The 144,179-nt window shown below is 43.9% G+C and overlaps 3 protein-coding genes and 1 non-coding gene across 6 annotated transcripts; 1 reads left to right on the top strand and 3 right to left on the bottom strand.

The window, feature by feature from the left end:
* Positions 1-1,733: 1,733 nt before the first annotated feature.
* RIPPLY1 (ripply transcriptional repressor 1) lies at positions 1,734-11,428 on the bottom strand. Its single transcript, XM_039233542.1, has 7 exons — positions 11,258-11,428; positions 10,312-10,387; positions 9,637-9,701; positions 8,932-9,082; positions 5,395-5,607; positions 4,845-4,909; positions 1,734-1,887 (listed from the first exon to the last, which is right to left on the bottom strand). The coding sequence occupies exons 1-7, from the start codon at positions 11,401-11,403 to the stop codon at positions 1,734-1,736; spliced, it is 870 nt and encodes a 289-aa protein (XP_039089473.1). The 5' UTR covers positions 11,404-11,428.
* A 23,644-nt stretch (positions 11,429-35,072) lies between these two features.
* On the top strand, positions 35,073-35,765 carry CLDN2 (claudin 2). The gene has a single exon (XM_039233488.1). It carries the CDS (start codon positions 35,073-35,075, stop codon positions 35,763-35,765), a length of 693 nt encoding a protein of 230 aa, XP_039089419.1.
* Positions 35,766-48,869: 13,104 nt separating this feature from the next.
* Positions 48,870-103,344, bottom strand: MORC4 (MORC family CW-type zinc finger 4). 3 transcript variants are annotated; one of them, XM_039233501.1, is made up of 17 exons: positions 103,006-103,344; positions 102,813-102,885; positions 96,641-96,773; positions 90,767-90,984; positions 89,468-89,615; positions 86,318-86,450; positions 85,882-86,010; positions 83,999-84,118; positions 82,529-82,629; positions 71,279-71,377; positions 68,071-68,199; positions 65,475-65,543; positions 65,021-65,072; positions 63,474-63,649; positions 50,710-51,403; positions 50,132-50,415; positions 48,870-49,825 (listed from the first exon to the last, which is right to left on the bottom strand). In XM_039233501.1, exons 1-17 carry the CDS (start codon positions 103,105-103,107, stop codon positions 49,672-49,674), a joined length of 2,814 nt encoding a protein of 937 aa, XP_039089432.1. In that variant the 5' UTR covers positions 103,108-103,344; the 3' UTR covers positions 48,870-49,671. The 3 variants fall into 3 exon arrangements, with proteins under 3 accessions (XP_039089432.1, XP_039089434.1, XP_039089433.1); XM_039233503.1 differs by having other exon boundaries at positions 50,170-50,415; XM_039233502.1 differs by having other exon boundaries at positions 71,288-71,377.
* Positions 103,345-126,301: 22,957 nt separating this feature from the next.
* TRNAK-UUU lies at positions 126,302-126,386 on the bottom strand. Its single transcript has one exon. It is a non-coding gene; the product is annotated as a tRNA-Lys (tRNA).
* Positions 126,387-144,179: the final 17,793 nt, after the last annotated feature.

The following is a 144,179-nucleotide window of genomic DNA, read 5'->3' as shown; positions in this document are numbered from 1 at the left end:
CATGCCCATCCCTCCTCCCCCCCAATGGGTTTTTATTTTAAACTTTTCTTACCTGTGGAAATTGTGCCTCAGTTTTCCAAAAGTGTTTTGATAATTAAGTTTGAATGGATCTGTTTGAGCAGGGGAAATGGTCACTCTTAGCCCAAGGCAAAGCCCCTGCTCCCAGGCTAACAATTTCACTACATAGATCGCTTCTGAGTGTCCATGAAAGAGCTACACACAAGCTCAACATGGAATTTGAATTCAAACTAAATTTGCTCCCCAGGGAATCAGAGATCAGTGGAAGGTGAGGAAAAGGTTGGGACAAGACAGACCCTACGCAAACCTTCCTGTGGGTTCAAGGAGGGGTTTTCATGCGTGAATCCTACCACTCACACTTCTCAAAGCTTTCCCCTCAGAATGCTACAGCACAAGGAACAATTAGCAGAGCAGTAGGAAAATGTCATTAATAATAAAGGCTTGATTTGAGATTCAGCACATGCTTGGTAACCCCTCTCCTCTTCTTTCTATCTTTATATTTCAGGGTTCTTCAGTTTAAAAAAAAAATGGATTGGAAAATGCAGCCTATGCTATTCTCTCTCATCTGAATCTGAGAGGCTAAGATAGTCAGAACAAACTGGCCCGACCTAAAAACCCAGAGCTGGAGGAAGTGGCTATATAGTCATAGATGTTGATGACTTTTCACTGTGATAACCTTGCTCACTGGTGAGAAGCCGCCCTAATGATTCACCTCAGACCAACCAGATGAGTAGCTCTTATGCAGGAAGACTTAAGAAAGACGTATATCAAGCACCTTGAATCGTGAGTGTATTTCCTCTCCACCATGGACCAAAGCAGAAGCGTGAAGAGAGGGTTAAAAAATGTTCCTTTTCTCTAATGAGAGAGACAGAGAGAGAGCACACTTGCTATTTCACATATGTCTATTGGGAAATGGATTTCAATGCTGGCTCCCTGTCTTGGGTTGCCATGGCGATAAGAGCATCAAAAGCAAGTGACAGCAGAAAAAGAAATTCAGTGCCACCCAGAGATCCAACGCTCCGGGAGACGGGGGAGTAACAAGATTTTCCCCTCAGGAGAACCAAGCTCGGCTTCGGTGTCACATGTAGGCTGAGGAGGGGGTCCTTGCACTCAATGCTGTGTTATCGCGGCAGCACCTGTGCTGTTGCCAATGTGCTGGAGAGCAGGCCAGCCCCTCATACTGACAGTCAAGCCTGCCTCCTCTACTCCCAGAATTACGTCAAGCAACGTTGAGAGAGCTATTAACATGCTGCTTCCCTCAGTTCCTGCAAACAGGTACTGCCGTCAGCACACATGCTCGTGCCATGCATCAACACTTCCCAGTCTTTGCACATACTAAGGACAGAGCTGGCCTTTTGAGCCCCTGACAGCTGTGTCCAATATGAGGTGAATGGCTAAATCAAGCTAGCTGTGAGTACAGGACAAAAGTTAATTTCTCAGCATCACATGCAGCTTGACTGGGGAGATAATGCTCACCTCTCCTCAAACCTGCCAGCTAACATTTTATGGTATTCTTGGCATGTGTTGGACATGTGTCAGTCTTGGGCCACCAGTCCTGGTAGTCTGCTGTCCCTTCTTTTAGGAGAATCATAGTTTGATCATTTACTGGGGTTTCAGCTTGGCCTCAGTAGAAGCAAGAAACCTGTCATCAGAGTGCAGGCGGTGTGGCTTCCAAACAATAAGCCATGTCCTGGGTTATCGATGCTTCTTCACGTTTAGCCAGAGCGCAGGGCCCTGGGTGGTTGCAAGGGTTGGTGGAAAAGCACTGGACTCAACACAAGACTCTGGGGTCCAGTCTTAACTCCTGCACTGACTTTCTGTGCCACATTGAACAAGTCACTTCTGTTCCAATCATCTTGAATTTCCTCACTGAAAATTGGGAACATATGGGGAGTATTAAGAGATTCGCATAAAATAGCGGATATAAAGCTGCTCTGAAACGCAGAAAAACTGTGTAAAGCAAGCTTATTAACATTCACAGGATAGTGAAGCACAAAGATGTACAGCCCAAGAGTCTTTAAAAGTATATACGGAGAGGGGAGCAAGGGTGGCTCGGTCGGTTAAGTGTCTGATTCTTAATTTCAGCTCAGATCATGATCTCATGGTTCCCGAGTTCGAAGCCCACAGTGCAGAATCTGCTTAGGATTCTCTGTCTCCCTCTCTTTCTGCCCTTCACCCGCTTGTGCTCTCACTCTACCTCAAAATTAATTAATTTTTAAAAAGTATATGTGGAGGAAAACATGCATCTTCGCCCAGGTCTTGCCCACAAGCCTTAAGTGTGTTGACAGTACCTGCCCTTGGGGCAAGACAGTGGGCTTGGGGGTATCTGAGATCTAATACAGCAAGATAGAAAAGTCCCGAAGAGTCAAAGATGAAACTGCTAAGATGATTAAGATATGTCAGAAAAGAACAGTGCTCGAGGAGTTAAGATGGCAGGGAAGAGTTAAAAAATAACAGTGCCATATATATATATACCATTGTATCTCACATCTATAATGTGCTACGTACCCTGCTAAGTCCTTGACATGTATTATCTCATTTAATCCTTACAGTAACCCTGTGAAATTAGTACTATCTTTATCTTACAGAAGAAACTGAGGCTTAAAGGCTAATGTGCTATTTTGCCCATGGTCACTTAGCTAGCAAAGAAGAGAACCAGTACATGAACCTAGGGTCCCCTGAGACTACAGAGCCTGTCCCCATAACCACCAGGCGCTAGATTGCTGGCGGTGCAGTCCTCTGGGTACATGGGCCTCCAGATCCTAGTGAAAAAGGTCCAGGCTCAGGCTCGAGTTCGACCACTAGGGGGCAGTGCATCTCCTGCTGTTACTAGAGCCCAGGTGACTTGCTGTGCCTCGGGGGGAGCTAGCTGTTCTCTCCCTCAGGGGTGGAAGACTTCGTGAAGAACCCAGAGCCTGACTCCAGCTTGCTCTTGGGACTTCCCTCAACCCTCTTTTGATTTACACTTGGCTCCGCGCCCCAGTGTCCCCAGTAATTGGGATAGAAATGCTTTTGCAGGGTAGTTGAGCTTCTCTTCCATGGATGGCCCAGGAGAGCAGGAAAGCTGTGCATCTTTACAGGACTTTCATGACTTCTCTTCCCCAGGACTTCTCTGGGGAAATCAGTAGAGGGTAGGAGGAGCCTATAGTTAGGAGCCTATAGGACTCAGCTATACTGCCCAGGCTGTCCCCTCAGCTTAACCTCTCTGAGCGACTTTCTTATCTGTGAACATGAGGCTAGCACCACTCACCCAGCTGGCGTTTGGCGAACCTCGTCCGGGATAAATCATGTGCGGTGCTGAGCTCAGTGCGTGGCATACCACCGCGGCCACTGGTAGTTCCTCCCTCTGGGCCCAGACTCTTCAGCCGGAAAGAAGGATGCGCAGCAGGGGCTCATTCCACTCAGAGTCCACACAGCTCTGAGAGGCAGGAACGGGAGAAGTCCCTCATCAGCCCCTGACCCATGGTAGCCCTGTGCCCGAGGAAGCCCAAGTCCTGTGGGAAACTGCCACTGCCCTGAAGGAGGCCCCGAACATCCCTCCCTCGGTGACACCTTTCAGCATCTGTCAGTTTTTCCTGGCCCAGAATTGCTCCTAACCTCTGACTCACTTCCCTGCAGCCAGCACTGAAGCTTTGCCTCTTCCTGCCCTCCTATAGATTCAGTCCTTCACCAAGCCTGAAAGCACAGGGTTCTGGAATGAGACAGAAGTGAATCCTGGTCCTGCTGATCACCGGGGCAACGCGGGGCAAGTAGTGTAATCGCCCAAAAACTGGCTCAGCCATTACGAATGTGTGACCTTGAGCACATTCCTTAATCTTTCTGAACCTCAGTTTCCTCATCTATACTAATACTTACAATTTACGATTGGTGTCAGTATTAAATTAGATGATACATGTCAAGTGTCTGGCACTTAGAAAGTGCTACGGATTACCAGTGGTGTGATTTGGGGCAAGTTTGTTTTAAAAACCACCCAAAGTCTCAGTTTTCCTAACTGCACCCATCCCTCAGGGTTGTTGTATGAACGAATTAATCCCTGTAAGGTTCCTAGCCATGTGCCCAGTCCATAGGAAGAATTCGGTGATGATCAGCTGTTGTGACTCGTATCTTCCTAGCCACCCCATTGCTTTGTCCCTTCTGGGTAGGGCTGGCTCAGTGGTGGAAGGGGTTGCTTTCCCTATGCAGAGGGAACACCTACCCCTAACCCACCTACCCACCAACCCCCAACTATGTCTGCATGGTTGTCTAATAGGCAGTTTGTCCCCTTTCCTCCCTAACCCCCGGCTTAAAATGGTGGCCTGAGTTCACTGTTCTGCTCTATCAGGGACCTGGTGCTGCCGACTGTGTTTTTGGCTTACTCCCTGCTTACAAGACTCAGCCTCCACGCAAGCACACGAACCCAGGTACAAAAAACCTGCTACCTCTTAGTTTTTCTCATGCATAAATGGGCATAATAACTGTGCCCGTCTCCTAAGATTATTGTGTTTATAGTGCCATAGGAGATCTTGGGTGTAACATGAATAGCAAGTACCTGGCAAAGAGTGTGGTGACTACCACTTACTGAGTACTCACTCTTTACTGAGGTTTTTCTTTTTTGTTAATGTTTATGTATTATTTTGAGAAAGAGAGAGAGAGAGAGAGAGAGAGAGGTAACGCGAGCAGGGGAGGGTCAGAGAGAGAGAGGGGGAGGGAGACAAAATCGCAAGCAGGCTCCACACTGCAGGTGCAGAGCCTGACACAGGGCTCAAACGCACAAACTACAAGATCATGACATGAGCCAAGACCAAGAGTCTGACACTTAAACCAACAGAGCCACCCAAGCACCTGACCTCTTTGCCAAGGTTTTGTACCTGGGTTTCGGTACTTGCATGGAAGTTGCTACAAGCCTCCCCACCTGGGAATAAACGAATAACACAGTAACAAACGGCAAGCTCCTGACAGGTCAAAACAGGGAACTCCAGCCACCTAACAACCTTGTTTGGGAGTATGATTGGCAACAATTTTGCAACAGGGGCTTGAAGCAGAAAGAAGAAAACCTGCCCACTATCACCACACAGGTTCAATTTTGGGAGGAGGAGAGAGATGGAGGTTGGTATTACCCACCAGGGCAGAGAAGAGGGATTTCTTTGCCTAGAACCAAAGAAGAATAAGCAGAGAGCTGGTAGCTGAGTTGGCACCGGAGCAGAGTGGACCTATGGATAGAGCCAGCATGTGGCAGATATGGGATCTGAACACAGATACACCTGTCTCCAAAGCCCATGCTCTTAAATCATTATAATATTAATGCCTGACACCGAGTAGGTGCTCAATAAATATTTATGTAATGAAGGAAGTCATACAGCTGCCTCTTTCTGGAAAGTGTTCTCCCTCCATGTTTACCTGGGTCCGTCCTTCAAAGCCCAGCTCAGATGCAGGCTCACACTCAACTGATGTGGCCTCTCTCTGTTGCTCTTGGGTGGGGGATACGGGAGTCATTAGTGCTGGGGTGAGGAAGTGTAGGACACTAGGATGGACCAGCTGAGATGGAGCTGGAGGGAAGACTGAATTTGGCAGAGAGCTGCCTCCTGACTTTGTGTACCGGATTTGAAGTTGCTACAAGGACGGGAAACACCAATGACAAAGCAATTCACACTGGGCTCTTCTTAGTCATAACAGTGAAGTCCAATCACTTAGCAACCATGTGTGGGGGTGTTGGTGGGGTGCGGGGTTGGGAGCCATTTTAGGGGCAGGGAACTGGGAGGAAAGGGAGCCAAAATGTCTGCCACTGACCAATAGCACGTGTGCAATAAGGCGGAGGAGGGGAGGGAAAGTGAGAGGAGCTCATTCTGAGTTAAGAATTACTGCTCCAAGGGCTTTATGGTCTTTAAACCCCTGGGGATTTAGGGATTTGTAATTCTATGCTATATAATACCCTAAAACCAAGGATATTGGGATTCCAAGGATCTTAAATGCCTACAACCTATGGCACAAGGACTTGAGCAATTTTTGAGCTATGAAATGCTGGAAGCTTAGGACCCAAAACAAGGATTTTAAACGGAACACTGAACATGTTAAAATACTAATCCCCCTTCAGCTGCAAATCAATCTTGTTTTAACCCTTGGGACACTAGTCTCCAAGCCATCTTCCCCAAAACCAGGGATCCCTGAAGATGCCTCACAGAAGGGTGGAGTTAGTTTACGGGAGAGAGGACAATAGGGTAGGAAATCTGCATCAGCCATTGTGCCTCCCGCCAGGGCAACCCTGTCTTCAGTTGGTTTCCATACTGGGCTTCTGCATTCCATTCCAGAGAAGGGTGTTCCTGCTAAAGCACAAAAAATACGTTTTGAAACCTCTGTCCTAGGAAAAAGGGGTCAGAAACCTGTAGAGGGAAGCCACATTTGACCTTTTAAAAAAGAAAAAACAAAAAACAAAAACAAAAAAAAAAACGACATTACAAAGATTCTTCTACTGGTAAACCAAACAGTGCCAGCGAGATCATGTGGATCAAGATAAATCAGTCATTAGTTGAGTAAAGTAGTCATTAGCTGACTCTACAGATAAGCTCATGTTTGTCATAAAATTAGTAATAACCACTACTCCAGCTATGATTGTGATGACAACTACATTTACTGAGTGCTGGTACTATGTGCCAGGGGCTGTGCTAAATACTTTACATCTATTGTCTCTTTGAATTCTCACAACAGCCCTGAGAGGAAGTATTTTCTCCATTTGACAGATGAGGAGACTGGGGCTGTGAGTGGACAAGTCACTTGCCCAAAGTCATACAGCTGGCACATGGTGGTTTCCACTCTACTTAGAAGCAGAAACAGAATGGACTAAAAGAACTACAGTGGTCAAAGGTCAACTGTCTGGTGGCCTTTATTAAGGAAATAGGTTAAATCTTGACCAACAGATGGCACCAGCGTGTGCGTTTGGTGGCCCGCTCAAAGTCTATCCAAAGTCAGGTACTTCCCAGCTAGGGCTCAGAACTGAAGCAGCCTGTCTCAAGCGGAAGGAGAAGGAGATATGGCCAGCATTTTGTTCCTGAGTCACATGACATTACCCTGCCCTGTTTGTAGCTAATCAAAGATACGGGAAGCTAGCAAGTGGAGGGTCAGAGGTAGTTCTTTAAGAAGACCTGAGAATCTTTTTCCTTCAGCGTTCCCTGGGTACGTATGTCCTTTGCGCCAGGCAACGTGCTGTGTGATAAAGTCACAAGGGGCTATCAAACACAGCCCCATCTTACTGCATAGGAAGAGAGGCAGATGTTATGGTAGAGGAGGTACTGAATATATGGGGGCACCCAGCCTGGACTGGAAGGTGTGGGGAGGCTCCTCACAGTAACTAGTCCTATTGGGTGAATGGGGGCTTACCAGACATACAAAAGTGGTGAGGCGTTCCAGACAGGGGCTTAAAGCTACAGAAGGTGTTAGAAAGCATGAACGCACTGAAGGACAGACAGCATAGGCTTCAACTGTTGAAAGCTGAGTCTGAAGAGACAGGCAAGGACCAGGCTGTCAAACAGCCTAGAATGTCAAATTAAGGACTTGGTTTGGGAATATATGAAGAGAGAAGCCCTAGATTCTCAAGAGGGTGTGTGATCAAAATTTAAAAAAGAAAGATCAGTCCAGCTGTTGGGAAGTGAGGGAAGAGCCATGGTAGGGTTTTCCACAGGGGCACAACATGGTGTGACCCGGTGGCCAGTGAGGAGGGTGAATTGCAAAGGGACCTGCCAGAGGCAAGAATATTAGTCAGGTTAATTGGGGCAGGAGAGGCTTGAAGACCTGAACTGTGGTAGATACAAAGGGAATCGAGGAGATAAAGTTGACAGGGGATTAGTGACCCTCTGAAACCCCCCGCCCCCCCCCCCCCCGCCACACACACACACACACACACACATACATATACTCATCTCCAAAGCTCAGCTGAGGCTGTACCTCTCACTCTTCCTCTCAGCCATCCTCCCAACTTTCAAGCTGCTTTTTTGGGAGCCTTTTTGCTACTTTCTTAAGCTGCCTTTGAAGTTTAAGCAAGCCTAACTGATTTCACAAGTCGACAGAGAGAGCCTGGCCCCATGCTGGGTCCCTGGCCCTATATCCCCATGGAGTAAAATCTGTCAACTGACCTCAGGTAAGGCAATGAATTGGCCTTGAGCTGGTCTCTGACCCTCTGCCTGTGGCTTCACAACATGGGCATAGTTCAGTTAAGAAATCTGCACAGTTCCAGGAAAAGGGCACACATCATCTAGTTTATTTTTTTCCTGATTAGTTTCATACAAATACACAGACCCCAGTGGATAGCAGGCAAAATGGAGGTCCCCAAAGCAAGCCGATTTTCGAGATGCACCTTTCCTTTCCTGCAAGGCCCATTAGAGAGGTGCCTCTAACTTTGCCTGGATCTGATGTTGGTATCCCTGGAGGTGAAGCCAGATGTCAGGATTTCTGTGGGGAGACAAGACTCTGTGGCCAGCTAGAATGCTGGGGAGTCAAAGACCCCCACCCCACACAAAGAGTAACTGTTCCTCTCTGCATGAGCATGTGCTCTCTTGATCTGCTTCTGGGGGGCTTCAGAAAGCAGGTCTTCCCCTAGAGCTCCGTGGATCCTGTCACTCCACACAACAGCAACACAGAAAATGAGGTGCCTGAGGCCTAGGCTCACAGGTCAGTTGAATGTAGCCAGAGTGACCTGGTGACTCGAGGACACAACTTTCAACCCAGAGGGCTGTATCTGGAGATTCCCGGCAAACTGATGCTCTAGAGGCTTGCCAAGCATCCGGAACCCCAATCAGACTCCGACTTGGTTCAGTTTGGGCACGACAGGAGAGGAGAAGGACGATGAGCTGTGGCCATGCGTGTTGCCCTCCCATTCTCTTCCAGCCCCTTTTCATTTGTCTTCTCTTTTTTCTCCTCTTCTTTGTCCTCCTCCTCCTCCTCCTCCTCCTCCTCCTCCTCCTCCTCTTCCTTCCCTTCCTCTTCACTGTCTGAGTCCTCATATAGGTTGATGGTGGCCTGGACAGGGAAGTTCTGCAGTAGAATCTCCCCATCTCTGTACAAATAGTCAAAAGAGTGGGATTTAGGCCAGAAGAGCCTGTGGACAGAAAAGAAATATGGTGCCTAACTTCGACAGGTCTCCTATGTACAGGCCAAAAAGGAAGCCAACCCCTAGACTCCTTCCCTTACCTGCAGCGATGAGGTGAAAGGGAAAGGAAGAAAGCAAGCATTGTCACAGAACTTTCTGGATTGTTACAAATTGACTCCAGGCAGGAAGGTAATGTCTGGTGGGCCTACAGCTGTGGGGAGACCCCACCCCAGCACCTGACAAATCTGACATGGATCCCGCTCTCACCCTCCCACTTCAGAAGGTCTCCTAGCCAAGAATTGGGTAGCTCTGTGTCTTCCGTGTCCTACTAAGGATTCCTTCACTAACCCTGTCCCTAGGGGCTCATTCTTAGGGGTCATTGATGGTGCCTGCAGGGAAGGCAGCCTTGGCCAATTCCCTTAACCACTCTGGGCTTCAGTTTCCTGGTGTACAAAAGAATGATCCTGGTATTGCCTCCCCACACCTGCTTCACAGGGCTGTGGTGGGGATTTCAAGAGCTAATGGATCTATGTCAAGTTCCAAGCTTGGCGCCAGAAGCTTACCTGACAGGGTGATGGAACTTGCAGTTAGCCTTGGTGACTTCGGCACCTGTTGCCCCACCGGTAGCCTGTCCAAAGCAAAACTAGCATGTGGGTCAAAGTATATGGCCAGAAAACTGCCTCCTCTGTATCAGGGGTCACAAACCTACAGGTAAGATAATCTAGAAGAAACCTTAGACATCCTTGGGGACAGCCCATCCCCACCCCACAACAAGAGTTGTGTCTTGGTTCTGGTTGTAAAACAAGTGCACAGAATCCTGGAGGTTGTTTGCTTTTCTGCCCCTGTCCCAGTAACACCTGTGTTCTTTGGAAACTGTCCAGGAGACAGAATTCTACTGAGCAGCAAAGATTTGGGGATGGGGTTGGGGGTAGAACACTGGGGCTAGGTGCCGGGAGATCAGGATTCTAGCACCAGCTCTACCACAGACTATTGGTGGAGTCTGCCCAAATCCCTCTCCTCTCTGGGCACCTGTCTCTTCATCTTTCAAATTGCCATGGAAACCTCAGGTCTGCCCTCCTCCCAGAGCCGGAATCAAACGTGCACAAGGCTGTGGAGGTGCTTTCCCACATCTGCAGCCCTGGACCAAGGTCAAGGGCTCTATGGAGAGGGACCGGGTCAGTGTGAATACACATGGCTGCATATGCACGTGACTGTGTATAACAAGGGCTCAAACTCACCGAGTCTATGAGTTTCCTCACCTGCCTTGGCGGGTCATTTGTAGAGGACAGCCAAGGCCTCCAAAGGCAAGCTCCTCTAGGACAAAGAAGGAGGAGCTCAATCAGTGGAGGAAGGAAACTGGAGCCTGGAAATCCCTGAGATAACAGAAGAGTCTTCTACAAAACTTGGCTCAGATGCTGTCTACTCCAGGAAGCCTTTACTGAGGACCCCGAGCCCGGGTCACGGATTCTCCTCCCTGCTTGAACACTGTGATCGTTGCTCTTGTCACGCTGGTTTGTAATTATCTGTTTACTCGCCTTGAGCTTCTTAGGAGCAGATTTATGTTTGAGGATGTCTGAATCCCCAACACCCAGTACAATGCCTGGTACACAGTAAGCATGTCTCTCAGTGTTTGTCGGAATGTTAAATGTTTGGAGGAATAAATGAGGGTTGGGTGGAAAATATCTTGCCCCCGCCTCCTGTTCCAAGAAGTAGAGCTCAGAGTCGTACCGTCTTCCTGGACTGGGGAAAGGGGCCCGAAATATTCTTGGGCCCACCGCTTCCCTGCTAGACTCCCAGAGGTCAGAAAAAAAGCAAACGGAGATCTTATGGTGTGGTCAGGAAGGAGAAAGTCCCCCAGGCAAAAGCTTCTTGGGACTTCGGCTCTCTTTTACTCCTCTGAGTGGACTGAGGAACTTGGACCACGAGGCCCTGGCTGCTCGGCTTTCCGCTTTGGCAATGCCCACTTGTCCCAAGTCCCCTCCTGCCGCCCGGAGGGATGAGCGAGGTGAGAAGCCGGTTGAGGTATCCCAGCCTGAGGTGTGGAAAGCACAGCCTCTGAAGGCTGTGAGACTTTGCCTTCCCCTTCCACGGAGAGCAGGGGCATCCTGGACGTTTCAGTTTCCTTCCTCCCCCACCACCCCACTAAGCCTGAGTTCAGGTTGCCAAAGGCCAAGTTCCACTTACCTTTCACTGCCACCTACACGTTGTCCAGAGGCAAGTGGTGATGGACTTAATAGGCCAGGAGGTGCCTGGGGGGCCTGCGGGAGGGCTGGAGCTAGGGCCAGGGCCAGGGCTGGGACAGGGGCAGCAGTGGGAACAGAAGGGTCCATCCTTAGGGGGTTGAAGCCAGGCAGGCCTTGGGGCTCTTATTTCTCAGAACCTCCTGCATTCTTCTGGCCTTTCCTTGGAGACCCTTTTATAAGGCCTGCTTGGACTCATAAAGTATTCAGGGCAGTGCAGGGCTGGGGGACCTGGGAGGAGGGATGAAGATTTAGACCAGGAGTTCAGGGAGGGGGGAGCTAGGTCCTCCCCCTCCCCCCTCCCGGGTGTGAAAGCTCTCCCAGTTGAATAAACAGAGAGCCGGTGGGGGGTGAGGGGTTTTCTTTACCTCCAAGTTAGAAAGGAAAACACAGAAGGGGCAAATCACACACCATTTGTGCAAATTCCCCAGGCAGTAGCAAGGCCAGAGGGGGGGCAAAGGAGGGAAGCTCATTAGCACCCAAAACCACAGAAAGTTGTCAGGCACAGAGGGCTGGCTAGACAGGCCTTTGGCAAAGCCCGTTCCTGGCAAGAAGGGCCAGCTGACCTGGCTAAGGAGAGTGAGGGATTCATACGTCACTTCGGCTCAAACCCCAGAGAGATTTACCGAGTGGACCTAACGTGAGGTGCCTGCCATTAAGCATGCTACCCGGGTTAGGGAAAAAAGGAAGGTTCTGGATGGAGCAGGTCCAGTTGCCCGTGGGGTGAGCCTGAAATCGTCCATGCCCTTTGCTTTATGGGTTGGTTCATTTGCAAAAGTGCCCGAGTCTCCTCTCCAGCCTCAGCAGCAAGTGGTCCGGGAGAGGCGTTTGGGCAGCGTTTCGGGGCTTCTACGTCAGATTTCAAATCTCAGAGCTCAGCAACCAGTCCAGGAGCCAGTGTGCTGCTCGGGGGGGGGGGGGGGGGGGGGGGGGGGGGGGGTAGGCCAGGCCACTAAGCTGCTGAAGACCCATCCCTGGCCTGGAGGCCTCCGTTGCCTCATGTGTGAGAGGAGGGTGTGGGTCCAGCGGCCTCAAAGGGCCCCGCCAGCCTGGACGTTCTGTGATGGGGGCTGGGTCAATGGGTACTGACCCGGGAGCAAGCCTAGCGGCTCCAGCACAGTCCTTGGCCTTAGCCAGTCTTCGGGGCCTTTGCCAGAAAGCTTCCAGTTACAAATACTCCTCCAGAGCTCAGTGTCCAGCACCGGCATGCACTTAGCCTCTTGCGTATTCGTCACAGTCGGGTTTGTCACTGTCCAAAAACTTTGGAAAAAACCTCTATGTCCCATAATAGGAAGCCGGTTACATTAATCGGGGTAGGTCTTTGCAACCTAATACGAAGAAGGCACTCACAATCATGTTCTAGAAGTATAGTGATCAACACAGAAAGCTGGGGGAGAAAAATCAGATGCCAACATAGAACGCATAGTTTGATTCAAGGGCCCCTCTTTGCTATTTCCCTGCCCCCCCACCCCTCTTCAAACTCCAGCCCCACTCTGTGCTTTGTAGCAAAGGAAAATTGGAAACACACCCCTCACTTCAGGAAGCTGAGAGAATGTCACCGGGGTCGCTTCTGCGGTAAGACTATGGGGGATTTTTACTTCCTTCCTTATGCTTTCCTTAACTTCCTAAAAAGTTCCACAAGACCTGATGCTCTTTGGGTAGTAAAAAATCAAGATACGTGAGAATATAAAAGAAAGAGAGTAGTGCTTCTCTGCAGAGGAGAGAACACACTTGGGCAAAAAACACTTGTTCTGCGTGACTTCAGACGGCAAGGCTGAGGCCCATGGGTGAAGCTGCAGAGAGACACATTTTGGCTCCATCAAAGGAAAAACATTCTAATAGCCCAGCCACCACCTAACCCAAGGGCTTGGCACTGTCCCAGCCCTCAATAAACAGAGGTTTATTATAAGCTCTCTGTCCCCAAATTGTGTAAGTACAGGCTGGATCCTGGATCCTGGAGAAGGGGGAAAGGAGGGCTGCTGGGAGCCTGAGTTTCTATCAGTCTGTCATGGTTCTCACTAAATGCACCTCCGGAAGATGAGAGTTTGCTCGGACGGCTCCGCTGGCTCAGCTGAGGGGCGACGCTAAGAGGAGGAGCCGGGTGGAAGAGAGGGCTGGAAGAAAAGGGCACGTGAAGGAGAAAGAAGCAGACCTGTTGTCACTCCCTGGGATCTTTTTGACCTCTACCTGGCCATGGTCGGTGAAAATAGGCAAGCGGGAGGCGGGCAAGAGAGAAGAGATGGACACTCCTCAGCCATGCCTCTCATCATGCTACCTCTGACCGGGAACCTGTGTTTCTTCCCTAGTGGTCCTTCACCACTGGCTGTCCAGCCCCTTCCCTCCTCTGAGCAGGCCTCAGGGTTCCCCTCATACCAACTCCCAGCATGCTCTCCTGGAGCCCCGTTAGCCTCTAGACCTGTCTGCGTGGCTTTTGTTCTCCCCGCACAATGACTGTCTTGCTATCTCCTAAGAATGGCCACCACCCCATTCAGCTCATGGGAGATGAAGCTGCTGGCCCCTCTTGTTGGGCTCTCCCCAGCCTGAGGGATTTAAGGCCTGCAAGTGTTGCTGGGCAAAAGTGGGAGCCTGGCTGTTGTCCTCTGCCGTCAGCACAGAACAGGAGTGAGATGGCCAGCAGGATGGCAAGGAAAGGTGTGGGAACGACCAAAAGGAGGAGCTTCTTGTCAGGGTGATTACGATCCTACCTGTTTCCCCTAACAGCCCTGTAGTATTGCTGGGTTTTGTCAGTGACTGCTTTGCCAGGCTCTGCTGAGAGGCCTGGGTGCCTCCTCCGAGCTACATGGCACTGGGCATTGCCTGGGAAAGGAATGGTCTAGAAAGAGGACAGTGCTGAGGACGCTGCCTCAAGGTGCTTACAGTCTAGGGAGGGAGACGAAGCCTGCACAGGGGAAGACGGACTCAACCAGCCTCAGCTGGGCCCTGGTACCGCTCAGCCACCCTGTCAAGCGTGGTCCCCCATCCGGCCCCAGCTCCAGCCTCCACATTCCCTGGGCTGCATTCCAAACTTCCTTCAGCTCCCAACCATGTTCCTGCCCCACCCCTCTCCTCCTACTTCCCTGAGAAAACAGAAGCCTTCAAGCATGAATTAACTCAGTGCCCTGCCCCACCCCCCCACCCCCAAAACTGGCCTGCCTCTCCAACTTCCTTCCCCTCCAGCCCTCCCTTCTCAGGGGGCAAGGTGCCCCTCCCGTTAAAGGCTAATCCCTTTACCTGGGCCTTGGCCTCATTCACCCTCCTTCTCTGGGCCCTTCCTCCAGATGTGCTTCTCTTCAGGAAAATTCAGCTTCTTTATATCAGCTCTTTCCCTCTGATTATAAAATGGTGGTCTTCTTTATCCTCCCAAAATAAGGCCCCTCCCTCCCCAAATGGGTTCTCTTGTTTCTCTAACATATTCTCTCTCTCTCTCTCTCTCTCTCTCCCCCCCCCGCTCTCTCTCTCTTTCTCTTCCCATCTCCCTCCCTCCTCTCTTCTCTTTCCATCACCCTCAAATGTGTTGAAAGGAGAGCCTATAGACTGCCACTTTCCCCAACTTCTCGTATGTACCTCAACCTACTACAATTGGCCCCCTACCCCATCTTCCTAGTGAATGGGCACTATTAAAGGTCACCAATAACCTAATTGTCAAGTCCGGTGATCTCTTTGAACACTGTGTGGCAAAAGACACTGTTGGCCAAGTCCTCATTTCTTCAACCCTCCTTCGTCTCTTAGCCTCCATGATTACCTTCTGATTTTCCACCTACTTCTAGAACCACTCCTCCGGATCTCAGCTGCTGACCTCTCTGCCTATTCCCCAGATCTGTGGCAGTCAGTTACAGCCCCCAAATTAGGATGATACACAGTGATATTTTCAATGGGTCACAGCAAAATGGGAAAAACATCCAAAGTAGAGTTTTTCAATAATCAAAATGTCCTCAGTTATAAAGGACTGCCTTTCATTCTGGGATTAGGCAGGCCTTTCCTATTCTTGGAGGGAGAAAATATTTTTTCTTTTATGAAATGATAGCGGATGTTAGTTTTTTTCCTTGAGTGCTCCAACTTGACAAAGTAAAATGTTAGTTTCTCTGTGTCAGTCCCACTGTTCGTTGAAAGAATCAAAACCTGAGAATGATCTTTTCTCCCCCCAAAACCTCCTCTGTACCTACCTCCGTAACCAGCACCATATGGGCCGGGTCATGGAAGCTAAAACCTCAGCCGTTTTCTCACATCTGTCTCCTCTGTGCTCCCCACTCTCCCGATTGTTCCTTTGATTATGGCCTCATCCGTCCGCTCTCTCCTGGATGCCTGGAATAGCTTCGAGGTCTGTTCCCCTGTCCTTGACTTGGCCCTTCCAATCCATCCATCCTCCCCACAGCCACCCCAGCGATCTTTCTAAACCACAGGCCTCAGTATACTCCTCTTGCCCTGGAAAACTTCCAGTTATTCCCAGTTGCCTAGAGGAAATGTCCAGAATTCTTTGTGTGGCAGTTGAAGACCTTTGCTTCCTAAACCCAGCCTGATTTTCCAGGCTTCTGCCCCCAGTGCCCTCCACGCACCCTCCACTGCAGCTCCCCTTGACTTGACCTCCTCTCTGTAAACACGCCATGGCCCTTCCCTTCTAAACTTTTCAGAGTTCAGGACCTCTGAAGGTCTTAATCTGACCCTGTGTGCGGCTTATCATGGGGAACACTGTGGGTCACAACCAATGTCAGGGCTTAAAATCAATTTAGTGGGTTGCAACCAGCATTTAGCCAAATGAATTAATAGCAACTAGAATAATGGATTACACGTGGTAAAGATGTATATTTTTGTGTGAAACTTTGTTTTAGCCACATGTAGATGGAGATCGACATTTAAAGACACACAAATGCATGTGCTGTGTCATGCCGCAAAACACATTTCTTGCTGTGGGTCACAGTCACAAAACTGGCACTGAGGGGACCGCACGTTATTCCATGATTCACTTAGTCAGTGGTGTTCATATCACAGTCTTCGCTGTCAGAATGGGTGTAGTCTCACTGGGGACTAACAGAAGTCAGGAGAATGGGTAATGCCAGGGAGACCTCAGGGTGGGGGGTGGGGTGGGGTTGAGCTGGGCTGGGCTGAAGTCGGCAGAGAGAGGGGGAAATGTAATCCTGGCAGGGAGAGCTGGCACAGACACAGACAGTAAGACGAGAGAACATTTGTTAAACATTTATGTACCAGGCACTGTTCTAAGCATTTTGCACGGATTAACTTGTCTCACAAACAGCCCTATGAGGAAGATACTCTTACAAGCCTCATTTTATAGATGAGATTAAGATACTTGCCCAAGGTCACGGAGCTAAAAGTGAGTGACAAGGCTGGGATTTGAACTCAGGTAGTCTCTGTGCTCTAGGCCACTGCACTGCACTGCCACTGGGGGGCCAGTGAGGAGAGGGGGCTGTCCAGGGGACAGTGAGAGCCTAGGCCATCAGAAAGCTGACGGAAGAGGGCCTGGCAGGGCAAGTGGAAAGACCTGGAACAGGTTCTGCTCTCACTTGGGGAAAGACGAGCTTACTGTTTCCCTCCAGCCTCTGCCTCCGGAGCCAGGGCCTCTGGTGTTGGGGGCAGGAAGCCTGAAAGGCCAGCGTGGGGGCCACATGGAGACAAGAAGCGAGGCAGAGTCTGTTCTGAGAGAGGAGAAAAGGGGCAGAGTCTCTCCCGCACCCAGCCTGTCCCCAAAGCGAAAATAGCAAATGGTCCCTGGGGCCTCTGCCCTCAAGTCCAAATGTCCCAAATGTGCCAAGTCTTGGACCCAGCCCCTTGGGTTCCTGGGACAAAGTTGTCCCCCCTGGAGAACAGTTTGTTGCTGGGTCAGCTCTCCCCCTGCACCCTCTCTGCCTCTCGGCCTGCCATTGGAGCCGGGCTGTGGGCCGCGTGACGCAGGACTCTTGGGGCAGAGCCCCCTCGCAACTCCCCATTTGCTCCTCATTTGGACCATAGGGGGCCTAGAAAAACAGAGCTCTGAGGAAGCAGGAGGGGCGGGAGGGGGGGGGGCCCAGGAAGGTCACTTCCAGCCAGACTCCTTCCCTCCGCCGTTCGTTCGATCCTTCCAGGCCCACCCCTGGCTTCTCTGGCCTGCCGGGCCAAACCCTCTTCTCAGAGACAGCCTCTTTCCCAGTCTGGCCTGAGGCCTCTGGAAGACTCCGAATACTTAGAAGTGCGTTCTCCTCCCTTTCCCTTTTGGTCCCACGCTCCTGCTGATCCTGTATAAGTAACAACAGATACGGGGAACTCGGCGTGGGTCCTGACAAGCTAATAAGAATAGTCACCTGCACCACAAAGATGGCAACATGTGTTGAGTGCTTACAGTGTGTTGGGGCACTGTGCTAGACGCTTCTTTCTTTACGATTGACTCCTTATGGAGATCCTATGACGTAGGTACTGTTATTGCTCCCATTTCTTTCTTTAAGATTTGTGAAATTACTTTTCATTTATTTTGAGAGTGTGCCCGTGAGCGCGGGAGGGGCAGGGAGTGAGAGAATCCCAAGCAGGCACTGTCAGTGCCAAGCACATCGTGGGGCTTGATCCCACAAACCATGAGATGGTGACCTGAGCCGAAATCGAGAGTCAGACACTCAACTGACCGAACCACCCGGGTGCCCCTATTATTGCTCCCATTTAAAAATGAGCAGGAAACTGAGGCACAGAGAGACGAAGTGACCTACCAAATAACCAGCGAGTGGCAGATCTGAGATTGGAATGCAGATCTGTTTTGGTTTCCGCCCTCTACGAGACTCTAGAAGACAGCCGTGTGGAGGGTTTGGTCCCTTTGGCAATTGCCCCAGGTGCCTCACTTAGAGGCCTGAGCGCTGCTGGGGAGTTAGGCAGATGGCAGAAGAGGCCAATGGAAGTGGGTGACTGGTGTCGCAACCTGAGCAAGTCTCTACCGCACCATTACCAGTGCTCTGGGGCTGGGACCCATCTGTCAATGGCCTCACCTCCCAACTAAAACATAGGTGCAGCTGGAAGTGCTGTGAGTTCTTCCTTCATGACAGCTCTGCTCAGCCCTCGCCAGCCATTGCTGCAGAGGGGCTTGGCTGCCACCCCAGCTCAGGTCCCTATCATCTAGTGTCGGTATTTCTGCAGTGCATCTTAAAGTGGAAAAGCTTGGGCTCTACAGTCACAGACAGTTGGATGTGTCCAGCTGCAGCGCTTAGCTGTGTGGCCTGGAGCAAATGGCTTAACCTCTCATTTCCCAGTTTCCCCATATGTAAAATGAGACAGTAAGGGTCCCGACCTCGCAGGGCGGCAGTGAAGACTAAATGAAAGAGTGGATAGGTTGCTCAGGAGTGCCTGGGTGCTCCGGTCAGTTAGGCATCTGACTTCAACTCAGGTCATGATCTCACGGTCCCCGAGTCTGAGTCCTATGTGGGGCTCTCTGCTGTCAGCACGGAACCGGCTTTGGATCCTCTGTCCTGGCCCCCCTCCTGCCTCTCCCCTGCTTGCACTCTGTCTCAAAAATAAATAAACATTTTATTTAAAAAAAGAGTGTATAGGTTGTTCAGTCTGACACATATTTAGTCTTCCACATATGTTGCCTGTTATCATTGTATATTTTTACTTTGCATTTAATTAATTTTTTAAACTTTACATCCGAGTTGGTTAGCATATAGTGCAACAGTGATTTCAGGTCTTCATATGAGGAAAGGTCTTAAGGTCTTCATATGAGGAAAGTCGTATGATAGTTGTCTTTCTCTGACCGACTAATTTCGCTTCGCATAATACCCTCTAGTTCCAGCCACGTAGTTGCCAATGGCTGCCCATTATCAGTATTACACTTAAACCTCTTTCCCCCTCCATCACTGTGGTTATTCAGAGCTTAGGCTTTGGAAGCAGGCCTGAGTTGGAATCCCTCCTCAGTAGTTTACTATCCAGATAACTTGGGGTAAATTAACCAATTTCTCTGAGCCTCAACTTCCTGGGGATGGAAAGAGTAGTGCCCATATCACAGGGCTGGAGAGTCGAAGATGAACTGAAATAGTGCAGGTAAATTGGTGTTAGCTCTTTTCGTCCTGCATACTTTCAGGTGTTTTCTGCACCCTTGGCCAGGTTTGGCTTCCGAAAACCCAGCTTCCTTCCTGCTCACACACCTACACCAGCAACCTGTGACTGGCGGCACATGGCAGGTGGTCACAATTTTCCCTATATTTCCAGCCTCACCTCCAACTCTACCCAGCATTCCCTCTTGCCAGCAGGCCTTACTGCTACACTGGCCCTGCACATGCTCGTCTGCAGCTCCCTACCTGGGTCTAGAAGGCTTCCTCTCTCCCCCACGACTCCAGATCTATCTCTGCCTTCCAGGTCCCCTGTGAACCCACACTTACTCCAGGAAGACTCCGAAACATGCAGATATCCACGGCCATTTCATGTGAGCTCCCTTTTCAGATATGACGGGAGTCTCCCTATCAACATGATCAGGGAAGGGGCTTTGTCGTCCCTCCTCCCTCCCATCAGCACCTGGCAGAGGACTGGGTACACAGCAGGTGCTCATTCCATAGGAATGGAATGTCATTTGATGGTAGGGAAGCCAGTCTAAGACTAATAGATTCAGTCTAGCACAGCCCTGGGGCTCTAGGTTTGGGTTGCAAATAGCCATGACAGGTGTACGGGCCAGGGTAGGAGTCTCTGTATTTTGGCCTTGCAAGACAAAGCATCCAAAATCCCGGGAAGGGGGCCAGGAGTGTTGAGAGGGTACTTTTTGACGTGGCTGGGGCAGGTCAGGAGTAGAAGGGGGAACAGCACCGGTCCTTCGGGGCAGAAATCCAGAAATCCTTTCCTCCTTTTTATTCCCAGCTGCCGCCTCTATTTACAGGACATTTCTAAGCATGACTAAAGTTTCACCTCCACCTTCCCTCTTACCTCGCTTTCCAGATTTGGCCTGGACCAGCAGCCCTAAAAGTGTGATCCAAAGGGCACTGGGGCGGGGGGGGGGGGGTAATTTCATTGAGGGGGTTCGGTCAAAGCTACTTGCATGACAAATCTAAGATGTTATTTGCCATTTTGCTACGTTGACATTCGCCCTGATGGAGCAAATGCAGTAGTGGGTAAAAATGCTGGCACCTTAGCACGTCCCAAGTCGGTGGTGCCAAACGAATCTTCATGTTATTCTTCATCACCGGTGTAGTCTTGGTGGAAGAAATATCAGTTTCACTTCAGACTGTCTTGATGAAACAGGAAAGATTATTAATTTTCTTCAATTTCAACCCTTTGAGTACATGTCTTTTCAAATACTCTGTGTGACAAAATAGGAAGGATGTATAAAGCACTTCTACTGAAATATGGTGAGTGTCATGAGGAAAAGCATTTGCTCAATTGAATTGCGAACTAAACTAGCCCGTTTTTCATAGAACGCTCTTCATTATTACTATTAGTTTTTACTTGAAAGAGTGGTTGACAGACAAACTCTTCAGACTTGGGCCAGTGTTACATTGAAAATGAATAAGGATTCTGTCGTCTCAAGGAAAACAACTTCTAGTATTTTGCTATCCATGATAACGTTTAGGCTTTCGAGTGAAAAACAGAATTTTGGAAAACGTAATCTGCAACTGTGAGCTTAAGAGTTTCTCAATACCTTAAAGACATTTCTAATAAGATTAGTCGTGATATTGATGAATGTAGTTTTTACTATTGTACAATCATGAAATGAGTCAATAATTGGAAGATCTGTATAACTGGATAGGCCTATAGTTTCCAAATGACTAATGCATAATGTCGCAAAACCATGCATAGATAACAGATCCATTCAAAGTACAAGACAGAGCAATGCATTTCAATGTAGCAGAGTACAAAAGTTTTTCTGATATGATTTCAGATTCAACATTCACTCGTGAGGTTTAGGTGTGGTATTGAAGAATAGCCACAAGGTATTAGTTTCCTATTCCTGCCATAACAAATTACCACAAACTCAACAACTTAACACAGCACCTACTTATTATTTTACAGTTCTGTAGGTCAGAAGTCCAGGTGGGTTCACCCGACTTCTCCGCTTAGAGTCTCACAAGACCGAAGTCAAATTGTCTTGTTGACTGAGCTGGGCCCTTATCTGGAGGCTCTGGGGAAAGAAAGTCTGTTTCCAAGCTCACTCAGAATGTTAGAAAAATCCTGTTCCTTCAGGATGTAGGTCTGAGGTCCCCATTGGCTTGCTGGCTGTCATCCAAAGGCCACCCTCTGCTCCTAGAGGCTCCCCACATTCCTTCTCATGGGGCCCCTTCCAATTTTGAACCAGCTGTGGCAGAGGCACTTCTCCCACTACTGAATCTCTGACTTCCTTTCTGCCACTAGCCAGAGAAAGCACTCTGCTTTGAAAGGACTCATGCGAAAGTAGGCCCACCTGGATAATTTCTCTTTGCCAAATAACTAACATAATCATGGAAGCAATGACATTGTAAACACGCACGCTCAGAGGGGAGGGAATTTATACACAGGTGAGCATCATTTGGGAGTCATTCTTTGAATTCTGCCCAAAAACCTACTAACACCCCTCTCTACCTACATATTTTTGTGAGGTGGGACTTGCTTCATTTACCTTAACCAAAACAACGCATTGCCACAGATTGAATGCAAAAGCAGATATGAGAATCCGGCTGCCTGTTTATTGAGTCAGATATGAAACAGATTTGCAAAAATGTAATTTGGTGCTCCTTTTCTTGCTAATTTGCTTGGTTTGGAAAATAGTTATTTTTCATAAATATACACTACTTATTTTAATGTGCGCTGGGTTTATTGTTTTAAATTTTAAAAGAAATAGTTTTGGGGTGCCTGGCTGGATCAGCTGGTAGGACATGCAACTTGTGATCCTGGGGTTGTAACTTTGAGCCCCACGTCAGAAGTAGAGATTACTTAAAAATAACATCTTTTAAAAAGCCGAAAAATTAAAAAGAGTATTGCACAAGGAAAACAAAAGCATGAATTCAACAAAGATACATGCAGCATTATTTACAGTAGCCAAGACATGGAAGCAACCCAAATGTCCATCCATAGATTAGTGGATAAAGAAGATGTGGTGTATATATGTGCAATGGAATATTACTCAGCCACAAAAAAGGATGAAGCCTTGCCATTTGGGACAGAAGGTATTATGCTAACTGAAATAAGTCAGACCAAAAAAGGTCAATATCGTATGATTTCACTTACATGTGAAATCTAACAAAACAAACAAAAACAGAGGGGCACTTGGCTGGCTGTTGGTAGAGCACATGACTCTTGACCTCAGGGTTGTAAGTTCAAGCCCCACATTGGGTGTAGAGATTACTGAAAAATAGAGTCCTTTTTTTTTTTTTTTTTTTTTTTAAAAGGCCAAATCAAACAAAAAAGTAGGAAGAGACCTTTAAATGTAGAGATCAGGGCTACCTGGGTGGCTCAGTCGGTTGAGTGTCTGACTTCGGCTCAGGTCATGATCTCGTGGTTCACAGGTTCGAGCCCCACGTCGGGCTCTGTGCTGACAGCTCAGAGCCTGGAGCCTGCTTCGGATTCTGTGTCTTCCTCACTCTCTGTCCCTCGCCCGCTCATGGTCTGTCTGTCTCTCTCTCTCTCAAAAAGAAATAAAACATTAAAAAATAAATGCACAGAAAAAAACTGGTAGTTGCCAGAAGGAAGGGGGTGGGTGATGGCAGCAAAATCGGTGAAGGGGAGCGGGAGGTACAGGCTTCCAGTTATGGAATGAATAAGTCATGAGGATGAAAGGTACAGCATAGGACATACAGTCAGTGGTGTTGTACTAGCATTGTGTAGTGACAGATGGCAACTCTACTTGTGGTGAGCACAGCGTCATGTATAAAGAAGTTGAATCACTATGTTGTTCTCTTGAAAGTAATGTAACATTGGAGGTCAGCTATGCTACAGTAAATAAATAAATAATTTTAAAACCGATCCGTTGTAATTTCTTTTTTTAATATTTTTATTTTTATTTATTTTTTAATAGTTTATTGGCAAGCTGGTTTCCATATAACACCCGGTGCTCATCCCCACAAGGGCCCTCCTCCATGCCCATCTCCCCCCTCCCCCCCCACACCCACCAGTCCTCAGTTTGTTCTCAGCGTTCAACAGTCTCTCATGGTTGTAATCAGTTGTAACTTCTAATATGTTAACTCACAATAGATATAACCCATAAAAAGGAAAGCCCTTGGAGTTTTCAAGAATTTTTATTTTTATTTTTATTTTTATTTTTAAGAATTTTTAAAACTAATATCTTTTATTTATTTCTTTTGAAATACACATGCATGTCATTTGAATAATCTGTGTGACAGAATGTGGAACGAAAGACACATAAAATTCATGCGCTGGGGTGTGCCGTTCCATGAATTTTGACAAATGCGTAAAGTTATACAACAACAATTCTGTCATGTTTCCAGCACTCAGAGGAGTTCCACATGCCACAGCATTGTGGCCAACTCCTCCCCTACTCCGAACCTCTGGCAACCACTAATTTGGTTTTGTCGTTTCTAAAATGTCATATAGTTTTGTCATTTTCAAGGGGTGCCTGGGTGGCTCAATCAGTTAAGCAACTGGCTCTTGATTTCAGCTCAGGTCATGATCTCACAGTTTGTGGGATAGAGGCCTATGTTGGCGCAGAGCCTGCATGGGATTCTCTTTCTCCCTCTCTCTCTCTCTGCCCCCTGCCCCATTCTCTCTCACTCTCTCAAAATGAATCAATGAACATTTTTAAAAAGTCATATAAATGGAATTATTCCATAAACAGCCTTTTGAAAGGCTTCTTTCAGTCAGCATAATACATCTGAGCTTCCTCCATGCAGTTGCCTATTATCAATAGTACATTCCTTTTTATTGCTGAGCAGTAATCCATTGTACAATTGTGCCACACTTTTTATCCGTTCGCTAGTTGAAGGACATTGTGTTGCTTCTTAAAAATTTTTAAGGGTGTAAAATTATCCTTAAACCACACCATTTGAAAGATGATGGTAAGAAATGGTCATGGAGGTATCAATTTTACATGGGAAACCAATACACGGATAAAAGAGCCATATAGCGGAAGTAGAATTGAAAGGATTTACAGATCGGATGAGATGGGGTGTGAAGGGTCAGAGGAAAAAAAAATAGTAAAATTAAGTCTAACTCTGAGGTTCCTGGCCTGAACAACTGGCTTTCCCAGATGGAGAAGACTTGATGGAGGACTGGTTTTATTTCGAAGGGAATCAAGGATACAATTTTGGAGATGTTGAGCCTGAGATGATTTTGAAATACCCAAACAGAGATGTCAGTATACTGGGTCCTGGATTTCAGAGGAAAATGACAATATGGGAGGCATCTAAGTACATGAGCGTTAAATGGGCCTTCCAAGAGTGGGAATGCAGGAGGGAAAAACTAGGTCAGGCTCCTGAGAAATACCTCGATCTCGGGATCTAGCAGAGGAGGAGGACTCAGTGGAGAAGTAGCCAGAGAGATAGGAAGAACATCAGGGGAGAGTTGTATCACAGAGGCCAAGAGAAGAAAGGGCAAAGCTATCTTGGGGCATTGAACGCCTCACAGAGGTCAAGGAAGTTAAGGACTGAAAAGTGCCCACTGGATTTGGTGGCATGGGCGGTCAGGTGTGGTCATTCGTGACCTTGAGGTGAATCTCTTGGTTTGGTGGAATGATAGGGATGGAATGTCTCGAATTTTCTCTCTGCCTGAGGTCCTAACTCCTTCTCTCATAGACTTCTCATCCCTGCCCTCTTTGCCCCTAGAATCTCTCTCATTTCTCCTTCGAGGCCCCTCTTTTCATGGCACCGTGTCCTCTCTCTCCCTCAAGACCTTGCTTTATATAGGCCTCTCTCAGGTTTTGTTCCTCAAAGACCGCTCTCCTACCTCTTCTTCCCCTCTCTTTCCTAACCCCTCTCTTCCCAGACCCTCACTTTCTTCCCTTTATTATCTCACTGCTCACTCCTCTCCTTAAGTAGATACTGCTTTTCTCAGACGGCTCTTTTCCTCTTTCTTTTTTCAGGTCTCTCTCCATCCACCCCTCCCCAACCTATCTAAGCTCTCTGAATCTTAGCAGGGGTCTTAGCTGATTACTAAGGAGCCTCGCAGACTCAACACTGAGGAGTCATAGTCTCTGGCGTGAATCCACCAGGATGTGACAGTGCTGACCTGTAGGAAACACAGTGTTAAAACCTAGTCCTTGAACGATTGCCAATCTGGTAACCACATCCTGCCAACACAGTGCCCTCATCCGCCCTGGCACCTGCCACTGAGATTCTGCCTTTCCCTACCTTCAACTGCAGAGTCACTATGAGCTGATAAGGTGCCCCTCTCCTACAAATTCTGTCTTGCACGCAACTGACATTTTCTACTTGCCAGAATGCTTTCATATTCATGAGTCCAGCCTTAGGAAGTGACCTGGGTGAAGCCTGGAGAAAGAAGATGTGAAGACTTGCCCCAGGTCACACAGCCGGTAGAGGATTAGCCTGCTATCCCTCCCACCCCTTCAGTCTTGCTTGCTGTCATTCCCCTAAACTCCCTTTGGAGTTTTGGCCGCCCTTTTAGCCTGATCCAGCCTGCCAAGGGGTAGCACCCTGGAGAGGCCCTGCTCAGGAGCACTGATGGCAGCAGGGGTGGGGGGCGTGGGTAGTAACCCAGATGTACCGGCAATCCAGCTCTGGGCCGCCTTAGGAGGGAGGATGGTTTCTGCTTTGCTTCGCTGAATTCACACTGGGCAACAAATTTGTTTGCTTTTATATTACTTCAAAAATGGAGTACAGCATAACAGTTAGGAGTCAAGTGCCAGAGCTGGCTGGATTTGGGGCTCAGGCCTGGCTCAGCTCTGCAGCAGCTCAGTGAGACAATGTATATGAAAACGCTCAGCAAAGGGCCTGACACCCAGAAAATGTTCAATGAATAGCGTGGCCACTAGCCTCATCATGTTTGCATAGGAGCCCTTGGGAGGGAGTCAGTGTAGTATACTGGAAAATTTGCTGAGCCAGACATCTAGGGACCTAGATTCCAGGTCTAATTATTACTGCTCAACTTGGGATGCTGGGTGATTCATTCATTTCATCTCATGGGGCCTAGATTTTCTCATCTGCAAAGTGTAATGGCTGCCCTGCTTTTGCAATACGTTGTATGAGCCTTTAAAGCCTTCAGTAGTATGTGCAAAGATGTTAGGTTATAGTAAAAACATGGAAATAATCAAAATGTCCACTAGCAGATGGTTACATCAATTGTATTTCCATATAACAGAATACGATGTGGCCATGATGAATGATGCAGGTCTGTTGTTTAAGTGACATGGAAATAAGGCCATGCCATATTATTACATTTTTTAGAAATGATAGGTTACAGAATTGAAGGGTATGACGTGATTCAACTTTGTACAAATGTTTCTATTCATGTCTTCTACAGTACATCAAAACGTTAAAGAGATTAACATTATGTCCCTTGCCGGTGGTATTATGAGGACCTCCATTTTCGTCCTCACACTTTATTTTCTGGATTATTTGCAGTAACATCTATATGTTTCTTATTTATTATTTTTTCAGAGAGAGAGAGGAGGAGAGAGACAGCGTGAGCCGGGGCGGGGGCGGGGGGGTGGTCAAAGAGAGAGGGAGAAAGAGAATCCAAAGCAGGCTCGAGGCTCTGAGCTGTTAGCACGGAGTCTGACGTGGGGCTCGAACTCACAAACTGTGAGATCATGACCTGAGCTGAAGTCGGACGCTTAACCGACTGAGCCACCCAGGCGCCCCACATCTAGTATGTTTCTAATCAGAAAACAGCAAAAACAAAACAGAAATGCTTTTCTGCGTGTGTTAGATTTGGAGAGGAAACCCAATCACAGCACTCCACTCCACAGAACTTTTGAGAAACTCAAATGGCACAGGGTTCGGTACTGCTGTTTATGGTACAAAGGGGAGGCCCATGGTGACCACTTCAGTCCCACCTTATAGGAAACCGCTCTTCTGAACCCACCAGAATCTGAACCCGCAGTCCATGTGTTTGCCTTTGCACACTGGCGTCAACCTCGGGGGGGGGGGCAGGGTTGGGAGCGTGCTAGAGAATAACGCTGGGGAGAGGAGTCCGCAGGGCTAGACGCAGTGCAGCGCTTCATGGGCACTAGCTCACCAGGCTTGTGTTTATGAGGCTTGCTTCCTGCTGGGCCTCAGGGCCCATCGCCAGGGACACCTAATGGGCCTATCGGAGCCCCCTCCTCTCCCCACCTCCAAAGCTGGAATGTTCCGAATTCCTCCTTGAGCCAAACCCCTCTCCCCGCAAGGCCTCTCCTGGGCTTACAAGAGGTCACCACACAAAAGCCCAGCTGGAGTTTTTGACAGGAAAAACACAAAACTCACCAAACTTTTTTTTTAAGTACCTCAATCTGCCACAGACTCCAGGGGTTTAATTCTGATCTGTAATAAGTCTCTGACCCAAAGCTAAGATTTGCAGATGGATTTTGCAAAGCTGTGGCTAACAATTAGAAATCCTTTATCACCTCAGCCTGGGGCCCCTCGCACCTTGCTCCCCTCCGTCACGACCCTTTCCTCCCTCTCCGGGATCATTACGGCTCCTTCCTCGAGGCTCTGCAAAAGAACTGCTTTGTAAGTGTCGCAATTCTGATTTATTTTCTGCCTTTTAAATTCACCCGTGGGCTCTTGCTTCCTAGTTGCTATCAACTTGGCCCATGGTGTCGCCAGGCTGGGCCACCTTGGGTTTCTGAGGGAAGGGCACGGGAGGGATAACTCGGGTGCACACTTTATTTCTTCAGAGTTTCCAGTGTTTGAAACTACGGGGCCTGGGGGAGCACTCTCCAAATCAGACAGGAATTTTTGAATGGAGTGTTCAAGGGCACAAGGACTGAGGTACCAAGATGGGAGGAAAGGGGCTACAGTTTACCCCGGTGCCCAACCTTAGTGGGCTGAGGAGGACTGGGAAGGGCACTGTCTCACATCCAGCTTCAGTGCCTTCTTCAGCCTGAAGCCTTGGGGAGTCAGCAGAAGGTGGATTTCTGAGTGAAGGCATAAAGTCTCCCCCTCAACTGCTTAAATAACTCTCCCCCCCCCCCCACTGGTCTGTAAAGTCTGTCAGAAACTCCTTCTCTGAAGGAAATCCTGCCATCTCCAACAAAACGGATGGGCTGTGAGGGCAGGATGCTAAGTGAGGTAAGTCAGACAGAGACACCAAATACTGAAAGAGCTCACCTATATGTGGAATCTGAAAACAAAACAAAACCCTGAGCTCATAGATCCAGAGAACAGACTGGTGGTTTTCAGAGGCAGGGGTGGGTGAGATGGGTGAAGGGAGCCAAAAGGTGCAAACTTCTGGCTAGAAGATAGAGAAATCCTGGGGACGTGATGCACAGCACCGTGACAGTAGCTAACAATACTGTATGGTATGTTTGAAGGTTACTAAGAGAGTGGATCCTAAAAGTGCTCATTGAAAGAAAATCAATTGGTAGCTATGTGTGGTGCTGGATACCAACTAAACTTTTTTTTGTGATCATTTTGCACTATATGCATATATTAAATCATTAAGTTGCACGCCCGAAATCAACACAATGTTATATGCCAATTCGATCTCAATAAAAGAAAGAGAGACTCTTTCTTTGTCCTGAGGCATTTTCTCTCTTCCAGTGTCCTCTTTGAAAATGGAGGTGGAAACAAAACACTAACCGCGTTTATAGCTAGAGAGATTGTAGATGATATCTGTTTTCTAAATCCTGCCTTTCTGTGTTTTCTAGCATTGCAGAGTGAGGGTGGTTTCCTTTGGAGGTCAGGACAAAAATGAACTTCTTTTTAAAGCAATTAGAAAATCTCTCAATCCAGTTGTAGTTCCCTGAGCTGTCATCCATCAGCGATGCAGAAGGAAAGGTGAACTGCTCCAAGGACACTCGTTGCAGAAAGCAGGCTTCAGAAGAGTGGCTTTGACCCTTACTAGAGCCCTCAGCAGCTGGGAGTGAGGTGCAGAGAGGAGAGCATGGGTCTCGGATTCTTGAGAGGGGCTGTCAGATCAAGGGATGTATAAAGGAGGCTGACTGGCCTCCATAAGCCCCCAGGACACCACGTCAGCTCTTTCCTTGAGCCTGAGAACCCCACCTGTCTTACCTTGCTCAATCTTACGGGAGCCCAAAGAAGAGGCGCCATGCATAAGACTCTCGGGGGCAGGAACTGGGGAAAGGCAGGGCAAGTACCCAGGCAAGAAGGGGTTAATTCAGGAGCTCCTGTCAGTCTTGACCCTCCTAACCCTCTCCTGCAGTTCCAATCTCTCCCCTAAGGAAAATTAGGTAAGGATCCTAAATGAAGCCTTCTTGCCCAACCTTTGGGCCGTGGAGTGTGTTGGCCTCATGCCCAGAAGACAAATTCAGCTGTCAAGGCCTCGAGTTTTCTGTTCCTCCAAAGCAGGCAGCGCTTGACTTCTAGGAGGATCCCTCAGAGAGAGGAGTTTCCTTTAAAGCTGTCTGCTTCTAGTTAACAGCTGTTCAGTCTTCTATATTTGTCCAAGTGGTTTCCTGTCCCCATTACCTTAATCGTGACTCTAAATCGTGGAGACGGGCAAACTAGCGCCTGGAGAAGTTAGTGGACTTCTTCAACAGGTCTCAGGCAGAACTGGGACTATTAGTTAGTCTTTTGATTCTCAGGTAAGGACTCTTCCTCTAAAGCATCAACTGCTCATCACACAAACACAGGTGGTTGGCACACTATCCAACCACCTGCTGTTTTGTCCCTCCCTGCTTTCCTGGCCCTGGCTGAAAGCTGACCTCCTTTGGGCCATTTCTCCCAATTGAAAAAGCCCCAGCCACTGGTTCTTCCTCCTGTCCAGCCATGCCAAATCAGACTCTAGAGATTCCAAGCCTCGGGGATGGCATTTTTTAGATTCTGTCTTCCCTCACCCCAATCTACTTCTCCTACTTATGCTTACCAAGTCAGGACTGACTCTGGGGAGAGGCTCTCCTCTTGGGGACACTGCTGACTTTCATGGGAAACCGAAGCTGGTCTCCTCTGCCACCATCCCAAGAAGGCTGAAGAAGGAGAGCTTCTCAGAACAGCAGGGGGTCTTCTCCCCAAAAACCTCAAGGTAGCTCACCAACACTCGCTGAAAACTTGTACGTAGCTAGGAGATACAAAGGAAAAGTATTCAACCTAGCTTCGGTTGGAAGAGGGAGTCTAAGGAAGGTTTCAAGGAGAGGATGAGTCCTGAAGGATGACCAGAAATTAGCAAAACAAGTGTTGGATGGTAGAATAGCATACTTAAGGACTTAGAAACAGAGAGAAAGGCAAATTTAGAGAAGTGCACATGTTCAGGTATGGCTGGATTGTGTGTGGTGGTGGGGGTGGGGGTGGGGGGGTGGTGTGTGTGTGTGTGTGTGTGTGTGTGTGTAAGCATAAAACATGAGGTTGGAGGTTACTGATGGGAAATGAGGCTGAAAAGAAAATCAGGAGCCAAACAATGGAGGGCTTTCCTGGTTTCCTGTGCTAGAGTTTGAACTTCATCTTGAAAGCAGTTAAGAGGCCCTGAAGTTCTTAAAGCATGGCAAAGGGGTGGGGTGGCATTTTAGGATTAGATTTCCATTTTAGAAAGATCGTTGGCTACTGGATGGATAATTGATTGCGGAAGTGGAATTAGAGAGACCAGTTTGAGGTGCCTATGAGCATTCCAAATGGACAAGAGAGAACAGCTGCATGGTTTGAACTAAAGTACAGGTAGTGGAGATGGAGACAAGTGGATGCATTCGGAACATATTTTGAAGGTATATCTGATAGGACTTTATAATTGATTACATGTCAGGAAGAAGGGAGGAATCAAGGACGACCTGCTTGAGTTGCTGGATGAGGGATGTTCCTAGTGAGATAGAGAACACTGTGTGAGGAATGGTTTGAAGGTGGAGAGGGAAGAGAGCAGATGATATTAGCATTGCAAATGTTGAGTCTGAGGTGCCATTAAAACATTCAGATGGGGTCAATCCAAACGCAGTTGATTATACAAATCTTGAGTCCAGAAGAGAGATCTGTGCCAGAAGTATGGATTCAGGAGTCACTGGCATAGAGACCGATTGATGAGACCACCCTTAGAGAATGTGAAAAATAAGAAAGAGAAGTCTAGGATCCAGATGAAACCCTGGAGGGAATAGTCAGATTTATACGGTGGGCACAAGAAGAAAAACTTATAAAGAAGACTTAGAAGAATCATTTTTGAGGGGCAGGGGACACTGGGAGGGCTCTGGCAGAAGACAGGGGAGAGGACAGTTCTGTGAAGGAGAGAGACAAGGTGAGATGACAGAAGTATGACTGGGGACAAGATAATTGCTGGTAACCTCAGTTTCAGCAGAAGGCTAATGGCAGAAGCCAGGCTGCAGAGGGCTGGGCATTCAGTGGGGTGGGGAAGAAGTAGAGACGTCAACATTAAATGGTTTGTTTAGGAATCTTGATGGAAAGAAAATGATGACGGTAGGGTAAGAGCTGCAGAGGGAGGAGGTCAGGCATGGAGCTCAGAGAAAGTGCTAAGTGTCTGACGTAGTCGCCAGGAGATGCTCACCAGGGAGAAGTAGAAGGATTTCCAAACAGCACTGAAAGCCCCACCGAGATGCACAGTCATGATCAGGATAGGGTAAAATTGTGCCCGCTTATTAGTAAGAATACCGTGCATGGAAAGGACCTGTGCAGTGTCACAGCCAGTAAGTGCCAGAGCTGAGATTCACACCAGATTTCCCTCCCCATCCCATCAAATGCGTAGTGCCCCCCCACCCCCGTTGCTTTGCATCAACATTGGCCTGGTTCTACTCATCACTGATGAATAGTATTGGCTGTCATCTCTGTGCCCAATGCTGCAGAGGCACAACAGAAGTTTAATCTATGTTTAAAGTATTTAATAATCAATACGTTTAATATGTTTCCTCCTTCAGGTGGTTTAGAGTTTGAAGAGGCAAGATATTCAGCAAATGCATATGCATACAAAATGATGAAATTCTGTCTCTGTTTCTCTCTCTTTCTCTCTCTGTCTATTTCTCTGGCTCTCTTTCTGTATGTCTCTCTGTCTCTGTTTTTTTTTTCCCCTCTCCCTCTCTTCCTGGCTCTCTTCTGTTTCTCTCTCTCTCTCTCCCTCCCTCTCTCGTCCCTCCCCCCCCTCTCTCGCCATTGCCCTCCTTCCTCTAATTCCCTCTCTCAACCTTTTTACCCAACAGCAGACAGCTCTAGTCCCTTACACTGAAGTGTCATTAGCTCATTGAGAAAGTCCATATCATATGGTCCCTCAAACCTCTTTATCACTTTCATCCACTCATTAAGAAGATATTTTTGACCATCTGATCTGGGTAATGTACTATGCAAGGCACCTGAGATACAGAGATGAATAAGATACAGTCGTTGCCCGGAAGTAGCTCACAGACTAGTGGGGAAGAATACAGATTTTCGCAGGAAACTGCAATACAGTGCGATAACTGTACAATAGGGATTATTAGTACCTACCACAAAAAAATTGTTGTGATGATTGAGTTAACATGTATAAAGTGTTTATAATAGGCACATCAGAAACACTATATAAGTGTTATTATCACCATTATTATTACGATTACTGCTACTACTACTACTACTACTACTACTACTACTACTACTGCTACGATGGAGGTAAGTAAACACAAAATGCTACAAAATCATGGGGAAGTAGCACTTGATCCAAGGTAGAGGAAGAGGCATGTGAGTTGAACCCTAAACAGAGAGAAGTCACTACACAGAGACAGAAGAATGCTAGGTATCCTGCATAGAAGGAAGAGCCTGCACTCAGGTTTGGAAGCAAAAGACAACATAACACAATTGAGGAACTGAAAGTAATTTAGTTCAGTAAGAATATGATGAGGGCAATGGCAAGAGATGAAGCTTGAGAGGTCATTGAGTACAAACAAGTCTGGACTTTATCCTTTAGCCAATGGGGAGCCACTGGAATGCTTTATGTGGACACTTGATCAGATTACTCTGTTGAAAGATCACCTTAGCAACGTGGAAGATGAATTGTATGAGACAAGCTTGGAAATAAGACACGTTAGGAAGTAATTGCTATAGTCAGGAGGAGAGAAGATGATGAAGCACTGACTTGGGCAAGTAGCAGTAGTGATAGGGAGAAGAGTGCCATGGATTCGAGGTATATGCTAGAAGTAGAGTTGGTGAGACGTTGACCATGACGGTGATGAATAAGCATGAAAGGCATCAAGAATCACTCCCAGGATTTCGGTCTGGTGCGACCGGATGGATAGGGGTATCACTCAGTGGTCACAGGAGATGCAAGGAAGAACTAGTTGCGGAAGAGTGCAATAAGATAGGTGACGAGTTCTCTTTTGAACATGTCAAATTTGAGGTATGTATGGTATTTCCAAGTGGACATTTAAATAGGTGCTTGCTCTGGCAGTCTTGAAGCCCATGAGGAAGGTCTATGATGGAAATTCAGATTTCGAAGTGCCAGTGGATAGGTTGGAGATTAAGTCATGGGGTGGATTAAGTCCACTTAAGATGAAGTCATGGGACATTTGCGGAAGGATGGAGTGTTGATTGAGAAAGGAATGGGCTTCTGAAGACTACTTGAATTTAAGAGATGATTAGGAAAAGAGAAATCTTGAGGAAGGCTAAAATGGAAGAGCCAGATTAGGCGGGGTTGAAAAGTTAGTGGGCTGGAAGGTCTTGTAGAGTATGGGTAAAAGGATGTGCCCTTGACCCTCAGGGTCTTGAACCTTGGCAGGAGTGTGTGGGGTTGCACCCTGAACACTGCAAAATCCTAGGCAGCTCTGAGATTCTAAAGGTCTGGCTCAGGTGACTTCTTCTTTCAAAGCCCTCCATTGTAGAACAAGCCCCCTTTCCTCTGTTCATCCTAGTACCCTAGCAGATAGCCTAGGGAATTTCAGGGCTCCCCCTAGGCGTTGGCACAAACTTTTCTACAGAATTTGTCCACACTTTCTGAGAGGCCAGGGCTGGTAAAGGGATCTATTAAGAGAGAATGCAGGAAATGTCTGATTGTGTTATGTACGCAGGAGAGCTTAGGCTGGCCTGTGGAGGACATTTGGGCAGGGTTGGGAGGACCTGAACTCTCAAAGTGTAGACAGAAGTCTTTTTTGCCTACCCCAACCCGCCCTGGAGTAGATTTTCACCTTGGGGAGGATGACTCAGGGATAGACCACTGCCCTCTAGGCCCCTGGAGACCTGAGAGGCCTCTAATAACCTGGAGTCCAAAGCTATATCCTAGGACCTGTTCCTCCTGTTCCCGTCTCCTGGAGTTTGGCCTCAGTCTGCATCTGAGGGGCCCTGTGGCACTGTTGCTGGGCAATGCATTAAACAGAGGCTTTGGATACAGAACTGTGCCAGCGAACAACCTGACCTGGAGCTAACACGTCCAGCACAACTGCCACTTCCACCACTACCTTCTCAGAAAGGAGTCACCCGTCTGGCCCTTGGCTTTGTCTGGCTGCCAACCTAAGGCATGTGCCTACGCAGGAGGCGATGACATTTTGGCTCCACTTTCAAAGTTTTTTTTTTTTTTTCTTTCTCATGTGTTATTTCTAAAGATAACAAAGGTCAAAAGGCATCCAGCATTTTCTGGTTTCTCATAAGCTTCTGGTCAATATTTAATCTGGTTTATGGATTTTTTTAGGTCTTCTAGATGCCTTCTTGAGCCTGCTTGTGGCCACCCACAGACACTTGTAAGGAGGAGAGAAATTGGCCTGGTAGAGACACTCTGAAATGAGGGATTTTTAAAGACCAAGATCCAAGGAGAAAGAGCTGCAGCCAGACGGCAAGGAAGCCAGCCCTGAAGCCGCTTCTGCTGAGAGGTCCGCCATGGCCTCTGTTGGCCTCCAACTTGTAGGCTACATCCTGGGCCTCCTGGGGCTGCTGGGCACCCTGGTGGCCATGCTGCTCCCCAGCTGGCGAACCAGCTCCTACGTCGGCACCAGCATCGTGACGGCAGTCGGCTTCTCCAAGGGCCTCTGGATGGAGTGTGCTACACACAGCACGGGCATCACCCAGTGTGACATCTACAGCACACTTCTAGGCTTGCCCGCTGACATCCAGGCTGCCCAGGCCATGATGGTGACATCCAGTGCCATCTCTTCGTTGGCCTGCATGATCTCTGTGGTGGGCATGAGATGCACAGTCTTCTGCCAGGACTCCCGAGTCAAAGACAGATTGGCAGTGGTGGGCGGAGTCTTTTTCATCCTTGGAGGACTCCTGGGCTTCATCCCTGTTGCCTGGAATCTTCATGGGATCCTGCGGGACTTCTACTCCCCACTGGTACCTGACAGCATGAAATTTGAGATCGGAGAGGCTCTTTACCTGGGCATTATTTCCTCCCTGTTCTCCCTGGTAGCTGGAATCATCCTCTGCTTTTCCTGCCCACTCCCGGGAAATCGCTCCAACTACTATGACGCCTACCAGGCCCAGCCCCTCGCAACTCGGGGCTCTCCAAGGCCTGGTCAACCACCCAAGGTCAAGAGTGAGTTTAACTCCTACAGCCTGACAGGGTATGTGTGAAGAACCAGGGACCAGAGCCGGGGGTGGGGGTGGCTGGGTCTGTGAAAAACAGTGGACAGTGCCCCCCTCCCCCACCCCGGGCCACAGGTGAGGGACATTGCCACTGGATCATGGCAGAAGGTGTTGCTGAGGATAGACTGACTTTCGCCACTGGATCAGGCAAAGGCAGAAATGGGACCTGGTGTGACAGCGTGCAGGTTGAAATGTCAAGATACTTGCCAAGCCAGCCTTTCTGTTTCCTTCACCTTGCCCACCACCCACTCCCCACCTGGAGTCCTCAACCCTCAACTCCAAACTCCATCCTCTTACCCTAGGCCATGGCACAGAAGCTCCCCTCTGCCCTTTGATTTACCTGGGAATCCATTCCCAAACCTACTAATTATATCCCACTGACTAATCCTCTCTGTGACTGGAGACCCTCCCTCTTTAGGTTGGCTGTTGGCTCTTAGCTCATTGCTGGGAGATGTGGGGAGAGAAAGAGTGGTGGCTTTTATGGGCACGGCTCTCACCAACTTTCCAAGCTTCTCTCAAAAGAAACTGGCCCGTAATGAGGTCCGGAGCCTCCGTCCCATTGTTGTTATGACTCCACAGTGTTCAGCCTGGCTTGTGCATGAACTGAAATAAAACCATCCCATGGTACCAAGGGAACAGAGAATAACTGGGTGCAGGGTGAGAGGGAGGGAAGGCAGCCGAGGACCACAAAAAAATCATTGCCCAGGGCATTTGCCGGAATTCCCTTCCGTCGTGGGTTGGGGATCTGGCTTCCCCACTAGAGGAAAGCACAAAGAAAGAAGATATGGTGGAAAGCTCAAGGCAGCAGCAGACTCTGACTCCACTGAGGAACCTCCCCAGAAGCTGCAGCCCCAACTTTCACGGAAGCCCGTGTCTCCCCTTGATCTGGCTTCCTGCTAAGAAACAAGGCTACGGGTCCTACACAGTGATTTCTTTAGGAAGAGGAAACTAGTTTTTCTAGAGATGACTCTTGGCTGGGGGATGAAAGAGTGGGAACCACGAGGGACTGAAGAAGAGACCACTCCTTGATGCCGCCCAAGAAAGAATAGGAACTTTGGTCTCAGAAGCTGGGTGGACACTCCAGTGGGTGTTTCTCCTGGGCCAGAGAGAGGCAGCTTCCCTAATGGAAAATCAGCCCAAACGCTGCAGTCAGTCCCCTGGGGTCTCCCCACAGAGCAGTACAGAGCCTCTGAGTGACCGCAGCGCCAAGCAGGGCCCCCGTCACCCTTCAGGTTGGCCCCATCCTTCACCAGACATCTCAAGAGTTGCTAGAAGGTGTCGGAGGGCTTCCTCACGGAACAACAATGCTCAATGAGCTGTAGCCCCCGATCTAAGCCATAGCTGAGCTGCTGCTTGGGATTTCAGTTGAGGTGGGACAGTAGAGGGTGGTTCCCAGGACACAGTTTCAGTGCCAAGTGTGAAAAATGTTCCATTTCCCCTGGGGATGGAGTCGGGGGTGGGAGTCACACAGCTAAAGCAAACACATTTTCCCTCACCAGCCGAAGCCTGCCCGCCCAGCTTCTGGCAAACTCTTGTCCACCTCCCCAAACCTTGGGGCCAACAGAAGGGACTCACCGGTTGTCTCTAACATGCCTTTCACCTTTTCACCTCCTCGCCTGTGATTAAGCTCTTCTCTGAAGCTGGAAGGCCCTCTCCACTTACCCACGTCTTCCTCATGTCTGAAGAACTTGTTCAGCACCACCTCCAACACTAGTCTCCTCTGACCACTCCGTCCCTCTCCTACCCTCCCTCCTCCAACCCTCGACGTGTAAATATTGCTTCTTTGATGCTTATTATTCACATTTTTTGGATGGACAGTTATCTTTTCATGTGTGTGTATCTGATTTCACAAATACATTGTAAACTCTTAGAGGGTAGGGGCCATATCTGAGACCTCTCTGTATCCCCCAGACTATCTGTAAGAGTGCTGGGCACATAGTAGGTGATCAATAAACACTGGTTGATTGAGTACTTTTGTTACTGTTTTATTAATTCAAAAGGGCCCCAACAGGGCAGATGTGACAGAGAGAACAGGGCAAAGGGGAGGAGGGGTAGAAACCAGTTTTACTCCTGAGGCGCCTAGCTGGCTCAGTCGGTTAAGCACCTGACTCGTGATTTTGGCTCTGATCATGTTCCCACAGTTCATGGGATGCAGTCCCACATCAGGCTCTGTGCTGTTAGCAGGGAGCCTCCTTGGGATTCTCTGTCTCCCTCTCTCTCTGTCCCTCCCTTGCTCATGCGCTCTAAACAAACGAGCAAACAAACAAACATAAAAAAGGAAAGAAAAGAGACCGGCTTTTCTCCCCACTGGGTGGATAAAAAACTCTAGACTTTAACTGAGACACTAAGAAAGCAAGATGGGGGCGCCTGCGTGGTTCAGTCAGTTAAGCATCTGACTTCGGCTCAGGTCATGATCTCACAGTTTGTGAGTTCAAGCCCTGCGTTGGGCTCTGTGCTGACAGCTTGGAGCCTGGAGCCTGCTTTGGATTCTGTGTCTCCCTCTCTCTCTTCCCCTCACCTGCTCACACTCTGTCCCTCTCTCGAAAATAAATAAACATTCTTAAAAAATTAAAAAAAGACACCCCCCCCAACCTTCCCAGGGAACCTTAACCGTTTCATCTTGTCCAGGGCCCCTCCTTGTTCATAATCATTTCATTGAAGTTATTTACTAAATGACTATGTATTTATTCCTTTCATCCTCTGAACCAGTATTGTGAAGAAGGCAAAATAGATCTGACAAACCTCCATTCAGCAAATGGGGAAACCAAGGCCCACATGTAAAGAGATTTTCTCAGGGCCACATTGCTGGTGTTAGTGCTCCAGTCTGGAGACACCCCAAATAGGACTCTGCTGATCCAATAATTGGAAGAGCCTTCCAGGGTCCCCAAGGTGCCAGTGGAAACAAACTTGTGGCCAGCAAAGTCACACTGGGGACACGTAAATTCTCTTTGTCTCCCCTGAGGTGGATGTGGGAGAGCAGGGCCAATTCACTGAGTGGGCCGCCCTTCCTGCCAAGCTGGCTGGCTGCCATCTGCGGGGGGCGGGGGGCGGGGGATGCCAAGCTTACCTTTGAGTAAGACACAACACCTCAGTCCTAATTTCCCTGACTCTGGAGATGTGAGAGTTTGGGAGGCCAATGATTTGGCCTCACTGGGAATTAACAAAGCCTGATTCATAAAGATGTTAACCGTGGCAACAATGACAATAGTGCGGCCTTGCAGGACTCAGCTTACCCAGCCTCCGGACCTAGTGGGCCTCAGCACGCAGAAGCCAGTACTACCTTGCACTCCTGAAGTAGGCCTTCTTTGGTGCAGAGGCTTGGACCCCAGCACCCAACCCCATTTATTTAAAAAAAATTTAACTAAAGTGTATTTATGTATTTTGAGAGAGACAGAGCATGAGTGAGGGAGCGGCGGGGTTGGGGGCGGGGGGGGGGGCGGAGAGTGCAGAGCCCGATGTGGGGCTCCATCCCACGAACTGGGAGAACATGACCTGAGCAGACACCAAGAGTCAGACGCTTAACTGACTGAGCCACCCAGGAGCCCCCCACCAATCCCAAGCCTGTTTAGAGGGAACTGGCGGCAGCAGGAATAGCATGGAAAGGGCTCTCTGAACAGAAGTTTAATAAGAGGTCATGTCTCCCGTCTGGCACCAGGAACCCGAGTGCTTTCGTGGCCACTAGGGGCTGGAAGATGGGGTTGCTTTGTTGACTGTGTTGTGCCGAGTGGGCACAAGTCTGGTGACCCACCACTTGGCAGCCAAAGCACTTTCAGATCCACAATTTCACTGTATTCTCCGAATACCCGGAATGAAGCAGGTCTTTTACAGGAGAGAAAATAGAGGCCCAGAGAGGTGAGTAAATCCCTTAAAGTCACCTAGTGTCAGAGTCTGACTATAAGCTTGGAAATTCTTCCCACAGGAACATGGTTCTGGGATTCTGTCTCAGAAGGCTTGAGTGCCTTTTGCTCTTCAGATTCCTGCTGCCGTCCTGCCCCGGTCTGCTGCTGGGATATGAGGACCTTCGAGAGAAACAGGGCACAGAGCTTCCCTTCATCTTTGGATGAGGCTGCCCTGGGATGTCCTCCTTCCTTTTCACCAGGGAAGATTCTACAGAGGAAGGTAGAATTTCATCCTCAACTAGAACAACCAGGGCAGACCCTATAAAAAGCAAGTGTTCCCTTTGGCTGGTTGAACAAGAAAATCCTTACTCTAAATAGTTTCCTAGAAATCTCCCCGTGTCTGAGTCCAAGCTGAACGTCTTTCAGCTCACCCCATTGCCTTCCATCATAAAGTAATTTAGATTAGCCACAACCGAGGGGATAGGGAAGGCCATTGTGTTTATGCCCCAAACTGATGGCTCTGACCCTTGCACAAGGAGAGATGTTTCTGCCCTCCCTCCTTCCTCTGATAATAGTGTGACTCATATTTTCTCCCCCTTGAGGCCCTAGTGACCTACTCCTATGGGATCATTAATGGGGGAGGGGGAGGCCGAAACTGGCTTCTCGGAGGAAAGGCAAGTTCTAACTTTCTGAGAGACCTTCCTCCAGCTGGTGAAATATCCATTCGACCAGCTCTCTAGTCCGACAGCCTGCCCATACCACCTGCACCCTTACTCTGTGTCAGACAATGTGCTGAGGTCTTTGAGTGCAACAAGGGTGAACAAGGTAAAGTCTGTGCCTTGCAGGAGTTGACAGCTGATCTAGGGGAGATAAGACATGCACACCTGGTGTGCCTGGGTGGCTCAGTCGGTTAAGCATCCAACTCTTGGTTTCGGCTCAGGTCACGATCTCACAGTTCAGGAGTCTGAGCCCTGCATGGGGCTCTGCTCTGACCTGACAGTGCTCTCTCTCAAAAATAAATAAACTTTAAAAAAAAATTTTTTTTAAACTGTCTAAAAAAAAAAAAGACATGCACACTTAAGTGCGGTACGAGGCATGATACAGTCTGTCCTGTGAGAGGTGAGAGAAAAGTGCCATAAGATAGAGATGTCACGGGCTAGTTTAGAAAGGTTTGTAAGGCCCCTCAAATCCGAATCCATATGAAGTGGGGGTCTGGTACCACTGAAGCTTCCGGGGGAAGGAAGACCAAAAGAAACTGCCTCTTATGGCTGAAGTACCATGTGAAATAGGGGAAAAGGGTGGACAGTCGTGCTGAGGAGGAAACAGGGCTATACTGCACAGCTAACCCAGAGCCCCTCTGAGTTTGCCTCACAGGCTCCTGGGCGCTCTAATGGAAAGAGTGACCTGGGGCTCAGCCTCCTCGCTCTCATGTTTCCTGGGGCAGGTCTCTGGAAATTGGTAGAGGCAGCAGAGGCGGCGTCTGTCCAGGTAACCCGAGGCCTTTTGGCTCTGGACCAGAGGAGAAACACAGACATACACACGTACGTGGAAGGCCGTAGGAGGGGGGAGAGAAGCGAGAGGGGCACAGCGCTAGAGGAAGGCAAATGAGGCCTTGAAGCGTCAACCACTCCCTCTCACTCAGCCCCGGGCCCGTGGACAGATTATTTTTGTGCCTGTAACTGCCCACTCTGGGACACAGAGGCCCCAGGCTGGGGAATGCATGTGCACCTCCTGAAGCTTGGCCTTTGCCCAGCTTGGTCTCCCTGCCCAAGCAAGCGGCTCCTAGCTTTGATGCGAAATTCTGTTATCTCAATGGGAGAGAAAACCTCAAACAGGAAGTCCAGCGGGTTATCTCTCACTCTGGCCCTAAGTGGTGGCTCCTCTATGCTGCGATGTGATCACTGATAAAATATTAACAGGTTGTTATCGGGCACAGCAATACAGAAGCTGTAATCTGACCACCCCCTCCGCCTCACACAAGCTACCACTTTCCTGAAGATTGCTGCTCAGGAATTGCCAGTAAACCCTTGCCTACAGGTCCCTGCTCCGGGCCTCATCTCTGCATGAGGCAGGTGGCAGTTGTCTTAGAGATTAACAGAGCAGGATGTCACTGTACAGGCAGGTCATCGGGTTCTGTTTTCCTGTCATCCCCCAGGTCCCATGGCTTCAGAACGGTGCCCTCGCCACTTCACAAGTCATTTCCTTCGGAGGGTTCTGAAGAACTTTTCTATTTGCAAACATGGCCTTGTGGCGATGACACTGAAAGAATGCACATGCTTGCAAAGAGACATGTATGATGTGATGTGAAATAAGATGCCAAATGAGTATGAGCAGTGTGGCTGCCAACCCAGTGGTTCAGTGGCGACCCTTCTTCAACAGCACTTTCACAAGTCTGTGACATTTGACAAAGTTCTGTGCCAGTTGTTTGGGAGAAAGGCCAGTAACACCAAAACTACAAGCAGCCTCTTCGTTTGCATTTATTTCGGGGATTTTACCCAACGGGATGCAATGAGGTGGATCGGCATCCTCCACAAAGGCTATCTGCTCTCCCCATTTAAAGGCACTGAGTGCAGGGGCACCAGGGTGGCTCAGTCGGTCAAGCGTCCGGCTTTGGCTTAGGTCATGATCTTGTGGTTCATGGGTTCAAGCCCCGTGTCAGGCTCTGTGGTGACAGCTCAGAGCTTGGAGCCTCCTTTGGTTTCTGTGTCTCTTTCTCTCTCTCTCTCTCTGCCCCTCCTCCACTTCTTCTCTCTCTCTCTCTCTCTTTCTCTCTCGTAAATAAATATTAAAAAAATTTAAAGGTACTGTGTGCCTTGATGAAAAAGCACATCTGTTTTTCTAGGAAGAGAAGCCCATTCAGCCCTAGATTAGCACCTGGCGTCAGTATTTGCACTAGTTTCTCAGTTTAGTGTTTTTTTAAAAAGAGGCAGAATGAGATGAGTCCAACGGGTTTTTAAAAACGGAACTTGAGGGAGCATGGGACTTCTCTGAGAAGCACACACACTCTTCAACTCAATGATTCAATGGCCTCTGATGGAGACAGAGTAGAAATCAAGAAAAGGGCCGACAAGATGAGAAAGGTGGTGCCATCTTTTTCTCGACAATTCCAGAGGTACTTTGTGTGGTTAATTTTACTCCTCTGTGTGTAATAATAAGCCAGTATGTTCTCGAGTGTCACTTTCTCACTCCCTGAGAAACTTGTCCACCTCAGCACCGTCTGGGGTGGGGGGTGGGGGTGCAGAGGAGCCAGCGAGAACACTCACAGGCAGGGGCCAACAAGTCCAAGACCTCCTGGAGTGTAAGAATAGGATCTTGATGGCTGTTTTGATATCAGGAAAGTTGCCAAGTGACAGCCCCAGTGCAAAACCCAGTCAGGAGGAAATGAAGTTCCACATTGTTTGGAGGGATATTCGTTACATGAGTGAACGATTTCCTGATCACGAGGGCAGTTAAACATTGTGTGGGATTGTGGAACTCTCTTCCTTGGAAATCCCTAGTAGCGTCGTGGGCTGGCTTTAGCATTTTCTTATCAAAAGAAAATGAGATTAGTCCTTCTCAGGACCTGCAGTATGGTGTAGTGGGAAAAGAGCCTGGGCTTTGGAGTCAGACAAACCTGGGTTGGGTTTGGCCTCTGTATGCTCTAGCTGTGTGGCCTTGGGAGAGACACAATTCTTTACATGTTAGTTTCGTCATATGTAAAATGGAAATGATACCTGCCTCTCTCTGTGGTCCTGGTAAAATATATAGTAGGTCTTGAACAAGCGGTTAACTGTATTCAAAGCATATCGGCGACCCAAAGGGTAGTGTCAAAGTCACACCAAAATGTGTGTCTTTAGGGAGTGGGGGCAATTGACCAAGTATATTTCCCACCACAGATCTGCAAAGGGATATGCCTTCCCAGGTCAAAACTTCTCAAGATTCTCTCCGAAAGTCTGAACACCTTGGAGGCCTTGACTAGACTTCTACTCATCAGATTCCATTAACAGAGGCCAGAGGAAAAGCAGACTTGAGGAGCTGGAGAAGAAAGGAGTGGTGATGGCTCTTTGACCTTCGTCCAGATCTGTGAAAATCTGAGGTCGAACAGAACCATGATCAATCAGGTCCTACTCCTAGAGAAAATCTTAGTTCAAGGGAACTTCAAACTGAAGTTAATGTCCCCAACGCTGGGACAATGGCGGAGGTACAACCACCACTTTTCCCATTTCATGGGCTACAAAGGCTCCATTGTTAACAGATTTAGCATAGCCCCCGTCTTGCTGGTATTCCCAAGCCCTTGGTCCATTCTGTTCCTTAGGATCCAAGTTAAATAATTCAATATTCCTCAAACCCACTCAGGTGTTGCTTTATCACACCCCCTCCTCACACCTAGTCTTGTGACTTCACTTATACTCTTCCCTACAACCTGGAAAACCCTCCCCGCACACCTCTGCCTTTTCAGTCTTCACAGGTTTCCAGTCTTCTGGAAAATCAGGCCTTTGGGGAACATTTTCCAGAACCTCTGCCTAAAGTCATCTTGCCTGCCCCCGAGGACTCAATGGTCAGATGTATGAAATGTGTTTGGCACGCAGAAGGCACACAAAACATTTGAACTATTCTTATCTACAAGTGGGTTGGGGGTTTCCAAGGATTCACATCAAAACCGGACTTGGGGATGGAGGCAAGTAACAAAACACATTTCTTCTGCAGTTATTTTACATTAGAAAAAAATGAATGCTATTTATGTCTCAATGACTAAAGCTTTCATATACCCAAGACAAGTTAGTTTTCTCAAACTGTCTAGTTTATTATCCAACCATGTGCCCTCCCTTTGGATTCAAAAAGTATGGTCCCTGAATTTCTTCTCTGCCTAAGAGAAGTTCTAAGTTAGGGATGTCCTTGTCACCAAGACCAAGTTATTCTTTTGGGAAAATTACACTTGACTTAGCCTGAACTCACCACCCCTAGCTTTCCTGAGCATACCCTCATGCTTCACTCCTAACACAGTAGTACGGAAAGAGTTTTTATTTCTTAAGTTTATTTATTTTGAAAGAGAGAAAGAGCTTGAGCTGGGGAAAGGGGCAGAGAGAGAGAGAGAGAGAGAGAGAGAGGAGAGTAGAAACAGAGAAGAATCTTAAGCTCTGTGCTGAGCATAGAGCCTGATTCGGGGCTTGATTCCACAACCTTGGGATCATGACATGAGCCAAAATCAAGAGTCAGATGCCTAACCGACTGATCCACCCAGACCTCCCCTGCCCCTGTCCCACAGAAAGAGCTTTTGACTCATAGTACAGAACTCTGAAACATGTTCTATGTGGGGAGTGCCTCTGGGAACTGAGAGCCTGCTGATTAAGTCTCTGCTTCTAAATGATTGTCCCAGATTATTTGCAATCACCGGACACGGACAACATATCTTTCTGCAAAGTCTCTGACCTGGTCCCCCACTAGGTGCCAATTTGTTCAGCCAACAAGCGTGTACTGACTTCCTAACATGGGCCAGGAACTTATTTCCTTGAGGCTTGCTCTGTCTGCTCTTTGTTTAAGGATAGCTCTTCTTTATTCTCTTGAAAGAAGCTATCGGTGCTCTTGGAAAAAGAGAACAGAATTTTTTTTTTTTTTTCCCTCACTCCCAAGAGGTCCCTATAGACTTATCCTGATTGTATTCTGTATCCTCTATATTTTAAAATTGCATGCTAGGCAGCTTCCTTTCAATAACATCCGGAGTCTGTGGGAAAGAACACCTATATTCCCTTTCTCCTTTGGTAGCCTTTTCAATTATCCAAATGAAAACTCAACCAAAGAGAAAACACTAGGCAGCTCCGGTTCACACTGACCCCTACAACTTGTTCCATTTGCTATTTCAGTCTTGCATCTGCAGAATTTAAGGTTCAAGACTATGATCTACCTCGTTCATACCCTTCTTCTACGAACGAGGCACTATTGTAGGCTCTTGAGGGAGATGAAAATATTGAGAAGTTCCCATGATTAACTCATTCATTAAGGATTACTTACTCATTACCTACTATATACTAGTACCTACAGGTACTATGATCAGCTCTGCGATAAACTGATTGGCAAAAGTGTGCAAGGCCCTTCCCTTCACGGAACTCATTAGGGGAAGAGGCAGACAGACATCATGTGTGTTGTATTTACCACTCTGTATCACAGGGCACACAGTAGGTAGCCAGTGAGTATTTCTCGAATGGGTGAAAGTCAACAGCCAAATAGGTAACGGCACATTGTGAGAAGTGCCAGGAATTAAACAAAACAGGAAATAATGACAGAGTAGGGTAGAGAAAGGAAAAAAAAGGCTGCGCGGAAGGCCTGAGAAAGTGGACACTTACATGGAGACCTGAAGGATGAGGAATGGGCAGCCATGCCTAAACTGGAGACGTGAGCATTCTACAAGAGGGAACAGTACGGGGAAAGGCTCCAAGGAAAGAGCCTGACATGTTTCAGTGGGAAGACCAAAAGTGAGATCTGATGAAAAATAGCAAGAGACAAGCCAGATGAAGTAGCGGGTATGGGTTTTACTCTAAGCGCAATGGGAAGTCACTGAAGTGCTTTAAGCAGGGAGTTACGTAATCTGATTTGTATTTTTTAAAAATCTGGCTGCTGTTATAAGACGACCGTGGGAACAAGAGTGGAAGCAAGGACACCAGTTGCGAGTTGTAATGATCTGTGGGAGATGATGGTTGTTTGGACTAAGGTAGCTGTGGTAAAAAGTCAAGTCAAGATATGCTTTGGCGATAGAACTGCCAGACTTTCTGACAGACTGCATGTGGGGGACTACAAAAGAGGAAAATTAAGGATGACTTCCAGGTTTCTAGCTTATGTGATTGGGTGGGTGGAGGTGCCATTTTCTAAAACAAGGAAAACTGGGGGAAGGAACAGTCCCAGGGTGTGTGTGTCACTGTTTAACACATTTTATTTGAAATGCCTGTACGACGTGTAAATGTAAATGTCAAGTAGGCAGCTATATATTTGAATCTAGAGCTTTCTAATAGGAAGAGAGGACAAGGAAGTTTGTGGTAAGGGCCTCAGAAATGACACAAAGCCTATATGTTCAGAGAAAATGTTCTGCCTGGCTGGGTTAGTCAGAGGAACTGGGTGGAGGTGGGGGAGTTGACATTTGAACCACAGGAAAGATGATGAGAGAGAACATTCCAGGCTAAAGAAATGGAAGAGCAAAGGTGGAGGAGAAATTCTCAAGGCAGGTTCAGACACTGGAAACTAGTTCAGCTTGGATGGAATGAGGGTTGTGTTTGGAATGTTAAAAAAGGACTTTAGAGCTCACAGTGACAGCGGACGGGACTTTGTATTACACTTGCTTGGCAACGGGGAGCACTAGCAAGTCTTTGAGTGGAGGCATAACCTGATGAGATTATTAACAGTAATTTAGTGGCCGTGAATAGAGGGGACGGAAGGAGTGAGAACAGGAGGAAACGGGGGTGAATTAAGAACCTATTTCACTTCTTAAGGCACGAGATAGTAAGGACCTGAATGCTGATTGGAGAAAAGCCCAAAGATAAATTATGAGAGACATTTGAAAGGGCAATTATGATTATATTAACCTAATAGGACAGCCAGAAGGAGGCACCCACTTTCTTCTTCCTGATGTCTTTTGCCTCCGCACTATATTAGCTCTGGTAAAGCTGGGTGACACTTTTTAATCTCTCCACCATGGCACTGAACATTGGTTAAAGGGTCCTCATGCTGGCACAGTCTCTCTGTAAGCAGGTAACAAAGAGGTAATTCTGGCATCACGGTAAATGGACTCACAGAGGTAACTGTCCCGGGAAATGGGCTGAGAGTAAGCACTAGTAGAGAGGAGTTAATTTTTTTCCAACTTTTTTGTTTTAAAGCCCAATTGCCTGGACTCTTTCCTACTTTGCCCCTCACTCACCCAACACCCACACACACCCACACCCACACGCTCACTCTTCTATAGGCTGCAACTTTAATGCTCTAAATTTTTTCCCACACCATCTTCCAACCATAGTGTCCATATCTGTGCAAAGTCTCTACCTTTTCATAGCCCCCATCTGAAGAACAAGCATCACTGACAGAAGAGTTGAATACCTTCCCCCTTTCTCAGGAATATTTACATTTAGACAACTGGGGCCTTCAGTATCACGGCCCAACTATCTGACGCGAAGATTAACCACACGGCAGTCCGCAGCTGCAGTGAGGGGAGAGCGAGGGGGCCAGGGGGATCTTTCAGTTCTCATTCTGATGGTGAAGCTTGGCTCCGGCCTCCCCTCACTCCTGACAGTCTCACTAGAGTCCCTATGATAGGCTTCCTCTCCAAGGAGGTAAAATAAGCTTGAGAGTCTTCTGTAACCCTGTAGAGGAAAACAGAATATCCAAAATGTTTCTCTGCACTGACCAATCCCATTGTGACTGCTTGATCTCACCTACCCCACTCCCTTCTTTTAAAATTTCTCCTTTACTTCTTTTTCACTGCTGGTATATTTTTACGTGTCCATTCTTCAACGTCTTGTGAAGAGTACCTTGAACTCTTTGGAGAGTATGTGCTATATAAATACAATAAAGTAATGAATAAACAAAATGTCTACTTTTACAAGAGCATAGGTTTTACTATTTCTGATAATATGAGATCAACCCTGTACTCAGCACTAGACTCAAGAATAGGTAGGTGGTGGATTCTGAGGGGTATCAAATAGTCTCCCCACTACCTGAAATCCCAAAGTTTGGTGGTACATATATATTTTTTTATTTTTTTTAATTATTTTTAATGTTTTTATTTCTGAGAGAGAGAGAGAGAGAGAGAGAGAGAGAGAGAGAGGCAGCATGAGCAGGGGAGGGTCAGAGAGAGAGGGAGACACAGAATCCGAAACAGGCTCCAAGCTCTGAGCTAGCTGTCAGCACAGAGCCCGACGTGGGGCTCGAACCCACGAACCGTGAGATCATGACCTGAGCCGAAGTTGGACACTTAACCGACTGAGCCACCTAGGCGCCCCAGTGCATACATATTTTTTTTAAATTTGAGCCCTGAAGATTTTTTCAAGAACTCCTCATCAAAATGCAAATACCACGTGAGGGTGGGCAGATGGGTCATACTTCAACCTTTATAGTTCCCTTTACATGAGCCCATCGCTTCTGCCAAACAAACATATTTTTTACATTCTAGCATTTTCCATGCTTTGGTTCACGCTATTTTTTCCAGAGATAATGCTACATATAACATAAATTACAAATATAAAATTGTATGTTAAACAGTCTCTCATCTGACATCTAAATCCAAACCTACTCATTCTTTTTAAAAACAATTTATTTTTTCCAATGTAAGAAGAGTAACAGGTTTATTATAGAAAATGTGAAAAAGGCAGGAAGATAGCAAGAAGGGAAAATACCAACCATGGTCCTACCACCTAAAGAAAGACCACCGTTAACAGTGTGGTCACGCTCATGCTTTAAACAAATCTTAGTTTAGGTCCCAATTCTGAGGTGATGCCTTCCTTCAACTTCCCTCCCCCCGCCCTCAGAATGTCTCTGTCATGTTCGTACCACTCCCTTGTACAAGTTATTTGACCTGGTGTGTGTGTGTGTGTGTGTGTGTCTTGTGTTTCCAACTAGGTTGTTAGATCCTTGAAGGCTGAAACCATGAGTTCTACTTCTTAATTTAAACCCACACACCTACTGCGTTGGACCCAGTGTTTGCTGACTGATTTCACCCAAACGGATACAAACCATTTCGGAAAGGATATACGAGTATCTACGTCATGAGAGTTACAGCTTTCAGGTCACCTGTATTGGTGACTATTGCTTTTCTGTTCCTGGAAGTCCCGAAAGCCCATTAACTAGCCTCTTTCTCCACACCAAAACTGAGTAAGAAGCAGGCTGAGTAAGAGCCAGGATTTACTCAAAGATTTTCTATATAAGGCATAAAGGTGAGAGGGAGAGGGAGAGGGACAGCGAGGAAGAGAGAGAGGGAAGGGGCGGGGAGAGGAAGAGATGGAGAGAGGAGGGAGAGAGAGGAGAGGAGAGAAGACAAGAGAAGAGAGAAGAGAGGAGAACAGGGTGCAGGAGGGTGTACAGAGTATTAAGTCCGGTGTTCAATCCAGTATGTGATTTGCCTCCAGCACCGTATACAGGATCCCATCCACTTGTTCTGAGTCAAACCCGATCTCACGAAGCTCCAAGTGAGGGAGGACAGAAGTAAGGAGATAGCTGACGTGGATACGCAGCCGCGTAAGCTTTGCCAAAGCCCTGTATGATGCAGTGAGGGGGCAGAAGAAATGACATGAAGTCATTAGCCAACAGAACAAAACGAAGCTCCTTAAAAACGGGCCTACGTTTCTCAACAATTAGGTTTCCATTAGCTAGACAGAAAGAAGGAAGTGCACTGCCACCGAGCACGGGGAGACTGACTGGGGCTCTCTAAGGATTCCTCAATCCTTGGTGGCCTGTGCATTAATTAAGGCTTCCGCCCTTATCTATGGCTAGTGGCTGGGGGTCCTCAGGGATGCTTCCCATTAGCACTCACAAGCTGATAACTCAACCCTAGGAATTAACCTTTCTAGGTCATCTCCCTCTGGGGTCCGGTAGGAGACCTGAGCCTTCTGCAGCACTTCTAGGTGTGTCTCTGTCTCCTTCAGTTTCTCTTTGAGCTCCTGCTTTTCTTCCTTGGTTCTCTCCAGCTCGGCCTTCAGAACCTGGAATTCGGCTTGGCGATACCCCATGTGTTTCTTGCTCCAGTACAAGCCTTCTGTCTCCTGGGTGGTATAGGTCACCAATTCGTTTTGGATTTTCTGGAATTCAGAATGCCAGTGATTCCTCTCCTGCTCCAGCTCCTCCACCTGCAGTCCAAGAAACACATACTCAATGACCCCCACGTGCGATGGGAGTGCCCCAAATTGCCCCTAGTACACTCGCTCTGTGATTTCTCTATCCATCCTCCACTTACGGGCCTTCTCCATCCCCAAACATGGGAGGGAAGCCCACTGGGGCTCATTCAATCTGAGACACAGCACAGAAGGACTCAACGGCTTCTTGCGGTTAGAAGCCTCAGAATACGAAACCCAGAGCTCCAGCGGTCTGTTCCGTTGGCCAAAATGAGGTCTTATACCCCAGTGGTAAGGTGCGGCCCTAACCTTTTGCTGGAACAGATTCCTTTCGGCCAAAACCCGTTCCAGTTTTTCTGTGGTTCTCTTCAGTTCTTCCAGCTCTCTTTGGCTCTTGGTCTTTGGTGTACTGCGCCCTCCACTCTCCTCATAACCTTGGCCCTTCTCCCCAGCGGCTGCGGCAGGGGTGGTGACAGAGGCCACAGAGGAATACGGCACTGGGCTCCAGGATTCAACTGCTTTTCTTTTCTCAGCAAGCTCTTCTCTGTTAAAAGGGATCAGCTGAATGGGAGCGCCTGAATCTCTAATACCTTTTGCGACACCCACGACGGCTACAAAGGGTCCCTTGTTCACTTCCTCCTTGTTTATGTTTGCGCTGCCTCTGTTAGACTCTTCTGCTACCAATCTTGGCATCTGATCTTCTAATTCTTCAGGGAGCAGGGACCCCTGGTGGTGGTCTTGGGCCCCTGAATATAGAACGGAGACCTCCCTACTCTGACTGGTACTCTTGCTTGCTTCTGGGTATTCTGGGGAAAGGTATGGTGGTGTGCTTCTCTCAGAAATGGATTTATCATGGCTATTCTCCCCTTCTGGGTAGGCAACGGCTGCCTCAACCCTCCTGTAAGGGCCGGGCATGGAATAATCGAGAGGAGGTGTTGTCCTCTCACTCTGGAGCCTTCTTCGTTTCTCTGCCGGCTCCTCTCCCAGGATCCACTTGTACTTACTGCAAGAAGGAGAGGAAATTAAAATTTAAGCTTTCACAATATAAGCTCAATATATTCTCATCCTGTGGAGCCTCTCTCCAAATTTCCTGCATTAAAACTGACTCGAGCTTTTATCCACAGAGCATTTCAGGTTGGGGATACAACTCAATCGCCAAACTCCAAACCCTTCAACTCATGCAACTTGTTGAGATAGCAATCACTCTGAAGGGGGAGCTGAGGTCAAAAGGTAGGAAAGTCAGCATCTGGATATAACAAGACCAGGTTGATCTTGGTAAGAATTCTGAAAATAGGATTGAAACCAGCCTGACTTAGGAGTTCCCAGAATGCAAGGAAAGGCAGAAAAACAAACAAACAAAAAATACACACACAAATCAAAATCCCCTAACAAGAGAATGGAAAAAAAGGTCATAAAAAGCCCAGTAGAATATGTGGAGGAAAACTGAGCCAGCTCGTTAATTTTAACGTGTCACAAAAACCTTCCAGTATCAAAGACTTAGGCATACTTTTTTATATTGCAACAGAACACCATACAGTTCCTTTGCCAGCCAACTGGATTGTGGCTATTGCCCATTATTCACTTGTAAAAGTTAATTAAAACACAGGGTGCTAGTCAGGAACAAACAAATTGAATCGGCCAATTCAAGTCATTTCCCTCTTAGGGCAAAAGAACTCCCCTCTGTCAGGGCAAACAGGCACTCCCTCGTTTCTTCAGGAAAGCACCGGACAGTAATCTTGAGTCCCCTCCCATTTCTGACTGCTATGTGCAATGACTGATGAAGGGATTAACAACAACAACAAAAAAACTGGTGCCATGAAATCTGTAGGCAATTTAAAATCATGCAGTGGGATGGGGACCCCCACCCCAATTTTTACCCATATCACTGTTCTGTCTTCCCTACAGAAAACCAAAGAAGGTTCAAGGTAAAAAATTAACTCTCGAATTTTCAATGAGAAAGAGTCAGGCATATATTATAGGCCACCTGACTGTATGTCGAGGCCACGCAGTTTTCTCTGCAATTTTTGAGAACATATGTAAGACATCTCAAACGTTAGCTTCTCACAGCACCCCGAATGTTCTTCAAAGCCAGTGTTCACTCAGGAAGAAAACTGGTCTGCATCTTAATAGATCTTGTTGGGTCAACCTCAGGGGGGAAAAGTTTTGTGGGCGATGTGCCAACACACGGATCTGTCTACAGAGCATGTGTAAGGGCCACTGCAGGTGGTGAGGAAGACAGTAAAACAGGCAGTTCAGAGGTCTTCATGAAGGCAGAGTATGGGGCACTAGATAGCAACACCCAAAGTTTTATGAAAGGCAGTGAAAGTCAAACGACCTGCCTTCTCTTCGTTTTCCCACCTCTAAGGGTTCTTTCTGTCCTTAATCCTCTTCTCTTCTCTCCCCATATTTTTCTTTGGTAATCTCATACAACCTCTTGGCCATAACTTCTGGTCAGTAACTCTAAAGTCATTCCCCCAGCCCTGATTTCTAGGACTGAATTTCCAATTGCCCATCACTCATTCCTTCCTGGGAGTCCCACTGGTACCTCAGGCTGTATAAAACTGGCCTTTCCATGTTCATCTTAAAACCTGTTCCTTCTCCTATGCTTCCGATATGTGTTATGACACCAGCAAACTCTCAGTACTTTCATATGGTTCTACTACTATCAACACTCAAATTCAAGCTCACATTACCTCTCCTGAACTATTGCTGTGGCTTCCTCCAGTCTCCCCTTCACTCACTTCCAGATAACCCGCTGCCAAGTTAATCTTCCTAAGGCGTTGCTCTGATCATGTTATACCCTTATCTGAAATCTTTACGTACTGCTCCCCACAACAGAAAAGCTCAAATGCCTTAACTTAGTCCATTTGGAGTGGACTCCAAAACAGAAGAAACATTTATTGAACACTTACTCTGTGCCACACAGTGTGACAGGTGCTTAATGTGTGTGGTCTCATTCAATTTTCCCAGTAACGCTGAAGTAGGCGGTGGTGTTATCTACCTTTTTTAAAGAGGATGCTCAGACCTAGAGAAGTTGACTTTCTCAAGGTCACGCAGCTAGTCAGTGGCAGCGCTGGGACATAACGTGGCCCTAGATGCTCTCTCATTACCTGCCTTCAAAACCACCAGCCAAAAGCAACGCTCCATCATTTCTTATGCTGCTTCTTTTGACTGGAGGGCCCTTCTCCTACCCAACACTGCAAGTCTGAGTCCAGCTCAAATGCTACTTCCGAATTCCCATAGCACCTTAGCACTCTATTACAATGTATATCACTTTTTACAGGGTGCATATGGGTCTCTTCTAAGTTCCCTACTAAAGTACCAAAGTAGAAACTCCTTGACCGAAGAGAGCTTAACTAACTGTGCTAGATGGGAATGAAGGAACAAAACCCTGCACATAAGAGGAAATAAACAAGAAACCATTTTGTGAATGAGGGAAAAATAGGTGACTTTTACTTATTGGTTCTAAGTACTTACTAGTTCTGTAAATTAAGGTCTGGTTCTTCCCTTTAGGGATTGATTCTTATCCTAGACCTGTAGTCACTCATTTTAGTGAGGATTAATTTAGGGTTTGAACAGCAGGAATTCTTTTCCAACTGCATAGTTTCTTCTCATTTTCTTTCTTCTTTTTGTCATACTCCTCAAAGGTCTGCCTGCAGAGGAGCAAGCTGATATTTTGACAGGGACTTCATCGAATATGTACCTCAATTTGGGGAGTATTGCCATCTTACCAACATTACATCTTCTGACCCATAAGCACAAAATATCTTTCCATTCATTTAAGTTTTCTTTATACTTTTTGGTTCCCAAGTCATACTTGTACTTCTGTTAAATTTACTCCTAAATACTTCATTTTTGAAGCGACTGTAAATAGAATCATTTGACTAACTCTTTTCTTAATTTTTTGGTGGCTATTTATTTGAAGTATAATGAACATAGTGTTATATTAGTTAAAGGTGTACAATATAATGATTCAACAATTCTATACATTATTCAGTGCTCATCAAGGTAAGTGTACTTTTTTTTTTTTATGTTTTTATTTATTTCTAGGAGGGAGAGAGAGAGAGAGAGACAGCGTGAGCAGGGGAGGGTCAGAGAGAGAGGGAGTCACAGACTCCGAAACAGGCTCCAGGCTCTGAGCTGGCAGTCAGCACAGAGCCCGACGCGGGGCTCGAACCCAGGAACCGCGAGATCATGACCCAAGCAAAAGTCGGACGCTCAAATGACTAAGCCACCCAGGCGCCCCAAGATAAGTGTACTTTTAATCCCTCCATCTATTTCATCCATCCCCCCACCACCTCTCCTCTGGCAACCACCAGTTTATTCTCTGTAGTTAAGAGCCTGTTGTTTGGTTTGTCTTTTTTCTTTGTCTCTTTTTTCTTTGTCTGCTTGTTTTGTTTCTTAAATTCCACATATGAATGAAATTATATGATATTTATCTTTCTGACTTATTTCACTTAGCATTATACCCTCTAGTGTTGCAAATGGCAAGCTACTGTAAACAATGCTGCAATAAACATAGGGCTGCATTATTATTTATTCAAATTAGTGTTTTTATTTTCTTTGGGTAAATACCCAACAGTGGAATTACTGGATCATATGGTAATTCTATTTTTAATTTTTTGAGGAAACGCCATACTGTTTTCCACAGTGGCTGCACCGATTTGCATTCTCACCAACAGTGAATGAAGTTCCTCTTTCTCCACATCCTTGCCAACACTTTTTATTTCTGGTCTTTTTGATTCTAGCCATTCTGACAGGTGTAAGGTGGTATCTCATTGTGGTTTTGACTTGCCTTTGCCCGATGATTAGTGATGCTGAGCATCTTTTCATGTGTCTGTTGGCCATTTGTATGTCTTCTTTGGAAAAATGTCTATTCAGGTCCTTTGCTTGTTTTTTAAATCAAGTTATTTATGGGTGTTTTTGGTGTTGTGGAAATTCTTCATACATTTTGGATATCAGCCCCCTTATTGGATATGTAATTTGCAAGCACCTTCTCCCATTCAGTAGGTTGCTTTGACATTTTGTTGACGGTTTCCTTCACTGTGCAAAAAGCTTTTTATTTTGGTGTAGTCCCAATAGTTTCATTTTGCTTTTGTCTCCCTTGCCCGAGGAGACATACTGAGAAAAATGTTCCTATGGCCAATGTCAAAGCTTTCTTCTAGGAACTGTTTTAATTTCTGTTTGTTTTTTTTTTTTTCCCCTCAAAGAGCTGACTTTTGTTTCCACTGATTTTTCTGTATTGTATTTCTACTCTCTATTTCAATTCCATTCTGATCTGTGTTATTTCTTTCTTTCTGCTTGATGTGAGTTTAGCTGGCTCTTGTTTTTGTAGTTTCTTCGAGTGGAAGTTTAGGTTATTGACTTGAGATCTTCCTTCAATTTTAAAACGAGCATTTACAGATATAATTTTCTCTCGGAGTGCTTTAGCTTTATCCCACAAGTTTTGATATACTTTGCTTTCATTTTCATCTTCTCAAGATATTTTGTAATTTCCCTTGTGATCTCTCCTTTTACTCATTTGTTTTTCTGAAGTGTTGTTTCATATCCACATATTTGTGAATTTCCCAAATTTCCTTCTGTTGTTGATTTCTAATTTAATTCCAATGTGACTGGAGTATGTCCTTTGTTTGCTACCAACCCTCTGAATTTGTTGAGGCTGTTTCATGGTCTAACATATGGTCTCATCTGGAGAATATTTCACGTGCACTTGAGAAGAATATGCACTGTGCTTTTTTGGGGTGAAGTGTTCTATACGTGTCCATCAGGTCCAGTTGGTTTATGGCATTCTTCAACTCTTCTACTTCCTTGCTGATCTTCTACCCAGTATGGAAGGTGGGGCATTGAAATCTCCAATCATTATTGACATCTTTCTCCCTGTGATCCTGTCTGCTTTTGCTTCCTGTATTTTGGGGGCTCTGTTGTTAGGTCCATATATAGGTATAATTATTATATCTTCTTGATGAACTTTGTCATTATGAAGTGTTCTTTTATGTCGAGTAACAGTTTTTGTTTGTTTGTTTAAAATCTATTTTGTCTTGGGGCACCAGGGTGACTCAGTCAGTTAAGGGCTTGACTCTTGATTTCGGCTGGGTCATGATCTCACGGTTTGTGAGATCGAGGCCCACGTAGGGCTCTGTGCTGACAGGGTGGAGCCTGCTTGGGATTCTCTCTCCCTCTATCTCTGCCCTTCCCCCGCCTATTTTCTCTAAATAAATAAATAAATAAACAAAAACTTAAAAAAAGTCGAGTCTATTTTGTCTGATGGTAGCATAACCACTCCAGCTCTCTTATGGTTGCTGCTTGCATGGTATATCTGTTTACATCCTTTTATTTTCAACCTTTTTGCATCTCTGAATCTAAAGTGTGTCTCCTGTGTATCTGGATATTTAAAAAAAATCTAACCTGATAATTTCTGTCTTTTGATTGGATAAGGTAAACTCATGGTATTTAATGTCTATCAAAATGACGGAATTTACATCTGCTACTTAGCTGTTTTCTACATGGGTCATGTGCTCTTTGTTCCTTTCTTCCTCTACTGTTTCTCTTTTTATGTTATGTGGATGTTTTCTCATTTAACATTTACAAATCTAACAATACATTGCTATAATTATTATTTTATGTAATGTTATGTCTTTTGAGGAAGCTGAGAGAAGAAAGCAGAGCGTTCACATACTGATAATGTTTACAGAGTTTGCTAAATCAACCTTCTTATTTTTCCATTTTAAGTTTTCTTCATTTCTTACTATGGCATTATTTCCTTATTCCAGTACTGCTTTGCTCCCCACTCACCTCCTTTGTGCTGTCATTGGTAAATATTTTACATCTGTAGATGAACCTAATAATAAAGTTATATATGTATATAAAATCATATACAAACACATAAATATTGCTTTGTGAAATTATTCGTTAAATTAGTGAAGAACAGAAGCAGGAAGGGCACCTGGGTGGCTCAGTCAGTTAAGCATCCAACTTCGGCTCAGGTCATGATCTCACAGTTTGTAGGTTTGAGCCCTGCATTGGGCTCTGTACTGACAGCTCAGAGCCTGGAGCCTGTTTCAGATTCTCTGTCTGCCTCTCTCTCTGCCCCTCCCCTACTCACGCTCTGTTTTTCTCTGTCTCAATAACAAACATAAATAATTAAAAAAAAAAATAGAAACAAGGAAAATGCCATTATATTGTCTTTTATAATTAATTAGATACCACTGCCAGTGCTCTTTTGTCTTCTCACGGTGAATTTGGATTACTGTCTGGTATCACTTGCTTTCAGCCTAAACAACTCCCTTAAGTATTTCTTGAAAGGCAGTTTTGCTAGAAACAAATTCCATCTGCTTTTGTTTATGTGGGGAGGTATTTATTTCACCTTCATTCTCTAAAAATAGTTTTACTGGGTTTAAGAGACTGGCCTGACACTGTTTCTTCTTTTACTACCTTGAATATGCCCTCTAGTTTCCACTGCTTGGATGAGAAGTCAGCTGTTAATCTTACTGGGGTTCTCTTGTACATGTGGAGTATTTTTCTCTTGCTGCTTTAGAGACGTTCTCTTTGTCCTTGGCTTTCTATATTTTCACTATGCTATGTCTGGCTGTTAATCTCTTTGCATTTGTCCTATTTTGAATTTGCTCAGTTTAGTAGAGTGCAGATGAATGTTCTTCACCAAAGTGGGAAAGTTTTCAGCCATTATTTCCTTGAATATTTTTTCTACCTCTTTTCTTCCTATACCTTCGACTCTGCATATGTTAATGTACTTAATGGTGTCCCACATTTACTTTGAGGCTCTGTTCATTTTTCTTCATTCTTTTTTCCTCTCTGGTCTTCAGATGGCATAATCTATAACTGATATATCTTCAAGTCTGCTGATTCTTTTGTGTCAACTCTAATGCCCTTTTGAGTCCTTTCAGTGAAACTTTCATGTTAGTTACTATACTTTTCAACTCCAGAATTTCCATTTGGTTCTTTCATACTTATATTTCCATATAAAATATATAGATATAGAAACAGATACAGATGTAGGTATAGGTAATTTCTGTCCCTTTACTGATACTCTCTAGTTGATGAGACATGGTCTCCTTTTAGTTCTTTGAACATATTTACAATGGCTGCTTTGAAGTTTTTGCTAAATCAGTCCTCTGGGTCTCTTCAGGAGCAGTTTCTATTATTTGCTTTTTTTCCTATGTACAGGTCACACTTCCCTGTTCCTTTGCATGTCTCATAAATTTTTTGTTGACAATTGGATATTTTAAAAAACCTTTTAACAGTTTATTTATTTATTTTGAGAAAGAGAGACAGTGTGAGCAGGGGAGGGGTAGAGAGGGAGAATCCCAAGCAGGCTCCACATTGCCAGCACAGAGCCCAATGCCAGGCTCAAACTCACGAAACCACAAGATCATGGCCTGAGCAGAAACCAAGAGTCTGACGCTTAACTGACTGAGCCACCCAGGCACCTGGATGGTTGTTTTTGGTTTTGGCTTTTTTTTTTAAGATTTCTTATTTTTAAGTAATCACTAGATTCAATGTGGGGCTCAAACTTACAACCCTGAGATCAAGAGTCTCACGCTCCACCAACTGAGCCAGCCAGGCGTCCCAACGACTGTATATTTTAGATAACACAGTCTAGCAACTTTAGATACTGATCCCATCTCCCGGAGTGGTTGATACTGTTGTTGTTTGCTTGGTTGTTTATTTAGTGACTTGGCTGAACTGACTCCATGAAACCTATTTCCTCTACAGTATACAGCCTCTGATGTTCCTGTTCAGATTTCTTCTTGGTTTTTATCTTTTACCTGGCAACCTAGGAATCACCCTTGGGTCAGTATAGGGCACTTCACTAGTCAGAGATTATGCTTAAGCACTCTTAGCCAGTTAGATTTTTATCCTTTGCCATTGGATGTATGTATGGCTTGGAGGCTGCTATCACAGTTCAAGGAATCGGTTTCTACCCTGCACTGAGCCAGGTAGTAGCAGCTTGGATTTTCCCTTTATAATCACCTGTGAGAGGGCACAACTTTGAGCATGCACACACTCTTCCAGTCTACTAGGAAAAGTGTGATTTACTTTTTAAGCCTGATTTCCTAGGAATCACCCCTGGGTCAGAAAGGCTTATTGTTCAGCCAGTGGTTAGAGGTTGTGCTTATGTCAAGCTTAGTGCCAGTGAGAGCCCTGTCCTTTGTTGTTTGATCTGTGTGAGGCTTGAGGACTGCTTTAAAGTCTACCGTATGTCCTAGTTTGATTGCTCTTGAGTAACTGCAGCCTTGTGCTTATGCACAGCCTTCCTAATCCTAGGGCTGACTATGATCCCAGGAGAGGTCTTCTTGACTTTTTCCTTGGTTTTCTGTGTTATCAAACTTCTGACTGCTCAGTCACCTTGCTTGTTGTAACCTGTACCATGGGGCTATGAGTGCCCTCTTCAAGGGCACTGCTCATCAAGATTTCCATTTTTTTTTTTTTTAATTTTAGAGAAAGAGAGACAGAGAGTAAGAGCTAGGCAGGGCAGAGGAGAGGGACAGATGGGGAGAGAATCTTAAAACAGGCTCCACTCTTAGCGCGGAGCCCGACATAGGGCTCCACCCCACCACCCTTGGATGATGACTGAGCTGAAACCAAGAGTTGGACGCTTACCTAACTGAGCAACCCAGGTGCCCCTCCATTATTTTTGACAGTGCTTTTAGGAATGGAACTCTCCACGATCTGTTCCACATAAAGTAGTCCTCTTTCCCTAAGCAGACCCTCGGTGCCACTGTGTAGAAGTGGCAGAAAGAAAAGAAAATTTTCTTTATGAATAGGTGCTGGGTGATGTTTTCTGGCTTGCTTCTTCAGGCATGCACCTCTGCCCTATAAGCAAGCTGGCAGAGCAACAGGAGTCCAGTATTGTCAATATACTGTTCCCAGGTGAGTGCTCTGACCCTGAGTGGGGGCTACATAGGAGAAAAGAGACCTATTCCTCTTGAGTCTGCCTGGAATGGAGCTTCTGCACGACAGAACTGGGGGAGATGAGAAATGTCAGAGGCCTGTCCCTCCCAGGTGAAACCACAGCTCTAGACTGGGAGCTAGGGAAAGAGGGAGTGCCCAACTTCTTGACCATACCCACCTGGATTAGAGCTCCCTGAGAAGTTTTTGTAAAATGCGGCTTGGAGGGGGGTGAGAGCAAGCTAAATGGTGAAGATTGTTGCTGTTGTTTCTGAAATTTCATAGGTTTTCTTGAATAAATATTTATTTGCTGTATTGCCTCTAGGACAATTTCTAGGAACTCTGAATGATTGTTTTACTCTGTTCAATAATATTTTCCAGTTACATTGTTATTTGTTCATGAAAGAGTCCATCACACTCTTCATTTCTCCATTCTGGAAGTTGCTCTCAAAGATCATCTTTTAAAATATTAATACTAGCTGCTGAATCAACGTTACTAATTTATAAAACTGTTCTAGTTCTACCTGTATTTGTTGTTTCAAATATTCCCTTAAACACACAAGAATGTCTTTCTTCCTCTCCTTCAACGATCACAGTGTCGTTTGGATGGCATTTTTTGTTATCCTTTTAAAACATAAACTAATTATAATCAGCCTTTGACATATTGTTTATTCAAGAGATCTCTAAGTGTCTAAATAATTTATAGCCACTAATTCTCTCCTTTGCCCATATAGCAATGGATACTTTAGACCTTAAGTTTGTATCATGCATATGAAAAGTAGCATATATTGGAGATCCTTACACATATAACTTTTAACATAAGCGCCTTCGTTTTTGATTCCATTACTGCCTTAGAACATTGCCTTTCAGGGGCGCCTGGGTGGCTCAGTCATTTGAGTGTCGGACTCTTGATTTTGGCTCAGGTCATGATCTCACGGTTCGTGAGATCGTGCCCTGTGTTGGGCTGTGTGTTGATAATGCAGAGCATGCTTGGGATTCTCTCTCTCTGACGCTCCCTCTCTCTCTTTCTCTCTCCCTCAAAAACAAACAAACAAACAAAAAAGAACATTGCCTTTCAATTCAGCAAGCACTCGAATATATGCAGAATGAATAAAGAAAAAAGGAATATTTCCTTTAGCAAAAATAAGCTAAATGATTATGCCTGCTTACATACTGGCTGAACCTATTCTTTACTGCAAGTCCTCCCATCCCCTTGCTAGTTTGTGAAAACTCACAAAGCTATTTCCACTGAAGCCCTGTACCCCGCTAGAACTATTAAAACCTCTCTAGGACAGTGTGGGCTTTATTTTATCTAGAGTTGGAGAGCTGTACTGCATGACCCAAGGAGCCTTATCAGCTTTAGGTTTTGATAATAACAGGGACCTTTGTAACTCCTGACTAAACCTGCTATTTCAAACACTGTTTTACAAAGAAAACCTTGTAAATTTGACTGAACTCTTGCGTACCTTCATTCTTCCCTATAAAAAGGCGGACTCTGCAATCAATCTGAATCTCTTTATACATGTAGCTTAAAATGACATAATCATTTTACTGACCTTACATAAAACATAACATTAGCAGCATCAATGATCACGTATCTCTTTCCCTTGAAAGCATATTGTCAAATTAAAATTATACACGACTGAAGTACTCTACCTATCCTCTATAGCCAAAACCCAAATCTGGATACAGCAGCTCCATAAAGAACTCCTACGGAGATGTCATTAAAGACTGATGAAGTATGCCACCCAATGGACGTACTGCCATACTGCACTCATAAAACATACAACCTGTATCAGCATTTGCAGTTTCCTTCAGATGACCAGAAACCACTCTAGAGTAAGAAAACAAACACCGAAGCAAAAGGAAAAGTGGTCACAGCAGGGAACGAATAGCTTTCAAGGGCAAGGAAACATTGATAGTCAGTGGCAATTTGGGTGTGTGAGCATCTCAAGGAGATCAAAGTAGAGAGAGAACAATGGGCTTCGAAAACACATGACACTTTACTGTCTATCCCTCCCAACGTACAATGGGAGCTGGAAAACAATGTATGGGAACAGAGTCGAATTAGACTCAAGGCCCTGGGACTGAGTGGACTATATTCTGCAGTACTGTTCAATCTTAGAAATTGCTCCTTCAGTAGGACTCAGATTTAACATTAGTTACTGAGTGCCTATTATCTTCCAAGGCGCTGTTCTAGATGATTTCATACAGATTCTCATTGAATCCCCTTAGCGTTGTGTTGTTTTGCTCCTAATAGCTTACTTCTTCTTGAGACTTTGTGCTCATGTTCGGGGGCTGGGAGTGGGTGGGGGGTCATGCGGTTCTTCCAATACTTATAGGGCTTAATTGTGGAAGAAGCACAGAATAGGGACCTGCACACGTGCAGAGACGCCTGGCTAGATGAGAGGCTGAAGAGACTCACCTAAGAAGAAAACAACCCATTATATAATCATCGCATTATTGATGACTACAGAAGTTTCTACTTTTAGAGAGCAACTCTGTACCTGCCTTATGGTTTGGCCCTGCCAGAAGCGAGAAGCATAGCAGAGAGGAGAAGGCAAGTCATAATTAGGAGTCCTGAGTTCCAGTCTCATGGTAGTACAGGGCAGTCATATCTTTCAGCACTTCAAACACTCCTGTTATTTAAGAGAAAGAAAAGGTATGCTTCTTCCTATTATAAAGACTAACAAAATCGTATCAAGAAGGTGCTAGAAGATGGACATGGGAAGCCCCAAACTAAACTCATACCAATACCGACACAAACTTCTAATGGTTATTTTTTTATATGTGACCGACAAGTGTTAGGCAGCATTCCCTTACATTTGGATTGCACATTAGGCTTTCCAAAGAGTTTTCATGGCCGTTATTTCACTCACAAAGTTCCCAACGTAATGTGAACAGGCAAAACATAAACGAGTATTTGTCAGATGACTACCTCAAGAGAGACAGACAGACAGACTTGACGCAGCAGGTGTAATGTCGGGAACTTGGAAGTACACGCAACAGACAAGTCTATCAGCCCCAAATGGTGTTTCTCCATCTGAGTTCCATGCTAGGCCGTAGGAGAAACATAAGCATAAACACGATAACCATCCCGACTTACTTTACAGGAAAACGGACCTGAAGCTTACTACTATTAAAGAGAGACTGTGTTTTTTACCCACCTGGAAAACTGAAAAACACTGGAATCCAGAGGCTTAAGCTGAAGAGAAGGTGTCCTGCTTTCTTCTCCAACAGATGGAGGCCAGCTAGGACTATCAATTCCCTCATATCCAATTGTCTTATTGTTCAATTCATCCATATCTTGAATAGTAGGGATCTTCAGTGGATTAGTGAATACCTAGCAAAGAGAGAAAGGATTCATAAAAAATCCCAAATTCAAATGAAATACCAAAGGATGAGTCAATCCTTCTGATGCTCGGAGAAAACACTTGGCCAAATAAAAAGAAACTGGTTTCCTACACAAAACAAACAGCGCGGTAATGTACACTAGAACACTGAACCCAGTTCAGTTATAACCTTATCAGCTGGACACCAACAGACCTCCACAACTCACTTATTGGCTCCTAGAGTCATCCCACCCACAACATAAAACCCAAGCCCCCTAATCACCACCTAATTCTCTCCTGTGACCCAGTTTTAAGGCTGGGTTTTCACTCCTCTGAGATCTGTGATGCCGGCAGGGGTGGAGGGAATAAGCATTGCAGCAAGTGTCAGTGCTGGTTTTGGAGAAATGCATGCGAAAGACTAATGTATATCCACAGTGCACACACACAGAGACATGCATCTAAGATTTGTGGGAGAGCCAGCTTATGAAGACAGTACAGATGATGAAGGTGGAGGGATGTAATGGGAAGGTAAACTGAATGAGGACAGGGCAGTCCCAGGCAATCTCCCAGTCTCCAGATCAGACTATTAGGCCAAGACATTAGGGTCTGAAACCTGTGTATTCATATACCCGGGTCTCGGTAGGATGTCAGAAGAAGAACAAGTTGCCTCTATCCTCACCAGTCTGACCTGCCCTGATCGAGTGGGGAGATGGTGAATCTAACATGCGACTAGCAGATACCTCTGGGAAAGAGGGTCAAGAGGACAATCATGCAAAAAGGCAAGGTTGGGTGGGGAAGACACATGGGTGCTATGGTGGCTGTCAGGAAAGGAGTGTCCCTGAGAGGACGGCCAACCTTATTGCACCCTTCAGCGTCCGGAGCTGGGCAACCATGTCCGAGAGACAGTGCTCCTGAAAATTCAAAACAGCAGAGTCTTCATAAAGCCAGCCAGCCTGAAAGCGGGGAGAGGGCAGGGGCGCAAAGAACCACCTCTTCTTCCCAAGAGGAAGGAGGAAGGAATCACCCCTTGGATCCTGGAAGAAAGGAGACTGAGGAAAAACCAGACACTCAACAGGAGCAGCCTGTATGAGAATGGAGCGCGACCCTAAATATTCTGTGACTTGAATGTGATATTCCCACTGTCCAGAAGCAGTATGGAATCCCAATCTGGGAAATACATGACTTGGCTCTTCTAGTTTTGGCGATCTGAACATCGGTAACAGCAGATCAAAGCAAAATCAAAAGATCCAATGGAAAACAGACCACCCGAAGAATGGTTTGTGATTTCTATGCAGCTTTCAAGACTGTTGCTTCCTTCCATCTAAGTCCTCTGTTGGGGAAATTTTCATGTGAGAAAAGAAAGAGGACAGACTGTCTCTCACCTGGTGGTTCTCACTGTACACTGGCAGCTTCTTCTTCTCAAGAACTTGATCACTAAAAGACAAAAGCGCTATTTAGTTCCCTCATGAAATGCCTCTATCTGAAATGGATTACCAATTGCAGATTTAGGTTATAATGGTCCGTCCAATTTAAAAATAGTGTGGGCCTCATTGAATAACTAAGGGCACCTTCCCAAGCTCTGCTACTTTAAGAGAGAGTTCAAATGTCCCATCAAAAGAGAGAGGGGTAAGGGAGGGTGAGAGACTAAAGATGATCACTAGTTACACACTCAGGAGATGATCAACAGGAATAAAGAATTGGGAGAACAAAGAAGTGAGAGGGAAAGCGTTAAAAACCAAAAAAGGAACAAAAAATTGTCTCTCTTCTCAAAGGTCCTCTGTCCTATTAGGGTCAGGCTCCTCTACCATATGATCCAGAACCTTAGGTATACTCAACTGTTTCTTAGCTTTGTTCACGTACAGGTCTTCATCAGTGAGTTCTTGCTCCTCTGGAACAGAGCATCTCCTGCAGTACAGAGAAGAAATCATCTTTTGGAAACAAAACAAGCTTTTCCGCTTTGCCCTTTACTTTCCTTACAACTATGACAAGGCAGGTCATTGAGGTTAACAACCCTCTAACACCACAGAGTTCAGATTCCATCCACATTACAAAACCTGTGTGCAGATTAACATGTAGCAATTCTTATTTCAAGGCATACCATCCTCTTGATTACTCTTGGTGCCTTTCACCTTTCTCCCACGACATTCACCAGCATGTAATGATTTCTGCTGTGGATATCACTTTTCTCCCACAACATTCACCAGCACGTAATTATTTTTGGTGTGGATATCACCTTTCTCCCACGACATTCAAAGTATTTGACAGCTACAAAGTTCCTATTATGGTGGACAGCAAGAAGCATAATCTCTATTTTTACACAGTGAGTTTCAAGAGAAACCTGTTGGAGGTTCTATACAAAGAGATTATTGGTGAGAGTAGGACCTCGGTCTTTTGCTCTCTTGTTTACTAAGAAAGTAATTCTCCAAGTGCAGTTTAGAAGCATGAGAATCCCTAAACTAAGTGATGATGCCTGAAGAAGAAAATCAGAGGCTATGACAGAGAGAAACAAAAAGGGGATTAGGAGCTTACAGTGCAAAAATAACACAGCAGAGATTAGCAAAGAGGAGAGAAAGGAGGATTCTATAAATGGAAAGACATCTGCTATATGGAAGCACAAGAAAGAGAATTTTAGGAGTTAACACTAAAAGGAGTACTACAAAGTGTATTCAAAGATCAAAAGCAATCCTTGGAGCAAATAAATACAAATTAGTAATAGTTGGAAACCCTCTGTTACACCCATTTTATTTTGTTTTATTTTAAAGTTTATTTATTTATCTTGAGAGAGAGAATTCCAAGCAGGCTCCACACTGTCACCACACAGCCCGACGTGGGATTTGATCCCATGAACCATGAAATCACAACCTGAGCTGAAATCAAGAGCTGGACGCTTAACCGACTGAACCACTCAGGTGCCCATTCTACTCATTTTATAAGGAGGCAGTGTCCTGGAAGGCTATGTCTCCCGGACTGAGTATAAACTGATAGAAGATACAGGATTCAAAAATGAGACTCTTAAGCACTCAGTCCCATATTCTAATCACACAATCCCGGTTATTCTCCAGGCAGAGGTGCTTAGGCACATCTGGAGACTATGGAGGAAAGACCTAGACCTCACTTACTAAATTTCCTCCACTTTAGACATTTTTTTCTAAAAAGCATTCCCTCGGGGCACCTGGGTGGCTTAGTCGGTTAAGCGTCCGACTTTCGCTTGGGTCATGATCCCGCGGTTCGTGGGTTCGAGCCCCGCGTCGGGCCCTGTGCTGACTGCCAGCTCAGAGCCTGGAGCCCGTTTCAGTCTGTGACTCCCTCTCTCTCTGACCCTCCCTTGCTCACGCTGTGAGTGTCTCTCTCTCTCCTAGAAATAAATAAAACATCAAAAAAATAAATAAAAATAAAAAGCATTCCCTCTTTTAGTACCTTTTTCCTCCTGCTCTCTATCATGCAGAAAAAATATTAAGAAAATTGCAGCTGAATTGAAGCAAACAGGATAATTATTCTGAGTCTCTGTGACTACTGAGTCAAATAAATATTTGTTAAGTTGAAATGAATGCTCGTGAATATGCCAGGCACTATCTAGATGTTAGATGCTGCAAGGGACATGTAAACAAATGGCATTAAATGTACAATATGTACTATAAGAGATTCAGGCACAGGAAACATATGAGTGAAATCATCAACTAAATGTGAAATTTAAAGCCCTTGTTCTCAAATGGTTTACAATCTCTTGAAGAGCCAAAGCATATACATATGAAAAGCATCTAAAAAAATACAAAACGGTATGTGAACAAATGCCACGAATTAAATACCACGGGAAGCTAGCATAAAAATCACTGTAAACTACTGTCAACAGGAGAAGTATCACACAAAATACTTAAGCTTCCCCGATGGATATGATTTGGAGAGGCAGATGGAATGCAGAAAGTCACTGTAGGCAAGCAGAATGACACTATCGAGTCATGGAGGAGGGAATAAGCATGGCGTGTGTTGGGAACACTGAAGCCAGAGGCCTGGCTAAAGCATACAATTTGAGGTAAGTACAGTGAAAAGTAAGGCTGGATAGGTAGGGTGGGATCAGTTAGCAAGGGGCTTGGATGCCAGGCTGACGAGTAGGGACTTGAGATAAAAAGTGCTTTAGTGGGCAAAACGAGTGAAAGGGAGTGGGACTCCAGTTATGGAATGAATAAGTCACAGGAATAAAAGCTATAGCATGGGCAATACAGTCAGTGGTAGTGTAATAGTGTTGTACGGTGACAGATAGTAGCCACACTTGTGAGCACAGCATAACATACCGAGTTACCAAGTCACTATGCTCATGTCATACGTGTGAAAGCAATGTAACATTATAGGTCAACTGTACTCAAAAAACCTTTCTTTAAAGGTGTTTTAGAATAGAGAGCCAACTCAGGAATTTTCTCTGGCATAAGAACCTTACCTGTACTTTGGATGGGAATTATAGTAACAAAACCATCTTGCAGGTAGCGTAGATGGATCAACCTTGCCAGGAAGCTTCCTCCATTTAAGACACTCATCACACTGTACCCATGTCTGGTCAGGAATCTTCCTGAATGAAGGAAAACAGAAGTATGACTGTGTATATCCTAGCTCTGTGCTCTTACGTTAGAAAGGCACACCCTAAAAAGGAAAGAATAAAATTTTACATATGAATTGTGTTAAAACTGTAATGTTATGGTCTAAGGGGTCTAAAGTATACATCTTGAACTTCACAAATAAACTAAGAATTATACCAGGTATGGATAAGAAAAATAATAACAAGTCTTAACATGGTAAGCTACCATTGTTTATGGAAATAAATAATATTTATCCAGAATCTCTTGTTCTAAGCAAACAAGAGCATCATTTTAATTCTAAAATTGACTAGGAAGACTATATATTACAGTATTACCAAGAAATAAAACCCACAGAATCATCATATTTGCTTCTATCCAACTGTGTAACAAGTTTAAAATGCATTTGTGAGGGTCATGGAAGCATCGTCGTCAAAAACTCTTCCTTATTTTCCTGCAGACTCCCTAGTCCTCTCTTTTTTTCCGTTCAAGTCTTTGTTTATACTTCAACCAAAATTTTATTAGGTTGATATCCTCAACGTTAGTCTTAACAAGTCCTATAAATGTGATTAAATCTCATAACTAGAAATGGTGGCTTCAGTCCAACAACTGGGTAAAATCAAGGAAAATCCTTCTAGAGTTCTATGCTTAAGACACAAAGCCCCTCAAAGCTCTGCCACGAAGCATACCCCAGTCACCTACACCTCAGAGTGAATGTGTTTCTCTGTGAAAGGAGGTGGCCCATATAGAACAGAAATAGTCAGCATCTAAGGTGTGAAAAGCAGACTAGAGGGAGAAGGCTTGAGAAAAGAAGCAGAAAGAGGACACAGGGGCACCAAGGGCCAGTTTGAGAAACATGTAATTTAGCCTAGAGCGTGATGTGCGTATGTTACATTTATACAGCTCTGAACGGTGGCCATTTTCTTTTTTTCTTTTTTCTTTTCTTTTACAAATAGTTTATTGTCAAATTGGTTTCCATATAACACCCAGTGCTCATCCCCACAAGTGCCCTCCTCCATGCCCATCTCCCCCCTCCCCCNAGAGTCTCTCATGGTTTGCCTCTCTCCCTCTCCCCCACCATTTCCCCCCTTCTTCTCCCCCATGGTCCTCCGTTAAGTTCCTCCTAATCCTCCTTTACGTGCAAACATGTGATATTTGTCCTTCTCTGCCTGACTTATTTCGCTCAGCATAACACCCTCAAGGTCCATCCAGGTTGCTACCCATGGACGGTGGCCATTTTCAATAGAGTGATCGAGTTCTTTTATGTCTTAGTTCATATCTTTTTATTTAGTCTTTATTTTGTTTAAATAATGCTATTTTCTAGCTAGAAGAATAATAGAAGCTCATTACAGAAAAACTGGAAAATACAGGAAGATACAAAAAAGAAAATAAAGGGCACTCATATTTCTACCACTCAAACCCAATGTCCTCTTCTTGTTTAAAAGTCTGTTTTAACAGAGAGAATTCTTATGTGGTTTTGGATATATAGCTTCCTTATCTCCTAGCTCCAGGCAGCTCCAGCCTTGAAACCTCTAAACTCTAAGCTCAGGCCTGACCTCTGGTGTCCATATATTTCCATACAGCTACTGTTGTATTTAGAGCCAGAGACAGCAAAGGGCAGTTTCAGCAGTAGTGGGAGGGGAGAGGAAAGGCCATGTTGGCTTTGGTTTAGCACGTGGATGCACAGAAGAGTTGCGTGCAGAAGCATGCCAATACGACTGCCCTGGAGAGAAGCATTGGAGACAACAAATCCTTGCCTCAGGCTACATCAGACTATGGAAGATCCTTCCATCCAGGCAGAGAGGAAAAGCATTTAGCTTGTGTTTGCAATAAATAGGTAGTTAAAGGGGCTGTACCATACTGCCCTACTGCATCTTTCCAGAAGAGTGTCATGGCTAAGCACTTGGGCTTGGAGGTCTGACTGCCTATATTGAACCTTATATCTACCACTTTCTACTTGTTTCATCTTGAGCAAGTTACTTAAGCTCTCAGTATATCAGTGTCTACATTCGTAAAAAGGTAATAATATCATCTGTCTATCCCACAGGGTTGTTGTACTGATTCAATAAATCTAAATACATGTAAAGAACTGAGACCAGTTGACTGGCATGTAAGTCCTCAATAAAGAGTAATAATTATTACAATTCTGCCTCCAGAAAAGTTGAATAACATATACACACACACTCTACCAATATATGAACATCTGTTTCATGGCATTTATCACTGCTTATTTGAAAGGCAAAACATGGCATCTTGTTCTAGCTGTCATGTCTTTGAAAACCATAGAGGTTGGACATGAGCAGAGATCTTTAGAGTGATATTCACACAATAGTCAGTCATGTTGCACCGCGACAAAATTTTGAATCATACAGTTGCCTGATAACTTCCATTAAAAAATCCCCCATGGGTCTCAGCCCCAAAATGAACTTTGAACACTCTAATCTTTGTCAGAATAGGGGTGTAACTGATTATATATGTGTTGCTATGCATTCTAAGTTCTGTTTTATGTTCCTTTCCTGGCTCACTGAGGCATGTCATCCTGATCCACACTTCTGTATGGAATTCCCCGTCCTAGACTCAATAAATTCTACCTTTTTCCTGCTATGCCATGTTCTTAACTTCTACCCTCAAATGCTTTGGTACAGGTCCGTCAATGTTCACTAAGAATAAAGAGATGGGAAATTTGCTAACATTTCTGAACACCTACTATATGCCAGGTACTACGCTACAAATGTTATGCTCATTTCACATTCTCACAGAGGTGAAGTAACTTACTTACCCAAGCTCACCCAAACTAACTAAGCAGGTCCAGATTTTCAACCCAGGAGTGTCTCATTTAAATGGTCACCATCTTCTACTATATCACACTGCCTGTAGGATAAACTGAGAGTACTAAGCTCTTCATATTTATGACCCAAGCCACACAAGAGGTCTAAAGAATGATGAAATCAGTACCTGTGATTTCCTATTTTTAGTTCAACTTCCTATGTGAAAGCACCATCTTACCCTTGTTCCTTCCATTTCCTCTGTAGACGTTAACCCCTGAGACTTTAATATCCTATAGTTACTACTCACGGTACTGGCCTGGCTATGGCTGAAGTCTCAAAATTCTCTTGGGAGGTCTTTTCCTTCCAATAAGCATTGAGCTTCTGGGCAAGGGCATTTATTGTCAACCTGCAAGAAAAAGCGAGAAGAAGCATATCAATGCTGAGGATCTGTTGAACAATTTTGAGATGCTCCCATTTAACAGAGGCCAACAACGTAGAATATTCAGCCTAAGTTTGAATGCCTAGACTTTCAGGAACTAGGATGGGAATCCTCTGTAAATTACATGTCAAAATGATGAAGTCATACTGTTGACTAGTCAGTTTGGTTGAAAAGGTAAAATGGTCACAAGTCCTAAGAAGTACTGTGGTCTTCAAATTTTCAGGGCTTTTAGAATCACGAGGTGGGAGAGCTGACATTCTAGACAATGACAGAACACTCAATTGCAGAGCTAGGACATAGCCAAATACTGGTAAGTTGAAGGGGGAGCGGCTGAGACTGTGAGATGACTACAGGTAAACAATTCAGGGCCAAGTTGAAAGTCAAAATATCAAATATTGCACCCTACCTGTTAGAAATCAATCAAATACTAATTTAAAAATGTTTATGCAGTTCATTCAAATGTTGATCACAGAAGTTATAACACCAATGGACAACAAAGTCCCCTACAACCTTCCACTACATATCTGTTAGTGGAGGCTGGACCCCAGCTCTGGCTCTTGCTCTCTCTCCTTTCTTTCTCTTTCCAAATGAACAACAGTAAACCTAGGGTCAAACAATGTAAGATGCAGAAGTTCAAAAGTGGAATTTTACTTTTTTTAAACCTCGCTTTTAAAACTTGCCAATTCGAGTGACTACTTCCTATTTAATTCTAGCGCCTAGGATATTACAATTTTCTAAATAAAAATTTTTTTATTTAAAAATTTTATTCATTTTTGAGAGAGAGAGACAGAGACAGAGAGAAAGCGGGCAAGCAGGGGAGGGGCAGAGAGAGGAGACACAGAATCCAAAGCAGGATCCAGGCTCTGAGCTGTTAGCACAGAGCCCGACACGGGGCTTGAACCCATGAACCGAGAGATGGTGACCTGAGCCAAAGTCGGATGCTTAACTGACTGAGCCACCCAGATGCCCCTAGAACTTAGGATCACAATTTAATGTCGAGTTGTACATTCCTGATATATTACAAATTTATGATTAAAAAAAATTCTTGGACTCTTTGGATCATTCCCTAAGGGTTTTATAGGCCTCATCTCTCCTTAAAAGGAATTATTCCTTAACTCCACTTTACTAATATTAAATTAGATTCTGACTACACAGAAAAGAGTAAAGTAATTATATATGAGCCCTCCCACAGACACTTATTCTCCTCCAATGTACTAACGTTCATACTTTTATGTTTATATCTTTCCTTCAAGTCACAGATGAAGAACGATTGGTCTTCTCTTAAAATTCTATTTTAAAACTATTTTTAAAAGAAGTAGATTAGATGGGATGTTGGAGAAGGCTTGAATGGTAAATCGACACACTTCAGCTCTTAGAATAGCAGGAGCTACCCATCTCCCATCCACGCACAGCCCCATGGCAGGCAGCTGTGCACACACTTTAAAAGCAGCTTGCAAAAGAGCAGCTTGGGCAAAAAGAGCCTGCCTCCAAATACAAGAGATCTGCGCTGTGACTGCTGTTTGCTGCTCCTCATCACAGGATCATGTCATCCCATGGTAGCCACAGAGAAAGCAGCTACAGAATATACACAAAAAGAAATGAGGAATAGATCTTTCACTACAAAAAATCAACTGAACACAAAAGAAGACAGTAACAGAGGAAATGAAGGGCAAAAAAAATCTTAGAAGCCGTATAGAAAACAGACCAAAATGACAGAGGTCCCTCCTTATCAGTAAGTGCTTTAAATATAAATGGTTTAAACTCTCTAGTCAAAAACCAGATTGGTGGCATGGGTAAAACAAACAAAAAACACATGATTTAAATATATACTGCCTACAAGAGATGAAGTTTAAACTAAAAAAAGACACAAATAGGGGTCCCCTGGGTGGCTCAGTCAGTTAAGCATCAGACTTCAGCTCAGGTCATGATCTCAGGGTTTGTGGGTTTGAGCCCCACACTGGGCTCTGCGTTGACAGTGCAAAGCCTCCTTGGCATTCTCTCTCCCTCTCGCACTCTCTCCCTCTCAAAATAAATAAATAAAAACTTAAAAAAAAAACCACACAAATAGTTTGAAAGCGAAAGGATAGGAAAGTATATTTCACGTAAACAGTAACCAAAAGAGAGACGTGGTGTCTATATTAATATCAGAATAAACAGACTATGAGTCACAAGAGCTAGAACAGGGAAGCAGCCCAAGTGTCTGTTGATGGACCAATGGATAAGCGAGATGTATTGTGTATGTATATATATGTGTGTGTGATTATTATTCCGCCTTAAAAAAGGAAGGAAATTCTGACACAGGCTACAACATGGATGAAGCTCAAAGACATTTATGCTAAGTGAAATAAGCCAGTCATAAATCAGAAGACTCTAGATGCTGGCGAGGATGTGGAGAAACGGGCACCCTCCTACACTGTTGGTGGGAATGTAAACTGGTACAGCCCCTCTGGAAAACAGTGTGGAGGTTCCTCAAAAAGTTAACACTAGAACTCCCCTATAACCCAGCAATAGCACTGCTAGGAATTTACCCAAGGGATACAGGAGTGCTGATGCATAGGGGCACATGGACCCCAGTGTTCACAGCAGCACTCTCCACAATAGCCAAAACATGGAAAGAGCCTAAGTGTCCATCAACGGACGAATGGATCAAGAAGATGTGGTTCTTCTATACGATGGAATACTACATGGCAATGAGAAAGAATGAAATCTGGCCATGTGTAGCCACATGGGTGGACCTTGAGGGTGTTATGCTGAGTGAAATAAGTCAGGCAGAGAAGGACAAATACCATATGTTTGCACGTATAGGAGGATTAGGAGGAACTTATCGGAGGACCATGGGGGAGAAGAATGGGGGAAATCGTGGGGAAGAGGGAGAGAGGCAAACCATGAAAGACTCTTGAATGCTGAGAACAAACTGAGGACTGATGGGTGTGGGGGAGGGGGGCGATGGGCATGGAGGAGGGCACTTGTGGGGATGAGCACTGGGTCTTATATGGAAACCAACCTGATAATAAACTATTTGTAAAAAAAAAAAAAAAAAAGTGAAATAAGCCAGTCATAAAAAGACAAATTACTGTATGGTTTCACTTATATGAGGTACTTCGAGTAGTCAAAATCGTAGAGACAGAAAGTGAAATGGCGGCTGCCAAAGACTCGAGGAAGTGGGAGTGGGGAATTATGGCTTAATAAGTATAGAATTTCAGTTCGGCAAGATGAAAAGAGCTCTGGGGATGGATGGTGGCGATGGCTGTGTAACAGTATGAATACACTTAATGCCACCTAACTATACACTTAAAAATGGTTAGGATGGTAAATTTTATTTTACCACAGTTAAAAAAACTGGGAAAAAAGGGAAGTAGATTATTATGTGGTTGCTAGGAGTTGGAGAAGGGGAAGTGTGGAGTGGCTGCTAGTGGACAAGTGGTTGCTTTTTGGGGTGGTGGAAAAGTTTGGAGTTAGGTAGTTGTGATGGTTAAATGATTTGTGAATATAATAAAAACCCCTGTAGTGTACACTTAAAAACAGTGACATTTATGGTATGTGCATTATATCTTCACTAAAAGGAAAACTAAAGCTCTGTTCTCATGTACTGAGGTAAAATTTATTGAGGTAAAATTGACACAGAGTGAAATGCATCTTTTTAAGTGTGTCGTTCTATCAGTTTTGAGAAAGGTATACAGTCATGTAACCACCTCCTCAACGAAGATACTGTTATTATGGATTCTGAAATTCTAGTTCTTCTCAAAAAATCCCGGCTTGACTCCACTGTTCTATTAATCTCCTTCCTTCTACTTCCCCAATCCTGGTATATGTGGTCTACACACACTACCTCCTCATCATTCTCTTGCCTTAGCCCCCTACAGGCTAGTTTCTACTATCACGACTCCATGAAACTGCTCCTTTTCCCAACATCGTTAATTCTATCAGTGACCCTGCCAATATCCCAGTGTATTATATTTGAGATTTTGCAGTGATCTTTGATTGTTCCCTCTCCTTTTATATCCTTTATCTGTCACCAAAACCTTCTGAACTTTTCTTCACAGTATCTGTTGTACCCTTCCTTCTTCACAGCTATTCTTACTTCAAACATTCACCTCACACCAAGGTTACTCCAATAGCCTTCAAAGTTTATTTATTTATTTTGAGAAAGTGCGTGCACATGCACATATGCATGTGCGAGCAGGGGAGGGGCAGAGAGAAAGGGAGAGTGAGAATCCCATGCAGGCTCCTCACTGTCAGCGCAGAGCCTGACATGGGGCTCGAGCTCACAAACTGTGAGATCATGACCTGAGCCGAGATCAAGAGTCAAACAGTCCACTGACTGAACTACCCAGGTGCCCCTCCAATAAATAGCCTTTAATCCTTCCTGTACCTTGTTTCCAGATTTATCAGCTGACCTGATTCATGTAAAGGATCTCAAAGCAGGACATAGTTATAACAAACTATATTCTTTTTTTTTTTTATAGCTTTTTTTTTTTTAACATTTTATTTATTTCTAGGAGAGAGAGAGAGAGACAGCGTGAGCAGGGAGGGTGAGAGAGAGAGGGAGTCACAGACTGAAACAGGCTCCAGGCTCTGAGCTGGCAGTCAGCACAGAGCCCGACGCGGGGCTCGAACCCACGAACCGCGAGATCATGACCTAAGCGAAAGTCGGACGCTTAACCGACTAAGCCACCCAGGGGCCCCTATAACAAACTATATTCTTAAGATAGAATCGTTTCAAGTCACTCCCTTATTCAAAAATACACAATGAAGTCTCACCGTCGGAGAGACGTCAACTACTCTATCCAACATCCCTCTAACATAGTTCTCAAACATTCTTGTTCATGGCACCCTGAAGTCTCAAGTTTTCATGGCACCTTTGGGTCAAAAGTGGTAGGTACCAGTTCTAGTTATTAAACAATTAGGTCCAAACAATTTAGTTGGTACTTATGTTCTAAAATGTAGTTTATATTAGAGAAACAATGCATATGAATTGAAAAGAAATCATTTCATTCTTAAACAGCCACAATTACTTACTAATAGGATGTGTGTGCACGTCTTTTGGGCACTGAACCCCTACTCCAACCTTGGGATGAAAGTGGACAGTTTCCCTCACTTCTTATTCAACACTGACTATCGTGTATTACTTACTGTTTATCACAGCAATCACCAAAAACCCAGACTCACAAGGATATGGTGTACTCAAAAGGAACGCAACAGATTTTGGTACCTGGAAATGGGTGCTGCTGTGACAAGTACCCACAAATGCAGAGGCAGCTTTTTAGAGGTGAGCAGTGGGCAGAAGCTGGACGAATTTGAGGACCATGACACAAATTGCCAAGATTGTAATCTAGGTTCTAGACTGAACAGACTGTGGGTAGAAATAAGGATACTAAACAGCCCCGTGGTGAGGGCTCAGACGGAAGTGAGGAGCATGACAGACAGAGAAAACGCAAATTTCCTCAGAGAATACCTGAATCACTGTGAACAGATGGTTAGGAGAATTAGGGATGTTAACGGTCCTGCTGGTGAAGGCTCAGAAGGAAATGAGGAACATGCTGATGGAAAATGTGAGGGAAGGTGGTCCTTGTTACACAGTGGCAGAAAGCTTAGCAGAATTGGGTCCTACAGTTCTCTGGAAAAGCAGAATTTGTAAATGATGTAACTGGATATTTAGCAGAGGAGATTTCCAAGTAAAGTGGTAAAAGGATGGCCCGGCGTCTTCCTGCTGCTGACATAAAATGTGGGAGGAAACAAAACGGATTGGGAAAGAACGATTCGACAAAAAGGAACCAGGGCTTAAATGATTTTGGAAGTCCTCAGCCTATCGGATTGAAGAAGATGCTAAAATGAAGACATTCACTGTCAGGAAAGCATTCTCTGGAGAAAAAGCCAAGGTTGTGGCTAGAAAACCTATTTAGTTGGTAATATCTCAGATCAAAAGGTCAGAGTATTTGGTCACACAAAAAGCTCTTTGAAAAGATGAACCATGTGACTCAGATCGCCACAGCCGTCTCAGCAGAAGCCAAGAATAGAAATAGGATTATCTAGGAAAGACCTGTCAAGGGCTTCTTGTCTGACCGAATGACTATCCATGACATACACGTGAGACCCACAAGGTTCTTGAGAGTGGGGTCTTCGCACAAAAACTGCCAGACTGGACTGAAGGGATGGAGAGTCTGAAATTGAAGGAAGTCTGGTGGACCTCCAAAACTCTACGGTCAGGAAACACGCTGATACGATGACTCAGCTGCGAGTACGTGCTACCTTTCCTGAGAAAGGTAAGATGGCTCTGAGGGTGCAGCCATGAGCGCAAAGGGCAGGGTCTTCAGTTCACAGGAGGAAGCTGCAAGCCCCAGAAGATTATTCCCAGGTCTTGAAATTTAATGGAATTAGCTGGACTGGATTTTGAAATTGCTTGAGACCTGTGGCTCCATTTTCCTCCAATTTTTTCTCCCTGTTTGAACTGGAATATCAGTAACTGGTACGCTATGCTTGTCTTGCCATTACATTTTGAGAGCAAAATACAAATAAAAAGGACACAACTACAAATGGAGTGGAATTTTATGCCAGGACGCACCTGATTCAGATGGTGAGATTTGGGGATTCTGAGCTGCTATGGTTAGAGGAGAGTTGAGACTTAGAGTTGCTATAACAGTTGAGAGTTTGGGGATGTTGGGATGGTGTGAATGTATTTTGCACGTGAGATATAAGTGGATCTCAGAAGGCCGGGAGGCAGGCTGTGGTAGGAGAAATAATGGTCATCTCCAAAGAGGTCTATGTCCTGATCACTGATCCCTAAAACCTGTGACTATATCAAGGTTCCACAGCAAGGGGGAATTAAGGTTGCCGATGGAATTAAGGTTAGTTACCAGCTGACCTTATGAGAGGGAGATTTTCCTGAATTATCCAATTGTAATCGCAAGGGTCCTTTAAAGTAGAAGAGTGAGGGCAGAAGAGTCAGAATCGGAGAAGTTGATGTGAGGACAGAAGCAAGGTCACTGGAGGCATGGAAGGTGAGAAGGACTCAACCCACCACTGATGGCTCTGAAGATGGAGGAAGAGGGCCACAGGCCAAGGAATGCTGGCAGCCTCTAGAAGCTGGAAACAGCAAGGAAGTGGATCCTCCCCCGCCAGGGCCCCCAGAAAGGAGTGCAGCCCTACTAACACCTTAATTTTAGCCTAGTGAGATCTGTGCTGGACTTCTAACCTATAGAACTCTAAAAGAACAAATGAGTGCTGTCTTCAGCCGCTAACTTCATGGTAATTTGTTCCAACAGGAGTAGATAACGATTTCTATTATTTATAGGCAGAAGTCAAGGATCACTATATTTCCCTAAAAAAATTAAAATACCCTGTGAGTTCATTACGTGCAGCTGGGCACGTAGTTTGGGAACTGTGGCTCTAGGACAGGGAATGGCAAACTACAGCCTGGGGCCTAAATTCGGGTCACTGTCTGCTTTTGTAAAAAAAAAAAAAAAAAAAAAAAAATTACGTGTGTGTGTGTGTGTGTGTGTGTGTATAGTATTGGACACAGACATGCTCGTTCCTTTACTTATTGACTATGGCTGCGTTCATATTACAGCAGAACTGAGTAGTTGTGACAGAGACCGTATGGCCCACAAAACCTAAAACATTTCCTTCCTGGCCCTTCACAGGAAAGCTCTGTCAACTCCTGCTCTAGGATATGGCCCTACTCTATCCATTTGACTCTATTTCCCTTCACTCTAGTTATATCTCTTATCCCCACTGCCTATATTGTCACCATTCTGAGTTCTTGTCACTGCTTTACATCATGCTCTAATTCCACCCTGGAATTCCCTTCCCCCTCGTTTCTAAATCCCATGTCCTGCAAGACCAACCTCAAGTCGTACCTTCTACCCAAAACTTGCCCTATCCATCCTAGCCCTATCGGGGCATTTTTCCTATACCATATCACTTGGTTTTGATTGATCACACAGCCATTTTACTGCGTTCTAAATTGTTTCACATCTGTGACACGTCATTATTACAAACAGACTGTAGGCTCCTCAAAGACAGCAACCATGTCTTCAATTTCTCTGGAAAATTCCATAAAGCCCAGCCATGGTGCCACACATTAGTGAGGTGCCCAGTGGGTACATGTTCGTTATATTTCTTCAGCTGAAACTCACTATAAAAATGTTGTAAGTTTGAGCCCTGATAGGTGCAGCTGAAATGTGATATCCACAACTATTAAGAGTGATATTACAGATGATTTATTTGTAGACATTCCAGCAGTATGATGGCTGGTATCTCTTTTAGCATTTGCAGTTTTGATATCCACAATACTCTTAGGATGGGTTTCTGATAGCAGACAGCCTTCTTTAATCCTCTTCTCAAAGTCCCTTAATTTTTTTTTAATTAAACACCTTTTCATTTTATATAAAATAGAGTAAAAAAGGAAAATGATGCCAGAACTGGGATAAGAATAATGCAAATTTATTATCCTCAAAAGATTCTGTACATAGGACAGTACATACAGTTTCCTGTTTTCAATAAAATGTGTAGCAGATATGAAGCTACTTAAGGCAGAAATCCTAGATGTTTAACTAAATAAACCTACTGTCTATGGAATATTTCTATTTGAATCCCCTGCAATCACCTCAGACTCATCATGCTGAAATGAAAGATCACAAGCCAGGGTCTATTAACTCTAAAGTTTCAAAAGGAGATGGGGGTGACAAATATGATAGAAGATGTTAAATAATGTTTAATATCTAATACTTGGATTTCACAAATCTTAACTATTTGGTTAATCACCAGAAATTCACCATTACTTTCACTCAAAAAACAGAAAGACGTGGCTCGGAGATGTGTCAAAGTGATGTCACTTCTAAGCTTTCACTCTTAAGAGTCAGGTCTTAGTCATATCAGATAAAGGGTTAATATCCAGAATCTATAAGGAACTCACCAAACTCCACGCCCGAAAAACAAACAACCCAGTGAAGAAATGGGCAGAAGACATGAACAGACACTTCTCCAAAGAGGACATCCAGATGGCCAACAGACACATGAAACGATGCTCAGCATCCCTCCTCATCAGGGAAATACAAATCAAAACCACACTGAGATACCACCTCACGCCAGTCAGAGTGGCTAAAATGAGCAAATCAGAGAACTCTAGATGCTGGCGAGGATGTGGAGAAACGGGCACCCTCCTGCACTGTTGGTGGGAATGTAAACTGGTACAGCCCCTCTGGAAAACAGTGTGGAGGTTCCTCAGGAAACTAACAATAGAACTCCCTTATGACCCAGCAATAGCACTGCTAGGAATTTACCCAAGGGATACAGAAATGCTGAGGCATAGGAGCACATGTACCCCAATGTTCATAGCAGCACTCTCCACAATAGCTAAAACATGGAAAGAGCCTAAGTGTCCATCAACAGATGAATGGATCAAGAAGATGTGGTTTATCTATACCATGGAATACTACATGGCAATGAGAAACAATGAAATCTGGCCATGTGTAGCAACATGGATGGACCTTGAGGGTGTTATGCTGAGCGAAATAAGTCAGGCAGAGAAGGACAAATACCATATGTTTGCACGTATAGGAGGATTAGGAGGAACTTGACGGAGGACCAAGGGGGAGAAGAAGGGCGGAAATGGTGGGGGAAAGGGAGAGAGGCAAACCATGAGAGACTCTTGAATGCTGACAAAAACTGAGGACTGATGGATGTGGGGGGGAGGGGGGGATGGGCATGGAGGAGGGCACTTTGGGGATGAGCACTGAGTGTTATGTAGAAACTAATTTGACAATAAACTATTTGTAAAAAAAAAAAAGAAACAAAAAAAAAAAAAAAGAAACAAAAAAAAAAAAAAGAGTCAGGTCTTAGTCAAATATCTCTATTATGGACCAGAACCACATTTATAAAAGGCCATTTTCCTTAAACTGAGGGCAGGTAGTTACCATACCCACTGAGCAGCCCTAGTGATCAAGAACCAACTGCCCTGAAGTTAATTTGGGGTTGCCATCCAAACAGCTGTCTCTTTTTCAAGCACTAAACCTAAAATTCCCATGGGTGCCCATAAATTAAAGTATAACATTTAACTAATGATGTTACATTTTTTGTGTACAAACCAAGAGATTTGGGGAAACCCTTTTCCCCCCACTCTAAAATCTGCTACTGAGGCTTGAAGTAAAACGGCACCAAATGTCCTGATGTCATCTTCTTCCATACTCCCAACACTCCCTGCCCTTTCGTGCCCTTGCATATACTTCCGTCTGCTTAGAACATCCCTGCCCTATTTGTCCACCTAGCAAACTCCAAGTTCTCCTTCAAGTTTAAGCTCAGGTATAATTCTGCTTTGTGAAGCCTTGCTTGACTCCTTTAGGCATATTTAAAGGCTCTTCCCATTTTGCATGTATCCCCCACTGAAGCAGTTATTTTATAGGTATTTAAGTTTCTTTGTTTCTTATCTGCATATTTCTCATCCCATTTGCTCATAGGCATCAAGGATTCTTATCTTTCATTCTTAGGTTCTAGCAACTGGCACATAGGAAATATCTCATACTTGGTGAAGGAAGAAATGAACGATCCATCCCTCCCCAAAAGTTTTACAATGAACTATTAAATCCTGGCTTTATCAACTCTTTTTTTTGTCTCCTAAAAATATCCTCGCCGCGTCAGCCTCAATGTCAAGTTCCTTTTCGATTCATTTTTAGTCTTACCTATGAAATCTAGATGCTTCCATGAAAACACACATGTCTGTCCTGCTGCTTTCCTCTCAATCTATTCACTGGCTTTAAGAAAATCTTTTGGGGGCGCCTGGGTGGTCCAGTTGCTTAGGGGTCCAACTCTTGATTTTGGCTCAGGTTATGATCTCACGGTCATGAGATGGAGCCCCACATCGGGCTCTGCACTGACAGGGTGGAGGCTGCTTGGTATTCTCTCTTCATCTCTCTCTGCCCCTCTCCTCCCCTCCCCTGTGCTCTGTCTCTCTCTTTCTCTCTCCCAGAATAAACACTTTATCTCTAATCTTGGAAAAGCAGCTGGAAAGAATTCTCAAGTTAACTTATCTGGCTGGTTTTCAGAGATGATTTTAGAGGTTTCAGAGAACAGAATCATACCTGAATAAACTATCAGAAACACCTCAGGTTGGGAGTGACTCACCGGTACTCCTTGGTGTACTCAAAGTCTTGTTTGTTGTAGGCAGGTTTTAAGAAATTGCACTCAATGACTCCAATAACTCCCACACCTTCTCCATGAGTTGGCTTAGAAGAAAAATATTAATTTCAACACTTACATTATTGTTGACTGTATGAGGCATCTCCTTTTGATTTTAAACAGCAATAGAAAGGTTACATAATGTTCAAAGGCAAGGAAAGTACAGTAACATCTAGATACTCAAAATGCACTTCAATAGACTGCAAATTTTAAATCCAACTGGAACCTCTGACAAATTCTAAGGCAGAGATTTCCACATGATCCATAGATTCTCTGGGATTTTCCAGGGATTAGTGGCCATCTTTGCTTCACCCACATTACTTCTACCTTCATCTGTTTTATATTATGGGATTGCCACAGGATTTCCTTTGACCAAAGAATGACAATGCTAAAAAAAAAAAATCAAGGTTATATACTACTGCTCTAGGGAATGGAAACCAAACTTTATCTGAAAAACAATGATTTTAAGGATGCTATGTAAATAAATAATTTTTACATTAGGTAGGCTACCAAACAATTACTAAAGGCAGTCAGACTTGCAATCATTATTAATTACAAGCTGATACAAGAGATTTCTGGATTCAAGAAGTCAAGGTGTAATTAGACTAGCATATAAATATGAGTTGTACATATAAAGATGATATAATAATAAAAAGCAGCATAGGCTGTAAACTAGTTACCCTGGATCGTACAGAACTTTGTCCTACTGCATAGTACAAAGTAGCTTATCATGTTTTGTGTTTTAGCAATCTTAGTTGTGCAACAGGAACGAATGGGATACTTATGGATATTACTACTTTAAATTGCCATTAAAACATTAAGGACGATGGTAATATTTGTAGAGTTCAGCTTATAGAGTATTTTCACAGGTTTTATCCCATCTCTCAACCCTTTAAGCTGTGGAGCAGGCAGAGCAGGCAAAATTATTTACTGTTGTCTCTATTTTACAGGGAAGGAAAACGAGCCTCAGTGAAAATTAAACAATTTAATGAAGCTTGTACAGCTATATAGCTTTTACGTGGAAAAGCCAGAACTCAAATCCTGGTCCTCAAGCACTAAATTTTATGCACCTCTACTAGGCCTTGTTGTCTCCCCAAGAAAACAGAGCTGCCTTAAAGCACTAATAAGCTGATACACGTGGCAAAGCCACTAGTGTTCTAATTCTCTCTCTTCTTAACAGCTACCTAGAAAATGCATTCGGTAAAGTTCCGGGATTAACAGCTGTGAAGAATGAGAAGGAGAAGGGGCTTTTCAACACAAGACAGCTCACCGGTAACAGACTTCCGGGATCAGATTTAACAACCATCGTAAGATGGGTAAAAGCCATTAGTGAGTGAGTCTATCGTCCTTTGCAAATTTTAAATCCCCATCGTCCTCTTTTCAGCCTTCTATGACAAAGAAACATTAACCGCTTACCTTCACTTGGCATCCCACCTTCTCAAAAGACTTTATGAGGCGGTTGTTATGATACATCATTACTCCAAACTGGTTATCACTCTTGCAAGAGAACCCAAAAGTTATTTTCACCTGCTTATTCTGAGAGGAAAATCATTAAGGAGATGAACACCAGGGGATTTGGCAGACAACTTTTTGCACTGTGTTACAGCAAAAAAGTTTCAAATACCATTGGATATAAATTGGTATAACCTTTCCAGAGGACATTTTTAAAAGCCTGTAGCAAGAGCTTTAAAAATACTCTTAATCTTTGACCAAATCATTCTCTTTCCAGAAATTTATCCTAGAGAAACATGAAAGCCCCTAAAGGTTTATGAGACTTATCCATTAGTTATAATGACAGAAAAATATAAATAATTTAAGTGTCTGACACTAAGGGAATGACTAAATAAATGTTGGTATAGTCACATGTTCTATTATCCACCTCTTAAAATTATGTCCTTGAAAAATATTTGGTAACATTAGAAAGTGTTAGAATATAATAACAAGCATTATCTAAAAATACATACATATAAATATGTGCATGGAGGAAAGTATAAGAAAATACACCCAAATACCATCAGTGGTTTAAAACCTCATAAATAATCATCAGACATATCTTAACCCTTGCTTGTTGCTCAACGGGCTGCTAGGTAAGATAAGAGGCATAGCTAGTACAACACAAATCCACACAATCATAGTTGATGCTTGAACAACACGGGTTTGAACCTGCACCGGTCCACTCATACACGGATTTTTTCCAATAAATATACTGGAAACATTTTTTGAGGTTTGTGACGATTTTTAAAAACTCACAGACAAAAATGAGCTGTGTAGCCCAGAAGTACCAAAACACACAAAAGAAAAAAGCTAGGTACTACACTGTAAGAATACAATATATAGTATCATACAAAATACATTAACTTTTTATGTTATCAGTAGGGCTTCCCATCAACAGAAGGCTGTCGGTGATTAGGTTTTGGGGGAGTCAAAAGTTATACTCAGAATTTCAACTATGAAAGGATTAAGTGCTGCGAACCCCCGCACTGTTCAAGAGTCAACTATATAAGCAATAAAGGAAGTCCTGTTAATCATACAAAGCACAGCGAAAGCAAAAGCATGAAGAACAAAATCATTTTTAAAGGTAAAGGACAATGAACAGTCCTGTTGTAATATATTTCATGGGAACAAGTGAACAATGTGTTTTTAGCAAGTTCTATTTCATTTAAAAAACCAAGATAAGAGAGTGAGAGAGACAAAGGGGAGACAGAGAAACTGAAAATTTCGTAAAAACAAATACTGAGAAATCTTCATGTCCAAGTGAGGGAAAATTTACTTTTGTTACTGATTCAAAAAATGATCTCCAGGGGCGCCTGGGTGGCTCAGCTGGTTAAGTGTCCGACTCTTGGTTTTGGCTCAGGTCACGATCCCACAGTTCGTGACTTCGAGCCCCGCATCGGGCTCCGTTCTGACAGCTCAGAGCCTAGAGCCTGCTTCAGATTCTGTGTCTCCCTCTTTCTCTGCCCCTCCCCCACTCACACTCTGTCCCTCACTCTCTCTCGAAAATAAATATGAAAAAAATAAATATTTCTTATGAAAAAAGAGATTTCCACAATCTCCAAAATCTCAGGATGCTATATGATTTTAATAATTTCCAGGCGGTCTCTAATAAAACTGGTATATAGATTGGCGTTTAAGAAATACCTTCTAAAAATAAAAAAGGAAGAATCACCTTCTTAAAGAATATGCTGTAAAAGGGTTAGTACTAGAACACATTTTTAATTGGAAAAGGAAAGCCCTTCTATGCCAACTTAGAAATCTAATCCTGAAATGAAGAGGTCAACTTCATGCAGCTGTAAGGATACTGTGAAGGTAGGTTTATACAAGTCATATCCTACATTGGCGAGGCTCTTGGCAATCATCTGGGTAGTCACCTTCTTTTGACGCAGAAAAATTTTCATTCGTGGCTTCATATACAGAATACCACAAAATGCCTATGGAACAGCGAAGGGACAATTATTATATGACATTGCCAATTCTACTGACACCCTCATAAAACACGGCTAGTGGCTGAGGTCTATTCTGGGTAAAGAGTTGGCTTAGTTTCTATACCTTATTTACGTCAACTACCATACTAAAGTGCTACTGAGTCTATTAGTTAAAGGAATAGGATAAAGAAATCCTAGCACAGGGCTAAGAGGTCGTCGTCTTTACATAATTACAGTGAGAGACTGTTCTATCATGTTTTCATGTTACAAGAATCTTACCTCTCATTGCTGAAGAAAAACCACTCTTACTCACCCGTAAAGAATACTCTGTTTCTGGCAGCTCACAGGTAACACCGCCAGTTTCTTTGTCTTCTGTGCCAAAATCTGATACCAGGATGTCATACTGATCTGTATCAAAGTCCAACTCAGACTTTCCATCTTTATTTCTGGGTAAAAGAGACAAGTACCAATCTAACAAATACTGGCTCCAAAGGACAAAAATGCACTAGGAACCAGGGAGAAAAGAAACAATATAAGCCCCAACTCAGATACCCAGTTCTTTCCCTACCAGTGCAAAGGAACTACAAGTTACTTGCTTTGGAGATCACACAATTTTGAGAGGTAGTCCCAGTTTAAACAAATTCACTGTGTTTCATAGAAGTGGCGATGCCAAGTACAGAAGGAAAGAAAAAAAAAAAAAAGGGAAGGTGGGAATGTCTGTGATCTCATAAATCAAATGGATGTCAGCTACCCTAACAGTGGGGTCTTAAAATATCACAGCTTTCTGGGTGTTGCTGGGTACGTCATTCAATGTCATCTTCCCCACCTGAGGTAATAGATGAATGAATCAAAACCCACCTCTTCTAATTTCAGCAATAGTATAAGGATTAATGAAATACCAAGATTTCCCAAGATCTAATCCTATTTCTTAGAGGGGGAAAAAGGTTGCTAAAGCAATAGCATATATCTGCTAGTCCTCTAGAATATCATTTATGGAATTATCACTTAAATATAACAATATTCATATTCCTTTCATATGGATAGTTCTTCTCATAATCCTTTTTGGGCTACTTAGCTTTGATCCATTCCAAAACCCTGGACTGTACTACTAATAACTGCCAGGGTAAAAAGGCAAGACCCATCTTTGTTCCTAGAAAAAACTCAAAACATATGATGGGTTATAGAGAAAACATCTATTATCAGAACAATAGTTTCCAAAGTTTGTTCAGTGGAACATTAGTTCCCCCCAAATACTCTTAAATAAGAAAGGGTTCTTTAAAGTAGTAAGGGTTGTGTGACCAAATAAAATTGAGAAACAATTCCTGGTTCTCAGAGCCACCTCAGGCCCTAGTGATACCCCCCTCTCATACTTCAGGCTCCTCAAGCTCAGAGCTGCTATGCTGAAAACGTAGCTCCTTCTTCAGGGCTGGACCAGAGCCTCTATGGTATGTACTAAGCCCACCTCATTGTAATAGTATATTCTGGATTTTCCAGGATATTCCTGATCCTTGCTACCTCACCCCACTATAACACATACTCTTGGGAGGTTCCCTGTCCTCCCTCCCTCCCTCATCATTCACCATTCAAGGAAAAGAGGTCTGGGGGTGCCTTCTGGTTCAGTCAGTTAAGCATCCGACTTAGGCTCAGGTCATGATCTCGTGGTTCATGGGTTTTAGCCCAGCATTGGGCTCTGTGCTGACAGCTTGGAGCCTGGAGCCTGCTTCAGATTCTGTCTCTCCCTCTCTCTCTCTCTGTCCTGCCCCCACTTGTCCTCTGTCTCTCTCTCTCAAAAATAAACATTAATTTTTAAAAAAAAAGGAAAAGAGGTTTGGAGAAAGTTTTTTTTTTTTTTTTTTTTTTTAATTGGGAAATGCCACATACTATACAGCTCTCTTAAACATTTCCAATGCGGGGCGCCTGGATGGCTTAGTCGGTTAAGCGTCCGACTTTCGCTTAGGTCATGATCTCGCGGTTCGTGGGTTCGAGCCCCGCGTCGGGCTCTGTGCTGACTGCCAGCTCAGAGCCTGGGAGCCTGTTTCAGAGTCTGTGACTCCCTCTCTCTGACCCTCCCCTGCTCACGCTCTCTCTCTCTCTCTCTCTCTCTCCTAGAAATAAATAAAAAACATTAAAAAAAAAAAACATTTCCAATGCAAACTGAAATAGCATTAGCATATTAAAGGCTCTGAGAAGCCCTGCAATAAAGCGACACAGTAAACTTTGGGGAGGCCAGCCTTCTCCACAGTTATTTGGTCATGGAATCTTTTATTCACGTAACACCTAATACCATATGACTGAGAATGAACAAAGAAACAAGTCTGCTTAATATGTTTAAATCACTAGGAACACCTCAGGAAAATGATCCTTTATAATATAAATGTCATCACTAGGGGTTTCCCCAGTAGGACGCAGGAAGATCTAAATTACCAATATGTAAAAAATCTCCTTACGTTTTTCTTTTTAATTGAAAGCTGTCTATATAAACTAGCATAGGTTTTATATAGTTTTACCCAGCTAAGAAATGAGGCAAAAGACTTGACCTAAGAAGAAAAGGAAGAATGAATACATCTGATAGCCTGTTCTATTACAGATACCAGGATCACATCCGTTTTATATAAAGGGTTGCTAGATTTTTTGTGGACACTTAAATGTCTTCCACTTGACATGGCCAGATTAAACAGATGGTGACGTATCCTAGAGTATTTCTAAATGGTTGTTTTAGCTCTGAACACATGACCTGAAGCCAGCCCCATTATAGGTCCAATTTATCTGCTTCAAAGATTTTCATTACTTCTAATCCAGCTACTCTGAAAGCACAAATAAAAGGTCCTCATTTTTAAAGATCACATTGTGCTTTATTATTCTAACTTCTCTTTCTCATACTTAATTTCAATTGTCAAATATGTAAAATAACTATCATTATCCTATCTCAAAACAATGCCCATGAAGATAAAATAATTATAATGGATCCTCCAGATCTTGGAATAATGCGGAACTGCTTTGATTTATTTGTGGCAATAGCCTCAGGACATGCACGGCTCCCCTTTACCAAGCTCCATATTTTACCCATTAAGAGTCACTATCACGAGGCGCCTGGGTGGCTCAGTCGGTTAAGCGGTTAAGCGTCCCACTTCAGCTCAGGTCCTGATCTCACGGTTCCTGGGTTGGAGCCCCGTGGCCCGCGTTGGGCTCTGTGCTAACAGCCAGCTCAGAACCTCGAGCCTGTTTCAGATTCTGTACCTCCCTCTCTCTCTGACCCTCCCCTGTTCACACTGTCTCTCTCTCAGAAATAAATAAAACATTAACAAAAATTTAAAAAAAAAAAAGAATCACAATCAGAAACTTCCAAGGAAGTAAATGCAAAATATGCAATGGCATGCAAATATGTGTCAAAATGTATCTAATCTGCTTCTCTAAAGAAGACTTTCTTGTCTTCATCATACTACCTTTGCTGCAAATACTATACCTGCGGATGTTCCAAATGAGAACACGAGTGCCTTTTTTGCCTGGGATGGCATCAAACTGGGACAGCAGATCATTTTCACTGTTGAAAATGGAATAGTTCAAGATGGCTTCTAGGCTGGGCAAGGAATCCTCGGTGATAATCATTTTTTGTAAAACCAAATATAGTCAAAGAAAAGTTAATATCTTAAGAATATCTTCTTTTTAATTGGGAAACACCACATCCTCTGTTAGCTCTCTCAAACATTTTCAATGCAGATTAAAATAACATTAACATTGTAAAAAAAATAACATTAACATAGTAAAGCCTCTTTATAATAGAAATATTCTTACTAGAGGTTATCAATTCCAATTCAGAAGATCTGCCTTTGGGGTTGCATGTTTAGACAAAATATGGACAGACGGAAAAACACGAAAAGCACCGGCATTACTGCTACAGAAGGAAGGAAAGGGGGGAACATGGAGAAAGGTTGTAGAGACAAACCCCAATCAGTTACTGCTGCAGACTGCACCTTCAAAGATATAATGTAAACAAAGACTATTTAAGACACAGATCAAAGGCTGAATTTTTAGACTCTCACGGAGTAAGAAGTTCAAACTTTATGGCCATACTGCTTGGATCAAAACAACCAGTTGTCCTATAAAAAAAAAAAAAACAACCCAGCTTATCTAGATGTAGGGAAATGAGCCATTCTGCAATCAGATAAGCTAATAGTTTCTAGGAGTGTGATGCAAATATAGCTACCCTTAGGGGAAAAACAGAGAAGGCCATGGGAACTTTACCCAGAGAGTGGTGAGTGGTGGGGGTTGGGGGAAGAGATTATTTAAACCAAATCTCAAAACAATGGAAATTTTAATACAATAAAAACGTTTCAGGGCTTCTATCAAGGGTACCATTATTTTAAAAGTACCTAATAGGGTGGAATTCCAGTTAAATTTAAGACACTTGGATATCCCTTTAAATAAGAAAACTTTTGTGGGTGCCTGGGTGGCTTAGCCTAACTAAGCCTAACTCCTAAGCCACCCAGGCACCCACAAAAGTTTTCTTTCTCTCCTACTCTTGGTTTCGGCCTATGTCATGACCTCATGGCGGCCATGGTGACAGTGCAGCGCCTGCTTGGGATTCTCTCTGCCCCTCCCCCGTGCGCACGCTCTCCCTCCCCCCACAAAGTAAATAAATAAGCATAAAAAAAAGAAATGTGAAAACTGTTGACAGCTAGATTTGAGGTTGAAGAAAAGAGGTTTCTATCATAATAGATCAGACTCATTTTTAACTGACATTCTCCATTTCCAGAAAGGATATTGTTTTGCTGGTTGAATGGAACAATTGGTACAATAACTGCCTGCGCCTGGACACATTCCAGATAGGTCTGTGATAGGAGTCCAACAGTGAGAGTACCCCCATTCTTGGTGAAGACAAGAGCGTCCTTTCCTAGTCGCATGGAGCCTGACTTGAAACCATTACCAAAGACCCCGATAGGACACTGGCTCTTCTTTATTACTTTATCTGTAAAGCCAAAGCTGTAATTGCACAAGAAAACAGCAATCAGAAAAAAGAGAGAAATCAGAAAGGTAAAAAAACATCCTAAGATAGGTGACAGAATGGCTTACAAACACAAAACACTTAGAAAAGGCCACTCCTGCTTTCTTCCTTTTGGTACTTACTTGTGGGCAAAACTATTAAGTGGAAAAGCTGGGAAATTACTCTGAGGGAATAGCACTGATTCTCCTGTGTGGTTTCTGTGTACACAGACACCTCCACTACACTGGAGTCACACTTTACAAATGTAAAGGTAACCGAGAACTGGATTAAGGCCATGGGCAGCTGCTTTTCTTGTCTAGATAATGTGGTTCTGGTTGCTAATAGTAAAGTTAGGGTAAAGTGGAAAGGGGGGTTATCTCAGAGTACCCCCTATAGATGGTAACAAAAGTAACAGATAGTGGCACTGGTCAGAAGTACTAGACTAGGCATCCCCTAACCTGGTTACACCACCCTCTAGAGATCTGTAAGTCAGAGGTTACATATCTTAACAATTTCAACTCTCCACCCAAAGGATAACCCTTCCAATTCTTACCCTCTGCTCCATCTGCTGGGACAGGTCACTGGAATGTGGCCAAGGGATAAAAATAGGTAGTTCTGTCGCTGAATATCAGCAAATAGCTGCAGTATAAAGTCTCTCTTGTTTTATTAAGGGCCTTTCACTGAGTCACCTCAACAATCTCTGCAGCCAGTTCCTTTCCCTTTCTTATATTCTCCATTCAAAACACACGACAAAATAACAAAAACAAAAAAATAATTAAAGACACGAAACCTAGAAAATGACCATTGGTTTCTTCGTACGTCTTCTCTCACCACAAATAAAACTAATTTTAAGGATTGCTCCTCTCCAGATAGACTAAGTTTACAATGTTAGACGCTACCGTTCATTTAGCAAATATTTACTGAGTACCTACTATGTGCTGGGCATTGTACTAAGCACTGGAGACACAATTGTTCATAAAAAAAAAAAAAAGACATGTTTCTTGCCTTCATGGTTTACAGTCTAAGGAAGGATTTCATATATTACAGATTAGCTGTTTCTCCAACTTCAATAAAGTAGACACTGTCTGCCACGGGTGAGCAGGTTCGCCTTGGCTCTTACTCTTTTGCGCAGGGTTGAGGTGCCTAGTTTCCACTTCCTGCAGGCTGTGGTTTGTGCTTACTTCCTAAGAAAGAGGGACTACCTTTTAATTTTCTCTTTCAAAGTGTTACACAATAATACCATCACGTCCCTCGAGCGTGGACACTTCATAGGAGCTCTGTATATTCTACAAATAAACCTAACCACAGAAAAAGGTAAGTTCTAGGGCAGCAGTTCCTTTGAAGACACCAAAAGATCATTGAGTTTCTGCAGTCATGGGCCTTAGTATGCCAGGAAATAAAACATACAGACGCTGGTAAAATTCAGGCATTCCTAACCCTCTTGCGTAAGAATGGCCTAGAAAAGATGGCGTCGTTAGGAGGATTAAATTATGCACTGTGCAATATATTTTAAGTTATCAAGTAGGGTTCAAACCTTAACTTTAACTCTAGAAGTCCTTCTGAGAACCATCCTGTGCTATCCTCTACCTCAGCTTTAGGTCGAATGTCATACCTAAAACTCAGGGCTCTTCTCATAAACAGTAATCTTACCTACCACACAAAGTGAATCTATATGGTCATCTGGACTTAAACCATCTCTAATGCCACAAAAGCTTCAAATCGGTGGTTAAGGGAAAGTGGTAAAAACAGAGAGACTATACTCAATCCCCTTAATTTCCCAGCCATTCCTGCCTCTTCTGCCATCTATCATCTCTTTTTCCCTTTGTAAAGTATAAATCCTCCTCCTGTTACTTAGTTTGGAGACCAAAATGACTACATAAGGTAGAGAAGGTAAGTAATAGCCCAAGGTCCAGACCAGACATGGAAAAGGATAAGAAAAATAAGAAGCTCAGGATTTTGTTGTTGCTTTTACTGTTATATTCCACTTAACCTGTCCCATGTGTTCCTTTATTCCATTTACATTCCCACGTTAGGTATTCTATTTAACTGAAATTTTCAGAATGAATGCCAGATACCGATCAAATAACTACTGAGTAGAAAAGCACTCACGACAAAGAACAGAATCGCAGGGCTGAATTTTATATCGTTTGGTATGGCTGATTTTCCAGACATCTCTTGGCTTAGACAGGTAGCTTCCTTAAGTAAGTCCTGTTCTACCCTTTCACGCGAGGCACAGCAGTGTTTACACGTGGAGGGGGTTTGGATATCAGCTTTTTGAGTGGAATACGGGAAGACAGCAGTTTGCTCCTGAGTTCCTTAAAATGTCAAGACTCTAGAATCTGAAGAGAGAAATTTCAATTGAGACTCTGACCAATGAAACAAACCTCGGCAAATCCCTGGACATACAAAGGCAGGCACTGCTGTTTTTAGACATACTGGTGATGTAATAGGTAAGAGAAAAGAATAGAAGGCTGCTATGCACAGTGTTATTCTTTGGCTATTCTGTTAGAAGAACAGACCTACTAGGAAATGCACTTCTGAGCAGAGGTGGCAAATACCTTTAATCCATGGATCTGTGGCTGTGTTTAATCCTTGACCTCTGAAAGAAGTTCTCTACCTTGCTGAAAAAGGTAGCTGAACATACAGCCTAGCTGGTTCACACTATCCCCAGAAGCTAAAGAGAATTCACCGTGGACTTTAAAGGGATTTAATGATGGGCTTTTCCTTCTTAATTTGATTTTCACTGGGATTCTGTATTTATGGGATAAACTGTTGCTGCAGTTACAGAACTATTTTATTAGCCTGGAAATAGGAAGGGTGGGATGAAGAGTTGAAAAATGTGTATAGGAATATTACAAATGTTATAGGTCAAATAGAATTTCAGTGGGCTTGATCATTTTTGTAAAATTACCTCTATGATTATACAAAATATGTCCCTAACCAAATCGAGAAAAATGAACATTCTTAATATCTTCCAAAGCTGCCTCTAAAGCTCAATTATTTATAATGAAATATTGGTTAAGTGGAATCCATGTATTGGACTACATGAACTTTTAAATAAATGGGACCTTCTAGGTCATTCAAGTTTGTTTTGAGATACGACCACAAATAAAATCTGGTACATACAGTATACGTTAATCCAGGACTCACTAAAATCCCCTAAGATTAATTTTTTAAGTATGAAGAACAATTGCCCAACTCAGATTAGTGGGAAACATATCTGGTGTGATAATGCCAAAAATGCTATCATTAAATAAGTTTCTGCCTGTTTTGCTCTTTTGTTCCTTGGGGATGGAACAGAATTATGAATGGATGACACTCATCCTTCATATTTCAACTCAAATGCCAGGTCTTCAGGGTATCCTTTTTTGATGGCCTAGACTAGGTCAGATCCCTCCATCATATATTCTCATAGAAACTGTATTCTTTCGGGGCGCCTGGGTGGCTTAGTCGGTTAAGCGTCCGACTTTCGCTCAGGTCATGATCTCGCGGTTCGTGGCTTCGAGCCCCGCGTCGGGCTCTGTGCTGACTGCCGGCTCAGAGCCTGGAGCCTGTTTCAGTCTGTGACTCCCTCTCTCTCTGACCCTCCCCTGCTCACGCTGTCTCTCTCTCTCCTAGAAATAAATAAAACATTTAAAAAAAAAAAAAGAAAGAAACTGTATTCTTTCTTCACAGCACTTACCGCTAGGTGAGATAACCTATTTAGTTGTTATCACTAGTCAATTCTTTTCTAGCGTTCTCACTAGACTGTCAGCCCCTTGAGAGCAAGGATCACGTCTATTTGGTTCACCACTTTATCTCCAGTGACTTTCACATAGGTGCTCAGTAAAAATTGGTTGCATGAACCTAGAACAAAAATTGTTGCAATTACTTCGAAACCATCCTCTCCGCTTCTCTTGCCTTGTAACTCTAAGCACCAACTTTCACAGATGTGGTTCCACAGACAAAATGGAAGGTGGTAAGATTTGCTGGGTCCGCCCTTTGACACCCATGTCACTGGGATAAAGTGTGGTGGGAAGGAATTATTAAAAAAATATGCGGGGGCACCTGGGTGGCTCAGTGGGTTAAGTGTCTGACTTAGGCTCAGGTCATGACCTCTCAGTTTGTGAGTCTGACCCCTGGGTGGAGCTCTGTGCTGACAGAGCCTGGAGCCCGCTTCAGATTCTATGTCTCCCTCTCTCTCTGCCCCTTTCCTGTTCATATTCTGTCTCTCTCTCAAAAAGAAACATTAATTTTTTTAATTTTAAATATAAAAAAATAATTTTTTAAAAAAGAAAAAATGTGATTTTCTGGGGTGCCAGGGTGGCTTAGTCGGTTAAGCGCCCGACTCTTGGCTTTGGTTCAGGTTGTGATCTCATGGATCGTGGGTTTGAGCCCTACATCGGGCTCCACAGCTGGCAGTGCAAAGCCTACTTGGGCTTTCTCTCTCTCCCTCTCTCTCTCTGCCCCTCCCCTGCTCACACTGTTTCTATCTCTCTCAAAATAAATAAATAAGCTTAAAAAAAAAAAGAAAATATGTGATTTTAGAAAAAAAAGCAAATACGTACATAATCAGAAATGTTTTGGTTCCATCCCATCTAACACTGTATTTTTCTTCACATAAAATATTAACTTTAGGAGTTAAAAATTAAAAGAGAGGGCCAGCTCCATGCCCTCACCAACATACTGGCCACATCTTTATCTCACTTCTGGAAGCTTTCCTTGACTATTCTTCTAATTAATTATGAGGGTCTGAGACACAAGGCACACAGACTGCTGAGTGGTAAAATATAACATATTAGTTGGTTAATGCCCAAATTTAATTTCTTTTCTTTGATCAAAGGGATTTCCTATAAATAGGGTTACAGAATTAGAATACCTTTGAAGAGAACTAAAACCAAGTGAATATTTTCCATTTTTATAGTTCAGAGCCCTTTCCCTCCTCCACAGAACCCCTCTTCCATTGTTACTCATGCTTCAACACTAGTTCAGGAAGCCACATGGAGAGTAATTAACCTCATCTGCTAAAAAAAGAAGAGAGAAGGAAGGAGTTGAGGAAACACTCATCTTTCACTGAGTGATATGTGAAGATAATCAAGTACAAACTCACATTCTCAGCTACAAACCTTTTTAAGTAACTAAATGAACAGAGAGTGGCAACAGAAATCTCTAGCACCAGCTACAGCAGTCAGAAAAGGAAATTCCCCAATTTTGCAATTCTACTACAAAACCTCCAAAGATTATGTGTACAAATGCCTTCCAGTTATCTTTCATGGGCTTGATTATACCCAGGCACGTTCATGGTTCGAATCCACACATCATCCCAAGTCTAATACCTCTGATCTAAGAGTGAGTTCAGGTTAATATAAATTGGAGGAGGTCTCAGACCCGTGAAGACGTTTCAGGTCTTTTTATTTGCTGTTCTCTGCCTGAACTTTCCTCCCTTACCCCCTGCTCCTTTACCTTGTTAAATTCTACTACTGTCCATAAACTGTCAGTTCTGTGAGGGCAAGAACAGTGTCTACTTCATCACCAGTGCCCTGGCACATAATATATGCTCAATAAATATTTATTGAATGAATAAAGGGAAACTAAAAAAAAATTTTTTTTAATCCTGAAGCCTTAAACAGAGTTCACGAACTCAAGACAAGAGAAAAAGAATGAAGACGTGCTTACCTGAGCATTCGGTGTAGTTTATGAGGTGTCATCCCACATCCATCGTCAGTAAAGGTCAAACAAGATTTGTTCTTGACCTCCTCGACATCTATAAAGACCGTCCTGGCGGATACATCTGGATCTACAGCATTATCTGCAAAAGGTAGAAATCTGTGATATTAGATACCTTTTTCTAGTACTTCATTAAAATCTCTAGTTCAGTGCCCCAGGGCAACAAAACTATCCTTTATTCCTTTCATGTGGATGTCCCCAAAGGTGGCTGGGGAGCCCTAACGGTAGGGCGCTTGCTAAGTTACAGGGAACGAGAGACACGGCAGCAGATGGGGTTAGGAAGTTGATTTCCAGATTTCTTATAAAGACTGGGCTGCAATCTTTCTTTCTCCCTTCACATTTCCGGGTCTGTGGGAAAAATAACTCCTATATACAAAGCATTTTGCTCTATTTTCCTCTTATTACTTCTTTCCTGCCTTTTAGCCACCTTATTGCTCATGAACAGAGACAGCAAAGGGTGGCTGTGCAGAACAGCTGAATGCGCAATTTTCGTACATAGATGCATGCTATACACAGTATAGTGCATTTGTGAACATTTTATTTTCTACTTTTTGACATCACCTCCTCTGTTAAAGAAGACAGATATTAACACCATCCCTGTTTACCACCTAAGAGGCATTAAAAGAGAAGTTCAAATTAAAACATTTAATAGCCCGGGGCTAGATCCCAGTGAGGGTAACAAGCATACTTAGAAAAGAGTGGTTCTGCTTAAGCACTCTGTAAATAGTTGTAAAGGTGAAGCTGACCAACCCTCATCAAATAGAGAAAAGAGAATTTAAGCAGAAAAAGAAATTATATGGAAAGTTTTGCTATTCCTCCCGAGATAGGTCTTCATAATGGGCTACTCATTTAAGACATATCTGGAGACATCAGATATAGCCATACTCTAACACGTGTCCAATGTCTATAACCACAGGTGGTGTCAATGTCTAGAGGCCACTTCTTTCCTTTTTAAAAAATTGTTAATGTTTATTAATTTATTTTGAGAGAGAGAGAGAGAGAGAGAGAGAGAATCCCAAGCAGGCTTCGTGCTGCCAGAGCAGAGCCTGACGTGGTGCTCGAACTCACAAACTGTGAGATGATGACCTGAGCCAAAATCAAGAGTCGGACGCTTAAATGACTGAGCCACCCAGGCGCCCCTAAGAGCCACTTCTTTCTACCACAGGCACCAGTTTACATAACTGTCAGTCACTGACACATGTACTGCAAAATCTCATTAGGGCTCACTGGCCTGAGTGGGAGGGCAGTGTGTACAATCTGTCAGACGGGCTCCTTAAGCACTGCTGTCCCTACTAGCTCTTTGATCAAGACAGAGACTTTCCCTTCCATCCCCCTTCGCTCTCCCTGGCATCCTATACTACCTTAGATACCACATGGCTAGGCTGAGAGAGACCGGAGGGGACCTGGCTGTATACCTGTCCCACTACCACCATTCAAATCATGGCGTTTCTCCACTGGGAACATCCCTTACAAGCAAGAGAAAGATTACTCATATTCAAAATATCAATTTTTATTATATAATTAACAGTTTCAGTTACAACCGCTTAGATGTGTGTCATGGCCATCAAATAAAACAAGACGCAGATTAATTTCAAGGGCCATAATGGCGTTGCCTGTGCCATTGATAAAACCTTCACTGATTATAACCCAAAAAAAGTCTTAACAGCTGTAAGCCATCACCAAAAGCCCCGGCAGGGAGTTAAGAGGTCTGACACAGTCAATCTTTAAGGACTAGGTGGGGCCAAAGCCTTGTGTCATGTGGTAAATCAAGTGGGCCAACCTTTGGCAGGAATTGGAAGTTTGACGTGCAAAAGAGGCTTTACCAGAAATATAGATTTTACTTTGTGGAAGAGGCAGCAGTTTTTTCCTTAAATGACAGAAGGATTCAGCATTGTGAAGCTGCCCACACTGTTTCAAGAAACCACTTGGCAAGCGGGCCCTGAATTGTTCTGGGACTTACCGGTCACTCTTGCTGGCAAAGAGCCAGGATCAAGGAGATGGTTACCTTTACCTTGTCAACCAACTGAGCATCATTTCTATTTTGCAAACTCTGAACACAGGAGGAAGTTTTCTTAACATTTCATGAACATTAGCAGTTCAGACATGTCACACCTATCAATTCCAAGTTTGGAACAGCGCATTCAATGAATCAGCGCCGGCTTCTCACAAAATCACTTCGACTCCTTCCCTGTTTTACTGAGCGTTCTGCCCAAACTTTAGTAGATACTTTGCTTTACAGAGACACACCAAAGAGTTTTAACACAGGCACTTCAGGGGTTATATGGTAGCTGCCGGGAACGGCTAGATGTTTTATCTCCTTGGCTAGAGGCCGCTGGAGTCCAGTGGGAAGGAAGGGGCGCACACGAGGCCAGGGTCAGCTCCAGCAGCAGAGAACAAGACAGGGGCAGGAAGCAGGCAGCACAGCTTACCCTTATTTTTGGTTTGAAGTGGCCTTCCCTTGGTCTCAACAAATGACATTATAATAGTATGGTCAGCCTCAGCAAATGATCTTATAAGAATATAGCACCAGTCTGGTGGCTGGTTTCAATCTGACCTCTTGCTGTCTCACCTTCCAAAACTTTATCAACACATAGCACGGGCTGTCCTAGCCGTCCCCCTCCCCACCCCCCAGCCAATGCACAGGGAGGACAGTGAGAGAACCCCTGTTCTTCTCCCCCTCCCCGCCACTCAGGCAAGAGTGGCCCTACCAGCCCCTGGGATGTCTTAGCCCCCAACATGACCCAGACAATCTCATGTGCTAGCAAATCCCAAGGAGTCTTATCTCCTAATCTGGCCCATGCTACCCTAAGTGGGAGGGAAACTCTATCTCTACCTCTCCTTACCCCCACCAAGGCGAGAGCGTAAGAAACCAGATCCTACGGAAATCTATCTTATCCCTTAACCTGGTCCACCCGACCCCTGGTCTTCTTAAAAAAGAAAAAAAAAAAAAAAAGGCATTCTATCTGAATGAAGCCTCGTATTATCTCATCAGAGCCTGGGAAGCAATGAGACACTGTCCCATGACAGCCTCCCTGGGACAGATAAGATGGCAAGTGGGAGGGGACTTTGGGGGTCGCACTTCACAAGCCTCCCATCCGCTCCTGTTCCAGGAGGATGACCTATGTGGATTTCTGCAAAGTCGCCAGGGCCATGCTGCTGCCCTACATACATCCTGCATGTATCTAAAAGCATTCTTGTCTAAAATTAAGGTCATTACCTACCAACACAAGCCCATTCTTCCTCTGTTCCATATGCGGTAAAACCTTGGATTGCAAGTAACTTGTTCTTTGAGTGTTCGCAAGACAAACAAACATTTCTAATCAATTTTAACTTGATAAATGAGTGATGTCTTGCAATACAAGTAGTACGTACTGCCAAACATCGCATGATCACAACCAAGCCAATGGTTCTTGAAATTCACTCTGATATAGGAGTGCCTGGATTACAAGCATGTTCCCGGAATGAATTATGCTCTCGAAGTAAGGTTTTACTGTATATATACACACAGAAACACATACACATATATAGCACCAGCATCCAAATGACTACAAGTTTGAAATTCAAAAATCCTGGTTTGTCTCTTGCTCTCTCTTACTCCATGCATCTCCAAGCTCTCCCCCATCTTCCAATTCTGGTGCCACTGTCAGTTTCTTAGTTTACAGAGTGTATTTCCCCTCATCTGGATTATCACATTAACCTCCTAACTAGTCTCCCAAGGACACGTCTCTCTCTTCTCCAAGCCATCTTTTACCCGGATACAAGATTAACTCTTCTGCAGCACAGCTCTGCTCATGACTTTCTCCTGCTCAGAAAACTCCAGACTAAAAGGCCCAATTACCTGGGCCTCCCAGTCACACGCTGGTCCAAGGCCACCTTTTCTAACCTCATTACCTACTTGGTACTTGGAGCAAAAAGACTTGGGCTTGAGTCCTGGATCTGCCACTTACTAGACCTGCAACCCTGGAAAAGACCCTTAAATTCTTTGAGCCACTGTATCTTTATCTGCAGGACGAGGATAATAAGGGTGATAATGACAGTACTAGTATTATTTTATAATATGGCTGTTGACTTCAGAGGGTAAAGCTACAAAGTTATTTGTGAAAGCTCTTTATCAGCTTTCTAAGGACTAAGGACTGACGGTTTTGACTACTTGTAAACTCCCTGCTCTAATTAAACTCAACTACTCAGTATTCTTCATGCCTTTGTTCACACAGTTGTTCCTTTTGCCCGGAACGCCCTCCCCTCCCCACATTCATATCCACATGTCCCGATCCTTCAAATCTCAGCTCGAATGTCACCTCCTCTACAAAGCCTTTCCTAACCCTCCTCTTCCTGGTGAGCTGGAAGGCGTCCCTCCTTCCCCTGAACTCCCCCAGCACTCAAGACGTGGATCACTGCTGATGTACCACTTTCTGTTTTGCTGTTATACAAAGCATAAACCTTCTGGACGTGTTTTATCTCCCCCTAATAGAAAAGAGAGTCTGTGTTGCCCTCATTTTTGTACCTACCATGGTGGCCTTGCCCACAGTGTGTGCTCAATAAATATTCACTGCATGAATGATTCACTAGAAAATTAATGCGTAAGCGGAGGAGAAAACCCTATTGAAAGAACACCTAAAATGAAAGCTTTGGGTTCCCAGTTAACACTTTGCTCTCCTCTTTTTCCTAGTATCGATATTAGCACAAAGAGTTGTGATTTGGTGTTTAAAATCTGAGGTTTTGTATATATGCGTGCAGGCACATGTGTCTGTGTATAGAATACACATACATAGTTGCACTCATCGGAGACATCTTAGGCCAGGCTTGGGTTCTTTAATTGAATGTTTAGGAGAAAAATAATACAGTATATTCAAAATTACAAACAGGACACACACCTGTAAATTTGGGGGCATAATACAGCATAGGCATGTATGGTTTTGCACAGTGCCACCATGAGGGAATAACACACCTCTGTCTCCTATTTCCCCCTATGTAAATAGCTACTTTTCTCTTTTTTCTTTTTTGTACGTTACATGCACAGAGATCTCATTCCACTATACAGAACTTCGCCTAAAGCATGGTGCAAGACCTTTAAAGATAGAGTCCCTATTCTCTAGGATTCAGAGTGTGTCAATATCACTTCCTCCCCCGCCCCCTTCCTTCAAAAGAACAATCATACATAATGTAACCATTCTTGTTATGGCCAAACTAATCCTTAAAGTTCTCTGTCACCCTTCCAAATAACTCTCCTGACCCTCCTGCTGCCCACTGACTTCTTGCTCAAGACAATTCACACTGCATGGTCACAGCAATTGCTTAAGTAGACTTGGGGCTCATCTGGCGAGCTTTGAAACCACTTTCAAGATTTTGTTCCACGCTACCTTGTCCCATAAACGTCTCCCCTTCTTTTAATTTCTGAAACATTTACAATGTGCTCTGTGTGCTGCCTTTGGTCCGGGAATGCCTTTCTTGCTTTCCACACAGTATTTAGCACACTACTGCAAAAGCTGATGTACTTGGCTTCAAGGGATCAACTGAAAACGCTTTAAAAGCAAACACTGGTGGAGCGAGAGGTTAAGTGCTCAGTATTCATTCCAGCGGTGTGAGGGCGCTCGTGGACCACGGACCCAGCCCTCCGCAGTCGCAGGGAGCCAAATGCACTCGTGTCATCTCCTAAGGGATGTCCCATCATTCCCAGACTCCCTGGTCCCAACAGTTGAAGAACTCCGTTTTCCAGACCTTTCCTCAGGACCCTACCGGGTCCTCCGCAAAGTCTCTCTGCTAACTTGGCGCCCTCCGTCGGTTGCCAGTCCCTGCGGAGCCCAGCTGCCTCGGGGCCCTGTATTTTTATGCATCACCTTTTGATTATTAACTAAGCTATCCTAAAGTGCCCGGAACATCACGAACCAGAAAGAAAACGCACACGGGAGTCCTAACTCTTCGGGCACACCTTGTTTCCTCTTCTCCCCCGCCCGGCGAGGGCCGTCCCCCTCCTCCGCCTGCGGAGTCGGGGCCGGTCGCGACGCCCCCACCCCAGTCCCGGCCCGCCCCGCGCAGCTCTGCGCATTCCTCTCGCGACCGCGGCACCACGTTGGCACCGCTGCCTCGGGCGATCGCGGCCAGGCCCGCCCTCGCCACTCACCTAGCAGCTCCGCGATGGCACTGAAGGGTCGCGTGTGGCTGCTGGAGTTGCTCTGTAGGTAGCGGGGGCTCATCTGGGGGCGAGAGAAGGTCCCGTCCAGCGTGAGGCCTCGGCCCGCCTGGCCCTCCCCGCGCGCCCCCCGCAGCCCCGGGGCCCGCGCGCGCGCGTCCGCCCCCTCGGGCCCCCGACCTACCGTGCTCAGGCGGATCCCAAAGGCCTGCGGGCCGCTGCCCGGCCGGGCCAGCCCGCTGCCCGGCGCGCCAGGGCCCGCGGGGGCCCCTCGGTACAGGAGCATTTTTTTGGCCGCCACGATACTCGTTTACTGCTGCCGGACTCCTCGCCCGGCCGTCCCGGACTGGCCCTCACTCACTCTCCCTCGCAGCTGGCGGCAGCCGTCCGGGGCTGGCCCTCCCTGGCTCCCACCCACAGCTGGCGGGGGCGGGGCGCGCTCCAGCCACCTGTCCCGAGCGGGAGGGGTGAGGCCGGCCGAGCAGAGCGGCGGCCCCGCCCTGTCAGCACCTCTCCCGACCCAGAGACTGCCGTCCCGGGGCGGCCTCAGGGCCGTACAGAAATATGGCGACCTCCTGACAGCCGCTCCTTGATCCCCGCCCCTAATTAATTCTTGGCGTTTGCCATAGGCCAGGCCGCCGAGCGGGAAAGCGCAGAGGGGAGGGGGGCGGGTGCGCGGGGAGGGGCGGGGATGAGGCAAGAGTAGGGAGAGGGTGTAGGGATTTCTGGAACAGAGTCCCAGTTAGGCTGCATGACTAACGGGCAGGATAAGACAAGTCTTACAAGTTCTAAAGACTGCAGCTTTGCTATCTGGGAAGATAGCAGGCTCGCGTGATGGAAAAGCATTCTGACTCCTCTGGCTCCAGTGCCTCCAGAAGCACCCAGAAACTTCTGGAACGCAATTGGCAAATCATCTTCAAAGCCTTGCAAGTGTGTGGGGGGTGGGGGGGGGGGAAGGCTGTTTATTAAAAAAAAAAAAAAAAGGAATGCATTTAAATGCTCCAAAACACGGGATTGGTTAATTTATGGAGTGCCCATGAAATGGAATACTGTGGAGATCTTAAAGGCCATGTTTATAGATGAATATTTATTGATGTGGAAAACATACATGAAGGAATTAAAGAAACAAGTTACAACATATTGCGTAATGTGGTATCTTATTGGAAAAACAAGGACATATATGCATATATATTCATACATACGTAATACATATGCATGCATATACACACACAATGGAAAACACTTGAAATGATGTATTCCACCGTATCTCCAGATCTAGAACTCTAAATTTGTTTCTTACTTTTCTTATTTGTATTTTCTAATTTTTGTACTACTACACACACACTATTTGCTTATAGAAAAAAACTTTTTTAATGTTTATTTTTGAGAGACACAGCAAAGGCGGAGGAGGGGCAGAAAGAGAGGGCATGTGACACAGAATCTGAAGCAGGCTCCAGGCTCTGAGCTGTCTGCACAGAGCCTACACAGGGCTCCAACCCACAAACTGTGAGATCATAACCTGAGCTGAAGTCGGATGCTTAACCATCTGAGCCACCCAGGCGCCCCCAAAATATTTTTAATTAAAAAAACTATAATAAATTCCCTGGTATGGAGGAACTATAATTTATTTGACCAGTCCTCTAGGATAACTCGGGTTGTTTTTGATTTTTTTTTTGACTACACAAAAAATGCTGCCTCAGACACCCTCATCTATAGATCATTAATTTCTGGTACTATAATTTCTACAGAATATTACTGTCTAATGGCATGTGCGTGGTTGACTTTAATAAATACTGTTAGATGGAAGCAATTTGCCCTCCCAGCAAGTCAGCTATTTTGCAGCGCTCCAGGCACTATATATCTGATCCTGCTCTTTTAACTCCTTCCAATCTTTTGAATAAAAAATAATATCTCTTTAATATTTTAATTTGCATTTCCCCAGTTACTGGTGGTGCTGAATATCTTCTCAAATGTTTATTGTACATTTGAATCTCCTTTTCTATAAATGCTTGTTTATATCCATTGAGCATCATTTTCCTACCACTGGGTTCTTTGCGTTTGTCCTTTTTGTTTTTGGTATCTTAAGAATTTTGTTTCAAATACACAAAAGTACAGAGAGTGATATAATAAATCCCCAGATACTTATTATTCACATTCAAAAATTATCAAGACTTTGCCATACCTGCTTTATATGTATATTTTTTTTCATTTCTGTAAGCGTTTTAGAGCAAACCTCTTATCACTTTACCCTATATTCTTCAGTGCGCTCTGAAAATATGGACACTTCTCTAAAAAAAAGAACCGCAACGCCACTTTCGCACTAAACAAAATTCATAGCAATTCTTCAATGGCCTCTAGTGCCAGTCCATATCCTGATTTCCTCAGTTATCTCAAAAATACGCCTTTCTATATTTGGTTTGTTTTAAATCTAGATCCAAACTAGATGCACACATCGCACGTGGGATTTGTCTCAACCCTGCTTTAATTTAGAACATTCTGACTTGCTGAAGAAACCAAGTCACTTTTACTGTTGAATGCCATACATTCTTCTCAGGTGTCTGGTTGCTCCTTCATGTTGTCACTTAGCCTGCTTCTCTTGTTAGAAGAAGTGTAACTTAGCTATAAATCATGAGTTGGCTCTAAAAACTTCATTAGATTCCAGGACAAAGGTTTTTTTGAAAAAAGGAATGCTTGTAGATGGTGCTGTATACTTCGTGTTACAAGAGGTACATACCATCCAAGACTTAGTGGTATTCAGTTTGATCAGTGGGTTCGGGTGGAGGCAGCCTGAATGTTCCACAATAAAATTCTCCATCAGCCTTTTACTTTATGGTTTCGGCCATCGATGTTCATCATCTGAAACAAAATTGCATTGGTGTTGCAAAACCATGATTGACTAATCCCAGAATTTCTTTTAATGTATCAATTGGATCCTTCTGTATAGAGCTTACCTTCATCAACCGTGGCTCTTTGGTTACTCTGAAATAGAATTCATATAGGAAGAGCAACATTAAGTGCTCAATTCTTTACTTTTAAGTGATAACTTTTAGGGTCAAAAGATGGTGCCTGTGGTGGCTACTGTGATAAGTCAGCCCATTTCCCATTTCTTTTTTTTTCTTTTTTAATTTTTTAATGTCTGTTTATTTTCGAAAGAGCATGGGAGGGACAGAGAGAGAGAGGGAGACACAGAATCTGAAGCAGGATTCAGGCTCTGAGCTGTCAGCACAGAGCCTGATGTGAGGCTCCAACTCACAAGTTGTGAGATCATGACCTAAGCTGAAGTCTGGCGTTTACCTGACTGAGCCACCCAGGCGCCCCTCCCATTTCAATAAAGGACTTTTGGGCCCCGCTGCTGAGCTGAGAGCACTGCAGGCAAGCTGGCTTCAGCTCTTAGCCCCTTTGGTCCGGGTACACAGTGGCATCCCTCAGGATCACAAAGTTTTCTGAGGCAGCCCACAGTGTCTGACCAAAGAAGGGGTATAAAGGCTTGACCATCTCAGCCCAACTCGGGACAATTCTGAAGGGTCATTCTAACTCCAGATCTCTCTCTCTCTGTGGGGTCTGCTGAGGCCATTGTTGGGCCTACAGTGCAGGTTTGCTTCCTCTCTGCCATCACCAGCTTCCTTCCATAGATGCGAATCCAAAAGACACCTCTTAGTAAGCACCCTATGTGCTATGTTCTATCTTGGAGTCTACTTCCTGCAGAACTCAAATGATGAACCTTGCGACTAAAACTTGACCAAGAAATTGGCGCTTAGATGGGATTGGGAAGTTAGGTCACTCACTGCCCAGTTGGCAATTAGGATATCACAGATAGCCCCTTGCCACAAGGTGGCAGTCCTATTATTGTTGTTAAGATCTTCACCAGGTGGTGAACCGGAAAGGTATACTGGTAGAAGGGAATGTAGGATCTGGTGTGACATATCATGTGTTTGAGAAATATGGGGAAGAGTAGCTTTAAGACCCATAGAATTCAGTGGTTACTGAACGCCAAAGAAGATTAAATGTCCAATGGAGACAGGTTTGCTTTGCCCAAAACAGAATGCTTCCTGTGAAAGAGTAGGACCCTGACACATGGTTTGGGGATATCTAGATTGATACCACCAAAACCTTGAATCCCAGATTTCTCTACTGAATTGGGCTGACTTCCGTGCTGGTGATCTCCCCACCTCCTGCTTGGAGATGATGCAGAATTTCTCCTCCCCAAAATGGTGCGTGCATGCCCTTTCCCTTCTGGCCGCTGGGCCTATAACAAGGAACATGCTAGGCCTGATAAGGGAGGAAAGTGTCTATACCCCCCAGGAAGCTGTAAAATCTAGCCAGCATGGAATGCCAGCAGCTGGAAGAGTTCTCATGGAATTGGATTCTGAGGGGGCTTGACCAGTGGAGCTAGACTCTAACATTGGATAAAAGTGAGTTTATCAATCTGGGAACACTTTCCTGGAATATAGGATTTACCACCCTGGCATGGACCACAAGAAATGGTGCAAACTCACTACTGGGATGGCTTCTAGAAGTACAGAAAAAGTGATGATCCATGCTAAGTGAGTTTGAAATGCCAGCATTGTTGTGGCAATAGTGGAAGAAGGAATAAGAAGATTTGGAAGTGAGCATACTGAAGTGGATATACTAAACAAGCCTGGAAAGCTAAAAGGCACAGAATACACCACTTACCAAAGGTGGGGAATGAGCTGGGGCACTCGCACCACTAAGAAATTCAGTGGTGAAGGGGCACTTCAGTGGCTCAGTCATTTAAGCTTCAGACTCTTGGTTTTGGCTCAGGCCATGATCTCATGGTAGTGATATTGAGCTCCGTGTCCGGCTCCACGCTGGCCATGGAGACTGCTTAAGATTCTCTCTCTCTCTCTCTCTCTCTCTCTCTCTCCCTCCTTCCTGTCTCTCTCTTTCTGAAAGGAAGGAAGGAAGGAAGGAAGGAAGGAAGGAAGGAAGGAAGGAAGGAAGGAAGGAAGAAAAAAATCAGTGGTAGCTTTCTTCTGCAGGTTAGGCCTGACAATGGAGTGGTAGCGGTCACTACAGACCTAGGCCCATTAGAGTAGTGAGGATTGTAAAGCTCTGAAACAGTAGAGGACCTATGGCTGAGGGTAACCGTCAGGAGTCAGATGGGTACAACTATCAAAATGAGTGGCAAGGTTGGAGGAGGAGCCAGAGAGCCTAAAGTGCAGATGTGGAAATAGAATATAGCATCCCTGGGGGAAGAATAGATGCACAGACACAATAAATGTCCATTCTAACCAGAACCCATATATCTGCATGGAGCATTCCTAACTTTCCTTTCAGAGTGACCCACTGCCATTTCTTGCTCCCAGCAACGCACAGCATTTTAAAAGCCCTCTTTGGCCCTCACTTTTTTTTTTTTTACAAATAGTTTATTGTCAAATTAGTTTCTACATAACACTCAGTGCTCATCCCCAAAGTGCCCTCCTCCATGCCCATCCCCCCCTCCCCCCCACATCCATCAGTCCTCAGTTTTTGTCAGCATTCAAGAGTCTCTCATGGTTTGCCTCTCTCCCTTTCCCCCACCATTTCCGCCCTTCTTCTCCCCCTTGTTCCTCCGTCAAGTTCCTCCTAATCCTCCTATACGTGCAAACATATGATATTTGTCCTTCTCTGCCTGACTTATTTCGCTCAGCATAACACCCTCAAGGTCCATCCATGTTGCTACACATGGCCAGATTTCATTGTTTCTCATTGCCATGTAGTATTCCATGGTATAGATAAACCACATCTTCTTGATCCATTCATCTGTTGATGGACACTTAGGCTCTTTCCATGTTTTAGCTATTGTGGAGAGTGCTGCTATGAACATTGGGGTACATGTGCTCCTATGCCTCAGCATTTCTGTATCCCTTGGGTAAATTCCTAGCAGTGCTATTGCTGGGTCATAAGGGAGTTCTATTGTTAGTTTCCTGAGGAACCTCCACACTGTTTTCCAGAGGGGCTGTACCAGTTTACATTCCCACCAACAGTGTAGGAGGGTGCCCGTTTCTCCACATCCTCGCCAGCATCTAGAGTTCTCTGATTTGCTCATTTTAGCCACTCTGACTGGCGTGAGGTGGTATCTCAGTGTGGTTTTGATTTGTATTTCCCTGATGAGGAGGGATGCTGAGCATCGTTTCATGTGTCTGTTGGCCATCTGGATGTCCTCTTTGGAGAAGTGTCTGTTCATGTCTTCTGCCCATTTCTTCACTGGGTTGTTTGTTTTTCGGGCGTGGAGTTTGGTGAGTTCCTTATAGATTCTGGATATTAACCCTTTATCTGATATGTCATTTGCAACTATCTTTTCCCATTCCGTTGGTTGCCTATTAATTTTCTGGGTTGTTTCCTTGGCTGTGCAGAAGCTTTTAATCTTGATGAGGTCCCAACAGTTTATTTTTGCTCTCGATTCCCTTGCTTTTGGGGATGTGTCAAGTAAGAAGTTGCTGCGGTGGAGGTCAAGGAGGTTGTTTCCTGCTTTCTCCTCTAGGGTGTTGATAGTTTCCTGTCTCACGTTCAGGTCCTTTATCCATTTTGAGTTGATTTTTGTGCATGGTGTGAGAAAATGATCTAGTTTCATTCTTCTGCATGTTGCTGTCCAGTTCTCCCAACACCATCTGTTAAAAAGGCTGTCTTTTTTCCATTGGATATTCTTTCCTGCTTTGTCAAAGATCAGTTGGCTGTATACTTTTGGGTCCACTTCTGAGTTCTCAATTCTGTTCCATTGGTCTATGGGTCTGTTTTTGTTCTTTGGCCCTCACTTTTATTTGACTCAAGATTTGGAACTACTAAAAACGTGCATTTACTGCCTTCTTCTAAGGTATGTGGTCTACATCTGTCTCGTTTGCTTTGCACACTGGGGATGCTGCACTAAGTACCGGTGCGCTTACTACTTGGGGGATTTGGTGTTTAATCAAACGCTTTATTCCTCCCAAGGGTTTGGCCTCCTGATTGGCAGCTGGGGTCAGAGACCGCCCCCCAGCCCCTCTCCAGCTCCCCAAGATACAGGGACGATCCCGATCCCGAGGGGCTGAGGGGGCTGCCGGAAGTTTCGGATTTGGCCTCCCCCGGGCCTTGCTGCCATTGCACAGCAATAAACAAAAGCAGCAAATGAATCCATGCAAGTCCCATCACTGTGGCTCCACGGGGCAGTAAAAAGGCCTTAACACAAGGCTCCACATACTTCACCACCAAATAGGTCTGCGGCAGCAGCTGGTATCTTGTAAGGGAAGATTCCAGTGAACAGATCTGGTTAGTGTGCAGAGCACGGATGGCAGTTGTGAAACCCTGGGTCTTGCTTCAAAACAAGGATCAGGGAAGTGCTTGAGCGGGGTGTGGTGGGGCCCTCTGAAAGTCCCCAGCCTGCCTGTCTCCGTCTCAGGGCAGAGCTTTAGACGTCAAGGCCGCCTCGCCCTGATCCAGGGCCTTGGGTCTAAAGCCCTGAGCCGTCTTTTTGATCTTTTTTATTTCTGCCTGGTCGGGCCCGGTTCTCCCAGCCATTGTCCCAGGCAAGGGAAGGAACCCTGGAGAACAGAGAGGCACCTTGCATCTGCTCCTGGCTGATTCACCTGGAACAAGTAGCTCCATTTGTATGACACACACGCGCACTTGTTACCATGCAGGGCGCTCCTGGGGAAAGAGCAAAAGATTCTTCTAGCATCTTTTGACTCGGTCTCTAAGGTTACGTGTCCCAGCTTCCCAGATGGATGTGCAGAGAGGGAGCCTAAGAGGAACCAGTGTGGGAGGTCAGCAAGATGGGGTGAAGGGTCGAGAGTAGGCATGGGCTCCTGTCTTTTTCTTATGTTTTTTTATTCATTTCTAGGAGAGAGAGAGAGACAGTGTGAGCAGGGGAGGGTCAGAGAGAGAGGGAGTCACAGTCTGAAACAGGCTCCAGGCTCTGAACTGGCAGTCAGCACAGAGCCCGACGCGGGGCTTGAACCCACGAACCGCGAGATCATGACCTGAGCGAAAGTCGGACGCTTAACCGACTAAGCCACCCAGGCGCCCCAGCTCCTGTCTTGACTCTACTGAATTGGCCTGTGACCTTGGGGAAGTGTCACAGGCCATGCTCCTAGGGAAACAGGGTGTGACACAGAGCTTTGCGGGCAGCAGGTTTCCTGGGGAGCGCTCTCAGGATGGACGCCTACAGGGAATAAAGAAAGCAGGACTGACAGAGGAGGAAGCTGAACTGCCCTGTGGCCCCACCACAGCCTCAGCTGAACCCACAGGGAGCCCTGGAGCCAGCGTGGCCCCTCACACTTGTCCCAAACTGTGGCAAAGGGGCTGGCACTTCCTGCTCCTGCACTGACCAGTGACTTGGGATGGGTCCGCAACTTTGGGCATGGCGGCTCTCGTCAGCCAAGGGCCACTGCTGGCAAGGGCCTTGCCCAGCTGTGCACAAGCTGTGCACTGAGGACCACCAACACTCCCTACAGCTGGGGAAGTGGGGGCTTCGACACTAAAGGGGAAGGGTGGAGCTGGGTAGTGCTCCCACGGCATCCCATCAGCCCTTCAGGGAGTCATTTCGCCTCTCCAGGCCCCACTTTTCTCATCTGTCCGATGGGTGCTGAGGATGACTTCTAGGATCCCTTCCAGCTCCGGGGCTCTCTGATTCCAGCAGGTCACCCCCTCTGCTCTCACCACCACCTCCCACTCAAGCTACACCCTGTTTAACGTCCCAACCCGTCTTAAATGTTTGCAGGGATTCCTCGCCGACTGTGTCAAAGTACAAATTCCTTAGGTGACTTTCGAGGCCCTCCACGATCCAGCCCCGACCGGTTCCCTCTGTCTTCTTCCTCATTACTCCATGGGGAGCATTTTGTTTTTAACATGTTTTTCCAGAAAACACTCTCCCCTCCTTTCCTCTGCTCTTTCTGTGAAAATGTGTCTTTTATGCATTCATGAGCAAAGCCACTGCAAGGGCTGTGCAGCCAGAGCTGGGACCCAATTCTTATCAGTTGTGGGACCTCGGTCAGGCCACTAAAGCTCTCTGAGGCTCAGTTTCCTTATCTGAAAAAAAAATGGAATGTCTTTTTTTTTTTTAATGTCTTTTCATATGGTTGTGGCAAGAAGCAAATGACGTAACATATGTAAGGGGCTTAGTGCAAAGCTTAACAGAGCTCATAAACGTTAGTTCTCTTCCCTCTCTCCCTGGTTGAAATAGCTGACCTAAAAAACATCATCCAATTATTAGTTTCAAATATATTTAGAATAGATAAATATTGTATATAATTTGGTACTTTTCTCACTGATTCCATTTTTAAAATTATTTTTTTTTCTTTCATAGATTATTGTCAAGTTGGTTTCCATATAACACCCAGTGCTCATCCCAACAAGTGCCCTCCTCCATGCCCATCTCCCCCCTTCCCCTCTCCCCCACCCCCATCCGCCCTCAGTTCATTCTCAATATTCAAGAGTCTCTCATGGTTTGCCTCCCTACCTCTCCCCAACTATTTTTCTCCTCTCCCCCCTCCATGACCCTCTGTTAAATTTCTCCTATTCCACATATAAGTGAAAATATATGGTATCTATCTTTCTCTACCTGACTTATTTTGCTCAGCATAATACCCTCGAGTTCCACCCACGTTGCTACACATGGTCAGATTTCATTCTTTCTCATTGCCATGTAGTATTCCATTGTATAGATATACCACTTCTTCTTGATCCATTCGTCAGTTGATGGACATTGAGGCTGCTTCCATAATTTGGCTATTGAAAGTGCTGGTATGGGGGCACCTGGGTGACTCAGTTGGTTAAGTGTCCCACTTCGGCTCAGGTCATGATCTCACAGTCTGTGAGTTTGAGCCCCGCCTCAGGATCTTGTGCTGACAGCTCAGAGCCTGGAGCCTACTCCAGATTCTGTGTCTCCCTCTCTCACTGACCCTACCACTTCGCACTCTGTCTCTCTCTCAGAAATAAATAAACACTAAAAAAAAAGAAAGTGCTGAATGAACATTGGGGTATATGTGCCCCTATGCATCAGCACTCCTGTATCCCTTAGGGAAATTCCTAGAGTGCTATTGCTGGGTCATAGGGGAGTTCTAGTGTTAATTTTTTGAGGAACCTCCACACTGTTTTCCAGAGGGGCTGCACCAGTTTCCATTCCCACCAACAGTGTAGGAGGGTGCCCGTTTCTCCACATCCTTGCCAGCATCTATAGTCTCCTGATTTGTTCTTTTTAGCCACTCTGACTGGCGTGAGTTGGTATCTCAGTGTGGTTTTGATTTGTATTTCCCTGATGAGGAGGGATGCTGAGCATCATTTCAAGTGTCTGTGGGCCCATCTGGATGTCCTCTTTGGAGAAGTGTCTGTTCATGTCGTCTGCCCATTTCTTCACTGAATTGTTTGTTTTTCAGGTGTGGAGTTTGGTGAGTTCCGTATAGATTTTGGATACTAGCCCTTTATCTGATATGTCATTTGCAACTCTCTTTTCCCATTCCATTGGTTGTCTATCAGTTTTATGGACTGTTTCCTTTGCCGTGCAGAAGCTTTTAATCTTGATGAGGTCCCAACAGTTCATTTTTGCTCTTGATTCCCTTGCTTTTGAGGATGTGTCAAGTAAGAAATTGCTGCAGTGGAGGTCAAGGAGGTTGTTTCCTGCTTTCTCCTCTAGGGTTTTGATGGTTTCCTGTCTCACGTTCAGGTCCTTTATCCATTTTGAGTTTATTTTTGTGTATGGTGTGAGAAAATGATCTAGTTCCATTCTTCTGCATGTTGCTGTCCAGTTCTCCCAGCACCATCTCATAAAGAGGCTGTCTTTTTTCCATTGGAAACTCTTTCCCACTTTTTCAAAAGATTAGTTGACTGTACACTTTTGGGTCCAAATCTGGGTTCTGCATCTAGCAACAGGATCATATGGTTTTTATCTTTTCTTTTGTTGATGTGATGTATCACATTGATTGATTTGCGAATATTGAACCANTTTTTTTTTTTTTTTTTTTTTTTTTTTTTTTTTTTTTTTTTTTTTTTTTTTTTGCTGGGTGTCTGTCTAGTGTGGAAATTAAAGTGATACTGGCTCATAGAATGAGTCTGAAAGTTTTCCTTCGATTTCTGTTTTTTTTGGAATGGCTTAAGAATAATGCCTATTAACTCTGGTTTAAAGATCTGGTAGATTTCCCCAGGGAAGCCATCTGGCCCCTGGCTTTTATATGTTGGGAGATTTTTGATAACTGATTCAATTTCTTCACTAGTTATGGGTCTTCAGATTTTCTATCTCTTCCTGTGTGAATTTTGGTAGTGAGTGTGTGTTTAGGAATTTGTCCATTTCTTCTAGGTTGTCCAGTTTTTTTTGGCATATAATTTTTCATAATATTCCCTTATAGTTCTTTATATTTCTGAGGGATTGATGTAATAAACCCATGTTCATTCATTATTTTGTCTATTTGGGTGCACTCTTTTTTTCTTTTTGTAAAGCCTGGATAGAGGTCTATCAATTTTGTTTATTTTTTTCAAAAAAACCAACTCTTGGTTTCATTGATCTGTTCACCTGTTTTTTGGGATTCTATACTGTTTATTTAAGCCCTGATTTTTATTGTTTCTCTTCTTCTGATGGGCTTGGGGTGCTCTTGTTGCTCTGTTTCTATTTCCATTAGGTGCACTGATAGATTTTTTATTTGTGCTTTTTCCAATTTCTTGAAATAGGCCTGAAGTGAAATGTACCTTCCTCTTATGACTGTCTTTGCTGCATCCCAAAGCATTTGGATTGTTGTATTTAATTCTCATTTGTTTCCATATAATTTTTAATTTCTTCTCTAATTGCCTGATTGGCCCATTCATTCTTCACTAGGATGTTCTTTAACCTCCATGTTTTTGGAGGTTTTACAGACTTTTTCCTGTGGTTGATTTCAAGTTTAATAGCATTGTGATCTGAAAGTGTACATGGTATAATCTCAATTCTTTTATATTTATTGAGGGTTGCTTTATGACCCAGTATGTTTCTATCTTGGAGAATGTGCCACGCACACTTGAGATAAAGGGAATTTCATAGCCTCAGGATGTAGAGTTCTAAACATACCTGTCAAGTCCATCTAGTCTAATGTGTCATTCAAGTCTGTGTTGCTTTAGTGATTTTCTGTCTAGTTGATGTATCCATTGCTGTAAGTGGAGTATTAAAATCCCCTGCTATTAGCACATTCTTGTCTTTAAGATTGTTTCTGTTTGTGATTGTTTTGTATATTTAGGTGCTCCCATATTTGGTGTGTAGACATTTATAATTGTTAGCTCTTCCTGATGGATAGAACCTGGAATTATTATATAATGCCCTTCTTCATCCCTTGTTACTGTCTTTACTTTAAAGTCCAGTTTGTCTGATATAAGTATGGCTACTCCAGCTTTCTTTTGACTTCCAGTAGCATGATAGATATTTCTCCATCCCCTTACTTTCAGTCTGCAGGTGTCCTCAGGTCTAAAATGTGCTACCTGTAGACAGGAAATAGATGGATTTTGTTTTTTTATCCATTCTGCTACCCTATGTCTTTTGATTGGAGCATTTACATTCGGCATTACTATTGAAACACATGGGTTTAGAGTCATTGTGTTCCTGTAGGATTCCTGCTTGTAGTGGTGTTTCTGGTACCTTTTGTTCCTTGCAACTTTTCCTTCATAGATTTCCCCTTAGGATTTCTTGTAGGGCTCGTTTAGTGGTGACAAATTCTTTAAATTTTTGTTTATTTGGAAAGACTTTTATCTCTCCTTCTAATCTGAATGACAAGCTTGCTGGATAGAGGATTCTTGGCTGCATATTTTTTCTGTTCATCATATTGAAGATCTCCTGCCATTCCTTTCTGGCCTGCCACGTTTCAATAGATAGGTCTGTAACTACTCTGTTAGGTCTCCCTTTGTATGTTAGGGCCCTTTTCTCCCTAGCTGCTTTCATAATTCTCTCTTTGTCCTTATAGTTTGCCAGTTTTACTATGATATGCTGTGCAGAAGATCAATTCAAGTTACGTCTGAGGGGAGTTCTCTGTGCCTCTTGGATTTCAACATCTGTTTCCCTTCCCCAGATTGGGGAAGTTCTCTGCTATAATTTGTTCAAGGACTCCTTCAGCGCCTTTCCCTCTCTCTTCCTCTTCTGGAAATCCTATGATACGGATATTGTTTCATTTGGTTGTATCACTCAGCTCTTGAACTCTCCTTTTGTGTTCCTGGATCAGTTTATCTCTCTTTTTCTTGGCTTCCTCTTTTCTATAATTGTGTCTTCTAATATACCTATTCTCCTCTCTGCATCTTCAATCCATGCCCTGGACACATCCATTTTATTATGCACCTCATTATAGCATTTTTAATTCATCACAACTATTTTTAAGCTCCATAGTCTTTGTAGCAATAGTTTCTCTGATGTGTTCCATGCCTTTTTCAAGCCCAGAGATTAATTTTATGGCTATTGTTCTAAATTCTTGTTCGGTTATGTTGCTTATATTTTGAACAATTCTTTAGCTGTCACTTCTTCCTGGAATTTCTTTGGAGGAGAGTTCTTCCGTTTTGCCATTTTGGCTAGCTTTCTGTTTCTTGTTAGCTTTAAAAGCGTGTTATGCGTTCTGCACCTGCAAGTACTGCTATATTAAAGAAGGCTCATTGACTGTCCAGGGCCTGTCTGTTCAGGAAGTGTTCTTTGAATGGTGTCCCTTAGTCTTTCTTGTTGAGACTTTGGTTATTTTATTTCCCTACTCGTAGTGTTATTTTTGACTCTCTACCATGTGTACTTTGGCTTTTTTCTTGAGGTAGCCCTGTAAATGAAAACATACAGACTAACACACAGGGAACAAAGGCACACAAACACACAGACAAATCCAAGAAACAAGCAAACTGAAAGGGAAAAAGAAAAAATAAAAAAAGAAAAGAAAGGAAAACTAAAAGATAGTCTAAAAGCATAAAATCTGAATTCCCAGCTACAAATAAAGAGCAGGGTGTATGCAGTGCTGATGGAAGAGCATAAAAGAGAGAAATGACAGGGACAGGAAATGTAATTGGACAATGACCAGGCAGAGTAACTAAGAGTCTTAATTCAGAGAGAGAAAGAGGAGAATATGGTAGGAGGCGAGGAGAAAAAAACGAAGGTAATGTTACCCAAAGAAACTATATAGTCGGACTATTTCAGAGAGAAAGAGAAAGGAAGGTAAAGGTGGAGTTGTTGTATATGCATCTAGAGAATGGATTAAATGTGTGTGCTTAAGGAAACCAATGACCAGAGTGCCCAGCCCAGCAGAGGGGAGAGATAAGAATGAGATAAGGGAAAATATATCTGAATAGAAAGAACTGATCTAGAATTAATCACGGCAATGCATCAATGTTGGTCTTGCCCCGGGCACTGGTGAAAGAAAGAAAGAAAGAAAAGCAGGTCTCCAGCGTGGATGGGCGTGGTTTGGTGTAGGCTGGCCTGGCCTCCAATGTAGTCCCATGGCCACTCCTTGAGGCCCCGCCTTGGTGGTTGTGAGGAGAAAAATGGCGGCACTCCAGTCACTTCTCGAACCAAGCATTGCAAATCACTCTTTTGGGTCCGCTCTCCCTGTGCCAGGGGCATAGCCAAGGTGGGCCACGTTCTGTGTCCCAAGCCCTGCCTCATTTCCAGGTCTTAGTCCACGTGCTTTATTGATACAGCCTGAAATGTAATCCTGCAGACCGGCCGCTTCCCAGCTGGGGATTGAGCCAGGAGAGCAGTGGAGCAATTTCTCCTGGCGTTGCCTGGGACTGGGGCACCCAGCCCAAAGAAAGCACCACAGCTAGAAGTAGGATCCCTTTCCGTCCTGGGCTGAGGTTTTTCTCTTCTCCAGGGACTGTTCTAGGAGCAGTTTCAGTTGCTCTTTCTGTTCTTCTCGTCTCTCCATGGCTCTCCAGGGAGGGGGCTCTTCCCCTCCATGTCTCCAGGTCCCCGCCCATTTTTATCTTCCCCAGTTCGCAATCATGCACCTTTGAGGCTGTCTTCTTAGTGGACTCTGTCTCTTTTCCTTTTAGCTTCCTGTGGTTCAGTATCCTATGGCTTCAGGTCTTCTCTGTTTGAGAGATGGGGGTGAGCAAAATGTATGGAGCTCCCTACTTCTCCGCCATCTTGCCTCTCTCTCCATAAGAAAATTTCTCACTAATTCTTAACTCAAGAAAAATCAAGTCACTCTGAATTTTTAATCTGGTGTCAAAGAAATCTCCAGTCTATTCAGGCTGCTTCTTGGTCTGCATCTGTCACAGGGGCCAAGGCCTCTCTGCTTCAGGCACAGGAACACAGAAGTCTTTTTATTCCCTTGACCATGAGGTGTCAGTCGGAGTTACCTGGGAACTTGTTGGAAATGCACAGTCTCAGCCACCACCATCTAAGACCTACTAGTCAGAAGCTCTAGGGCTGTTGTCCAACAATCTAGATTTACCAAGCACCTCTGCCTCAGGCGACTCTGAACCATGCTTTGTCTGAGAGCCATCTCTCCTCTGTAGCACAGGACTCATAACGGGCCACACGCTCTGGGGTTTATTGGTGCCTCAGTTCCCTCCTCCACCAAGGAAGAGAAAGGCATGACAGCAAGGGTTAGGTGACTTCAGAGGAGACAGCCTTATGCTCCTTAGCCACTACAGGTGGCCCAGGAGTGGGTTGCTGAGCTCTGTCCCAGACCTGGCCACATTGACCTAGAAACTCCTCCAGGTACATGGTGCTGTTCCTTCCTCTGGACAAGTTCTCCCAAGACCAGAGACTCCTGACCTTCAAACCTAGCCAGTACAGCCTCTACAGCAGTGGTTCTCAAAGTGTGGTCCTTAGACCAATGGCAGCAGAGCCATCAGGGAGTGTGTTAGAAATATAAATTCTCAGGCCCATCCTAGCCTAGTGCAGGCATTTTTCATTCAAGTTTAAGTTTTTTTTTTTAAGGACTCTTTTTTTTTTTTTTTTTTTAATTTCTAGAGAGGGAGAGAGAGAGACAGCGTGAGCAGGGGAGGGTCAGAGAGAGAGGGAGTCACAGACTCTGAAACAGGCTCCAGGCTCTGAGCTGGCAGTCAGCACAGAGCCCGACGTGGGGCTCGAACCCACGGACCGCGAGATCATGACCTAAGTGAAAGTCGGACGCTTAACCGACTAATCACCAGCCTAGACTTTACAAACTAGTTTAATTTAATTTCCCGACTTTCCCTTTCTCTGGCTATTTCTTCCTTAGGACACAGAAGACAAAAAGGAAGGCAAAGCCATATTGATGGAGAGAATATATGAAGCCTTGTTTCTTAGGTAGAAGGAACTCCCTATCTACCTTTGGATTTCTTTGCTGACCAGTCATTACAAATGGGACCTGTGGCAGGTCTAACTTGATTTACATTTAGGACTCATTTCTCCAATGACTTCCTGCTGCTGGTAAAAGCTTTGGTAAACAACACAGAACATTTGGAATACAACATGAACAAGCATTTTGAACAGAGATTTGGTTTCATCACAGCCACTGGCATGGTGTGTTCTACAGCTCTGATATCAGTCTCAGTTGTGAAGACTCAGAGAAGGCAAACAGATTTCAGAAAACAAACCAACAAATAAAGGGCAGAGGTGGGGAAGGTATACTCCCCACGTGGCAGATCAGGGCCAGAGAGCTAAGTTAGTCAGGTAGTTTTATAGCAAGGGGAAATGATTAAGCTGTGGAGCCCGCACCAGGGAGGGGGGTGGGGACTGGAGAATGGCATGGCTGGCTGAGGACCTGGACAGGAGAGAGCAGGGACCAGGGGGAGCTCGGAGGGAGAATCCCAGAGGGCGAATCAGGGCCAGGGGCTCAGGCCTGAGGCCCAGTGGTAGGGATTTCCCAAGGAGTTCCCTTCGCAGCCAGGGTGATGGCTCCACAACGGACTGAGAGAGGAGTCAGCACTCTCCCTGCATACCTTCCCGTGGGGGAGAGACGACAGGAACAAACTGTGAAGTGAGCCCCGGGCCTCCCCTGCACACACCGCCCCGGGCCTCCCCTGCACGCACCGCCCCGGGCCTCCCCTGCACGCACCGGGCCCTCACGCAGCTCAGTCCCTCTCCCCAGTTAGTGGGACGGGACTGCTTTCCTCCAGCTCATGCCAGCCATAAAGGCTTCCACAGCAAGCCACTCTCCCTTCTGGGCCTTGTTGGGTTTCTCCTTTCTTGTCCTGGGGTGTAGCCTGAGCGGACCTGCCCTGGGACCGGGGTCCTGGTCAGCACAGAGCATGCGTGCTCGGTGACTTCCAGTTTCCCTCCCTGATGCGGGCTGCTCCCTTCCTGGCTCCTATCTGGCAAGAATCCCAGAGAATCTCAGGGAGAAGGAGAGGGAAGCCTCGGCTACCTGGAGGGGTGGGGTGGGGGCGCCCCTGGTGGGGGTGGGGCGCACTCCAGGTGAGGCAGGAGTGTGCTGTTAGCTCACCCAAAGCTGACTCTCCCCAGGAGTGCTTTTGATGCTCGCTGGCCACAGTGCCAGTCTTCAGCTGTGAGTCAAGGAGGTGTTTTCTCTGAGTGTGTGGGGCTCAGACTGAAGAAGGCACTTGCCTAACGTGTGCACAAAGGAGTAGCTGAGTAGCTTGTAGCTCACCAGGTGGGGTTGGTCCCAGGTGTGGGTGTGTTTTGGGGGTGGTAGGTACTTAAGTGGTATGCTATATGGGTTATATGCATTTGTCAAAAGTCATCCAGTGGTGCAGTTAAGATCTGTGCATTTCATTATATGAAAATGTTACCTAAAATAAGAACTGTAAACAAATGTCGATATACATGCTCAGATCTTTCAAGGGAAGTGTTCTGATGTTTGCAAAGGACTTTGAAATCCATATAAAAATTAGATAAGTTGTGGGGCGCCTGGGTTGAGCGTCCAACTTAAGTTCAGGTCATAATCTTGCAGTTTGTGAGTTTGAGCCCTGTGTTGGGCTCTGTGCTGACAGCTCAGAGCCTGGAACCTGCTTCAGATTCTGTGTCTCCCTCTCTCTCTGCCCCTCCCCTGCTCACACTCTGTCTCTCCCAAAAATAAATAAACATTAAAAAAATTAAAAAATAAAAAATTAAATCGGTTGATAGATGGATGAAAAATATAAATAAATAGGGGATAAAGCAAATATAGTAAAATGTAAAATTTAGAATCTACATGGGTGTTAACTGTATAGTAGTACTTACAACTTTTTGTAAGCTTAAAATTCTTCCATAATAGGAAATCGGGGCAAATAATATTGCATTTAGTAGGCATGTATGGGAAGTATCATTTCTAAAGATCGAAGCATGCAGGGGTGCTGGCCTTGTCACACCTATACTTAATTCACTAATCTAATCCCTGGGAAAGAATGGACAGATCTTAGAAAATGAGTTTAGAATAAAATACGTTTAGAATAAAACTCAAATCACATCCTACCTTCTGCCACTGTGCTAGATGTTATCATGTTATTTGCATGTAAGCATGGCTTCATGTACATGGTATGTTGCCATTGATTTGGTTAATATATTCTTTTCTATACTATTCAGAAAAGAGGATCTGAAAAGGTTCAAATTCATATGGAACAAACAGTAATGTACATGTGTAGTTTTGTTATAGGTCTGTGTTCACTCTCTTGCCCTCTGCTGTATAGTCTGAAGAGATCCGGATGCCCAACAGAACATCACATTGATCCATTACATGAAAGAAATTTTGCTAATCAGCCTGGAGGAGTCAAAAATGGCTTGCATATCAGTGGTCTTGGTGCTAGAGAATCACTCAAAACGTGGGAGATAAACCCTATGAAGCTTCAGGGGCTTGGTGTATCAAACAGTTTCATCGGTGTCCATTGGTTATGGGCACATGAGGAATCCTATCTGAGGTAAAGGACATGTTATTGCACTTTGCACCTCTCATCACAAGGAAGAAAAGAACAACGTCTGTCAGGCCTTTTCTGGCTGTGGAGGCAGTATATTTGTCGCTTGGGAATACTTCTCTGACCCATATACTAGATTATGGGAAGACTGACAGTTTTGAGTGGAACTCACAGCAGTAAGAGCTCTGCAACAGATCTACACTACAGTGCAAGCAGCACTGCTGCCTGGGCCACATGGCCAGAGTACCCTATAGAATCAAAGGTAGTAGTGATGGGAAAAGTTGCTATGTGGAGTTCACAGCAAGCCCGTGTGATAATCACAAAGTAGACCCCTGAAGTTTCAGAAAGGAGCCATGACATCTTCAGAGAATTATATGCCTTGGAAAAACAACTCCCAGCACATACTAGGTACTGGAAGAAATGGTGCAAGCTTGTCATATGTGAGTATGTGACCACAGCTGCTCATCATGAGCTGTGGCTCTGTTAGACCCACCAAATCCTAAGGTCAGCTGGGCCTAATAGGAAGCTCTCATAAGGAAGTGATAAATCCAGCACAAGTAGGACCAGAGGATGCAAGTAGCTATATGAGTGGGTGGCCCACACCTCCACAGCATCCACCACTATCTCACTGGCATCTCTTCTTGTGCTCACACTTATGGTATATGGGAGCATCCTTTATGACCAGCTGACAACGAAGGAAAAAGCCTGAGCTTGGGTCATTGATGGATTGCCGTGGTGCATAGGTATAAGCTGAAACTGAGTGAGAGGTACGCTACAGCCAGATTTATCACAGCCTTGGAAGAAAGTGGTGAGCGGTAACTCCGAAGAGCTGAGACTGTCTTTGAGCCTGTATCACAGCTCTGCTTCTTCCTCTGCCCACTCCTGCTTCTTTCCTCTCTTCCACAGCGGTTGATCCAAAGGTTACTTCTTTTTTTTTAAGTCTTATTATTATTTTTTTTTTAATTTGAGAGAGAGTGAGCAAGAGAAGGATAGAGGGAGAGAGAGACAGAATCCCAAACAGGCTCCATGCTCAGCTCAGACCCAACGTGGGTTCGATGGCATGACCCTGGGATTATGACCTGAGCCAAAACCAAGAGTCAGATGCTCAAGTAACTGAATCACCCAGGCGTCCCAAAGGTTACTTCTTAATTAACATCCTGCTTACCCAAACCATCTCAGAGTCTGCTTCCTACCTCAACAGTGCCCTTTAAAATAAATCTTTTGGGGCGTCTGGGTGTCGGGTAAGCATCTGACTTGAGCTCAGGTTATGATCTCACAGTTCATGGGTTTGAGCCCCATATCAGGTTCTGTGCTGACAGCTGGGAGCCTGGAGTCTGCTTCAGATTCTGTCTCCTTCTCTCTTTGCCCCTCCCCCACTCTCACTCTGTCTCTCTCTGTCTCTCTCAAAAATAAATAAACATTAAAAAAAAAAAAAACTCTTGGGGTGCCTGAGTGGCTCAGTTGTTTGAGTGTCTGACTTTAGCTCCAGTCATGATGTCACAGTTTGTCGGTTCAAATCTCGCATTGGGCTCTGTGCTGACAGATCCGAGCCTGGAGCCTGCTTGTGATTCTGTCTCCCTCACTCTATGCCCCTGCCCCATGCATGCGCTGTCTCTCTCTTTGAAAAATAAATAAACATTAAAAATTTTTTAAAAAAGATCTAATCCCTCTTAAAAAGAAACCACTTGATTTGTAAGACCTCTTTTAAAAAGAAACCACTTGATTTGTAAGACCTCTTTATACATCAGAAATATTAACTCCCTGTTATATGTGCTGCAGATCTTTTCTCTTAATCTGTCTTTTAGCATTTAACTTTGTTTATATTGTCTTTTGCAAAACAACTAATTTGGGGGGTTTTTTTGTAATCAAATCTGTTCATGTTTCCTTACATCTACCAAAGGATAGTGATTTCAATATATAGGCATTAACCTGAAAGGATAACCATGGTGTATTGTATTGTTGTATTGCTAAGAGATAAAAACAAGTTGTAGAATAATATAGACAGCAGCATTTATCAAACTCTTCCGATTATAGAACTCACTAAACTAATTTGCATAGGGTGGGGTCCAGGAATCTGTATTTTTATTTTTAATTTATTTTTTAAATACCTTTTTAAAAACTATTTATTTTTGAGAGAGAGAGAGAGAGAGACAGAGCATGAATGGGGGAGGGGCAGAGAAAGAGGGAAGCACAGAATCCAAAGCAGGCTCGGGGCTCTGCTGACAGCTCAGAGCCTAATGGGCGGGGGAGGGGGCGGGGGGGGGACTCAAACTCACGAACTGTAAGATCATGCATGACCTGAGCCGAAGTCTGATGCTCAAGTGACTTAGTCACCCAGGCACCCCATGAATCTGTATTTTTTAAACAAACACTCAAGGCAGTTCTCTGATCACATTCCTTTGCATGTAAAGTAAAGTTTTGTAAAGAAAATGAAGGGAGAAGGAGCTATCTTTTGGGGTGTGTGTGGGGGGGTATGTGTGTGCCCATACTATAGAGCACAGAGAAAGGTGTGTAAGGATACACACCAGATTAATAATGATTTTTCCAAGTGGATGGAATCAGAAAAAATGAGACTATGTCTTTATATACTTTTGTTATTCTTATTACAATGGGCATGAGTTACTTATGACATTTTAAGAAACCTAGTAAATTTTGAGAGCCATTTTCAAATTGTCTGTTTTTCTTTTAAGAGAATACAATAGAGGAAAATGAAGCATTCAGAAGAGTCATCTTAATTCTTGCCTAAGCCTCTTCCCTGCAAGCTTCACCAAGTTATCCGAAGTTTCCCCTCTGTTAGGACAGCTAAACCTGGCCAGTGGCAGATGACGTTTACAGCTATGTGACCATGAAATGGTTAATAATTTCTATGTTGTTAAAATTTTGGTTCACACCAAAAGTAGTTTATACAGGTTGTGTAACAGCTGCTGTTGCAATTAGGTCTAATGGAAGGTTTTGATTCACACCAAAAACACTTACATGTGTTTTGAGTGGCTAAAACTTCTGGTTTCCTAGGAACTAACTACACAAGTCTCCCCTGGGGATTCTGAAATCATCCTTCTTACTTTTGCCTGGTTCACTGCCTTGGAAACATTCAAAACAGATTGCTGGTCTGCTTGTAGGCACTGAGCTTTTGAGGCTTGCTTGTCCCTTTTATTTAGAAAAAATGTTTTTCTGATTACACAAGTGATTACCTGCTCACTGTAGAAAATTTGAAAAAGACAGAAAAGTATAAAAAGAAACAGAAGAAAATCCACTCATAACCCTGCAACTCAGAGGCAAACACTGCTAACCTTTTGGCGTCTTAACCTTCCAATTTTGTTTCCCTGTACTTTTTATATAGGTGAGCTCATCCTGGGCATACAACTTTACATACTGCTTTTATCATGTGATGCGATAAAATAAGCAATTTTCAACAAACCGTGCTTTTATAAAATTCCATTTATATGGATCCACTCTGCTATTCCCCTTTTATTCAACAGCTGTTTCTATTGCTTTACTATTTTAAGTAACACTGAAGCTTGTATCTTTAGGAATAAAAACTGAAATTTGAAATCATTGCCCATTTGTAATGCTGATGGTGGGAGAGCCTAACTGTTGTACTCCATCAATGTGCTTACAACTTTTCACCTCGTAATCATCACAGGGAATTACAGGATCTTTTAAGCTGACCAGCTAAGAGGCCGCTCTCCCAAAAAACAGGAGACAAGGAAATAAACGAAATCATAGTTCCAATGACAGAAAGGACAAATGTCTTATCTTAAAACACGAGGCTACTGAAATTCCCAAACAGCAGCAACAATGGCATCCTCTATATGCAGCCCAAACTCTTATGTATCTATGTCTGAGTTGTGCTTTGTTCTTATCTGAAGTGTTCGGTCAAAAAACTTTTCCATTCTGTTTGTTCTGGCAGAATGCTTCTAAAGGGAGAAGGGCCAAAAGACACCTTGTCCAGTTGAGTTGTGTGTTGCTAGTTGAGCTAATGCCATAAAAGAGACTTCACTAAAGCTGGAATCATTTTTTAAAATTATGCTGGCAATTTAATTAGGGCTAAAGACCCAGAAGGCTTGGAAGGACATATATTTTCTCACTCTAATTTCACACCCCTTCAAATATTTCTCAAAAATAAGACTGTAGTTGCTTTAAACTGCTCCAGGGTAAAAAAAAAAAAAAAAAAAAAAAAAAATATGGCTATTTGAAGAAAATAGATGAAACAGGATTAGTAAAGTGTTGATAATTGTTGCAACTAGATGATGGGCATGGATTATAGGATTCTTTCTATTTTTAGGTATGTTTGGGTATGTTTACAAATTTCCATGGCGGGGGGGTGGGAGAGAGAGAGAAAGAAACACTAAAAGGCATCCAATAACCAAAAGTAAAACCAAACCCGGTAAAAGGCCCGTGCAAAAGGTAACATTTGATCTTAGTTAGGCTAGAATATTCTCTCCTGTAGCTCACTTTCTAAACTAGCTAGGAAACTACATAAACAATTTTAAGGGACACGTTTGATTACGTAGTTTCTCACCTATAATAATTTAGCTATTTGTGACAAACAGTAATCCTATCGGTAGCTATATGATTTATGAAGTGATATTGCATTGGCTTAGAAAAGGTACTTCTTTTTTTTTTTTTAATTTCTAGGAGAGAGAGAGAGAGAGAGAGAGAGAGAGAGAGAGCAGGGGAGGGTCAGAGAGAGAGGGAGACACAGACTCTGAAATAGGCTCCAGGCTCTGAGCTGGCAGTCAGCACAGAGCCCGACGCGGGGCTCGAACCCACAAACCGCGAGATCACGACCTAAGCAAAAGTCAGACGCTTAACCGACTAAGCCACCCAGGCGCCCCGGAAAAGGTACTTCAATTAATTACTATTGCCTTTCATATCTTGCAGAAGGAAGTTAGATGAATGTGACTGACTACAAGTTTTCAGAGGCCAACCAGCCTTGCTACCATTTATTGCACACACAAAGCAGATAGATGTTCCAGCAGCATGGACAGAGCATGCATGGCCTTTGAGTTGTCTGTCACATGTGGCCTCCTGTTAATGGTGGCTCCCGCAGCCCAACCAGTTATTCCACACAGTTCGTCCAAATCTCTAGTCCAGCATCTGGCATGTCATATTATGATATACCTCTCTATTGGCCTTTCTTCCTCTCTAGAACGCCAGCTACTTCAAAGTCAAGACCGTGTCTTATTCAGTGTTTGTTTTCATAGTGCCTGGTACAGTCTCTTGAAATGGATAAGGAACATTAATGTGTGATAAATGAACAAAGGAATAAATATACAAAATTACTGAAACCAGAGTATGTGGACAGAGGGTTAAGATCTGGCTTATTATTATTAGTTTTTACAGTCTTAAGAAAGTTCCTTAACCTATGTGAGTCTCAGTTGCAAAATGGGAATGACAGTGCCAAGCTTTCCTGAGTTCACAGTGTTATTTATTGCAAGACTTAAGATCAACTTAAAGTGGTGAATGAGAAAGGATTTTGGAAACCAAAAGGAGGGAGGGCCACCTGTGTTGTGTTAAGGAGGGAGACCATATAGCATGGTGTTTATGGCTCCTATCACTGGGTTACTGTGAGATTAGAATGAGGTGATATATGTAAACTACTTGGCAAGGTACCTGGGACAAATAACCTTTCCAGAAATGGAAACAGTGAACATTATTCTCTTGTAGGGGAAAAGGTTCATGCAGCTGAGGGTGGTGAGAATATAAGGGAGCTGACAAAATGGACCACATGTCCTTTAAAATGCCCACTTGACCTTTCTGATGCTATGGAAAGCAATTCGGAATCCTCTGTCCCGTTTAAATAATAAGAGACCCACATATAGTCTCCATGGCTGGCTGGCGCCCTCACTGGGCCTGAGAATGGCTCCCCCACATATGCATATACATGTAAGTGTGTGTATATGCTTATCTGTGTATCCGTGTACACATGTGTATGTTTGTAGGAATGTATGTGTGCTGGGCCCAAGAATTGCCTCCAATAAAGGGCACGCATCTCTATTTTTATGCATTTGTTATGTCTATATGTACATGCGTGCATGCATGCGTGTGTGTGTGTGTGTGTGTGCGCTATGCATGTGTGTTAGTATTTGTGTATATGTGTGTATGGTGTGTATTTGTAAATGTCAATGTGTATGTATGTGTATGTATGTGTACCTTGACCAAGGCTGTTCACCTTGGCTGACCGGAATGGAAGGGTGAGCAGAAGCTGCAGGCGCTGCCAAGTCCCAGGCAGGGCAAGGTATTGGTATGGAAGCTACGTGAGCATTCTCAGCATGGCAGGCGGGCCTCGCTCCGGCAGTGCCATGGGAGGTAAAGGACCAGGAACAGGAGGAGCCTGGGTGGCTCGGTCGGTTAAGCATCCCACTTGGACTCATGCCATGATCTCACGGTTTGTGAGTTTGAGCCTCAAGTCAGGCTCTGTGCTGATGAGAGCCTGCTTCGAGTTCTGTGTCTCCCCCTCTCTCTCTGCTCCTCTCCTGCTCACGCTCTGTCTCTGTCTCTCTCTCAAAAATAAATAAACGTTTAAAAAAGGCTTAGAAAGGACAAGGAACAGGACATTTGGAGGTCAGGAGCTGCAATAGAAGGAGAAGTTACAGGCTGGTGAGGGCCTCGTGTGCAGGAATAGGTCTTGCCCCGGGGCCTTCTACTGATGAACTTGGGTAGAAGGGAAGAAACAGTAGAATGCTGAGGGTTCACAGGGGTCAAGAGTCATATCAGCAGCACTCCCCAATTTCCACAGAGCTCCCTCATAGAATAGCACCCTGGGGACTGGAACCTAATCCTGATGAAACTGGATCTAACACTCTGAAGACTCAAACCACATTTCACTTCAGTGGGATGCTGCGCAGAGGTGCAAAGTCACCTTCTCTGGGAAACAAATTCAGCCTGAGGAAAATTGTTGCCCTGAGAACCACACATTTGGACAGCCCGATTGGCCTTTCCCCTGAATTCATATATGGATAATTTCACTGTGTTCCTTTAATTTCTGAGCACTGAAAGCCTTATTTAAAAGCTGAAAACGTTACTGAACCTTCAAGTCAGCGATTACTGCATGCCTTGTTTTAGATTACACATGACACCCTTCAATTTGGGTAATTTCTACTGACTTGATTTTAAGTGCGCTGTTCATTTCTTCTGTTGTACCCAATATGCGGTTAAGTCCATAAGATGAACTTTTCATTTCAAAGAAATTTTTAGATCTAAAAAAAAAAAAGATTACACATGACACCCAAGAGACAAAGTGGCAAAGAACTCGAGGAACAGTAAGTTACCTGAGAAATCTTACACTTGGATTTTTTTTTTTTTTATTGTGTAACTTTAGTTGGAAGGTAAGAAAAATTGAAAAATTGGTGATGGTAAGAAGCCTTTTTAAAAAACGGATTTTGATGGGATGCCTGGGTGGCTCAGTCAGTTAAAGCATCCAGCTTCAGCTCAGGTCATGATCTCATAGTTCGTGGGTTTGAGCCCTGTGTTGGGCTCTGTGCTAACAGCTCAGAGCCTGGAGCCTGCCTTAGATTCTGTGTCTCCCTCTCTCTGTGTGCGCCCCTCCCACCCCCAACTCACGCTCTGTCTCTCTCTCTCTCTCTCTCTCAAAAATAAATAAACATTTTAAAATTTAGAAATAAAAAAATTAAAATTAAAAAAAGATTTTGGAAAAAAACGATTTCGGAAAAATGTCTGTAATCTCATCTCCCAGATAATGTGTATTGGGAAAAAAAGAGTAATTTTACTTCCAAGACTAAAAAGCTCAAATAGATAAGGTTGGTTATGATAAATGGAAGCCTTCCCTCACCCCTTCACCAGAACCTCTTCCTGAAAATAACTACTCTTTAACAGTATGTCACAGTTGTTCACGGCAAAGAGCACTTATTTTACTCAACTTATTAGCATCGTTTGACTTATAGTTACTCACTCCTTTCTCATTAAAACACTTATTGGGGCAGCTGGGTGACTCAGTTGGTTAAGTATCCGACTTTGGCTCAGGTCATGATCTTATGGTTCACGGGTTCGAGCCCCGTGTTGGGCTCTGTGCCAATAGCTTGGAGCCTGGAACGTGCTTCGTGGATTCTGTCTCCCTCTCTCTCTGCCCCTCCCCCACTCATACTTTCTCTCTCTCTCTCTCTGAAAAATAAATAAAACATTAAAACATTAAAAAAAAAAACAACCTTATTCACTTAGCTTTTATGCTCCCAAGCCCCTTTGGTTCTCTCTCTCTCTCCTGGGAGGCATCTTTTCCGTTTCTTTGGTTGGTTCCTTCATCTATCCCACACATCTTTGCTCAAAACAAACTGATGATATTCTGTTTCCTCATCACCGGAGACTAGCAAATGGAAATATAGTCATATCCAGCTCTAACAAAGATAGTTGGGTTCTGGGTCCAAAGGTTCACAATCTACCCATGGTACATTGTTTCCAAAGATGACTATGATAGTCCCTCCAATCCTGCGGGCCTACTTGCAATGTATCTTTGCTGCTCCTCCCATCAAGAAAAAGAGTCTATTTTCCTTGTCCTTGGATCTAGACTGGCCCTGTGGCTGGCTTTGACAAAGAGGATGCAGCAGAAGTGACGTGGTACAATTTCTGAGATTAGGCCTGAAGAAGCCTTAGTAGCTTCCATTTTTGCCCTTTGGAGAGCCACCCTACTGAAAAGAGAAGCTACATGGCAGAGAACCGAGACAGACCACCCAAGAATCGGAACCAAGATCCTAGACATGTGAGTGGGGCCATCTTGGGTCTTCCAGCCTCAGTTGATCTGCCTCAGCTGATACCATGTGTGATATAGGCAACTTCTTGAGCCTGGCCTGAATTTCTGAGCTTCAACATAGTGAGCAAATAAATGGTTATTTTGTCATTCATTTGGAATTGTTATATAGCAATTGATAACAGACACACTAGTGCTAAGAATCCATATTCAACCAACTGAACATTATACCAATTCCTACAAGCTATGGCCCACATGCACAAGTCCGCCCATTTTACCACAACTAGCCAGATGAGCCCTGACAAAAGGAGGAATCACTAGTTTCATTTGTGCTGACATAAGCTACAGAGAATGATTTTTTTTTCAATGTCTGCTTTTCAAAGTAATCAAAGATAAGTTCTTAAAACTTAACGATTTCAAAAATACTTTTTGGTGAGTTCATTGTACTCTGTTTAATCCAACTTAGAGGTAAAAATAACACATTAATCCAGACCAGTGGTAATGCTGGGCATATTACAGGTCCCAACTTATCTAACCCCCAAACAACTCATGTTAAACAATTAATGTTATTCCCATGTTATAGATGAGAAAACAGACTTAGGTTAGCGAAGTTGTGCGCAAGGTCACACACACAGCTGGAAGAAGTTAGAGGAGAGAATCATATTCAGGTTTTCTAACTCCAGATATTTCACACTCTTTTTTTTCAATGTTTTATTTATTTCTGAGAGACAGAGAGAGGAAGGCAGCATGAGCAGGGGAGGGTCAGAGAGACAGGGAGACACACAGAATCTGAAGCAGGTTCCAGGCTCTGAGTTAGCTGCCAGCACAGAGCCCGATGCGGCGCTCGAACCCACGAACCGTGAGATCATGACCTGAGCCAAAGTCGGATGCTTAACCGACTGAGCCACCCAGGCGCCCCTGATATTTCACACTGTTAACCAGCATACATAATCCTTCCCATTCACTAAGAAGGTGTCTGATCTTTGTCCTTAGCGTATCAAGACTGTGTTATGATGAAAGGTGTGTCCGGATAGAGGGAAAGAAAGGGTCGTAATAGCCTCCCCTTGACCCCTCTCCGTTGTTGTTCTCACTTCCCTCTTCCATCTCAGATGCCAGATGGAAAATTCCCTCTCACCTATACACACTCACAAGCCTTCTCTTTATTTGAGCTGACTCTGAGCTCACCCAATGTGAAAAGCCTTTTCCCCAAGAACATTTGTCAAAAACAATCAGTGGCAATTGTTCAACATAGCAGTTTCCTGAGGCAGTGACAAGAGCTGGCAAACAACAAATGGTCCAAAAACCTGAAAGCTGGAGAATGTGATGTACAATTGAGCTTTGAAGAATGTTAACATATTCCTGGGAATCTAAAAAGTCATGCACATATTTAGGGCTATGTGCATGCCCAGAGAAAATCTGAGAGGGTTCTCACCTCTGGCTGACCTTGAGGCTCTGTATAAGTAGGAAGTGAAGTCTAAGACATAGTTGTCAATCACCTGGCTGAGTGTCAAAAGTGTGCCCCATGAAACGATGCTCAGCATCCCTCATTATCAGGGAAATACAAATCAAAACCACACTGAGATACCACCTCACGCCGGTCAGAGTGGCTAAAAGGAACAAATCAGGAGACTCTAGATGCTGGTGAGGATGTGGAGAAACGGGCACCCTCCTACACTGTTGGTGGGAATGTAAACTGGTGCAGCCCCTCTGGAAAACAGTGTGGAGGTTCCTCAAAAAATTAACACTAGAACTCCCTTATGACCCAGCAATAGCACTGCTAGGAATTTACCCAAGGGATACAGGAGTGCTGATGCATAGGGGCACATGGACCCCAATGTTCACAGCAGCACTCACTCTCAATAATAGCCAAAACATGGAAAGAACATAAGTGTCCATCAACGGACGAGTGGATCAAGAAGATGGGGTTTATCTATACGATGGAATACTACATGGCAATGAGAAAGAATGAAATCTGGCCATGTGTAGCAACATGGATGGACCTTGAGGGTGTTATGCTGAGCTAAATAAGTCAGGCAGAGAAGGACAGATACCATATGTTTGCACGTATAGGTGGATTAGGAGGAACTTAACAGAGGACCATGGGGAAGGAGAAGGGGGAAAATAGTGGGGAGAGGGAGGGAGGCAAACCATGAGAGACTCTTGAAAGCCGAGAACAAACTGAGGGCTGATGGGGGTGGGGGGGAGGGGAAGGGGGTTGATGGGCATGGAGGAGGGCATTTGTGGGGATGAGCACTGGGTGTTATATGGAAACAAACTTGACAATAAACTATTTAAGAAAAAAAAAGTGTACCCATATAGTAAAAAAGTTTAAAGAATTTAGGGACTCCTGCATGGCTCAGTCGGTTGGGCTTGAATTTGTGGTTCGTGGGTTCAAGCCCCGCATTGGGCTCTGTGCTGACAGCTAGCTCAGAGCCTGGAGCCTGTTTCAGATTCTGTATCTCCCTCTCTCTCTGACTCTTCCCTGCTTATGCTGCCTCTCTTTCTCTCTCTCAGAAATAAATAAAACATTAAAAAAATATAAAAAAGAATTTAGCAATTCTGAAACTACAATACATGCATATTATTATCTTTGAATAAATAATATACATACAATTGGGAAAAAAAGTGTGCCCCCACATGCACACAGAACCCCATAGCAAAGACTGGGAAGCCTATTGGTCCAAAGTATTTTGGAAATCATTCTTTAATTGGTACCTGACCACTAATACTGAAGCAGAGACTTTAGTGGCCGTGCGTAACAAAGAATACAGACTTTGCAGAATTAGTTTAGAAAAGTCACTAAACAAGCAAGCAAAACAGCAAATACTGTGGATGGAGGGATCTGATTTCCATAGCTGTCACATTATATTATTTTAAATGTCCACTTTTAAACAAAAATATGAAGAATACAAAAAAAGAGTATAGTCTATACATGAATAAAAAGGAGTAATTAGGAGAATGATGTTTTACCAAGTAGAGAATATCAATAAAGATAAATTAAAAAAGAAGAGCCAAATAGAAATTGAGTTGAAAATTGTAATAAGTGAAATAAAAAATTCGGGAGGCTCAAAGTAGATTTGAGCATAGAAAAGGAAGAATCAGTGAACTTAAAATAGATCTGTTAAAATTATCCGATGTATCAGAAAGAAAAAAGAATAAATAAAAGTAAACGGAGCCTCAGAGAAATGTGGGAAACCATCAAGCATACCGCTATATAAATAATGGAGTTCCAGAAGGAGAAAAAGAAAAGGACAGAAAACACATGTGAGAAAATGTCAAAAAATTCTTGAAGGTGATACAGAAAACAACAACAACAACAACAACAAACCCAATAACATCTCAATCTACAGCTCGGCAAACTCCAAGTAGTAAACAAGAAGAGATAAACACATCATAACCAAACTGTGAAAAGCTAAAGCCAAAGGGAGAATATTGAAAGCAGCAAGAGAGAAAAGTGACTCACACATACAAGGGAGCTTCAATAAGATTAACAGCTGATTTCTCATCAAAAACCATGGAAGCAAAAGGCAGGGGGATGACATATTCAAAGGACTAATGAAAAAAGATCGTCAGAGAATTTTATCTTCAGCAAAACTATCCTTCAAAAATGAAGTTAAGACATTCCAAGATAAACAAAAACTGACAGAATTATTTGCCAGCAGATCTGCCTTACAAAAATACTAGAGGCTAAAATTAAATGAATAAATATTTCAGGCTAAAATGAAAAGACACTAGACAGTAACTTGAATCAACATGAGGAAATAAAAAGCATAGGTAATGGTAATTGCATAGGTAAATATAAAAGGTAGTATAAATTTTTCTTGTAAACTTCTTTTCTCCTAATTTAAAAGATATCTGCATAAACCACTAATTATAAATTGTTGATTTACAATTTATGTCAATGAGAATACAATGTATAAAGGTATAACTGATATGACAATAATACTACAAAGAAGTGGGAGAGAGAATGAGGTTTTATAGGAACAAAATTTTAGGAAATTATTAAAATTAAATTGGTATTAGTCCCAACAAGATTGTTATAAATTAAGATGTTAATTTTAATTCCCAAGTCAAAGGACCCTATGACGAAAATGAAAAGATGATGCACAGAATGGGAAAAATTTTTGCAAACTATATATCCAGAGTATAAATATGCAGCTCAACAAAAACATGATAAATAACCTAATTTTAAAATGACTAAGGCACATGAATATACATTTCTCCAAAGAAGATAATCAAATGGCCAAAGAACACATTAAAAGATGCCCATATTTTTATGACTATTTTTCATCCCTAGTAATAAACTAGGAAAATGCAAATCAAAATCACAGTGAGAGGGGCACCTGGGTGGCTCAGTCAGTTAAGCGTCCAACTCTTGATTTCAGCTCATGTAATGATCTTATGATTTGTGAGATTGAGCCCCACATTGGGCTCTGTGCTAAAGCCTGGAGTCTGCTTGGGATTCCCTCTATTCATCTGTCTCTGTCCCTCCCCTGCTCTCTCTTTTCTTTCTCTGAAAAGAAGTAAACATTAACAAAACAAAAAAAAAAATCACAGTAGGGGCGCCTGGGTGGCTCAGTCGGTTGGGCGTCTGACTTTGGCTCAGGTCATGATCTCACGGATCGTGGGTTCGAGCCACACGTTGGGCTCTGTGCTGACTGCCAGCTCAGAGCCTGGAGCCTGTTTCAGATTCTGTGCTTCTCTCTCTCTCTGACCCTCCCTTGCTCACACTGCGTGTGTCTCTCTCTCTCAATAATAATAAATTAAAAAAAAAAAACATTTTAGGGGCGCCTGGGTGGCTTAGTCGGTTAAGCGTCCGACTTTCGCTTAGGTCATGATTTCTCGGTTCGTGGGTTCGAGCCCCGCTTCGGGCTCTGTGCTGACTGCCAGCTCGGAGCCTGGAGCCTGTTTCAGAGTCTGTATCTCCCTCTCTCTCTGACCCTCCCCTGCTCACGCTGTCTCTCTCTCTCTCCTAGAAATAAATAAAAATATTAAAAAAAAAAGATATTTTAAAAAAACATTTAAAAAAAATCACAGTAAAATACCACTTCACACCCACCAGGATGGCCACAATGACAAAGACAATAGCAAGTGTTGATGAAGTTGTGGAGAAATTGGAACTCTCATACACTGCTAGCTAGAATATAAAATGGTGGAGCCACTGTGTAAAAATGGTTTTGCAGTTTCTTAAAAGATTAAATACAGAGTTGCCATATGACTCAGCAATTCCAATCCTTGGCATGCATATGCAAAAGAAATAAAAATATTTTATAAAAAACTTGCACATTAATGTTCATAACAGCATTATTCACAATAGGCAAAAGTGGAAACAACCCAAATGTGCATCTACTATAGAATGAATAATCAAAATACGTTATATTCATATAGTGGAATATTTTTCAGCTATTAAAAAGGAATGAAGTTCTGGGGCACCTGGGTGGCTCAGCTGGTTAAGCATCCAACTTTGGCCCAGGCCATGATCCTGTGCTTCTTGGGCTTGAGCCCCACATCAGGCTCTGTGCTGACAGCTTGGAGACTGGAGCCTGCTTCAGATTCTGTGTCTCCCTCTCTCTCTGACCCTCCCCTGCTTACATGCTGTCTCTCTGTCTCCCAAAAATAAATAAATATTTTTAAAAAGTTTTTTAAAAAAAGAAGGAAATTATGATATACGCAATAACAAACCTGGAAAATAACGTGCTAAGTGCAAGAAGTCAAAAACAAAAGACCACATATTTTATAATTCCATCTATATGAAATGTCCATAATAGACAAATCTATAGAGACAGAAAGCAGATTAGTGATTGGTCAGAGCTGGGGTGTCAAGAAGGGAATGGGGAAGGGAATACTAATTGGTATGGGATTTCTTTGCGGGAGGGGCGGTTAAAGAAAATGCTCTAAAATGGTGGTGACAGTGTATTAATTATATCTCAATAAAAAACTGAATAATAATTACGCAGGCAGAACTCTCAGTATGAGCAGGATTTCCTGGAATGCCATAAGTCAGGGCCTTAAAGACCACAGCCTTGTAACTTCATGTGCCAGTATGATGCCAACTCCACCACTACCACCTCCACCATCCCAGGAGTAGAGAGAGATTCTGGCTGAGGACAGGGCTGATACTTTTCAAAATGTATTTTTGCTACTCACTATGATGAAAGAGGAAGGAAGGGAGTCCCACTAAAGAAGAGGGGAAGTAGCCTCTGTCATAGAATCGTAGTCATCTCTCTGTTAATACTAGAGCTATAGGTTCTTTTGGCTTTGCTGGACCAGCCCAACCATTTGGCAGGTAAAGCATGCATAGTCAGCCTAACTTTACCAGTGGGGCTGAGACCCAGGAGACAATACCTTGCCAGAGTTAGCTGTGTGCTATGCAGTGGAGAGTGCCAGGGTTCAGTTGAGTCCAGGCTGCACTAGGATTTGGATCTTGGTTGCCTGCCAGCTTCCTGGGAAAAATAGATGTTTTCAAACAGTTCAGTTAAAAATGGCCCCTAGGCAAGGAGCCCTATGGGAAATGAGGGGAAGCTTTTAGACCAAAATGGATAAGAACAAAGAGAAGAAAAGTATCTCTTTTCTTTTTTGTTTTGTCAGGAAGAAGCTGAGATAGTTGGGAGACCGGAGCTACAGTCCAGCCATTTTAACTTAGGAATGCCACAATACTTTTCTGGGCATACTCCTTCATAGGTAAAGGAAGCAGGCTGAATGAATTCGATTGGTTTTTTTCTCCAGCATTTTTCAGGGAACTTTAGGGCATTGTTAGAGACTAAATTATGTCAACACAATCCATATGTTGAAGTCCTAACCCGCAATGTGACTGTATTTGGAGATAGCGCCTATAAAAGGCTAATAAAGCTTGAATGAGATAATAAGGGTTAGTTAGTAAGCCTTAGTTCCGAGGAACTGTGTCCATGTGAGAAGAGGAAAAGACACCAAAGGTCATTCTCTCTCTCTCTCTCTCTCTCTCTCTCATTCTGAGTGCACACAGAAGAAAGGCCACATGAAGACACAGTGAGAACATGGCCATCTACAAGCTAGGAAGAGAGGTCTCACCAGAAACCAACCCTCACAGCACCTTGATCTTGCACTTCTAGCCTCCAGAACTATGAGGAAATAAATTTCTGTTGTTTAAGTCTGAGGCATTTTGTTATGGCGGCCTGAGCTGACCATTACACGTATAATGGAGGTGCACCAGCTCATAAACTTTTATCTGACTTAACTTCTTAAGAGTTTATTTTCGGGGCGCCTGGGTGGCTCAGTCGGTTAAGCGTCTGACTTCGGTTCAGGTGGGTTTGAGCCCCGCGTCGGGCTCTGTGCTGACAGCTAGCTCAGAGCCTGGAGCCTGTTTCGGATTATGTGTCTCCCTGTCTCTCTGACCCTCTCCTGCACATGCTCTCTCTCTCTCTCTAAGAAATAAATAAAAACATAAAAAAATAAATAGCATACTAAAGACCAAAACTTCTATAAAAATTGTTTCAAAAATCATTCTAAAAAAGATGTTAAAGTACCACTTAAACATAAGAAAATGTTTTCAACTTAACTCAGAAGAGAAATGCATTTTGTTCATTTATTTATTTAGACCTCAGTTTTTAAAAAAATAGTTTATTGTCAAGTTGGTTTCCATATAACACCCAGTGCTCATCCCAACAAGTGGCCTCCTCCATGCCCATCACCCCCCTCCCCCTCCCCCTAACCCTCATCTGCCCTCAGTTTGTTCTTGGCATTCAAGAGTCTCTCATGGTTTGCCTCCCTCTCTCTCCCCCACTATTTTCCCCCTTCTTCTCCCCCATGGTCTTCCCTTAAGTTCCTCCTAATCCTCCTATACTTGCAAATATATGGTATCTGTCCTTCTCTGCCTGACTTATTTCGCTCAGCATAACATTTAGACTTCAATTTTTAAGAGCAGTTTTTAGGTTTGGAGCTAAATTGAGGGGAAAGTACAGAGATTTTCCCATATACCCCTGCCCCCAGACATGCATAATCTTCCTCATTATCAACATCCCATATCAGAATGGTACATCTGTTACAACTGATGAAAATACACCGACAGGGCGCCTGGGTGGCTTAGTCGGTTAAGCGTCCGACTTTCGCTTAGGTCATGATCTCGCGGTTGGCGGCTTCGAGCCCCGCGTCGGGCTCTGTGCTGACTGCCAGCTCAGAGCCTGGAGCCTATTTCAGAGTCTGTATCTCCCTCTCTCTCTGACCCTCCCCTGCTCACGCTGTCTCTCTCTCTCTCTCTCTCCTAGAAATAAATAAAAATATTAAAAAAAAAAAAGGAAAGTACACCAACAAATCATAACCACCCAAAGTCAATAGTTTTCATTACATTTCATTTCATTCTTGATGTCTTATAGAGTACATCTTCAGTATTTGGTGTCAGTGTTCCATTCTAATGTGTGTATAGTGTGTAGTGGTATCTCATTGGTTTAATGTTCATTTTCCTAATGAGATATGATGTAGAGCATCTTTTCATATGCTTAATTGTCGTTTGTATATCTCTTTGGATGAGGTGTCTATTGAGGTCCTTGGCTCATTTTTTAATTGGCTTGTTTGTTTTCTTATTCTTAAGTTTCAGGAGTTCTTCATATATTTTGGGGGTTTTTTTTGTTTGTTTGTTTTCTTTTAAGTTTTTATCTTAATTCCAGTTAGCTAACATACAGTGTTATAATAGTTTTAAGTGTACAGTATAGTGACAAGTACACTCCTTAATCTTCAGCACCTATTTCTCCCATCCCCCCACCCATTACACTCTGATAACCATCAGTTTGTTCTCAATAGTTTAGCGTCTTTCTTGCTTTGTCTGTCTCTTGCTCTCTTTCTCTTTTTCCCCTTTGCTCTCCTTAAATTCCACATATGAGTGAAATCCTATGATATTTCCCTTTCACTGATTGACTTATTTTGCTTAGCATGATATTCTATAGCTCCATCTATGTTGTTGCAAATGTCAGGATTTCATTCTTTTTAATGGCTGAATAAAAATATCCATTATATATACATATATCCATTATACATATATCCATTATATCTATCTATATCTATATCTATATCATATCTATATCTATACACACATCTTATTTATCAATGGATACTTGGGCTGCTTCCATATCTTGGCTGTTGTAAATGATGCTCTATAAACATAGGGGTGCATGTATCCCTTCGAAATAGTGTTCTTGTATTCTTTGGGTAAATACTCAGTAGTGCAATTGCTGGAATGTAAGGGGGTAGTTCTATTTTTAACTTTTTGAGGAACTTCCATACCATTTTCCAGAGTGGCTGCACCAGTTTGCATTCCCACCAACAGTGCAAGAGTGTTTCTTTTTCTCCACATCTGTGCCAACACCTGCTGTTCTTGTGTTGTTCATTTTAGCCATTTAGACAGATGTGAGGTAACATTTCATTGTAGTTTTGATTTGCGTTTCCTTGATGGTATGTGATGATGAACATCTTTTCATGTGTCTGTTGGCTATTTGTAAGTTTTCTTTGGTGAAATATCTTTTTGGGTCTTTTACCCATTTTTAATTGGGTTATTAATTTTTTTGGGTGAGTTGTATAAATTCTTTATATATTTTGGATGGTAACCTTTTGTTAGATATGTCATTTGCAAATATCTTCTTTCATTCTGTAGGTTGCCTTTCAGTTTTGTTGACTGTTTCCTCTGCTAAGCAGAAGCTTTTTATTTTGATGTAGTCCCAATAGTTTATTTTTGCTTTTGTTTCCTTTGCCTCATGAGACATATCTAGAAAAAAGTTGCTAACCAACATCAATGAGGTTACTTCTTGCATTCTCTTCTAGGATTTTTATGGTTTCAGGTCTCATATTAAGGTCATTAATCCACTTTGAATTTATTTTTGTGTATGGTGTAATAAAGTGGTCCAGTTTTATTCTTTTCCATGTTGCTGTACAGTTTTTCCAACACTATTTGTTGAAGAAACTGTCTGTTTCCTATTTGATATTATTTTTTATTAGAAATTAATGGCCACATAGTTGTGCATTTATTTCTGGGTTTTATATTCTGTTCTATTGATCCATGTATCTATTTTTGTACCATTACCATTCTGTTTTCATTACTACAGCTTTGTACTATAACTCGAAGTCTAGAATCATGATGCCTCCAGCTTTGCTTTTCTTTTTCAAGATTGCTTCAGTTAATCAGGGTCTTTTGTAGTTCCATACAAATTTACATACAAAATGTTTTTTCTAGCACTGTGAAAAATGCTCTTTGGTATTTCGATAGGGATTATTTAAATGTGTAGATTGCTTATGGTGAGATAGACTTTTAACCATATTTTTCTTTCAATCCATGAGAATGAAATGTCTTTCTATTTCTTTATATCATTTTTAAATTTCTTTCATCAGTGTTTTGGTTTTCAGAGTACAGGTGGTTCACCTCTTTGGTTAGGTTTATTCCTAGATATCTCATTATTTTGGGTGCAATTGTTAAAGGAGTTGTTTTCTTAATTTCTCCGCTGCTTCATTATTGGTGTGTAGAAATGCAACAGATTTCTGTACATTGATTTTGTATCCTGCGACTTTACTGAATTCATTTATTAGTTCTAGCAGATTTTGGTGGAGCCTTTCCGATTTGCTATATGGACTATCATGTCATCTGCAAATAGTGAACATTTTACTTCTTCCTTGCTGATTTGGATGGCTTTTATTTATTTATTTTGTTGTCTAATTGCTGTGGCTAGGGCTTCCAGTACTATGTTGAATAAAAGGGATGGAAGTAGACATCCTTACCTTGTTCTTGATCTTAGGGAAAAACCTCTCAGTTTTTCCCCATTGAGGATGATGCTGGCTGTGGTTTTCCATATATGGCTTTTATTATGTTGAGGTATGTTCCCTCCAAACCTACTTTGTGCATGGTTTTTTATCATGAATGGATACTATGCCTTTTCAAATGCTTTTTCTGTGTCTATTGAAATAATCATATGGTTCTTATCCTTTCTTATATTGATGTGATGTATCATGTTGGTTGACTTGCAAAAATTGGACCATTCTTGAAACCCAGGAATACATCCCACTTGGTGGTGGTGAATGATTTTATTACTGTATTGATGAATTCGGTCTGCTAGTATTTTATTGAGGATTTTTGCATCATGTTCTTCAGGGATTTTGGCCTATAGTACTCTTTTTTAGTACAGCACTCATCTGGCTTTGGTACCAGGGTAATGCTGGCCTCATAGAATGAATTTGGAAGTTTTCTTTCGTTTTCTATTTTTTGTAATGGTTTGAGAAAAATAGGTATTGTCTACGGCCGTACCACCCTGAACGCGCCCGAACTCGTCTGATCTCAGAAGCTAAGCAGGGTCGGACCTGGTTAGTACTTGGATGGGAGAAGAATAGGTATTAATTCTTCTTTAAATGTTTGGCAGAATTCATCTGTGAAATTATCTGGTCCTGGACTTTTCTTTTTTGGGAGGTTTTTTTTTTTTTTTAAATTACTGATTCAATTTATTTACTGGTTATCAGTGTGTTCCAATTTTCTATTTCTTCCTGTTTCAGTTTTGGTAGTTTATATGTTTCTAGGCATTCATCCAATTCTTGCCAATTTGTTGGCGTATATACTTTTTCATAGTATTCTCTTATAATTATTTGTATTTCTGTGGTACTGGTTGCTTTTTATCCTCTCTCACTTGTGATTTTATTTATTGCCTCCTTTCTCTTGTTTTCTTGATAAGTCTTGCTAGAGGTTTATCAATTTTGTTGATTTTTTTAGGGAACCAACTTCTGGTTTTATTGATCTATTATTTTTATTACTTTAGATGTCACTTATTTCTGCTCTAATCCTTATTATTTCCTTTCTTATTTCCTTCTGGCTTTATTATTTTGGCTGGCTTTAGGTTTTGTTTGTTGTCCTTTTTATAGCCCCGTTAGGTGTAAGTTTGGGTTGTTTCTTTGAGATTTTTCTTGCTTCTTGAGGTAGGCTTGTATTGTTATAAACTTCCCTCTTAGAACTGCTTTTGCTGCCTTCCAAGGTTTTGGACTGTTGTGTTTTCATTTTCATTTGTTTCCATATACTTTTTAATTTATTTTTTTATTTCCTGATTGAATCATTCATTATTTAGTATCATGTTATTTGACCCTCATGTATTTCTGGTCTTTCCAGAGTTTTTCTTGTGGTTTACTTCTTGTTTCATAGCATTGTGGTCAGAAAAGATGAATGGTATGACTTTGATCTTCTTGAATTTGTTAAGACGTGTTTTGTGCGCTAATATGCGATCTATTCTGGAGAATGTTCCATGTGTACTGGAAAAGGGAATGTGTATTCTGCTGTTTTAGGGTGGAAGGAATATATCTCTTAAATCCATCTGTTCCAGTGTGTCCTTCAAAGCCAATATTTCCTTGTAGATTTTATGTTTAGATGATCTGTCCATTGAAGAGTGAGGTGTTAAAGTCCCCTACTGTTATTGTATTATTATTGATTAGTTCCTTTACATTTGTTATTCATTTTTTTACATATTGGGTGCTTCCATGCTGGGTGCATAAATATTTACAATTGTTATATCTTCTTGTTGGATTGGCCTCTTTATTTTTATACAGCATTCTTCTTTGTCTCTTATTACAGTCTTTATTTTAAAGTCCATTTTGTCTGATTTAAGCACAGCTACTTCAGCTTTCTTTTGATATCCATCTGCATGATAGATGTTTCTCCATCTATCCATCTTCCGTTTCCATTTTTCAGTTGTTTTTAGGTCGAAAATGAATTTTTTGTAGGCAGTGTATATATGGGTCTTATGTTTAAGTCTATCTTGTCACCCTATGTCTTCTATGCATGCAGCTCCCTCCCTCTTGCAGGCAGCCTACTTCCACCTGTCTGACCTTCCTAACCTTTCAGATGGAGCTTTGTTTTCATATCTAGTTGTGAAGTTTGTTCTACCAATCTTCAGATTGCTTGTCAGTTTATTGACTTGGATGTGGACGATAGGGAGTTGTAAATGTGGAACATGGTAAGCTCGGAGTCCTCCTACTCTGCTGTCCTCTCTGAAGTCCACTCTTCATGTATTTTGGATAACAGTTTTTGTCATAGATATATTTTTGCAAATATTTTCTCTCAGTATGTGGCTTGTCTTCTCATTCCCTTGATAGTCTCTTCCATAAAGCCGAAAATTTTAATTTTAATGTAGTCTAGCTTATATTTTTAATATAGATCATGCCTTTGGTGTTGTATCTGAAGTGTCATCTCCATATCCAAAGTCATCCAGGTTTTCTCCTATGTTATCTTCCAGGAGATTTATATGTTTTGCATTTACGTCCATGATTACTTTTGTGTTAACTTTTGTGAATGACATAAAATCTGTGTCTAGATTCATCTTTTTGCATGTTGATGTCCAGTTTTTCCCGCACCTTTTGTTGAAAAGGCTATCTTTGTTCCATTAGTATCTAGGCTGCTTTGTCAAAGATCAATTGACTTTATTTCGCTCAGCATAACACCCTCAAGGTCCATCCATGTTGCTACACATGGCCAGATTTCATTGTTTCTCATTGCCATGTAGTATTCCATGGTATAGATAAACCACATCTTCTTGATCCAATCATCTGTTGATGGACACTTAGGCTCTTTCCATGTTTTAGCTATTGTGGAGAGTGCTGCTATGAACACAGAGGAACAAGGGGGAGAAGAAGGGCGGAAATGGTGGGGGAAAGGGAGAGAGGCAAACTATGAGAGACTCTTGAATGCTGACAAAAACTGAGGACTGATGGATGTCGGGGGGAGGGGGGATGGGCATGGAGGAGGGCACTTTGGGGATGAGCACTGAGTGTTATGTAGAAACTAATTTGACAATAAACTATTTGTAAAAAAATAAAAAATAAAATAAAATAAAATAAAAAAAATCAATTGACTTTATTTATATGGGTCTATTTCTGGGCTCTCTATTTTGTTCTAGTGAGCTATTTGTTCTTTCATCAATACCATACTATCTTGA

This window comes from Hyaena hyaena, unplaced genomic scaffold (assembly GCF_003009895.1).
Source record: "Hyaena hyaena isolate Hyena2069 unplaced genomic scaffold, ASM300989v1 scaffold_77, whole genome shotgun sequence".
Classification (NCBI taxonomy): Eukaryota; Metazoa; Chordata; class Mammalia; order Carnivora; family Hyaenidae; genus Hyaena; species Hyaena hyaena.
Note: the sequence above shows the minus strand (reverse complement) of the source record. Positions and strands in the feature narration are given on the sequence as shown.

Excerpts from the sequence above, each read along its gene's own strand:
- MORC4 (XM_039233501.1), bottom strand. The coding sequence starts at position 103,107 with ATGCTCCTGTACCGAGGGGCCCCCGCGGGCCCTGGCGCGCCGGGCAGC. Across the intron at positions 96,774-102,812 it reads TGCCATCGCGGAGCTGCTAG|ATAATGCTGTAGATCCAGAT; the intron begins GTGAGTGGCGAG and ends TACCTTTTGCAG. Across the intron at positions 65,544-68,070 it reads AATTCCCATCCAAAGTACAG|GAGATGCTCTGTTCCAGAGG; the intron begins GTAAGGTTCTTA and ends TCTGTACTGCAG.
- CLDN2 (XM_039233488.1), top strand. The coding sequence starts at position 35,073 with ATGGCCTCTGTTGGCCTCCAACTTGTAGGCTACATCCTGGGCCTCCTG.
- RIPPLY1 (XM_039233542.1), bottom strand. The coding sequence starts at position 11,403 with ATGGACCCTTCTGTTCCCACTGCTGCCCCTGTCCCAGCCCTGGCCCTG. Across the intron at positions 9,083-9,636 it reads AAGTTCCATCACCCTGTCAG|GCTCTTCTGGCCTAAATCCC; the intron begins GTAAGCTTCTGG and ends TTCTGTCCACAG. Across the intron at positions 4,910-5,394 it reads GCTTTGAAGGACGGACCCAG|GTGGGGAGGCTTGTAGCAAC; the intron begins GTAAACATGGAG and ends GTTTATTCCCAG.